The sequence below is a fragment of the Poromitra crassiceps genome, assembly GCF_964638095.1.
Source record: "Poromitra crassiceps genome assembly, chromosome: 1".
NCBI lineage: Eukaryota > Metazoa > Chordata > Actinopteri > Beryciformes > Melamphaidae > Poromitra > Poromitra crassiceps.
Genome location: NC_139623.1, coordinates 5982542 through 6126720, shown reverse-complemented (window position 1 = coordinate 6126720; position 144179 = coordinate 5982542). Strand labels below are relative to the sequence as shown.

General features: G+C 42.5%; 4 protein-coding genes across 6 annotated transcripts in view; all 4 read left to right on the top strand.

Annotated features, from left to right (window-relative positions):
- Positions 1-17462, top strand: part of LOC310786683 (cytokine receptor common subunit gamma-like) — a gene marked incomplete at its 5' end in the record, with an annotated part of 28044 nt that extends 10582 nt beyond the window's left edge. Inside the window, 6 exons of the mRNA XM_083647947.1 lie at positions 1-174; positions 5606-5748; positions 5953-6151; positions 10921-11026; positions 12709-12784; positions 13347-17462. The exon at positions 1-174 is cut by the window's left edge and continues 5 nt beyond it. Of these exons, the coding sequence (XP_083504073.1) occupies positions 1-174; positions 5606-5748; positions 5953-6151; positions 10921-11026; positions 12709-12784; positions 13347-13649 (1001 nt within the window). The 3' untranslated portion in view covers positions 13650-17462. The remainder of the gene's footprint in view (positions 175-5605; positions 5749-5952; positions 6152-10920; positions 11027-12708; positions 12785-13346) is intronic.
- A 179-nt stretch (positions 17463-17641) lies between these two features.
- Positions 17642-46627, top strand: snx12 (sorting nexin 12). 2 transcript variants are annotated; one of them, XM_083633465.1, is made up of 5 exons: positions 17642-18001; positions 20020-20115; positions 25908-26032; positions 27971-28061; positions 45238-46627. In XM_083633465.1, exons 1-5 carry the CDS (start codon positions 17837-17839, stop codon positions 45331-45333), a joined length of 573 nt encoding a protein of 190 aa, XP_083489591.1. In that variant the 5' UTR covers positions 17642-17836; the 3' UTR covers positions 45334-46627. The 2 variants fall into 2 exon arrangements, with proteins under 2 accessions (XP_083489591.1, XP_083489590.1); XM_083633464.1 differs by lacking the exon at positions 45238-46627 and having other exon boundaries at positions 27971-28080.
- Positions 46628-77528: 30901 nt separating this feature from the next.
- On the top strand, positions 77529-126140 carry slc7a3a (solute carrier family 7 member 3a). Of its 2 annotated transcripts, none has more exons than XM_083650208.1 (12): positions 77529-77597; positions 100048-100691; positions 102114-102275; positions 104968-105151; positions 105268-105395; positions 106375-106597; positions 107935-108074; positions 113624-113726; positions 116451-116674; positions 118727-118911; positions 119048-119156; positions 122057-126140. In XM_083650208.1, the coding sequence occupies exons 2-12, from the start codon at positions 100325-100327 to the stop codon at positions 122224-122226; spliced, it is 1995 nt and encodes a 664-aa protein (XP_083506334.1). In that variant the 5' UTR covers positions 77529-77597; positions 100048-100324; the 3' UTR covers positions 122227-126140. The 2 variants fall into 2 exon arrangements, with proteins under 2 accessions (XP_083506334.1, XP_083506335.1); XM_083650209.1 differs by lacking the exon at positions 77529-77597 and adding an exon at positions 80320-80431.
- An 8983-nt stretch (positions 126141-135123) lies between these two features.
- Positions 135124-142798, top strand: rab38c (RAB38c, member of RAS oncogene family; the record flags this gene model as incomplete). The annotated part of the gene is made up of 4 exons (XM_083647936.1): positions 135124-135316; positions 137091-137221; positions 139826-139963; positions 142634-142798. The coding sequence occupies 4 exons, from the start codon at positions 135124-135126 to the stop codon at positions 142796-142798; spliced, it is 627 nt and encodes a 208-aa protein (XP_083504062.1).
- Between the last annotated feature and the right edge of the window lie 1381 nt (positions 142799-144179).

Below are 144179 nucleotides of genomic sequence, written 5' to 3'. Positions count from 1 at the left end.
ATAAGAGTGCAGCGTGGAGTGATTGCAACACCTACATCTCAGAAAACAGCACTGTCACTGGATGTAACCAGCCCTATAAGAATTTGAATCTATCCAGATTTGAGACCTTTAACACAACGCTGCAGCACGGCAACGACAGTTTTCAGCATGAGCATAAGGATCTCAAATCGAAAGGTATGCTTATTTGTTTACTACCGTATACGTTCATGAGTGTCTTAAACTCCTGGGAACCGAGGGGGGGAAAGTGCCTTCCAAATTATTTTTATGTGATTTCCTACCTATTTATGGCCATTTAAAAATACATCTTACCATTTAGACTTTTTAATGTCCACTGTGGTGGACCACGGGACAATAGAGTACCGCAGGAATGAGTCCGGAAAACATGGATGCTAACACTTCCGGGTTCTTCACTGTTTCTGCCTATGGGTTTTTTGAATGTTTTTTTTGCGCAATGCTTATAATAAGGTCTGTGGTTAACGCTAGCTTATTCAAACGCGAACCTGTGTCCAGCAGGATAATCTTCTTCCAGTTCCTTATGTATTTTCATTCAACATTTTTGGAGAGTTTGTAAACTATACATTTTTGGAAAGCTTAGAGAATCTGTGCAAAGATCGGCGCGGCCTGGGGTCCTTCAGGCTAGAGCGAGCTGCTCGCCGCAGGCGAATGACGTGCAGCGCACAGGCCTCCCAAAACTGGAAAATGGCTATAATTCTGCTTCCAGTTAACTTAGAAAGATGATCTAAGAGTCCAACTCCATGTTTGTTATGTGCAGGAATTCATCTATTACCACAGTGCAGTCATGCAACCTTTCATAATTAGCATAATTAGTATACATTTTGTTTAAAAAAGGTCACAATCAGGAAATCTTCTGTCTTAGTCAACTTAGAATGATGATCTTAGAGCCTGTCTATGTTTTGATTTCTAGAAATTAATCTCTTGCCATAACTAAATCATGCAACCTTTGTTCATTAGCATAATTTGCATTAATTATATAATTAGGCTGAAACCAGGACTTCTATATTTTTGCTTTAGTCAATTCCATTTTGGATTTTAAAAACAACAAGGGCCCTATCTCCCCAAAAGCGCTAATTTAGCATTTGCGCTCGTTTAACGCCGTGGGCAATGCAAATTGGGGGCGGACACAAGCGCATGCCTGTGATAATTGTACTGGGCATAGGCTGCCACTTGCCAAAGCAGGCGTTTCAGTGCTAAAATGTGGGAATGGATGGCATTATCCTATCGTCGAAAGTCAGGTTGCAAGCACACTCGAAAATATTTAAAAACTCACTGGGTGCAGGGCAAGCACGAGATATGAACAAGAGAAAAGCCAGCACTCCAAATGTCTTTTTTGTTGGTTTATTTCCTCATATACCTGGGCAGTGCTGGCTTTTCTCTTTTTCATTATCCTATCGTCAGTAGCGCGCAATTACTTTGTGCTAAGAGCTTTGAAGAGGACCTTTTACGCGCAAATACCTCGCTGCGCTGGGAGCGCACCGTAATCTCCGTGCAGCGCAGCGCAGTGTTAAAAATAATTCCTTTTGGATATGTCATTACGCACAGCCTTGCCATGTCAATACATCAAATTAGGCTGCTAAAATTGGGTATTAGCAGAATTCAGTGAGGCAATCAACTATAACTCACTGAGAAACTTTTATCACATCGCAAAGAGGAAAATGAATTGAGAAAACTTGTTGGACAATGGACATTGGCTATTTACCTTCATAACCCGGAGGTCCACAGACAATCTGTCAATAAGCTCTCTCTGTCCTCGCACGAGTGAGTACACTCTATTACGCATGGAGAGAATTACAGCATATTGCATGCCTCGCGCAAACAGCCATTGCGAGACGAGAATCTGATTGGTTTTGATTGACGTAATGCCCAGGATTGCCTGGCCACACCCGTGAATAATTCTGGTAGTTAAGACCGCCCAAATCTTGTTTGCGCAGGCATTTGGGTGCGCAGATGATTTTGGCACGGCTCTAATTTGCGTCTGCGACACGTGCCGTGAACCTTTCAGCATGCCTGCCGAGAATTGCATCCCCAACATATTCCGGGGCTGTTTTAACTTAGAAATCAGGGAGGTCACGTCTACCAGACAATTATATCACTTTTAAACAGTAAAATTTCTGTATAAATCATTACAATATGCTCCCGTGAGGTGGGGATGCTGCCGGCGCTGGGGTGCAAAACTCGCCATAACACCTGGACACTGGCACAAGGCGGACTGCTATCTTCCCTGCCTTAAGGCACGCGCAAACAGGTGCGCAAGTGCTAATAGGGGATAGCGCCTGTCAGAAGATGAGGCCCCAAATGTTCAAAACACTTTTTAAAGAAAAAGGAAAGGAAAATCAATTGGATATAATATAAAGTAAAGATATTTAATATAACATAATTTGAACATAAGAATTCAAACATCTATAACAAATGGATTCAAGGGAGCGGGAAGGTGGGTGCTGAGGGTGCTGCAGCACCCCCTGGTGGCAAGAGATGGGATTATCAAAATTGTTGGATTTGGCTGTCTTGTGTTTATACTACCAACAAGATGCATTAAAAAACAGTTTGTGCTTCCCAGCTCTAATCTTATTTCATACGCTCTCTCTTCAAAAGTGTTTGATTTTCATCATAATCTGGTTTTCCATAATAATAATAATAAGTTCAGTGTTTATGCCTGTGTTGCTGTCTGTTGTAGTGTAAAACGACTAAAGGGAGAGCAGGTGCTTACATGAAAGTGAGTGAGAAAATAAGATACTGAATAATGACATCACAGTATAATCCTAATGTTAATTTAAAATTAAATATTCTTGTAAATGTGGATGAAAGTCCAAAAAATGTCAAATTTTCTTTGACGCTGCCCACAAGGGCAGCATCGAGATTCCATTCCTTACAGCACCGCCTACTTAACAAATACAACAAAAATCTCTATATGTCAAGGCATATTGAAATTCAGCAATTGCATTTATAACTAACTTAGTTAGAAACTCATCATCTTCAGCATCACTGCCATCTGAATCCCAGTTTTCAGATCTTGAGTTCTCATCGTTCTCACATTGTGTACTGCAAAGGCAAAGGTCAGTGCATTGTAAGTTTCTCTTCCTACAGGAACATCTTTGTGTTGAACAATCTCCTTTGCAGCGGCATCTCACCATTTCAATGGTGGACTCAGGAGCTGGTAGTACATCAGTGGTAGTGGGTCTCAACTGGCCTTTATCATCCTTGAAGTAGCCATTTTGGAGAGGATCCAAAGGTACTTGCTGCTCATGTTTATTCCTTTTGGGCTCTTGGTTCAAGATTTTCCTCGAAGAAGATGACATCGTTGCAGCTCTGGGGATGCTTTCAGATGACTCGAGAGTAATTGAGGAACAACAGAAATGCTTGGCTAGGTTTGTGTGTGCTGCCTACTGCCCAAAAGGGATAAACATCACATGAGAAACATTCCAGAGCTGCGGTGACACATGTTCTGCAAGTATATGGCAGAGAGTGAAAAGCTAAATCAAAATAGAAAAAGGGCTCACGACACAAAGTTGATTTTTGCTCCCATGGACAACATCTAATAGACAGAGACAAACAGTTTCGATCCGATACGGATCTTCGTCAGTGTCATGTGAAGCACATACATTTCAGGAAGTGTTTATATAGGTACCGGTACATATAGGTGCATACATCCGCCTACTGGCTTGGAGGTATAGCCCCAGGCTCACTTTAAAGAGGAAGTGCTATCTAAGAACAAAAATTGTAAGTATAACGAAAAGGTGTACATATATCAAAAATGTATATATATCAGAAGACACAGGCTTGAGTTAAAATTTCAAAGGTGATTCAGTTAATCAATACTTTTTAGTATACTAAGGAAAGACACATCAGGTATATTCAGTATTCTTTTCTTGTTCTCCATATCATATGTGCAAAAAACAGTTTCAAAGCACTCAACCACATTGTATACAGGTACATAAGAATATTTTTTAAGAATATATATTTGAGTCCAATTCTTCCTCCATAAAAACAGCAAAGAAATAGGGGATAAGGAATAAAGAAATATGCAGCACAGAGGCCCCTCACAAGTCAGATCTGATATCGAAACTCCTCATTGAGTCCAATGGGTGCCATAGTGTTCAGGAAGTGGATCCACCACAGTTCTCTCTTTAATAAGAGGTTGTTGTACCCCCACATCTTGGAACACAGACTTGTTCTATGCCTATGTATCAGAGTGAAGCGACGCTGTGGCTGTGGAGAGTGAAAAGCTACCACCTACAGAGGGTGCCTTGAAAAAGCACATTGTTAGGGTACAGTTGGGCATGTTGTTGGGGACAGGCAAGCGTTGAGCAGCAAGTACCTTTAGATCCTCTCAAAAATGGCTACTTCAAGGATGATAAAGGCCAGTTGAGACCCACTGCACTGATGTACTACCAGCTCCTGAATCCACCATTGAAATGGTGAGATGCCGCTGCAAATGAGATTGTTCAACACAAAGATGTTCCTGTAGGAAGAAAGGAAGAAACACTGACCTTTGCCTTTGCAGTACACAATGTGAGAATGGAAAAAAACTAACAAATTATAAATGCAATTGCTGAATTTCAATATGACTTGACATATAGAGATTTTTGTTGTATTTGTTACAATCCATTTGTTATGGATGCTTGGATTCTTATGTTGAAATTATGTTATGTATATTAAATATCTTTACTTTATATTATATCCAATTGATTTTCCTTTCCGTTTTCCTTAAAAATGTTTTGAACATTTGTTGTTTTTAAAATCCAAAATGGAATTGACTAAAGCAAAATATAGATGTCCTGGTTTCAGCCTAATTATATAATTTATGCAAATGATGCTAATGAACAAAGGTTGTGTAACCGAGTTGAATCAGCGCGGATTCCTCGTGAGTCCCGAGTGGTAGCGAGTGGATTGGTTAAACTCACTCCCCAGGTATAAAGGCATGTTAACCAGCTCTGCCAAGGGAGCTAGCTCTCTTGGTGTTGCGGTTAACATGTTGGACTCCCAAGTCGAGGGTCGGCAGTTCGAATCCACTCCTGGACAAGCCCTTAACATGGGTTGCTGCAAGTACCACCTACACAACGCCCTTACTTACATTGGTGCCGTGACCCGGATGTCCAGTGGGTGTGGAGTGAGTTTAAGGGGGTGCTCCGCCAAGGGAGCTAGCTCTCTTGGTGTTGCGGTTAACATGTTGGACTCCCAAGCCGAGGGTCGGCAGTTCGAATCCACCCCTGGACAAGCCCTTAACATGGGTTGCTGCAAGTACCACCTACACAACGCCGTTACAGTTGCATGATTTAGTTATGGCAAGAGATTAATTTCTAGAAATCAAAACATAGACTCAGGCTTTAAGATCATCGTTCTAAGTTGACTAAGACAGAAGATTTTCAATAAGATTTGTTTTTCCAATATATCTGACAGCATGTGAATGGGACAATGACGATCACAATTTGAATACTTGTAATTTTCCCTGGGGCTCGTAAGGCTTTATCATCACCTTCCTTCAAGGGCGTGTTAGTTGTGAGTGAGTTGGTATTATCCCAGTAATTCTTCCCCACTATGTCGTCACATTGTATTAAATGTCTAATGTTCTGCTCTGCATTCTCTCCAGTCAAGCTAAATCCACCAACCAACCTGACTGTCAAAAATGGAACTGACTATAACCTGTGGTACTACTGGAACTACACCGCTCCTATAAAACCTGCCTGTGTGGCCAGTGAGGTTCGCTACAGAACCAACAACAACAAGTGGGAGGTGGGTAAATAGTCATGGAAAGCCTATGCTGGAATTAAATACATAATAATAATACTGAGATTTATTTGACATAATCTAGCTCCACCTCTCCTCTCATTCTTCCTCTTTCTCTTCTTTGCTCATCATTTGTTTTCTTCTTCTTTGGGCTTCCCGTTTCACTCCCCTCTCCTCTCTCTACTCCATCTTCTGATATATTTTCCACAGAGCTCTCAACTCGGTAGTGGCAAGCAGGACTACTGCATCAATTTGCCCTCCAGCAGCTCCCTGTATGAGCTGCAGGTGAGGAGCAGTATCGTGGATGACTGTGGTGGTTGGTCTACCAGAGGTGGAAATTATGGGCCATTATGGGGTGACTGGAGTCAACCTGCCTTCTGGGGTTCCATGAGGCAGAAGAACGGCAAGGGTAAAAAGAGAAAGAAATGACCACAATACAACTTTTGTTTTTACATTAAAGTCACACTGAAATTAAAATGACTTTTTATATACACCTATTTGACAATTTATGCTAAATTACAAAAATATATTCGAATTAGTTCCGCACTGATTACATCATCAGTAATGTCATAGATGCCAGGATTCGACAGCTATAAATAGAGACAGGTGGCAGAGATAGAGGGCATGAGGAAGAGTATAGAACACCAAAGAAGAAGATGGATGGATCCAGAAGAAGGCGATAATGCAACATTAAAGGTACATTCAGCGATGTTTTTGTGTTAAAATAAGTGTTAAATGGCTCTATATTCTGACAGCAATCACTGAAATACAGTGTTTGGTCAGTGACTTGAAACCCTCAACCCCCCGCTGTCCTCTCTCTCCTGTAGTCCTGCATGCAGGATGGACGTATCGTCCACAAGCGTAACCCGTAGAGACTCACGGATGGTGATGTAGGATTCGGGGTGAAAAAATACATGTAGTCCTTTATAGGCATCACGATCTGACCTTCTGTTTCCCAGAAAATGTCGTCAACTTTTCTCTGATTGGATAAAGATGGGTGCCGACCTCAAACTATCCAATCAGAGAAACGTTGCATGAGGACAGCGGGGGGGCTGGGGGTTTCAAGTCACTGACCAAACTTTCTATTTCAGTGATTGCTGTCAGAATATATAGAGCCATGTAACACTTATTTTAACACAAAAACATTGCTGAATGTACCTTTAAGGATGCCAACTGCCATAAAACACCAACAAGAAGAAGATGATAGAGGACACTTATGTACCTTTAAGGATGCCAACTGCCATAAAACACCAAAATTAAGAAGAAGATAGAGGACACTTCCCCAGTGGAGGGGGAGGGGGAATGGGATGGATGGAGCCTGCCAACAACCACATATACCTTGGGGCTCGGGTGCCCCATGACCTGAGTCCAATTGAGCATGCATTTCACTTGCTGAAGACAAACCTGAAGGAAAATGCCCAAAGAACAAGCAAGAACTGAATAATAATAATTATAGCTGCTGCGCAGCAATGGGTCGTGGCCGGGCATGACCCATTGCAGACTGGATGCTTGCTGGTGGTGTTTTATGGGACTGGATGCTTGCGTGTAAAAACACACACTGCTTCCACTTATATAGGGGTGAGCCAGGAAGGATTTATGACATCACAATTGCTCGAGTGACATCATTGATGGCATCACAATTGCTTGAGTGACTGATGACATCACAAATACAACCTAATTGCCCTAGGTAATTAGGGTAATTAAGATGCTCTTTAGGCAGTGCATCAACATTTTGATGCATTGTGGGCTCAATTTTTGACCAATTGAAAATCTGTTTGATACTTTTGTGTAGGACAGTCTAACGATGCAGATGCTGAAGTTTGGTGTCGTTTGAAGAAAAAATGTGGGAGGAGTAGGGTTTAATTAGTTTTACAGCTTTTGCAGTTTTGCGGTCTTTAGACTTCATAATTGGCCATAGGTTGCATTTTACAAAAGTTTCTCCTCATTTGGGCCGACATTTCGGTGAAAGTTGCAAAGCCGTAGCACGTATGCCTGATTTTTTATGAATTTTCAAAGTTTTAAACTTTAGACAGTCCCTGTAGTGCCACCGTTAGGACTATTGGCCCCAAATTTGCGTCAAAGACGTTTGGCATGGGACTGGACCTTTGTGCAAAGTTTGGTTAGTTTTCATGCATGGGAAGTCGAACTTCCCGGGAGAAGAAGAATACAGGCAATAAGTGGCCCTGCCGCTTCGCTGGCCCGGCCACTAATAATAATTCATTTATTTTATATAGCGCTTTTCAATGACCCAAAGCTGCTTACAGTAGGAGTCGACAGAAAACAAGAAAAATAGAAACAAGCAACAGGCAACAGATACAAAACAACAATTAAGATGTCTAGTCAGGGATATATGGAAAACAGAGGGGAGGGAGGGAGCGTGAGGTAGGGACAGGGGAGAGAGGGAAGGAGAGATGAAGGTGGCGAGGGTGGAGGAGGTGGTTATGGGTAGGGCAGGTTGTAAGCTTGGGAGAACAGGTAGGTTTTTAGTCGGGGATTTGAAAGTGGAGGGTGAGGGTGAGTCTCTTGACAGTCTGGGGGAGGGAGATCTAAAGTCGGGGTGCTGCTCTGGAGAATGCTCTGTCACCAAAGCTTTTGAGTTTGGATGGTGGGATGGTGAGGGTAGCAGTGGAAGAGGATCGGAGGGTTCGGGAGGGGCGATGGGGGAGGAGGAGGTCAGTCAAGGGGGGGCCAGGCTGTGGAGGGCTTTAAAGGTGAGGAGGAGTCATTTGAGTGATGTGGTCACGGGACCGGGTATGGGTGGTGAGCAGGCGGGCGGCTGAGTTCTGAACCATCTGGAGTCTATGGAGGGAGCGGGAGGTGATGCCGGTGAGGAGGGAGTTGCAGTAGTCAAGGCGGGAGGAGATGAAGGCATGGATGAGGGATTCAGCAGCAGGGGTGAAGAGGCAGTGTCTGATTTTAGCAATATTGCGGAGGTGGAAGTATGAGGTCTTGATGATGGAGCTGACATGGGGATTGAATGAGAGGGTGAGGTTCAGGATGAAACCAAGGTTGCAAGCCAGGGGGGAGGGGGTGATGGTTGAGTCGTCGATAGTGAGAGTGATGGGTCCAGTTTTGCTGAGTGTGGATTTGGTGCCAATGAGAAGTTTGGTTTTGTCACTGTTGAGGCTGGGTCGGCCAGGTTTTTATTGCAGGTTTCGATGTGGGTGAGGGGTGGGAAGGGATTTGGTGCTGATGTAGATCTGGGTATCGTCGGCGTAGCAGTGGAAATCCAGGTTGAATTTGTGAATGACCAAGGGCAGGGGTGCCCAATACGTCGATCGCGATCGACCGGTCGATCGCGAAGGTAGTGTGGTCGATCGCATGGCATTGAGGAAGAAAAAAAAAAAAAAAAAAAAAAAATTTTTTTTTTTTTTTTTTTTACTGTTTTTCCACTGTTTCCACTGTTTTTCCACTGTTTTTCCACTGTTTCCACTGTTTTTCCACTGTTTTTCCACTGTTTCCACTGTTTTTCCACTGTTCCACTGTTTTCCACTGTATACTCAGTGTATATATATATAAATAAATATGCTTGGTAGCTCACTTTGACTTGGTCATTTTAAAAGTAGCTCGCAAGCTGAAAAAGTGTGGGCACCCCTGACCAAGGGGGAGTATGTAGCAGATGAAGAGCAGGGGGCCAAGGACTGAGCCATGGGGGGCCCCCTGTGTGACAGAGGAGAGGGTGGAGGTGTGACCGGAGAGGAAGATGAACTGTTGTCTGTCGGTGAGGTAAGAGGTGAGCCAGTCCAGTGCGGTGCCCCCAACATCCAGTTGGCACAGCCTTTGGAGGAGGATGGAATGGCTCACTGTATCAAAGGCTGCGCTGAGGTCTAGTAGTATTAGGATGTTGAGGCCACCTGAGTCTGCAGAGGTGAGAAGATTGTTGATGACTTTTACGAGGGCGGTTTCGGTGCTGTGAGATGGGCGGAAGCAAGACTAAAGGGGTTGTTGGACTGAAGATGGGAGTGAAGTTGGGTGGCGATGATGCGTTCAAGGGTTTTGGAAAGGAAAGGTAAGTTGGAGATGGGACGGTAGTTGGAGAGGTTGGCTGGGTCGAGAGTGGGCTTTTTAAGGATGGGTGACAGCGGCAAGTTTTTAAACAGAGGGAACGTGACCTTGTGATAGTGACTGATTGAAGATGGCGGTGAGGTGGGGGATGAGGGCGGGGAGGCAGGCCTTGGAGCTGAAGACAGTTGCAGTGGAGGCCTGGCAGAGCATCACCAGGGACGAAACCCAGCGTCTGGTGATGTCTTCAGGCTGTCATTATACTGCAAAGGATTTTCAATTGCAACCAAGAATTAAAAGTGACAATTTTATTTATGATTATGTTAGTTTATCCAATTACTTTTGGTCCCTTAAAAAGGGGGGTGCCACATATAAAATGTGTTGTAAGTCCTGCACCGTTCACCTGATTTGGATGTAAATACCCTCAAATTAAAGCTGGAAGTCTGCAGTTAAAGCACATCTTGATTGTTCCATTACAAGTCCATTGTGGTGTACAGAGCCAAAATGATGAAGATTGTGTCCAATGTCCAAATATATGGACCTACAGTAACTTATATAGTGTGTGTGTATATATACATTTATGTGTATATATACTGTATATACTAGGCATCTCGCTCGCTCGATTCCTAGGCTCGCCTGCTGCGTTGCCTCATCCGCCCTGCATCCGCCCAGGCTGGCCCTGCAGCTCATCACATCACTGATGATGTCACAACTTTGCATCACTGATGACATCACAATTGCTCCTATGACATCATCATCAGTGATGTCACAATGCACAATTACTCAAGTGACGCATTGTGACATCACTGATGACGTCACATCCAGTTGAGCGACATCACTTCAACGACAAAAATCGCAGAGCCCACTTGCTCCCTTTTAGTTATGATGATGATGATGATGACGACACACACACACACACACACACACACACACACACACACACACACATATATATACTGTATATGTATATATATATATATATATACACACATACAGATATATCACCATATTTTTTACAGACTATCAAGGCTTAATATCACCCGTTCATTACTTTCTACTGACATTGGACATGTATACAATACTGTGAAGGTGCACCGATAACATGCGGGCCGTTAACCTGTCAATCCACATCTCTCTCTCTCTCTCTGTCTCTCTCTCTCTCTCTCTCTCTCTCAGACAATCATGCTAAGTCCACGTCCGTGTCCGTGTGGACTCCAGTGCTGGGTGTGCTGGGTGCCTGCACCCTAATCCTTCTGGTCATGATGTTGGTGCACTCTGAAAGGTGGGTTGGCTCATATTTAGTTATGCTTGACGGTTCTATTTTGGGGGCTGGGAATTGATTGGTGATAGTTACTGTATAGTGGAATGGATGGTCACAGCATCAATGAAGTATACTTAGCTCAGCATTTTGTCAACAACATTGTTAAGTCATGCAAAGCCCTTTATTTGCTCAAGAACTCAAAAGCTGCTTGATATTTCCATTGTTACGTGTGCATTTCTCTTTATAGTACACTTTCAATCATTTGACTGAGCAACTGTCAAGAAAAATGACATGTGTGGAACAGTGTTTTCTACTCATGAAAGACTTTGTCTATTATAGTCCTTATGGTAGAAAAAAATATTGGCGCGAAGATGCTATCATGTGTTCTGTATAGAAAGAGGCCATACAGGAGCATGGACAATAACACTTTGAATGAAATCAGAATGACTTCTATAACTCCATCCTGATATTAATGCCATGTGCCAATTGATCCAGGTAGATGACTAGGCTTCATCAATCTGGGAATCTATCGGTTAAACAAAAAAACAAAACAAAAAATCCTCTAACCTCTGGGGGCAGCCCCGTTTTAATTTCAATCAGGAGAGACTAGAGACCAAAGGATGAATAAAGTGATATTTATTACAATAAAGTGAATAATTTACTACAGAAGAATGATGAGAATAAAGTATTGTTATTAGTCTTTGGCGGTTAGACACCGCAGGGAGATCTTGAGAGAGCTGCATCAGCCCAGATCAGCATCCAGATATATCCCCCTGCAGTGTCTAGATACTGGTGGTGCTGGTGATCTCCTTCTGAGACTGATGACTCTTCCGACTGAAGAATGGGATAGGTCTGCGATGACCGGGAGGCGAAGGGGAGGAGGAGGGTGCGATCCTGACAGCAGCGATGATTGAGAGGCTGAATGAGACAGAAACAAGCATATTTAAGGAACCCGCCTCCAAGCAATTGGCTTACGACTGGGTTGTGGAGCAACGTGATAGGCTTATACTGGAGGTGCGTAGGGTGAGAGGTGATGAGAGCAGTGATGTGACACTATGCAATTGGTTAACAGAGACTGGGCGGCAACCAGCTGATTGTTCATTGAAACCCGGAAATTGACAGCTTATTATGATCTTGTGAGTAGATTGAAGAGTGGATATATAAAGTGAATTAAGGAAGTGTAAAAGATATTATAGTCTTCCTGGCTTGAACTTACGTTGAGAACTACATGTGGAGCAACAGGAAGTCAAGAGGCGCGGTCGGCAGCGGAAGAAAATCCCTTTCCGCTCCCTGCGAGCTCTGCCATTGGCTCCAACCGACCGGCTCTGTCCATTAATGGATTTATTTTCCACTGCCTGCGTGTCGCTCTAAAATCCATCCGTCGCTATTAAACAACAATAACAACTCTAGCTTGTTGCTAGTAGCAAGTAGCAACTTGCTATACGCTGAAAATGGTCAGTTTTGACTACACACCGGTTACGTTCACTTCCTTTTGATTGGGTGAAGCGCAGCATGTGTGCGAGCACTGTTACACCCCTTTTGACGGAGCCTGCCGACAGATTTTTCAATGCAAGTCGAAAGTCTGTCTCGAGAGATTAAGGCTTCATCCACCCCAGTACAGTGTTAAAGAACTGCAGAGAAACAAGGTCATGTCAGCTGTTGTCTCTGTCACCTGTGAGACGTGTCTCTATTTCCCCACACAGGATCAGAATCATCTTCATCCCCATCATTCCCAAAATAGGCATCCTGGATGAAATCCTGATCCATGACAATGTAGAGGTTAGTAGATGCAGAGCCTTCTTGTGCCTAATATCACTTTCAACGACCAGGGTTGGACCAGCTTTACCATGTTTTTCAAAGCACTGTAATCACGGGTACCACGGTTATAATGACCATTTGAAACGGTACGGTTATTGTAAGGAATATTACCACGTTTATCATTAAAACCGGTTATCGTTACATCCCTACAGCCAATACACTGCTAATTGTAATATTAGCAGGGTCTGTTTTAAGCCTCCAGTGATGTACTTTCTATTTCTGAGACATGAAATTGTTGTATAATAGTTTTAGCCAAACTAGGTTTACTGTCTGTATTGCGTGCCTGTATGCCAGCATTAGCATTAAATACAAATCTTTTTGTAATCTGGAATCTGTAACCTGGAACCTCGGGAGTCATTTCCATATAGTCATATCTGATGTTCATACTCTTCCCATTTGATGGAAGAGTGAGTGAGTAATGTACTGTATTGTGAAGTTACTGCAAGATATGAAGGGCCAAACAAACCATAATTGTATGGCTGCAAGACAAGTCATGTAACATGCTTTTGTTTTGTTTTTAAAGAAGTGGCTTCCCATCAACCAAGCCCTGAAAGAGGGCTTAAAGGCTAACTTCACTGAGCGTGCCTGCCCCGTCCGCGAGGACAGCCAGGTTTCTCCATCTGATAGTGAGAGCTCTGACAGCTCCAGCTGCTCCACCACCACCACCGACCAAACTGACTTCTCCATCTCTATGCCAGCTAAGCAATCAGAGGGCCTGTCTACCATGCCAGCTAACCAATCAGAGGGCCTGTCTACTTCCTGCGCCTCCTCTTGCTCCACCTCCATTTTACCTGTCTTGTCTGAGAAGGGGCAGCATGCCGTTTAGGACTCATGTTCTCACACTTTTTCATGTCAAGGACCCCTAAACTGACACGATTTAGACCACGGACCCCCATCTGATAAGATTTTGTCCCCCATGATCTGATTTTTTATTTTATTTTAGATGTTTTATACAGAAAGTGCATGACATGACCAAAATAGTCATACATTCTGTCAAATAAATTATTCCTCTTTTTGCTGGGGCCCCCTGGAACCCCCTCAACAAGGACCCCTGGGGGTCCCCGGACCCGACTTTGAGGACCACTGGTTTAGGAGGCAACTCAGTCAAGGGTGGGGTTCTCCACAACATTACCATCCAGAGTGTCTTATTTGACGCATGTCTTGCATAACTGACGTATAATATTAGAAAATGTGAACATGATTCATGGCCAGTTGCCTTTATGAGAAGAAACCAAATTTGTATTTGAGACACTTTGTAGTTCTTAGAGAGTCAAGAGAATTGTTTACAAAGGGCCAGGGAATTACAAATATAAGATATGACTGTTAAGCACCTGATGGGGCAATAACATGGCGAAAAAGCAGTGAACCCAAAACAAACCTTAAAATGCTTAAGTATAGCATTAGAACAAGTTGTCGAGCATTTTGAGACAGGCCTATTGATTTCACTGTAGCTACTGGGAAAAATTAAGTTGGCTTCAAATAGGACGAATCAGCGTGATGTCACTTGCGTTGCCACCCAGAAATGCGGAACCCCGCGGCAGTTATTAGTATGAGTTGTGCCAAACAAACGTTAATATCTCGCTTATATTCTGACATTCTGAGTGAGAGCAGAAGTAGGCTAGCTCAAGAGTTTGATGTAGGCTATAATATATGAATGTCGTGTTAAAGTTGTGTGAACTGTTGCAATTTTTAAAATGTAAACAGCGTCAGCCGGCTAGAGTCAGACACTCGAGCTTCCCATGGTTCCATTGCCGTTGCCACCCAGTGACGCGGTTTGTTTACCAAAATGCTGCTCGGTTGATCCCTCGTATACGGTCATGTATTTGTTAGAAAGTGCATGTTAAATCCTCTCCTTTCCTCAAATCCTTTACCACAATATGTTTTGACGGATTTAAACATGGCGCTCCATTTAGCATTAGCAACAATATACTCTTTCTCTCAGACATGGCTGCTTTCTGATTATTTTAAGATTTTCTGTTCTTTGCAACTTTTCCAAAATCACAATCGTTCTATTAATTGATTATTCTTAGGGGCTTGTTGCAGGAAGACACAATTTACTTTTGAATTTCCTGATGGCATAATATGTAATTCAATCAAACATCTGGGATGGGATTGGGTGGGCCTGTAACTGATCATTCAAATGACATGTCTATTCTGACTCAATCCTGTTTCCTCTAACATCCCAAGTCAGGCTCACCACAGATTAAAGCAGAGATAGTTGGCTGATCTTGTGTAGCACATTTCATCCCTTTACTGAGAGTGTCTTACAATACAGTCAAATTGTATAAATGAGTATTCCTACTACAAGTAGCAGATGGGGGGTACTGTGTAAATATCAGGCCTGAGTTGAATTCATCTACGTGGAAAGAAGAAAGCACAAAGCATAATGTACAATACTTTTTTAAGTCAAATAAGGAATTCATTTCAAGTGCCTCTTAAAAATTGTTATCAATTCAGAGTCTGGCTTCACCATCTTCTAATAAGAATTGTAACAGAACAGAAGAGTTCTTGATGCAAAACTGAGATGGGATTAACCCTCAAAGGAAAGATATGATAAGGCACAACTTCACTGTTCAGATGATTGTGTGATTGGTTAAATTGTATTTCTCTTGACTAAAGTAACTTGATTAATTCTTGCTTCAGTCAAGTAACTTTTTTTTCTGCAACTTGTAGCCTATTAGGTTTTTTGAACTGTTGAATAGACCTGAAGTTATAGCCAGTGGAGTCAGCTGTCCCTAAATAGAGCTTGTTGATATGATGTTGATGTGTATTTCTCATTATTTTTAACCTCTTGTAAGCTTGTGTGATTATGTGAGACCACATCCACATGCAGCAAACTTCAGATATTGACTAATAATACTCAGGCCAAGATCAGGTACGCCGAATTTGATCATTAACATTTTAGAGATGATCTATTCTTGGCATTTGGCTGAGATAGCTAACTAGTCAGTCACATTGTTTATCAAAATGGGCCAGTTTACAGAATATCAACTCAGTCCTGGCCATGGGAATATAGGGTTTCAGTCTTACAGGCATATATAATGCCAGTGGCAATTCTGAGGTTCGGACAAAAGTGTTAAATATTTTAAAAAAATGCTAGACCAGTTCACCTCGATTCTTCCAGCTCTGTTCCACTATTTCAGGAAATATAATATAGATATAGGCCTATAGATCAGCATTTGAAAGGTTGCTTGGAGGTTCATTACAACATGTATAGGCTATTTTGTAGAAAAGGTATGCAATGTATTTCAGCAATAGCCTACTGATGGTTGCATGCGGCTTTAGCTCAGGAGGTAGAGTGGGTCGGCCAATGACGCAAGGGTTGGCGGTTCGATCCCCGCTCCCTCCCAGCTGCTGTCGCTGTGTCCTTGGGCAAGACACTTAACCCTCCTTGCTCCCGATGGTGTGTAGGCACCCTGCGTGGCAGCCTGCTGCCCTCGGTGTATGAATGGGTGAATGTAGACTATCTACTGATTGTAAAGCGCTTTGGATAAAAGCGCTATATAAATGCAGGCCATTTACCATTTGCATGCCACAATAATGTTTTGTTTTTCCCCGCACAGCCGAGGGCATCATGAGCTAAATTCAGGCGATGCAGTCAGTCACGGCCCTGCTCCACTACGGCGATCAGCCCTAAGCCATCAAAAGAATGGTTCCTTTACCAGCACTGAAAGATGCTCCACTGCTTGTGTTGAGTCCGATGGCTGCGTCCAAGCTACAAAATCACCGAAATGCCATCCTCGATTGGCTGATGTACGCATTCGGAATAGTTGATTTGATTGTTTTCTCAACGCGTTCTCCCTCTGTGTGGAGCAGGGAGAATGTTACATTGGCACAGTGCTGATGGCAATGCAACGCAATGCTGTAGTGGAGCCCAGTGTCTACTAGATGTGGTACGACTGCTGTCGGAACAGACTTGCGTCCATGTAATGAGTGGACAGAAATCTATCCATCTCTAATTGTGTTTTCTGCTGCAGCTCGTGGCATTCGACACATGCGCCATGATGGGCCTGTACAGGATCTGTACTTGTTAAGCTAAAGGCCTAGGCCAGTGGTTCCCAAACTGGGATACCCATACTCCTAGGCGTACGTGGAGGTAGGCTACTACAGGGGGTACTTGAGAGAAAGGGGGAAATAGAAAAAAAATAATGGAAATAAATGAAATATTAAGATAAATCTGCTCAGGAGGCACTGCAACTCTTTCACTCCATTAGGCTACTTATTTTGTAATTTTATATTCTTCAAAAGGTGGGTCATCATTCATTCAGTGTGTCATTATGCTATTTTCTCTTGCAGTTCTCTAAGCCAAATGTCATAGTCGGGTAAAGGGGGTAGCCTACTTTGATTCAGAAATCAGGGAAAGGGGGTAGATAGCGTTAGTAGCCTACTGAAGCCAAACACGTTTGAGACCCACTGGCCTAAATTATTTTATCATAATAATCTTTGAGTAAAGTTTATTGTCATGCAATAATTTTAAGAGTAGGGTTGAGAGTAACCATTGTTTTTGTTATTTTAGAGTTGAACATTTCATTTAGTTGGATGTTTTGTAGGCTATAATTCCAATTTGTATTTTTTTTATTCTTATGTGTTACCTGCCATTACCTGCCAATTTGCATTTGAAATAAACAGAAACTGCTTATTTGCGTCAACATTATTTTTAGACTACCTGGTGTGCAATGCAACTACAAAGATTGACTTTTAATTTAAACCGGTTTTTGGTAGGTTTTTGGGCTATAGTTGTCCATAAGTGTCACACGCACGCACGCACACATACACAGTACGGAACGGAACGAGTCGACGGATTTTTCAGACAGAACAGGCAGGGTAGGGCGCAGGGTGGCTGGCCCCCGCAAGAAAAGCTGTCGTCGGAGCTACAAGTCAGCTAACGCTACTCAGCTAGCTGAGCCGATCAGCTATCACAACAATTTGATGTCTTCAGATGAGATTTAAGATTTTGGGGTGCATTTAGTTGTTTTGACGTTATTACGCCGTTGGTCGTCCAAAAACGACAAAATGTCAGACCCTACGGTGGCCGACACTCGCCGGTTGAATTCCAAGCCGCAGGACCTCACGGACGCTTACGGTCCCCCCAGCAATTTTCTGGAAATTGACGTTTATGATCCACAAACTGTCGGAGTAGGACGAACCCGTTACACAACTTATGAAGTTCGCATGCGGGTAGGTTTCCATGCAGCTCGCCACAAGAGTTTATTAGCAACGTTAGCTCTTCTCGCTAAGCTAACTGTTGATGTCAGTGTTTTGCTAGCTGGGTTAGCAGGCTGGCTGAAGTTGTCACAGGCACGGGGCTGTGACGCTGACGTTAGCCGGTCGGAGGACACCAAGATGGCGCGACGATAAAAAACAATCGAGGGCGGGGATTTTCCGCGGCCTAGCTAATGTCAACTCGAAAACGTTAGCCAATGAGCGTTTGGTGGTGGTAGCAAGTCTGGCACCTAGCTTCCTTCCTTCACATATCGTCTCAGCCGTGCCCTTTTAGTTAAAATAAGCAATACTATCAATGTGAGCAATTACACCGAAACGTTGGTTAAGGCTAAAGTTACCATAAAGGTACAATGGACAAGTGAGTGATATGAACTTGGTGACAGACTTTAAAGACAGCCTTATCGGGAAGTTAATGTCAACAGTGAACACTTTCATTATGCAAATGTAACGACTAGAGTTTAGGCTACTTGTTATGACAGGGACCCGCATTTTGTGGCGTCTGCACAGGGTGGGCACAGTAACGCATTACTTGTATGTATTCGTGTTTGGTATGCTGCCCGTTTTGTTACCCTCAGGCTCTTTCTATGTTCGTCTCAGGACTTCACGGTAGTAAGAGCCCTCTCATGAACCATGCGATTTTCATTAGACAATCTGTGTTGGGCATTAAACTCACCTTATTTCTGCACTTTGAAGTCACAGGTAGGGTTGGGTGGGGCAAACTAATTCTATCGGAAGCCTAGTTGCGGGGAAAAGGGCTCTTACTACCGTGAAGTCAAGAGACAAACATAGGAATAGCGTGAGGGTAACCTGTGTTGTAGCACTCAGGTGTTTTACAATGATGGCTGTTGGTATATAAGTATCAAAGCTAACTAACTTTAGCTGATTGTGTAACTTACACATGCTTATGGTCTGCTGAATCCAGAGAAGTCTTAACAACACATACAACCCAAACCAAGGGAAAGTAAAGAAGAGAAACCAACAACCAGCTTTACTACTGGAATGCATTGTCTCACAACCCACAACGAATCATGGGGGAGTCACGGGGAAGGAGTTCTCACTCCGTTTCAGTTAAAAATGAATGAACAAGTAAATAAACAAAGCCATTTTGCATGTAATACCAGTTGTGTACATTTATGGATATAATGCCTAAAATAATGAACTTCACATCATGGAAGCCTTTTTACATGCAGGTACAGGCAGTTGAACTGGCCCTTGTTTGACCTCACACACTTGAGGAAAAATCACCCCTCATATTTCTGGCCAAATAAAAGTAGTGTGCTGCAGAGCGAAATAACTGCATCCCCAGCTCCAAGTATCTTGCCTGCTCACAGTAGCTTTTTTGTCTCCAAATTAGTGGGCAGGTGCAGAGTCCCTCGGCTGATGAGTTAACACAGCCGAACCACCAGTTTAACCTTTATTAGTAGTACCTCCTCTAAAGCCTGTTTTCTCAACCAGTATGACATGCCAGCTGCAGCCTGGTAAACAACCAGCAAACACTATGACCCTAAATGTGATACATTACCTATTTGATTAGGTGTCGGGATACATTTCTCATTCCTACTGTTTTTATTGTTCAAACTGGATCCATCAGTAGCTCAGTATGCAGTCTATCAAATCTGGATTCTGGATCGCTTTCTTAGACGATGTATTGGCTGAGACCTAAGTACCCTTCTGTTGGCCAATGGCAGTAAACCCGATTGTTTTCAATTTCTAACAGAAGCCATGTGTAATGGACCCTTTTCATGGGGGCCATTTTGTGTCGAAAAGGCAGGGTAAACACAGGTGCAAGCAAAACACTAATGAGGGGTTCCAACTTCCATGATTGTAAGTTGGAAACCCTCATTACGGTTTTGCTTGCACGTGTGTTTACCCTGCCTTTTTGACACAAAATGGCCCCTGTGAAAAGGGTCTATTGAATGAATGTATTATTTGTAAGTGAACTTCTGTTTTGTTTTTGTGCCTTCTCCATGTAGACAAACCTTCCTATTTTCAAGTTGAAGGATTCCTGTGTGAGAAGAAGATACAGTGACTTTGAGTGGTTAAAGAATGAGCTGGAAAGAGACAGTAAGGTGAGTGATAATGGAAAGAGACAGTAAGGCGAGTGATAATGTTAAAGAATGAGCTGGAAAGAGACAGTAAGGTGAGTGATAATGTTAAAAGAATGAGCTGGAAAGAGACAGTAAGGTGAGTGATAATGTTAAAAGAATGAGCTGGAAAGTGACAGTAAGGTGAGTGATAATGTTAAAGAATGAGCTGGAAAGAGACAGTAAGGCGAGTGATAATGTTAAAGAATGAGCTGGAAAGAGACAGTAAGGTGAGTGATAATGGAAAGAGACAGTAAGGCGAGTGATAATGTTAAAGAATGAGCTGGAAAGTGACAGTAAGGTGAGTGATAATGTTAAAGAATGAGCTGGAGAGAGACAGTAAGGTGAGTGATAATGTTAAAAGAATGAGCTGGAAAGAGACAGTAAGGTAAGTGATACTGTTAAAGACAGTAAGGTGAGTGATAATGTTAAAGACAGTAAGGCGAGTGATAATGTTAAAGAATGAGCTGGAAAGAGAGTAAGGTGAGTGATAATGGAAAGAGACAGTAAGGTGAGTGATAATGGAAAGAGACAGTAAGGTGAGTGATAATGGAAAGAGACAGTAAGGTGAGTGATAATGGAAAGAGACAGTAAGGTGAGTGATAATGTTAAAGAATGAGCTGGAAAGAGACAGTAAGGTGAGTGATAATGTTAAAGACAGTAAGGTGAGTGATAATGTTAAAGAATGAGCTGGAAAGAGACAGTAAGGTGAGTGATAATGTTAAAGACAGTAAGGTGAGTGATAATGTTAAAGAATGAGCTGGAAAGAGACAGTAATGTAAGTGATAATGGAAAGAGACAGTAAGGTGAGTGATAATGTTAAAGAATGAGCTGGAAAGAGACAGTAAGGTGAGTGATAATGTTAAAGACAGTAAGGTGAGTGATAATGTTAAAGAATGGGCTGGAAAGAGACAGTAAGGTGAGTGATAATGTTAAAGACAGTAAGGTGAGTGATAATGTTAAAGAATGAGCTGGAAAGAGACAGTAAGGTGAGTGACAATGTTAAAGAATGAGCTGGAAAGAGACAGTAAGGTGAGTGACAATGTTAAAGAATGAGCTGGAAAGAGACAGTAAGGTGAGTGATAATGTTAAAGACAGTAAGGTGAGTGATAATGTTAAAGAATGAGCTGGAAAGAGACAGTAAGGTGAGTGATAATGTTAAAGACAGTAAGGTGAGTGATAATGTTAAAGAATGAGCTGGAAAGAGACAGTCATGTGAGTGATAATGGAAAGAGACAGTAAGGTGAGTGATAATGTTAACGAATGGGCTGGAAAGAGACAGTAAGGTGAGTGATAATGTTAAAGACAGTAAGGTGAGTGATAATGTTGAAGAGTGAGCTGGAAAGAGACAGTAAGGTGAGTGATAATGTTAAAGACAGTAAGGTGAGTGATAATGTTAAAGAATGGGCTGGAAAGAGACAGTAAGGTGAGTGATAATGTTAAAGACAGTAAGGTGAGTGATAATGTTAAGGAATGAGCTGGAAAGAGACAGTAACGTGAGTGATAATGTTAAAGAATGAGCTGGAAAGAGACAGTAAGGTGAGTGATAATGTTAAAGACAGTAAGGTGAGTGATAATGTTAAAGAATGAGCTGGAAAGAGACAGTAAGGTGAGTGATAATGTTAAAGACAGTAAGGTGAGTGATAATGTTAAAGAATGGGCTGGAAAGAGACAGTAAGGTGAGTGACAATGTTAAAGAATGAGCTGGAAAGAGACAGTAATGTAAGTGATAATAGAAAGACAGTCATGTGAGTGATAATGGAAAGAGACAGTAAGGTGAGTGATAATGTTAAAGAATGAGCTGGAAAGAGACAGTAAGGTGAGTGATAATGTTAAAGAATGGGCTGGAAAGAGACAGTAAGGTGAGTGACAATGTTAAAGACAGTAAGGTGAGTGATAATGTTAAAGAATGGGCTGGAAAGAGACAGTAAGGTGAGTGATAATGTTAAAGACAGTAAGGTGAGTGATAATGTTAAAGAATGGGCTGGAAAGAGACAGTAAGGTGAGTGACAATGTTAAAGAATGAGCTGGAAAGAGACAGTAAGGTGAGTGATAATGTTAAAGACAGTAAGGTGAGTGATAATGTTAAAGAATGGGCTGGAAAGAGACAGTAAGGTGAGTGATAATGTTAAAGACAGTAAGGTGAGTGACAATGTTAAAGAATGAGCTGGAAAGAGACAGTAATGTGAGTGATAATAGAAAGACAGTCATGTGAGTGATAATGGAAAGAGACAGTAAGGTGAGTGATAATGTTAAAGAATGAGCTGGAAAGAGACGGTAAGGTAAGTGATAATGGAAAGAGACAGTAAGGTGAGTGATAATGTTAAAGAATGAGCTGGAAAGAGACAGTAATGTAAGTGATAATAGAAAGACAGTAATGTGAGTGATAATAGAAAGACAGTAATGTGAGTGATAATAGAAAGACAGTAATGTGAGTGATAATAGAAAGACAGTAATGTAAGTGATAATGGAAAGACAGTAATGTGAGTGATAATGGAAAGACAGTAATGTAAGTGATAATAGAAAGACAGTAATGTGAGTGATAATGGAAAGACAGTAATGTAAGTGATAATAGAAAGACAGTAATGTGAGTGATAATAGAAAGACAGTAATGTGAGTGATAATAGAAAGACAGTAATGTGAGTGATAATAGAAAGACAGTAATGTAAGTGATAATGGAAAGACAGTAAGGTGAGTGATAATGTTAAAGAATGAGCTGGAAAGAGACAGTAAGGTAAGTGATAATGGAAAGACAGTAATGTGAGTGATAATGGAAAGACAGTAAGGTGAGTGATAATGTTAAAGAATGATCTTGAAAGAGACAGTAATGTGAGTGATAATAGAAAGACAGTAATGTGAGTGATAATAGAAAGACAGTAATGTGAGTGATAATAGAAAGACAGTAATGTGAGTGATAATAGAAAGACAGTAATGTGAGTGATAATAGAAAGACAGTAATGTGAGTGATAATAGAAAGACAGTAATGTGAGTGATAATAGAAAGACAGTAAGGTGAGTGATAATAGAAAGACAGTAATGTGAGTGATAATGTAAAGACAGTAATGTGAGTGATAATAGAAAGACAGTAATGTGAGTGATAATGGAAAGACAGTAATGTAAGTGATAATAGAAAGACAGTAATGTGAGTGATAATAGAAAGACAGTAATGTGAGTGATAATAGAAAGACAGTAATGTGAGTGATAATAGAAAGACAGTAATGTGAGTGATAATAGAAAGACAGTAATGTGAGTGATAATAGAAAGACAGTAATGTAAGTGATAATGGAAAGACAGTAAGGTGAGTGATAATGTTAAAGAATGAGCTGGAAAGAGACAGTAAGGTAAGTGATAATGGAAAGACAGTAATGTGAGTGATAATGGAAAGACAGTAAGGTGAGTGATAATGTTAAAGAATGATCTTGAAAGAGACAGTAATGTGAGTGATAATAGAAAGACAGTAATGTGAGTGATAATAGAAAGACAGTAATGTGAGTGATAATAGAAAGACAGTAATGTGAGTGATAATAGAAAGACAGTAATGTAAGTGATAATAGAAAGACAGTAATGTGAGTGATAATAGAAAGACAGTAATGTGAGTGATAATGGAAAGACAGTAATGTAAGTGATAATGGAAAGACAGTAATGTGAGTGATAATGGAAAGAGACAGTAAGGTGAGTGATAATGTTAAAGAATGAGCTGGAAAGAGACAGTAAGGTAAGTGATAATGGAAAGAGACAGTAAAGCCCCAAACGCACAGGGAGCGTCAGATGCTAGCGTTTTGAAGTCCACCCATTGTTTTAAGCGGCTGAACACGCACCAAGAGCGTTCTGACGCGCGTCAAACTGCCTTGACGCCCGTACTCCCAACCTGTTTTGATTTTGGAGCGTCAAATCAGGTTCCAGCAGCGACCAAAGCGCTCTGAGCTCCCTCCTCCCTCTCTGCCCACTTTCATCCCCGTCTGTCTTGCTATGCTCCTCAAACAAATCTCATGGAAGTTTAAATACAGCAGGCATGTAAATACGCTAAACTAGTAAATAGGGATGTAAACAGTTAACCGAAAGTCGGTTAACTGCCGTTAACAACGTAACCGGTTAAAATGAATTAACTGCAATTAACCGTTTTGCCCGACTTCAATCTCTCCAGAGCTTTCACTGCGTTATACCTCCAGTTAATCCAGTCAATCCCCTCCCCTCCCATTTCAGAAAACTCCCGACAGCATGACCCGCCCTATTCTGCCTTTGATTGGCTTACTAACCTAAACTAACCAATCGTCACTCCTTATGCCTAAACCTAACCCAATCAAAGGAAGAGTTGGGCGGTTCTAGCAGTGCAAGGAACCAACAAAGAGGGATAAGACGTGTCTGTCATATGGAAGTGCTTGCTTATATCGCTATTGCACTTGACAGCTGTCTCCTCCTGTTTTATTCCAGAATCTCCGTGCTGCTTTTTTCCTCTGGAAAGCTTAGCCTCGCTACTCGTAGCTAGCTACTGCCCAACACTGGTTGTATTAACGTTATGTACTGTTTGTATAATGTGTAGCTATCCAATCATCACCTGCTTTGCGAGCATAGTGTCAGTGTGGTCACTGTGGATGTTGTTTAAGGTAAATCTGGTTGTTTTATGAGCCAGTGCCCAGCTGCTGTTGTGTATGTGTATGTGGAGCATATTTCGATGGTGTGTGGAGCCTATTTTTTTTTCGAGAGTAAACGACAGCGTCTGTCCTTATGTAATCATAAATGTGGTTCCACGAGCCAGTACCAACACCCCCCGAGATGGCGTTTAGAACGCCATTTCCACAGCACCCACCAATTAAAAGTACTTGCCACGACTATGCTCGCACATCGATCTTATTACAAATGCAGACGTGCAACGTTAGTTTGTGGAATGCAGGGAGGCTTATACTTGCACTTTGTTTAAAAAGAAGAAGAAGAGAGTTTGCTTGCTACCTCCAAATGTCAATAAGTGCACACTTTGACATGTTTACCAACTTTACCTGTTACCTGCTGCTGCTGTGACGTTAAAATAAAAGTTGAATTGAGGAAAAACCAGACTTTTTGGGGGGGGGGGGGGGGGGGGGGTTTAATTAACCGGTTAATTGTCGGCAATGTCTGGCAACTAACGATTGAGGGAAATACATGAAATTCCCATCCCTACTAGTAAATACGCTAAACTATATCTGATCAAAGTGAGAATAATGTTCTAAACGCATCGGCTAGCAAAATATAGCCTATCCCTGGATGTCGTGATGAGATTAGATTGGTGAAAGTTTGGACAGAATGATTGCATCATTTGTTTTCCGCAGGGCTGCCTTTTTTTTCTCCCCCTCTGCACGGCAGTCAGGTAGGATGATCAGATCCAACAGCCTCTGAATGACAGGGGCTCAAAACTACAGTATAACAACTTTTTTTCCATCGGTCATTGTGCCTGATTACATATAAATTAGTGGTCTTTGCCCCCAAATACTGATGGTTCTGTCATTCTGTGGTGTATACATTTCAGATCTGATGCTTGCAGTGCGCTATAGGGGCAGAAATTGTCAAGTTTCGCTCCCTGTGCGTTTCGGGCTTAAGGTGAGTGATAATGTTAAAAGAATGAGCTGGAAAGAGACAGTAAGGTGGGCCGGGTTTGGAGACTTGAAGCTAGCATCTAATGGACGTTAGAGGAACTGCTGTCGCCACCATATTCTTGTTGTGCGTGGTTTTGGCCGCTTGATTGCAATGCTTGTTTTTCACCTCTCCTGTTCCCGTTGTTTGTTTGTCTTGACCTGATGCCTGCAGATTGTAGTACCACCTCTGCCAGGCAAGGCCCTGAAGAGACAGCTGCCATTCAGGGGAGACGAGGGCATCTTCGAGGAGTCCTTCATTGAGGAACGGCGAGTGGGCCTGGAGCAGTTCATCAACAGGTCAGCCACTAGCCAGTTCAATTTCATAAAATAATAGATACTTTGTAAAAATTGGTCTTATGTTAGGTAGGGGTGTCAAAAAATAATCGATTATAAGATGCATCGCAATGCGGATGTGGACGATTCTGCATCGATTCACAAATGTAAAAAATCGATTATTACATTGTTTACATTTTCTGGGAAAGGGAAGGTCAAATCGCGATGCCTATAACAACAGACTAATGTATTTTTTGACCCCGAATCTAACGCCGCCACCCACAAGTCTCTACGACTTACGGTTACGGAGATACGTCCGCCCTGCATGCAAGGCTACAAGAGAGAGACTGCAGACAGAGTACCGTAGTGTTGTCGGCTAGCAGCTAGCTTTAGCACTTTTTGCTTATCAAGTGTTAGCTCCGGTGGAATGGTGTCCAGCCTGTTATTTTGTGTCCTGTCGCATCATCAAGGTTCTGCTTCTGGCACCATGCATGTTTATATGATGGATGCCCAGTCAGGTGATATGTTTTGACTCGTTCTTTATTGCAACTTAACGTCAGTGAAGCTTGTGCTTCTTCTTCTTCTTCTACTAGTGTTTTATGACGGTTGGCGAACAACTTATGGTGCATTACCGCCACCTTCTGAAATGGAGTGTGGATCAGAATGGACTTCTAAAACACTATCCTGGCTATATTCTTCTATTTAGTCCAGTTTCCTCTAAAAATGAAAATATAGCCCTTTACCCCACATTCCCTGAATTCAACTGCAATAGTTATTTTAACTCCAGCTTGATGCATTGCTCTCCAATCTGTTACTTGTGCTTCTTCTTCTGCACTCTCCGCTTTTACTGTGGCTTTCCTGCGATCTTGGAACCCTGACTGCCACCTGGTGGCTAACTCTTGTAACAGGGGGCAGCATTTGTATTAATAAAAGATAATGGAAGTAAATGCATTTGTTTATTTTAATTATGGATCATAATACAATGCAATTCCAAATGCACTTTATTTTAAAAGTAGTCACACAGTGAGAAAAAAGAAAGTGAGGAAAAATAAATCATGTATTGGGGGAAAAAAGTGATGCATCGATTTAAGATGCATCTTGATGCATCGATTATCGTTTTATAATAATATATTCTATTTTTCTTTGTTTCTGAAATGGCTTTTATTTTATTATTTTGCTTTCATATTCGAAATAAACACTTCAATCAATCAATAATCGAATCGTAGCCTTCTAAATCGTAATCGAATCGTGAGCCCAGTGAAGCTTCACAGCCCTAATGTTAGGGCTGGGCAATATATAGATATATCGATATTGTGATATGAGATTAGATGTCATCTTTGTGAAAGCACCATTAGTCATCGATAATATTGTTGCAATATAGATAGATATCAAGGTATTTGATCAAAAGTATCGTGATTATTTGATTTTGCTCATATCGCCCAGCCCTATCTTATGTAAAGAAAAAAGCATGTAAAACCATTTGTCACATACCAAAATATTTAATCTTGTTGAACTGAGTCTGATCATGGCTCATGACTTGGCTGTCACAGGAGCTACAAGACTAAAACCCATTTGTATCAAAAATTACTTTGTGCTAAAGTGAAATCTACTGAAATGTTTAAGTCTGGGTGGTCTTCTATGTTAAATTCAGTTTGCCGATAAAACCTGAATCAACGCTGTTAAATGTGTTCTCTGCAGGTTTTCTAGGCACAAAACCCTTTAGCCTAATTCAAACATTCAATGTAGATGTTGCCAAAAATCTCGACTAGACTTGACATAACCTAATCTAATCTGTGTCCAAATACGCAGACAGACCCAAGTTGCCTAACTAATCCACAATTGCATTTTTCCAGTCGCTGTCCATGAAATGAAACATCATCAGCACCAGTTGAAGCATTAAAAAAATGTGCACAGAGTGAATTGCATCTCCTCTTTCTGTCTTGTCTGTGTGTGTTTGTGTAGAATTGCAGGTCACCCGTTGGCCCAGAACGAGCGCTGTCTTCACATGTTTCTGCAAGAGGAAAGCATCGACCGTAACTACATTCCTGGAAAAGTACGACACTAGGGTTACTGTGGGAGGTGGGGAGGTGGGCGTTCAACTCTGTTTTCTATCTTTCTCTTCTCTCACTTCCTGTCTTTACCTCTCATGCTCTCTTCCTTTCTATTTTTCCTCTTTTTTTCTCTCTTCTCGTTCTCTGTCTATACTAGGGGTGTCGCGGTACATGTATTCGTCCCGTGAGTTCACGGTACGGGCATCACGGTACATCGTTTCACGGTACGTGAAACGACACGACGTATACGTCAAATCCAGAAGCACCTAAACGCTGTTTGAACGCAATTGAATTGAATTAAACGCCACAGATGAAGACACCAAAACAACACAAGGGCCATAGAAATCCACGTTCACAGAATGGAACGTTTTGTGGAAAGGAAACATTCCCGGGGGTCGCTCCAGAACAGAGAACAAACCGCAACAATATTGAAGCGTCCAGCTGCTCTCCCGTTACCGTCGTCAAAAAAGTGCAGAGCAGTATCCTAATGACTTTTATGACTCAGGCGATAAGCTGTTTTGCAAATTCTGTCAACATCAAGCCAACGAGGTAAGCTTGCCAATGTAACGTTACGTAGCCGCGACAAAGTCCTTTATAGTTGCGCGTTGCAGCTAAAGGTTACATAACACTGACAAAGCTGTTAACTTGTAAACAAGCAACTTACATCGCGTGGGATGACAAGCAAGATGCGTGAGGAAGAGGGGATGACTCCTTGTCATGTTCCAATAATCCATTAGATGACCGAACGTAATCATTATGGTAAACAAAACTCGCATCCAATAACGTTAAGGCGCTGACGGGGTTCTTTCCCGTACTTACTGGGAAAGTGAAACCCACCCCGTTGTCTGTCAGACAGTGGGGGTATTATATCTTTCAACAGTAATTACAACTTCTTACAACATAAATAAACAAACGGAAACTATTATAAAACATATGATTGGTCTTTACTGAACGATCTCAGTCATTACAGCATTGCAGTAGTAACACTAACAGGCTTGCTGTCTAATCTTAACGTTGTTCTTATGCCGTTTTATTCTTCTTCTACTGAACATGTAGGTATTTTGACGTTGACTAAAGAAATACTGCCGCCTAGTGGCCGCTTTTAGATAGGATTCCAAATTAGTGCTTAAAGCAAACGCATCAATAGCAAATGCTACATAAAACAAATACAACAGGGAGAGGGGTTGGTGGGAGTATTAGGCTACTCCACACATGCGTTCTGTTTACAAACTTGTGTACAATAAAGATTTAAAGTGGGGGGAAATGCCTTTGCCCTGTCAAACAGCTGGAATACAGACATCTGAGAGGGAGGTGCACCCCACACTTTGAAAATCACTGCTCTAGAGTAAAACCTTTTTGTGTGTATTGCCTAGATCTTATTAAATAGTGGACATTTATTCATTCCCACTTATTAGACACTATTTCTGATGGTAAAATTAGCGTAAAAAGCAGAATTCAGAAACATTCAAAGGGAAAAAAACAGAACTTGTTGCTTTTTTTCCCCGTTGTACCGTATTCGTACTGAACCGTGACCCCAAAACTGAGGTACGTACCGAACCGTGACTTTTGTGTACCATGACACCCCTAGTCTATACCATTGGACATTTGTATTCACCTTACCTTGGAGTTAGAGTACGTTCTGCTATACAACAGGACATGTTGAAAATGTTTCAAGCAGCTCTCCCTTGTGAATTTGTTGGGGCCATATGAAATCTGTTTCATCTTTTCCGAATTCAGTTTTTTCCATTTTAATTTAGGGGTTAGGATTTTTATTTTTATTTTTTAATGACCTGGCTCTCTCAGACATGTTTCTCAAAGTGAAAACCAATCGAAAATGGAATTATTTTTCTATACCTATTTTACTAATCACTGCAATAGCTAGGTCTACTTTTGATTTTGATAATTAGGCCTACTTTTATCAATTTCAGCCAAATTATGGAAAATCCTCCAATATTCCGCCCTATCTTCCCAAAAGCGGTAATTTAGCATTTGCGCTCGTTTAAGGCTGTGCACAATGCAAATTGGGGGAGGGCACAAGCGCATGCCTGTTATAAATGTACTGGGCATAGGCGTGCCACATGCCAAAGCAGGCGTTTCAGCGCTAAAATGTGGGGATAGATGGCATTATCCTATCGTCAGCAGCGCGCAATTACTTTGCGCTAAGAGCTTTGAAAACCACCTCTTAGGCGCAAAAACACTCGCTGCGCTTGATCGTGCACCATAATCTCCGCGTTGCGCTGCGCAGAAACGTCATTACGCACGGACATTCCACGCCAGGACATCAAATTCTGCTGCTAAAATTGGGTAACCAGCAGATTATTCGGCGAGGCAATCAACTATAATTCACTGAGAAACTTTTATCACATCGCAAGGAGGGGTTATGGTAAATGAATTGAGAAAACTTGTACATTGTAGCCTACTTGCAATAGGTTATTCACCTTCACCTGCTATAACCCGGAGGGCATCACAGCCGATCTGGCACGAGTCGAGTTTTAATTGAGTCCACTGTAAATCCTCCAATCTTTTCTTTTGTCTCCGCCGTTTACCCGCTGCAAACACGTTTGTATTGTCCCACCCCAGTCAACAAAATAACCTGAATTGCATCAAAACTCAGATGTTTTTAACAGGTATATGATGTGATGGTGTCGTTATGAGATAGGGATAATATATACAGTCAATAGGCCTACACCTATCAAAATTACACATGAGCAGAAGTACAGCATGCCTCACACAAATTGTATTACATGGACTGCGAGACAGGATTGAGGTCTTTTCAGGGTGACCTCTTAAGACCAGTCCAGGGACAGCAGATGTAAAATAGCCTTCTGGCTAACTCTGGTGCATTTACATTTATGTTAATTAATGTGCATTGTCCCTGTTAAATAAACCTGAAATAAAAAAATAACGCCCTGGCATGCTCCCCCGCGAGTATGGCATCCTCACAAGATTTTGGGGCTGTTTTAACTTAAAAACAGGGAGGTCACATCTACCCAAACAATTCTATCATTTTTAAACAGTTACATTACAATTATGCTCCCGTGAGGTGGGGATGCTTTTTTTTTTTGCTGCTGGGTGGGGGTGCAAAACTCGGCATACCACCTGGACAAATGCGCAAGGCGGACTGTTATCTTGCCTGCGTTAAGGCATGCGCAAACAGGTGCGCAAGCACTAATAGGGGATATCGCCTGTACGAAGATAGGGCCCTCCATGTCTTAGTTGATTACATTTTTACTACCAAATTCCATGAATCGGTCTGTTTTTTCTGCATTGCGGAAATCATATGGCCCTCAATTTGTTTTATAACTGTAAAATAAGAAAATCAGTCCCGTGTAGTTGTGATTGTATGATGTGGATTTGGCTCTAATCACTACTTTCAGGACAAAAAAAGATTGTATGTCATATATTCATGATTGTAATATAATGTGAATAAAGTATAATAATGTCTACTCTAAATGTGTGTGCTGGCCAGGCAATAATGTGTACTGTAGAGATGCATGTATGCATAAATGAGTGTCTCTGATCCTGTTTTATTCTCTTTTCTTTTCTTTTTTAGGTATGAATGAAGTAAGTTTGTTTTATTATTGATGTTCTGTCTTTAAAAGCTTCTCTATGGAAATCACAGGTGGTTGCATGGGCACTGTCAAGACCAAAGTCAATAGTTCACAGATACTTGGATTGTAAATCAATACAGATATATCTGGAATAAATACCTTAAGGTTTGAATACAATAACAGCAACACAGTGTTTCTCAGAAAATTGCAGAAATGTCTGTATTAAAATCAAACTAGTGGAAACACTACTGAGTAGAGTTATGTGAACTATTTAAAAGGAAATTCACACATCATCCATGACTAGAGCTCTTTTAAACATTTCTGTCCGAACTAATTCTCTTCCAGCTTGTCGTTACCAAAAGTACTAATCATTGACTGCATGGCAAGCTTGCACGCTTCTTTGTAATCTGTTAGTTCTGCTTACAAAACAAATATTATTTCACGTGCTCCTGATCTTCATCATTTGTTTTGGTCAAGCTGTTAATTCACATCCTATTTCCATGCATTCACCAGTTGGGAATGTTTTTCCAGGCATAGACTAGGTATCGCACTAATATGAAAAGAACATTTATAGTTCACATTTTTCTGCCAAAACACAATACTTCTTTTATGTTTTTAGTGGAAAAACAATGTAAACTCTGAATTCTGCCATGAATGCCAATATGGATATATCCTGCGTTATGGTTTTGCTATTATGAACACAGCCATTGTCTCTGGCTTCTGAGTTTATCTATTAAAATTTACATGCACAATGACATAGCATTAAGAACAATTTTCCCATTTTCTCAAAACAAGAAAAAATATTTGTAGACCTTAAACACTTAATTGGAAACTTAGGGTACTTAAATTCAGTATCCAGACACGTGACATGGTGTTCACAATTGGACATAACAAAGTATAACTACAGATTGATGTTCATTTCTGAGCCAGAAATCTTTCTGATTGTATTGGCTTACTAGAATGGAAACAAAAATTTAAAGCTGTCCTTACAAAGAGCAAATAATGCTTGAGAAACTGAAATAGCTGGTATCGCCATTCATTTTCCCACCCATGATATGTATTGGCAAATAATTTGTATTCCTTTGCAAGTCATGGAAAAGCGTGGCGGCATGCACTTGTTGGCAAAAAAGAAAAGAAAAAAAACCATCTCTGTTGCTTGATGCTTCAGATGTTTTCTTGGTGAAGCATGGTGCATGTCTGCCCTGAGGCATGCCCCATCAGCTGAGCTCAGATACGTAGGTCTGTTCACTTGTTTTACTGCATCGTCGTGGGACCCGCCAAGCCAATCGCCAGGACAAAATGTCGGCATTGTCGGCTACGTTTATGCAACCCCCGGATATGTCAATTATGAACTTTTCAGTCCTCCAGCACACAGACACTTCCCTTGCCCCCACATCGGAGGAGCCACCACTACTTCCTGGTTACCGGCCCAGCCCGGTGTGACCACCGTCTCGGCCCGGTAGTGAGTTGCGGGAGCCTCGGCTAACGGCCCGGTTTGGCCTGGCAACGTATCGTGGGAGCCACGGCTCCACTCCCCGGTTAATTTTAGGCAAGTAAAAGTAAAACAACTTGGTTGGGTTTAAGCAACAAAAGGCAACTTGGTTGGAGGTAGGGTGACCAGACGTCCCAGTTTGACCGGGACAGTCCCAGTTTCAGGACGGCGGTCCCGAGTCCTGACAGATATCTCTTGGGACACTGAAATGTCCTGGTTTTTAACACACTACCAAATTGTCCCAGTTTCCACCACAATTACAATAATAATAGTATTATACTTGTTTTTCAGCGCTTATATAGACGTTTATCATGTTCTGTCATGTGGAATGAAGTTGAATGAATATCCATATGAAAAATGTGCGCCGGTGAGAAGCAGACAGCAACCAGGACCTGAAGTGCTACAAAATCAAAGCTGCGTAGATCATGAGATGAGGCATCACTCTGGCCCTAAAATAAAGCACCCCCCCCCCCCCCCACCCATCCATCATTAGGTGTTTTGTTCTGCAAATCATTCCACTGACGTTTTGGCAGAAATGAATCTGCCCCAGCCCGCCACGAGGCCCGACGTCAATATCACGATATGATGACACATCTCTCCCTCTCTGTGCTATGCATGAGACTGTTGCCTAAACTCTAAAGACAACCACCGCAGCTCTCTCTGTCTCTCTCCCTCTCTCTCTCACACACACACACACGCTACCGTAGCCTATCAAAAAAGAAAGAACGTTAGATCGTTTAATTGCCAACAGCAACAATGCCCACAAACTGAAACATTATGTCACTCAAGCATATCGAAATTAAAACAGCAGACTTACCGTTTATAGCTGCATTGAATAATGTCACATTAGTGTCCTCACAATGTATGATAGACTGGTTCATTTTCAACAAGTTGAAATGTTTCCAGTATGGAGCTTTCCCTACTGCAGTGGGACTGTTTAACTCTCCCCTCGCAGATGTTGTTTTTATGTCCATTGATCTTGTTTCTCTCTCACGACACGGACACACGTCACACGGCTTGTTTTGTTGTTGTTTTTTACGCTGACAGCACACTGACTGAAACATGTCATGACGTGGATTGTGGAGTGTGGCAGACTAAAACGTCACGTTGAGGGTGTGTGTGGGGACGGTCTGTGTATGCGTGTCTGTGCGCTCCTCATCCTCTTTGTCTCTGCTGTGTAAAATTAAGCAAGTAATACAACTTTATTTAATTTAATTATTGAAACGGGCCCGGGCCCGGCCCCGGCGGCTCGGAGCTATTCATAAAAATAAAAAAGCCTGTATAGGTCAGGTCCGAAGGGCCCGCGAGGGTACCCTCGGGCTTGCAGCGCTCTACCACAAAGGAAGATTTTATCATGTAAGGGTTTACATTCTGATGCAGGACTTTGTGGGCACAACAATGGAATGATATTAACTGTGTAGAAATATATATATATATATATATATATATGTTGTGGGCAGAGTGGCGCCTCTTCACTTGATTGTGGATTTTAGGAGCAAAGGTTCAATCATAATGAAGAGCTTCATCTTAATGGCAAGCTCCAATCAACACTGGTCAAGTCAAGTTTATTTGTATAGCCCTAATTCACAAGCATGTCTCAGAGGGCTTCACAGAAAATATGTCTAGCTAATTCTAGCTGACACAGCAGTAGCAAATTACAGTAGTAATAATAACACATTGAACAATCATATGATGGAGAAATATTCCTTTAGAATAGTGGGGGAGGAGAGATCAGGAAAGAGAGGAGGTGGGGAGGGAGAGCAGGGGGAATGTGAGAGAGGAGAGTGCAGGAAAGTGATGAGGTGGGGAGGGAATGGGAAATGTTGAGGAGGTGGGGAAGGGAGAAAGAGGAGAGTGCAGGAGGGGGGAGGGAGAGTGGGGGGATGTGGGGGAGGAGAGAGCAGGGAAAGGGAGGAGGTGGGGAGGGAATGGGAAATGGGGAGGAGAGAACAGGGAAGGAGCAGGGGAAAGAGAAAGAGAATGGGCGCCATGCTTTAGAATGGAATGGATTCCATGCTTTAGAATAGTGTGGGAGGAGAGTTCAGGAAGGGGAGGAGGTGGGGAGGGAGAGCAGGGGGATTATGTGGAGAGAACAGGGAAAGGAGGGGATGCCATGCTTTAGAGTAGACTGAGTGCCATGCTTTAGAGTGTGAGAGAGGAGAGAGCTGGAAAAGGGGGGAGCAAATCAGACAATCTGACTACTCTAGCTATTAACCGGAACTAACTAGAACACAGGGAATCTAGCTAAGCTACAGCCTAGTCTGCCCTGTCCTATTCTGCTCTAGTCTGATTTTAGCCTGAACACTATGGGTCTGTCTGTAACTCAAGTGAGCTCCTATCACCTAGCTACCTAACTAGATGCTTGATTAATTAGGTAACTAATTTTAATATAGGTGGATGAAAAATAACTCGTTTCAGACGTCCTCATGCTTGAAGGTAGCATTGCACGCGACAGGTCGCACTGGTGCTGTTTCCATTGAATATACAAGATTTTTTCTGACCAAGATTGATCAAGTTGAATCCCAAAGCATTTGGCAATAAATTTGTATAAAACGACATGGCTGGGGGCTGTTTTCTCTAACGTTATACAAATTTTATAATGCAGAAAGGTCGAGGCTTCACAGGCTACCGTGAACACTTAATTTGAAGGCGAAAAAGGGAAATGGTACATATGAACTGATTGAATTGACAGACCAGTGTCAATTCAATCTACGAATACACCATTTCCCCTTTCCGCCTTCAAATTAAAAGCGTAAAAACCCAGCTAATGAAAATGTTACAAACGCTACAAATGGGAAGTAATGACAGCTTATCATTTAATAAAGCACAGTTAAAACGAACTCCACTTACACTTGAAGGTTTGCAATGGTGCTATCATCCTGGCTGTGTAGTCCTACTTTGGGGCGGGCGGAGCGAGTTCTCTTTCTTTTCTTTTTTTCCCCCCCGATTTTTTATCCCATTTTTATCCCCTTTAGTGCTAATTTAATTTATTTATCCTGGTTGCTACTCCACCCTCTGCCGATCTGGAGAGAGCCGAAACTGGCTCCATGCGTCCTCCGAGACATGGGCAGTTAGCCAGCCGCTTCTTTTTCACCTGACAGGGGAAGCTTCACCGGTAGGACATAGCACGTGGGAGGTTCACGCTATTCCAACCAGTTCCCCTCCCTCCGAATAGGCGCCCTTAATGACCAGAGGAGGAACCACATTAGCAACCAGGATATTGCATGTTTTGGTGAAGGGGGTTCCTATATGAAGGAAACCCCCGGGAGGCACGGGGAGAACATGCAAACTCCACACAGAAAGCGAGTTCTCTAACGTTAGTTATATTAGCAACCTAACTAGCGGCTGCTGTCCAGAACACCGTCAGGTAAGATGCTTCCTACTATTGTTCAAAAGTGACTTTCCTGACACTGTACAAACATCTGACTGCACTAAATTTAAGTAAAGGCTGACGTTATTGACTATCCTAGAATAAAAACCAAAAGAAAGTGAAATATGTTTGTTATTTAGCCAACATTGTTTCACTTTTTTCTGATGCCGTCGGCTTTGTGGGCGTCGCCATTAGGGGCTCGCTTCGTTCTTCTTCGTCGGTTGTAAGGGTCGCAAGGTATCATGGGATACCCTAACCCACCAAAGTGTGCATGGTATGGTTCCTCGAAAATTATCCATAACCAGGTACCTAGAAAGGTTGCAAATTCAGTGAACTTATGTATCAAACTGGTTTCAGACAGCCTAATTACAACTTCTTACCTAGAAATGCCACCTATATTGCTCGTTCACTTGAGAATCAGACAGGCCCTATTCACCTTATGTTCAGACTGGGGGGGTGGGCCAAATTCTTCCGGGTCGTGTTAACACTTCCGGCGGTCACGGCCCGAAATATAGAAGAACGTCATGAAGAAGAGAGTTGTTTTTGTAGCGGACAGTGCAGGGGGTAAAACAAAGAACGTAACCTACTACTTTGAGCTCGGTACACAGCAAGCAAGCGAGTATCCACTGTTAGATAACGTTATCATCGACAATGATGAGCACTTTCTTGTAAAACATACCTGAACTCCAACAAAGAAAGCTTCAGATGGTTTTCTCTCTTCCGAGCACAGCTCGAGCCACTTACGTCTATAAGACGTTAACGTAATTCCCTGGAAAGCGAGAATTAACGAGCCAGTTACATGGCGTTGCATTCTTAGACATTGCCGTTTGCTTTTATTTGGTATGTTACATACAATGGCTAAATTATTAGTTAATTCAGAGTTAGATGATATTGGAGCAGCCAGCCATTTTCTTTTTCTTTCTTTTTTGCTGGAAGTCGTCACACGACCACACAACTGGGTCAAATGGGCGTGGCTACATAAGGTGGATAACAGGTCTACAGTTAGGCTGTAGCTAATCTATCGCCTAACCTAAGATATTCTAACCTACCGGCATCCCTCGACCAGTGATGGAGAGCACCGATGCCCCCCACCCCGGCCCCCACCCCCACACACATAAGGCGTGGTAGAGAAGGCCAGGCCGGGACACAGTGGCGCCCCCCTCCACCCCCAGTGCGTGCAAGGAAACCTTTCCACCACACGGATTGCCTCAGTGACTTGTTGGCTGAGGAGGAACCTTGTGAGGGCCGATGTACTGTAGGGGCCCAGCTATGGACCCCATCTGGGGACCCCCCTCCGGGATAGGCCGAGATGATGCCGGGCTAAACCATTTGGAGTTTTAGATTATAGAAATAAAATTTACAAAAGAACAGAAAATTGAAAATGTAAATAGGAGTCCAACAAAAGGAATACGAAAATGTTGTCTTTAAATGATCCTAACTAAGATCAGGGAAGAAAGTTGAAAATGTGAAAAGGTAGAGTCCAAAAAGAAATAGAAAATTTAGTCTTTAAGTGTTCGTAAGTTCAGGGAATACTAGCTAATTTGCTAGGTGAAAAGGGGGAAAAAGATCAGGAGTTCCACGAGGGTGATCTGAGGGATCCATGAGTCTGCATTGGTGACATCAACCAAGAAGAGAGGAGGGGAGGATAGGGGTCGGTGGTGATGAGGCCGGGGAAGGGGGGGGAGGACGTCAGGCAGGCGAAGGAGTAGTGGGTAGAGGGGCCAGAGTGATGACAGGTGGCCAGGACGATGACGATCGGATCGAGGGCAGTGAAGGACACCTGAGGAGGAGAGAGAGAAGGGGGGAGAGCCACTATGGAGGAATCTGCGCAGAGGTGGAACTAAGTTTGGCAGCTAATCATTTCCCGTCTATAGAGAGCCGCAGGGATGACGTATTTTTGTAGTGGGAACGCGGAAGTCCCGGACTTCATGGTTCTTCACTGTTTCTGCCTATGGGATTTTTGAATGGGTTTTTGGCGCGATGCTTCAAATAAGGTCTCTGGGCAACGCAAGCTTAATCACACGCGAACCAGTGTTCAGCGGGATAATCTTCACACATGAGGACCACTTTCATGAGTTTTGAAGCGTAAATGCAATAGCCTGGGTAAACCCATCCCCCACGTGACCTGCTCTCAGACCTGTTCTCAGTCACTATGTGTGACTGAGGAACTGAGACTGGGAACTGAGAGAGCAGGTCACGTGGTGGCTGGGTTTACCTAGGCTATAAATGCAAGCCCTAGAAATAAAAAGCTTGTGCTAAACTAATCCAGAACTACACACTGTCGCATAGGCTTCCACGTCACGTCACTGCTCAACCTGGAGTGTTGTTGATGTGTGCGCTGCTGTGCACTGATTACCCCGGGCTGAACCAGGTGAGGGAAAGAGAATTTCCGTGTTCGTCCTTTGAAGTGATGACGTTATTGACGTATAATATCCCGTCGACTCAACAGTGTAGTCTCATTTAGCCGTTTGCTAGCTAGCCGCCCTTTTAACGGCACGTAAAAGCTTAAAAACTCATAAAAGTGGTCCTCGTGTGAAGATTATCCTGCTGAACACTGGTTCGCGTTTGAATAAGCTTGCGTTAACTACAGACCTTATTTGAAGCATTGTGCCAAAAACCCATTCAAAAATCCCATAGGCGAAAACAGTGAAGAACCGGGAGTGTTAGCATCAATGTTTTCCGGACTCATTCCTGTGGCTCTCTATACTGCTGGGACAACTGATATATACTAATACTATACTACAAAATCAAGTCTAGATTTATACTGATACTGCTGGCTTGAGACAGCCCGCTCAGCAGTTCAGGACTAAGTTTATTCAGCGGATATTAGACATTCTGTCCATGCTACTAGGATGACTAATACTATACTGCTAATTCAGGTCTAGGTAGTCTAGGTCTAAGTTTAGGCTGATACTGCTGGCTGCCGGGGATTAGCCTGGGTAAACCCAGCCTCCACGTGACCTCTATGTGCTATGACTGATGGCACATATGGCCCATTTCCACCGCTGGTATCAACGCGGCCCCGCACAGCTCGTCTCGCTTTTTTGTCTCATTCCACCGATCAAAAACGTGGACAACCCGGGTTGAGTCGGGGATGAGTCGTGCTGCTTTCGGTCCCTGCTCTGTTGAGGTTCTAGGGCTGTGGACCCGGTACCATACGGTGACGTGAAAACACTGCAGACGACTGATTGGTCAGGCAGAATCGTGTTTACTGTAGGCATCTACTGTCAATGCTGGATACCAGTTTAGTTAGCTTACCTTCTCTTCTGTTATGTTATTTCCATCAGTCTTTTGTGTTGCTGCCTTTGGCGCTGGTGAAATAAAATCGATCTCCTTGCTCAGCTTTAACATGCGCTCCTCGGGAAGCCCTTTGTAGTTGGCTCCGCTAGGCCGCAGGTGAAGCCGCGGTCTTGCCTGTTGAGCTGCCGCTGGGGTTCTCCTCGTAGCGCCTCTCCCGTCCCCGTGCAGTGCATGCATGTGAGTTTGAGTGACAACAAAGTGATATCCATTCTCCTAGCCGATTGTCACATTTGCCCATGTACACTGTAGGTCATTTAGAGGCACCAGTATTTCATAATCAGTTTAAAAGTTCCGTGTATTGATTTCATTTTAACGTTATACTTATAGCCTACTTCGGCTATGGGCGGAGGGCAGATATGCGGTCGCTATGACGACCAGGTGTGGGCGGAGGCAAGTAAACTTGCTATGGAAACAGAGTCTATATCAAGTAGAGCCGAGTAATACCAGATAGAGTGGAGCTGTACTGTGCTGTTATATGTGGTGGAAATGAGCCAATAGATAGAGGTCACGTGGAGGCTGGGTTTACCCAGGCTAGCCGGGGATGGCCCGCTCAGCAGTTCAGGACTAAGTGGTCTGGTCAGGTGCCAATAGAGAGAAAAAAGGATGTGCAGCAAATCCTGACAGTATATTTCCAAGGAGGAATACATGTTTAAAAAGATATGCAGTATAAAGCTAGTTAGTCTTGCTAGATTGGGCTGTCTTGTCCACCATCATATCGTGATGAAACTTGCGATTTACACCCCTATCGCTGATGTGACAAAAGTGGCGTTGAGGTCTTGAAAAAGGCTTGAAAAATGTCTTAAAGCAACTACGAGCAACATTTTTGCTTGTTATGAAACAGTTTAAATGTAATAGTGATGCTGCCTCACGTCTTACCTATAACAGCAGATGAGACCAAAGCCGAGTGAATCGGCGAGTGCTCTCTTGTTGTTTATCGAGTCTCTCCGGGACAGAAAGACGCGGAAGTTAAACTACCGTCGCTCTGCCTAGCAACAGACCCTAAACAAGAAGAACGGCTTTCCTCGCTACTTCCAGGGGCTTTCTACTCAAGCGAACATCTCTCATTATATTCTAACAGTTTGTTTGGAAGTAATTTTGTGGTTATGCTGCTGTAAACCATTTCGTTTCACTTTCCGTCCCGGAGAGAGACTATAAACAACGAGGGCACTCGCCGATTAACTTGGCTTTGGTCTCATCTGCTGTTATAGGTAAGATGTGAGGCATCACTATTAAATTTAGACTGTTTCATAACAAGCGAAAATGTTGCTAGTAGTTGCTTTAAAAGGTATTGAATTTAATTTTAGGATTCCTGCATATACCCTGATATAACAATATACTGTATTATTTACAATATTGTATACAATATTCTACATATCCGTGGATTGCAAAAACCTACAAGGCCAACATTTTATTCTTGCGAGTGAGCTGAAACGTCACAGCATCCTATGCAATGTAGCATGCTTATCTGTGATCAGACCCACCATCAACCTTCCTGTTAGCTGCCTCCCTAACAGACTATGGCTCCGTGCGGCTGCCTGAACAGACCCACACCCATGTAATCTTGTCAGACACGTGGATCTGGCAAAAAAAAGAACAGGTGCATATTTTTTCCGTACTGCGTCTATTGCCCGTCTATTAACATGGGCCAGAGTCTGTTTCGGCAGCTGTGCCGGAGCCGTACCGCATCTGGTGGACATTGGGCTTAAGGGTCATTGACATGTTTAGTGCAGACAGTCAGTTGTAAATTCAGCACAGTGGAAGAACAGCAATGTTTGGTTTCAAGTCTCCTTCAGTAGTTGCTACAGGTCTGCGTAAGCAAGGATTTTGTTCATGTCTTTGGTGATCATTCAAATTCCACTTCTAAATTAGTCTAAATTAAAGATGGAATTGACCCCAACCTGCAGAGCCAGAGCCGTGCTCCCACACTGTCCACCGGTGTCCCAGCATGACAGCACTACTAAAACACTGTTCTTACAGTGTGACTAGCACTACTAAAACACTGTTCTTACAGTATGACTAGCACTACTAAAACACTGTTCTTACAGTATGACTAGCACTACTAAAACACTGTTCTTACAGTATGACTAGCACTACTAAAACACTGTTCTTACAGTATGACTAGCACTACTAAAACACTGTTCTTACAGTATGACTAGCACTACTAAAACACTGTTCTTACAGTGTGACTAGCACTACTAAAACACTGTTCTTACAGTATGACTAGCACTACTAAAACACTGTTCTTACAGTATGACTAGCACTACTAAAACACTGTTCTTACAGTATGACTAGCACTACTAAAACACTGTTCTTACAGTATGACTAGCACTACTAAAACACCGTTCTTACAGTATGACTAGCACTACTAAAACACTGTTCTTACAGTGTGACTAGCACTACTAAAACACTGTTCTTACAGTATGACTAGCACTACTAAAACACTGTTCTTACAGTATGACTAGCACTACTAAAACACCGTTCTTACAGTATGACTAGCACTACTAAAACACTGTTCTTACAGTGTGACTAGCACTACTAAAACACTGTTCTTACAGTATGACTAGCACTACTAAAACACTGTTCTTACAGTATGACTAGCACTACTAAAACACTGTTCTTACAGTATGACTAGCACTACTAAAACACTGTTCTTACAGTATGACTAGCACTACTAAAACACTGTTCTTACAGTATGACTAGCACTACTAAAACACCGTTCTTACAGTGTGACTAGCACTACTAAAACACCGTTCTTACAGTGTGACTAGCACTACTAAAACACTGTTCTTACAGTGTGACTAGCACTACTAAAACACTGTTCTTACAGTATGACTAGCACTACTAAAACACTGTTCTTACAGTGTGACTAGCACTACTAAAACACCGTTCTTACAGTATGACTAGCACTACTAAAACACTGTTCTTACAGTATGACTAGCACTACTAAAACACTGTTCTTACAGTGTGACTAGCACTACTAAAACACTGTTCTTACAGTATGACTAGCACTACTAAAACACTGTTCTTACAGTATGACTAGCACTACTAAAACACTGTTCTTACAGTATGACTAGCACTACTAAAACACTGTTCTTACAGTATGACTAGCACTACTAAAACACTGTTCTTACAGTATGACTAGCACTACTAAAACACCGTTCTTACAGTATGACTAGCACTACTAAAACACTGTTCTTACAGTATGACTAGCACTACTAAAACACAGTTCTTACAGTGTGACTAGCACTACTAAAACACTGTTCTTACAGTATGACTAGCACTACTAAAACACTGTTCTTACAGTATGACTAGCACTACTAAAACACTGTTCTTACAGTATGACTAGCACTACTAAAACACTGTTCTTACAGTATGACTAGCACTACTAAAACACTGTTCTTACAGTATGACTAGCACTACTAAAACACTGTTCTTACAGTATGACTAGCACTACTAAAACACTGTTCTTACAGTATGACTAGCACTACTAAAACACTGTTCTTACAGTATGACTAGCACTACTAAAACACTGTTCTTACAGTATGACTAGCACTACTAAAACACTGTTCTTACAGTATGACTAGCACTACTAAAACACTGTTCTTACAGTATGACTAGCACTACTAAAACACTGTTCTTACAGTATGACTAGCACTACTAAAACACTGTTCTTACAGTATGACTAGCACTACTAAAACACTGTTCTTACAGTATGACTAGCACTACTAAAACACTGTTCTTACAGTATGACTAGCACTACTAAAACACTGTTCTTACAGTATGACTAGCACTACTAAAACACTGTTCTTACAGTATGACTAGCACTACTAAAACACTGTTCTTACAGTATGACTAGCACTACTAAAACACTGTTCTTACAGTATGACTAGCACTACTAAAACACTGTTCTTACAGTATGACTAGCACTACTAAAACACTGTTCTTACAGTATGACTAGCACTACTAAAACACTGTTCTTACAGTATGACTAGCACTACTAAAACACAGCTGTGTAACCTGGTCTGGTGTCTTGTTTTGTCCTGTATACATTTGTATTAAGAGCCAAGGCGCATTTGAAACAACCCCCTAAACCCTGAGGGATAGTGTATAAAGTAAGGGTTAACTAAACCCTGAGGGATAGTGTATAAAGTAAGGGTTAACTAAACCCTGCGGGATAGTGTATAAAGTAAGGGTTAACTAAACCCTGAGGGATAGTGTATAAAGTAAGGGTTAACTAAACCCTGAGGGATAGTGTATAAAGGGTTAACTAAACCCTGAGGGATAGTGTATAAAGTAAGGGTTAACTAAACCCTGAGGGATAGTGTATAAAGTAATGGTTAACTAAACCCTGGGAGATAATGTATAAAGTAAGGATTAACTAAACCCTGAGGGATAGTGTATAAAGTAAGGATTAACTAAACCCTGCGGGATAGTGTATAAAGTAAGGGTTAACTAAACCCTGAGGGATAGTGTATAAAGGGTTAACTAAACCCTGAGGGATAGTGTCTAAAGTAAGAGTTAACTAAATCCTGAGGGTTAGTGTATAAAGTAAGGGTAAGTAAGAGTTAATGCCCAATCAGCTGCCTGCTTGTAAACACAAGATGTACATGTGTGGCAGTGGAATAATCAGGCTTCCTACACAACTGTGCACACAAAATTAAGCAATAAGCCTCAAGAGCTAAGGGGTGTTGTGAGGCACAAGGCGAAGCGGAGCTGTTTTAACTGTAAATCACGGCCTCTTGGGGCTTATTGCGTTAATAAAACGGTTACTACATATAGCCTACCTGGCAAGGTTTCATAAAATAAAACGACAAAAAATGCTATATTATTGATAACAAATAATCATTCTTCCACCAGGCAATGTAGTCCTTCAGCCACGACATTTAGCAGAATGTTTGCCAAACAACATATAGACACAGCAACACACAGATGATCTTTGCTGCAGTAATAATGTGATGCGCTCACAGGTGTGTGTTACAATGGTGTCGAACGCGGCTCAGCCAATCATAATCAAGGACCGGGACTATCCATTTTGTAATAGTCTTTAAATGAGTCTTTTTGTCTTTGGAAACAATTCCCTTCAGCTAGAGAGTAATGTTGCCTAGTTGGCAGTCATTTTACCCTAGTCAAAATCAGCAGGCAATATATTGAACACCAAACATAATCTCCAAATCCAGTCAGGAAATTAAGATCTGGGAAATGCATTAGGACACTTTAAGATAGGAAAACATGTTGGAACCTTGACTAAAACATTATTATTACTGTGCAGTTGACTTCATCAGTGCATCATAAGTTATTGATATTTTAGATATTTCCAAGCTTCTTTTGGAAATGAGTAGATGTTAATTGAAGGATACTATATTGTTTCTCATGTTCTCTCCCCCCCCCCCCCCCCCCCTCTCCCTCCCTTCCTCCCTCTCTCTCTCTCTCTCTCTCCCCCCCCCTCTCCCTCCCTTGTTGGAAAGACAATGCAGACTGCTGGAGCTGGCCCATGTACATTTGTTTCTACATCATGTCATATTAAAGCCGGTGGAAATGTCGGAACTAATGAGTATCAATGAGATAGAAACACTATTGCTCCTGGAGACAAACCGTGTAAGAGATCAAATGTATAAATCGTTTGGTATATCTTTATTTAGTCATTCTGCATACATAATTTGAATTTATTAATCAAGGAAAATAAAGCATATTTCATCATTTTTATCATAGCTAGGTTTTGTTTGACTTTTTTATTTTATACAATGAATATTACATTGTTATAAATGTCTTTAAGTGTTAGGATGTTCAAGTTAAAAGGTGTCATTCCCTGCTTTCAGTAGCATTTCCTTTTGCTAGTGGAGATTTGATATTGGCGATAACCTCCCAAAGTCGAGCAACATGTAGCATTATCAAAAATAGATATTCCTTTTGTCCGAGCATCTTCTCCTTGGAAATCAAGGACCCTTAATAAGAAGGGTAAGACATCGCTCACGCCACAGCGTTCAAATTTTGCATTGGGGCCAGTTCTGTTGAAGGGAATGGGGCAGGGTAAGTCCCACTATAAACCACCATCTGTGTTGTTTCACCTTTGCTTCCACCAGATTAAAGAAAACACATGACATAATGTTGACTGATTGGTCATGTTGCATGATGTAGTTAGCAAATCTAGCTCTATTTTGGACCAAATGAGTCTGAGTTGAGCTATATACAACTGCTGGACAGAGCCGTGATCTGTTTGAAGACCGATGATAAGGAAAATGCACGTGCACATTTACATTAAAAAGAAAACATCAGTCATCATCACATAATGTGTTTTATTTAATCTGAGGGAGACATTTTACAAATGATCAAAGGTGAAACGGCACAGATATGATGGTTTATAGTCAGACTTTCCCTGTCTGCCCCATTCACTTCAATAGAACTGGCCCCAATGCAAAATGTGAATGATGACTTTTCCTTCTTAATAGGTTCCTTGGTGGAAACGATCCCCAACTTTCTGTTCTTCACAGCTCTCACATGACTGTTTGATTTCTTGTTATTTTAATCCCGCTGTCTCCGTTGGAACATCATGCCTCACTTCTGGCTGTGTTGTCAAATCAGCTATTGGGAATGTTAAGTCAGGTAAATAACCATATCTAAGCACTGTGACAAGAGGTTCATTATGAACAATATTTCATTGTTTTAAAAGAAATAATCAGCATCTACTTTATTGACCTGAAATATGGCTTGTTCTCTTATTTTCAGCGGTTTTGTTATTTCTATCAATATTATTATTGTGAAGCATATTAATAGGCTACATGTTGTCATTGCAGTTTCACTATGGGTGAGGAGGAACTTCCTTGTTTGTATCCACCAATAAAATTCCCTGCTGCCTGCTGTGTAATGTCCACTGGTGTCTGTTCAGCACACACAGAAGATGAAGGCTCACACACCGCAGGCAAAAGTGGCCCAAACCTGATTTTCTTTCAACTGTTTTGGCTTCACTACCCCCTTTCCCTCATTTCTGAATTCAAGTACCCCCTTTACCTGACTACAACATGAACTTTTTGCTAGAAAGCTGCAAGAGAAAGCTATAGCATAGCAGCAATGAATGAATTAATAACATAACCCAACTTTTGAAGAATATAACATTTCCTAATTAGAAATGGAGTGAAAGAGTTGGAATTATTGCCTCCTGAGCAGATTTATTTTAACAGTTCATTTATTTTCATGGTTATTCTTTGATTTTTTTCTCTTTTCAAGTACCTCCACATACCCCCATTTGGGAACCACTGCTCTAAGTGACTCAGGTCTGTTTTGTAGGACAGTGTCAACATCACATGGAATCTGATCTTTTAAAATCTGATTCAGGCCACTTTCATATGTGATCCTCAATAAGATTCAGGTCACATTTTTTGCAATGCGGCCTCAGTCTGAACAGACATGTGACCTGTATCAGAATTCATGCAACTTTTGCATCACTCTAGATTGACATTCGTCATAATTCTGTGCTGGGAGGAGTCACTCGGTGAATACAAACATGGTACAGCTGTGATGGAGCAGTCAGTGGAGGGACAGTGAGGTGACCCAAGTATTTTCTGTACAAGAAAAGCTTGAGAGGCCGTATCGTGACTGGTCTTTGTTTGAAAGCATAAAGAAATGGCCGAATCGGGCTGCAGAAGAACGTGCCTGCAGTGTCAGAGAAAAGTGAAGAACCTTAAAGCCAAGTTTAAACAAGCTAAAGACTCAAAGCAATGTGGTCTTGGTCAGATCACATGCCCATTTTACAGTGAGCTTGACTGTGTTGGGTGATAAACTCTGACGTCACTGTCAGTTATTTCTCACATGCGGGTCAGTTCAGGACCGTGACCAGTTCACACTGGAGTCTGATATAGGCCACATAAAAAATAAACACTGCCACAAAAATAATCTGATCTGAGCAAAAAAATCTGAATTGAGCACTAAGGTTTGCGGTGTGAACTAAGCCAAAGTAACTTTTAACTGGATTGGATTGGATTTATTTGACAATTATAAAAGAGATATGCATACAGCTGCAGAACAGGAATACATACAATTAAAAATCATCGGGGTTAAAAACACAAAGCCAAATGGCTTATTTCCATTGTGGACCTCTGGGGATAGGGAGTGTGAAAGTGAATGGTGGGGAGAAGGGAGTGGTGAGGGTGAACATAATAGACAGTGAGCTACTATGAAGCCCAACAGAACAAAACATACAAGGCAAATCACCCAATTAACAGTACAATACACGTCAACGCATCTACACTCAAATTCAATTAATCGTTAAATGAACACTATAGAAATCCTATAAAAATAAAGAGTCATCTGCAACCAAAATATATCAAATGGAGGTGGACACTAACCACTCTTTCATTGCGGCCTTGAAGCTTCTTTCTGTGGGTAGTTCCTTGCAAACAGTGGGTAACTGGTTCCACAGAGCTCCTGCTGTATATAAAAATGAATTTTGTCCCATAGCGCTTCTAAACCTGTATAGAATCGTATCTGTCCGGCTCCCTCTAGTGGAATAATTATGTCTCACACACCCAACTAAAATAATTGACCAGATAAGAAGGGACTGTAGCCTTCCTTATTTTAAAGGTCAGACCCAACTTAATCTGAGCCACTCTCTTACCCACAGGTAGCCAGTTCAGCCCCTCAAAATGTGACGAGTTGAGATGAGTACGTGGGGGAAGTTTGAGCACAGTCCTGACCAACTTGTTTTGTGATGTCTGTAGTCTGTGCTTTATATGTTTAGGTGAGCCACTGTACCAGGAAGAGCAAGCATAATCATAGTGGCAGTGGCACTGCACTAAGTGTAAACTCACATTTTTGTTAGTTTTGTTGTTTGTGATTACTGTAAAAATGAAGGAATAGAGGTTTCAGAGGCCAGAAAGTTGTGTTTCCCATGCAGTGGTTCTCAACCTGAGGGTCGGGACTCGGGATCATAGGCGGAGTTTGAGTTGTATTCTGGGGAGGGGCACCAAAATAAAAAAAAATAGCCTATTATATCCCTGCCAATTGTCTACAAAGTAGACAACAATAAGCTAACTAACAACAACCGACGAACATATCCAAAACCAGGCTTGTATATTCAATAGGAAATGATGCAAAGTATTGAAGTATAGTGGGGAAAATAGATGACTTGCAGTAGACTAGAGCAGTGGTCCCCAACCACCAGGCTGTGGACCGGTCCATTTTTTTTTTTATATATATAAACATAGGCTATAATATTATAGGCTGTGTGTGGTTGGTAGTTCAAACATAGTTTCAAGTTGACGTTTATTTATGCTTGTAGTTGAAACAAAAACATAAATACTGTAGGCTACATACAGTACAACACAAAAGGCTGTTATTTACCCTCCCTTTGTCACCACCTGGTGAGTAAAATGTAACTAAAACCATTCAAACTGACAACCGGTCCGCAACCATTTTTTTCCATGTATCTACCGGTCCTTGGCACAAAAAAGGTTGGGAACCCCTGGACTAGAGGACCGCACATGAAAAGGTTACAACCATTCTGAGCCTACCTCCAGATACATTCCTCCTTTCACCAGATCTTACAAAAAAATCATGCAGCATGAAAACACAAGGGCACTTTTTATACATTAAAGACGTGGATCACACACCGCTTTCTGTATAACCTTAAACTTTACGATATTTTTGCCTGAATCAAATAACATATAAGAAAAAAGGGTAATGGTGTGATTGAAACACATTCCCAGCTAAAAATAAATAAATAATGGTGCACATATTCACGCACTGATCAGGAACAATTATCTTGCCCAAGGACACTACGACATCATCGACATGCAGATCGGAGGAGCCGGGGATTTGAACCACCAACCCTTCTGATTAGTGGACGACCCATTCTACTTCCCGAGCCACAGCTGCCCCTAAGCAGTGTAGTCTGCCAGTGAAGACTTGCACTTAGGGGAGGAGTTGAGCAAAATGATGAGAAGGAAGGAAACAACACAGAATGAGTCATTTTCTCTGGAAGGAGCGAGCGAGTCAATTTCTCTGGAAGGAGCGAGTGAGTTTGCAGAAAGGGCAAGGATATATATATTTTTATGATCAAACTTTTTATTATTTTTCCACAAACAGTTTAGCCAACCACACTGTCACATGGTAAATGGACTGCATTTATATCGCGCTTTTATCCAAAGCACTTTACACTGTGCCTTCATTCACCCATTCACACACCGAAAGCCATCAGGAGTAATTTGGGCTTCAGTGTCTTGCCCAAGGACACTTGTGGACATGTGGACTGGAGGAGCCGCGGATCAAAACGCCAACCTTCTGATTAGTGGACGACCCGCTCTACCTCCTGAGCCACATACATACAGACAAGACAAACAGAGAATGCATGTAGGCTTACAATACAATAAGTTTAGTACACCAAAAAAGAAAGGGGGGGGGGGGGTTATTGTACACATTCAAAACAGCTTAACCCAAGTCTTGATTGCATAATATGAGTCAGTCACACATGCATGCATGACAAAGATGGCAACAAAAGAGGGCACTGACATAGAAGCACCCATCTAATTGTCTTGGCATCATGGCCTGCTTACAAGATCAATGCATTTACCCAATTTAGCATAACAGGTGTCTAAACGATTTAACAGTTTATAGGAGAGTTCCTCATAGGCTGCTACTGACCCCAGTTGGGTGAACAATAACTTGGTGGAAGATTTTCAGATTTCCCTTCTTTTACAATTATTTTTCTACCCAGCATAATATAGCTGTGTGCACCCAGTTTGCCTCCTCCGGTGAAGAGATATCAGTGAGAAGGGCGGGGTCGCTCAGTATGTTTAGGCTTGGCATGAATGGGATGTCCTGACCCACAATGAGCTTTATGTTCTCGTGAATTCCTGCCCACCAGTCTTGTGCTTTGGGACATGACCATTACAGGTGGACCAAGGTACCATATTCTTCCCCGCATCTCCAACACGACGGGTCATCCCTCAATTAAGCCAAGAATAATGGTAAATGGTAAATGGCCTGCATTTATATAGCGCTTTTATCCAAAGCGCTTTACAGTCAGTAGGTACATTCACCCATTCACACACCGATGGCGGCAGGTTACCACGCAGGGTGCTGGCACACCAACGGGAGCAATTTGGGGTTCAGTGTCTTGCCCAAGGACACTTCGACATGCAGACTGGAGGAGCCGGGAATCGAACCACCGACCTCTTTTATCCAAAGCGATTAGTGGAAGACCCACTCTACCTCCTGAGCTACAACCGCCCCAATAATGATTTATTTTAAAACCTTGAATTGGACCAGTCTGGTCCTAAGCTAGGACATGGATATTTTTCTTAGCTCCTTGACCATAGGCAGAGTTTGAGTTGTATTTATGGACCAAAAAAATCTATTGATGCACACGATGCCAAAATAGATGGGGAAAATATATTGTGAGCTTGCTATGCTTGCTTGCTCTTTGACTCAACCAGCAGAGCTTTAGCTGAGAAGTGATGCCTGTCAAAGTGGATGATTATATTCAGCTGGCAACATGGAGATTTACACGTGTGGTGCATACAATAACACGTTGATATAGTTGTGCAGAGCTGCAACGTAAAGAGCGGGGTGCAGGTTACAAAATATATGAGTTTACATTTTGGGCTCATGATTACTATGAAAATACCCCAAAAATATAACATTTTTTACAGCCCCCCAGGGAAGAAATATGAATATGAGAAAAAGGTGGCATTCTAAATGGGCATTCAACACCTGTGACATCACTTGTTGCTGGATGTTCTGCTGGGGCTGACACAGGGATGCAAAGTCATGGAGAGTGAAAAACGTGACAGATACCAGGGCAGACATAAAACCACTCAGAAATCCTCCTATTTTGGGATGAAAAAAGTGACTGTCACCTAAAGGTTTGCATCCCTGTGACATAGTTTCATTTCAGGAACAGTGCCCCCTTGAAGTTTACACAAATGAGTCATCTAGATGCAGCCAGTGTGCAAGCCCGCCCCCTTTACCAGGAAGGTGCGGAAGTCTTTATTTAAGCTGTAATTCCTCAAATGGCCACTTGGGCTCGGAGGCAGTAGGCAGATTTCCCCATGTTAAAATGCCCGTCTTTGTAACAGGATTAAACATCTTTCCCGTTAGGGGTGAAACATGCTTTTGGTCTATATAGCTAATTTCACCTTTTCATAACAACTGTAGGGGGGTCAATTGTTAAATAACTCGCCCGTTTGGAGTAAAATAGATGATAGAAAAGGGGGTGATTGACAGATCGCCTGTCCAGTGATCACGCAGCTTGCCGATCACGGACCAATAGCAGGCGGAGCTGCGGCTCTGGGAAACTCCCATCTCACGTGAGGTGCAGAAGGACTTAACCCATTCCCTCCCACTCTACTGACAAAAAAATCAAGATGCAACGGTCAACGTTTGAACTCTGCCAGGTAGAAGAAATTGAATGGGATAGCTACGTCCATATTATTTATGTCTATGCATGCAGCTATGTGTGATTTCCCCCCCCCCCAATCCCATTGCTACACCCCTCCCACATATTAATTAAATGTGGTCTCCAACCTGCACCATGCTTTTTATGCTTTATTGAAGAGTGTGCGTGTGTGTGTGCGTGTGCGTGCGTGTGTGTGCGTGTGTGTGGGTGGGGCCTAACTCAGAGGCAGTGAATGTCTCTGAAGAGGTTATATCTGACCCCAGTATCTCTGTGAGAGCAACCGTGAATATCTGTGGAGTAGATCATCATCTCCCTCTAACGAATGCCCGAGGTCACCTCATGAGGGCGCTACAACAAAGACAACGGCAACACAGGACTGAGTTAAAACTCCAAAGGAAACTTGCATGTCTCCCTGCAGCAGATCACTCTGTTTCTCATGCAGTGTTTAAAAGGGTCGCTCTGGATGAGAGCATTATCATCTTCACTCTAAAAGCAAGACTGCAAGTTTTACCAACCAAGCTCAAATCTTTCCATCTGGCTTCATGTCATGCTCCTCACTGTATACATCATGGTTTAACTGAAACCATGGCTCACATCTGAAATGGTTGCCATGCATACAAAGGGCGTTACATATCGCATGACAGATTAGTGGATCTGATATCAAAGATATCTCTTCTATTTTCAGGTCTTCAATATCGCTTTTTAAACACTCTATTGTGAAGCCGAGCTTGTTCAGTCTGTGTAGTGACGATTCAGATGTGTTCACGAATATTCCAGCTAACACTCCTGATGTTGTTGTTGTCAATGAAAATCATAGAGAGGTGTTTGTTCTAGAGGTTGGCTGTACCTTTGCCTAGAGGAGGCCTGTCTAACCAAGATGATGAAATACCAACAGCTAGCATTGTGTAACATCTCCAGGAATCCGGGGGCTCATTTCCCGACAGAGAAACACTTTCAGTTTCAAGTTTAGGAAATATAGTGAAAATAAATTATTCGCCCTTTTCCTTGGGACCAACTGCAACCCCCTCAAGGACTCCTGGGGGTTCCCGGACCCCACTTTGAGAACAACTGGCCTACAGTACAGCCCACTATAAATACAAATAAGCACACAAAGCATCATGAACTGTATCATTATTCACAATGATAATATCTAGATTTCGCCTCCCTATAGGGAGTTGTTCCAGGCATGTCCAGCTGCTGGGGCATGGTGGAGAGTCAGACCGAGGGCTAGGTGGAGAGATTATCTCCACGCTGGCCTGGGAACGCCTCGGGGATCCTCCGGTCAGAGCTGGCTAATGTGAAAGTGAAAGTTTGGGGTCCCCTGCTGGAACTGCTACCTCCACGACCCGATCACCAGATAAATGGTTAAAGATGATGATGATGATATCTGGATTTCTAGATCTATGTTTGATGACTTCATGGTGAAACGTATGTGTGTGTGTGTGTGTGTGTGTGTGTGTGTGTGTGTGTGTGTGTGTGTGTGTGTGTGCGTGTGCGTGCGTGCGTGTGTGTGTTTTGGGGGGGTGTAGTTTGCTTTGTGAAAAACTGAATCATTTTCAACCTCTAGGCCTCTAATAACTAATCAAATGAAACAACTTGAAACATTTAAAGTTGATTTGCCATCTGATGCAGGATGTTGAGGGACATTATAAATTTAGATGTCCACATAGACAGCATTGTGCAACATCTCCAGGAATCCAGGGGCTCATTTCTCGACAGAGAAACACTTTCAGTTTCAAGTTGATTTACTTACCTAAAAATTCATTGGAATTGTTGATCATTGATTGAGTCTTGCGCCATTCAGCAAAAAAATAAAAGGGAAGATCACTATTTTGCAACTCCGCCGCTTTGGTTTAAGGCAGGGGTGGCCAAACTGCGGCCCGCTGCCCATTTTTAAATAGGTCTAGTAGGAACGGGGGGTCCCCGCGCACCCGAAATATATATTTTTCTAACATAGATTTTTGTACTCCTCAAGGTGTCTAATAAACAAATTTTGTTGTTACCCCGTTGAAATAGTGTCCCATGGGTCCGTTTGGCGGCCATCTTTGCGGGCATATTGCGATGTCTGATGAAAATGGATAGGCTAAGGGTCATAACTTTTGAACTAGACGTCATACAGAGACAAATGACACCACTTTTCTGTATGATTTTTGCATGAGGAATTGATTGAGAGGGTTGTTTTAATGATTTTAACAGGTTTGGTATAGTAAAACTCAAAAACATTTGAAAAAAGTGTCTAATTTACTCTCAAAATCTTGCAAAAAAAATCTATCTACATATTAGTCCATGGGCCAGAACGGTTGGGAATAATGCTCATATTGATTTTTGGCAAGGTATACATCTCTAGAGTTAGAACATATGTGAGAGCATTGCACCAATGGTAGCTAAATGTGTGTTATCACTCGATTTATAACACCATGCAAAACATAATAGTTGTGGGACTTTTAGGGACATTTGAGGCTAAGTTCATGCAAATCAAGTCTAAAAGCACCGGATTTTGCCCAGAATTAGCCCAGGGCATGCTCTAACAATTGAGCCAGAGTGCCCGAGCCGGTGACCCCCGGGGTCACCATGGTGGCCAGATCCAATATGACCACTGTCCGAAAAGATTTTGGCTATAACCTTTGAAAGAGATGAGCTAGAAATACAGACTTGGTGTCTATCTTGTGTTTTTTGACCATTAGAAAGGTGTTGGAATGCTTATCTTTACTAATGAAGAGGTGTGTGGACCCCTAATCTGCATATTTCCAAGATGGCGGCTACCTGAATATGAGTTTTACCATAACTGTTGATGCTTTTAGTAAACTCTGTGTCCATTTTATGGTTTGAGTTTTAGAAACACATTGTAATACTCAGATTTATGATGGAATCTATCTATAGGACTCTACTTTGCATAGTAAGTACAGTAGGCTACCAATATGGCCGCTAACCAATTTTTTTTTTACACACACTTTCACCCAGATTGAGTGTAGACTTGTAAGAATAAGTTACCATCAAACTGGTGGAAACAAACAATCTACAGTATGTATCTTACAGATTTTATTGAAACAATTAGACAAATAGAGTAGAACCCATTCCCATTGATACAGGTAATAGCCAGTCTGTGCATCAATGCTCTCCATAAATGTGAAATGCTATCAATACTGATCAAACGTGTTTAGAATTTGAACAAAATATTACAATATCAGAAACAAAAACAACAGAACAAAACATATATTGGTGCCTATATGTACAAGTGAGTAGTAGCCTACTTATGTCCATAGGTTGAATTGAGTTAGAAGTGCTCAGTCCTTTTGATTTACCAGGATGACTGATTTTGCATAAAAGACTTCAGATGACAAGTGGTTTTTGTTTATATCCTTATATCCACAGCCAGATTACTAAAATATTGTTGTCTCCACCCTCATTGTTGGTACAGGCACTCTTGCATCCACATTGAGGTGCCACGGGCTCCAGCTTTACAACATTCACAGCACACACTACATTACTTTTTGCAGACACAGCAGAGAATGATTGCTCAGGCTTTACTGGCATCTGGAAGATGGGTCCAGTAAGGTTCCAAAGTCTTGGTCATGGAGTCCCAGTACCAGCCCCACGTACTGAACTCTGGATATTTTGCTGGACAGAGGTTGCCTGATTCCAGTAGAAGCTGGCCTGCAGCAGTCCCCATTTGACATGCTGAATCAGTGCATCTTGGGTGGGAGGCAGGTTCTCTTGATGCATTTGAAAAAAGCCAATGTCTAGCATCATCTACTTGGCTGGAGCCACAGCTTTTGCTGTACATGACAACCCCAAGGTGAGGGCGACCAGGGTTTTGGGATGAACTCCTCCTTTCTACCAAGAAGGATGTTATACTTTCCAACAGATCTGAATATGACATATCTGCACTTAAGCCTTGTAACCATCCTGAAGCAGACACTACAGTAGAATGATTTATAGCACCTGGCACATGCTGTGGCCAGTAGCCATAGAAACTCAGGATCCATACGTCCGACAGTGATGTTGTAATACTTGCAATACGCTTCTTCTACACATTAGGCCTCACAGAGCACTGGATCTGCTTCACATGTGGAAAGTACATTTATGTTCACAAAATCTGCAATGTTCTTGGTCCCCAGAGATCACTGGCATTACATCTCCTCCATGTGCTAAAATGATGTGATACTACATCAGCCTTCCAGGGCTATGGGAAAAGGAGTGCATGGGCAGCTTGAGAAGCAACATCGGATCTCACTGAGACCGTGGATGCCTTCACCTTGGAGCCTGAACCGATCAACTCAGATGTCGATGTCCAAAGACTGGAAGCATTATGGTTGTTGTCATGTCCAGCAAGAGCTGTGTCTCCAGCCAAGTAGATGAAGCCAGACATGAGCTTTTCTCAAATGGTACCAAGTCCCTTGATAACTTGCCTCCCACCCAAGATGCACTGATTCAGCATGTCAAATGGGGACTGCTGCAGACCAGCTTCTACTGGAATCAGGCAACCTCTGTCCAGCAAAATATCCAGAGTTCAGTACGTGGGGCTGGTACTGGGACTCCCATGACCAAGACTTGGGAACCTTACTGGACCCATCTTTCAGATGCCAGTAAAGCCTGAGTCATCATTCTCTGCTGCAGCTGCAAAAAGTAATGTAGTGGGTGCTGTGAATGCTGTAAAGCTGGAGCCTGTGGCACCTCAATGTGGATGCAAGAGTGCCTGTACCAACAATGCGGTCAAGACAACAATGTTTGATTAATCTGGCTGTGGATATAAGGATATAAACAAAAAACACTTTACACTCAATCTAACTTAACCCCCCCAACCCATGGACATACCTAAGTGTTACTCACTAATTGTATCAATAAAATATGTAAGATAAATACTGTAGATTGTTTGTTTCCACCAGTTTGATGGTAACTCATTCTTACAACTACAAAAGTGTATGTAAAAAAGAAATGGGATAGCAGCCATATTGGTAGCCTACTTACTCTGCAAAGTAGAGTGCTATAGATAGATTCAATCATAAATCTGAGTATTACAATGTGTTTCTAAAACTCAAAAACCATAAAATGGACACCGAGTTTACTAAAAGCATCAACAGTTATGGTAAAACTCATATTCAGGTAGCCGCCATCTTGGAAATATGCAGATTAGGGGTCCACACACATCTTCATTAGTAAAGATAAGCATTCCAACACCTTTCTAATGGTCAAAAAATATAAGATAGACACCAAGTCTGTATTTCTAGCTCATCTCTTTCAAAAGTTATAGCCAAAATCTATTTCGGACAGTGGTCATATTGGATTTGGCCGCCATGGTGACCCCGGGGGTCACCAGCTCGGGCACTCTGGCTCAATTGCTAGAGCATGCCCTGGGCTAATTCTGGGCAAAATCTGGTGCTTTTAGACTTGATTTGCATGAACTTAGCCTCAAATGTCCCTAAAAGTCCCACAACTATTATGTTTTGCATGGTGTTATAAATCGAGTGATAACACACATTTAGCTACCATTGGTGCAATGCTCTCACATATTTTCTAACTCTAGAGATGTATACCTTGCCAAAAATCAATATGAGCATTATTCCCAACCGTTCTGGCCCATGGACTAATATGTAGATAGATTTTTTTTTGCAAGATTTTGAGAGTAAATTAGACACTTTTTTCAAATGTTTTTGAGTTTTACTATACCAAACCTGTTAAAATCATTAAAACAACCCTCTCAATCAATTCCTCATGCAGAAATCATACAGAAAAGTGGTGTCATTTGTCTCTGTATGACGTCTAGTTCAAAAGTTATGACCCTTATCCATTTTCATCAGACATCGCAATATGCCCGCAAAGATGGCCGCCAAACGGACCCATGGGACACTATTTCAACGGGGTAACAACACAATTTGTTTATTAGACACCTTGAGGAGTACAAAAATCTATGTTAGAAAAATATATCTTTCGGGTGCGCGGGGACCCCCCGTTCCTACTAGAATACCGGTAAGTGGTCTGCCATGAATTTGGCTTTCTTTTTTTTTGCCGGTGAAGCTTTTTTCATTTTTTCGTTTTTCCATTTTACCATATTCTTCCCCGCATCTCCAACACGACGGGTCATCCCTCAATTAAGCCAAGAATAATGGTAAATGGTAAATGGCCTGCATTTATAGCGCTTTTATCCAAAGCGCTTTACAGTCAGTAGGTACTGTATATTCACCCATTCACACACCGATAGCGGCAGGTTACCATGCACAACGGGAGCAATTTGGGGTTCAGTGTCTTGCCCAAGGACACTTCGACATGCAGACTGGAGGAGCCGGGAATCGAACCACCGACCTCTTTTATCCAAAGCGATTAGTGGAAGACCCACTCTACCTCCTGAGCTACAACCGCCCCAATAATGATTTATTGTAAAACCTTGAATTGGACCAGTCTGGTCCTAAGCTAGGACATGGATATTTTTCTTAGCTCCTTGACCATAGGCAGAGTTTGAGTTGTATTTATGGACCAAAAAAATCTATTGATGCACACGATGCCAAAATAGATGGGGAAAATATATTGTGAGCTTGCTATGCTTGCTTGCTCTTTGACTCAACCAGCAGAGCTTTAGCTGAGAAGAGATGCCTGTCAAAGTGGATGATTATATTCAGCTGGCAACATGGAGATTTACACGTGTGGTGCATACAATAACACGTTGATATAGTTGTGCAGAGCTGCAACTTAAAGAGCGGGGTGCAGGTTACAAAATATATGAGTTTACATTTACAAAGATTTTTACAATTAATAATTACAATTTACAAAAAAATCAAGATGCAACGGTCAACGTTTGAACTCTGCCAGGTAGAAGAAATTGAATGGGATAGCTACGTCCATATTATTTATGTCTATGGATGCAGCTATGTGTGATTTCCCCCCCCCCCAATCCCATTGCCTCACCCCTCCCACATATTAATTAAATGTGGTCTCCAACCTGCACCATGCTTTTTATGCTTTATTGAAGAGTGTGTGTGTGTGTGTGTGTGTGTGTGTGTGTGTGTGTGTGTGTGTGTGTGTGTGTGTGTGTGTGTGTGTGCGTGTGCGTGTGCGTGTGCGTGTGCGTGTGCGTGTGCGTGTGTGTGTGTGTGTGTGTGTGCGCCCTGGAGTGAGTGGGGCCTAACTCAGATGCAGTGAATGTCTCTGAAGAGGTTAAATCTGACCCCAGTATCTCTGTGAGAGCAACCGTGAATATCTGTGGAGTAGATCACCATCTCCCTCTAACGAATGCCCGAGGTCACCTCATGAGGGCGCTACAACAAAGACAACGGCAACACTGGACTGAGTTGAAACTCCAAGGGAAACTTGCATGTCTCCCTGCAGCAGATCACTCTGTTTCTCATGCAGTGTTTAAAAGGGTCGCTCTGGATGAGAGCATTATCATCTTCACTCTAAAAGCAAGACTGCAGGTTTTACCAACCAAGCTCAAATCTTTCCATCTGGCTTCCTGACAGTCATGCTCCTCACTGTATACATCATGGTTATGAACAGTTAACAGAAACCATGGCTCACATCTGAAATGGTTGCCATGCATACAAAGGGCGTTACATATCGCATGACAGATTAGTGGATCTGATATCAAAGATATCTCTTCTATTTTCAGGTCTTCAATATCGCTTTTTAAACACTCTATTGTGAAGCCGAGCTTGTTCAGTCTGTGTAGTGACGATTCAGATGTGTTCACGAATATTCCAGCTAACACTCCTGATGTTGTTGTTGTCAATGAAAATCATAGAGAGGTGTTTGTTCTAGAGGTTGGCTGTACCTTTGCCTAGAGGAGGCCTGTCTAACCAAGATGATGAAATACCAACAGCTAGCATTGTGCAACATCTCCAGGAATCCAGGGGCTCATTTCCCGACAGAGAAACACTTTCAGTTTCAAGTTTAGGAAATATAGTGAAAATAAATTATTCGCCCTTTTCCTTGGGACCAACTGCAACCCCCTCAAGGACTCCTGGGGGTTCCCGGACCCCACTTTGAGAACAACTGGCCTACAGTACAGCCCACTATAAATACAAATAAGCACACAAAGCATCATGAACTTTATCATTATTCACAGCGATAATATCTAGATTTCGCCTCCCTATAGGGAGTTGTTCCAGGCATGTCCAGCTAGGGCATGGTGGAGAGTCAGAGCGAGGGGTAGGTGGAGAGATTATCTCCACGCTGGCCTGGGAACGTCTAGGGATCCCCCGGTCAGAGCTGGCTAATGTGAAAGTGAAAGTTTGGGGTCCCCTGCTGGAACTGCTACCTCCGCGACCCGATCACCAGATAAATGGTTAAAGATGATGATGATGATATCTGGATTTCTAGATCTATGTTTGATGACTTCATGGTGAAACGTGTGTGTGTGTGTGTGTGTGTGTGTGTGTGTGTGTGTGTGTGTGTGTGCGTGCGTGCGTGCGTGTGTGTGTTTTGGGGGGGTGTAGTTTGCTTTGTGAAAAACTGAATCATTTTCAACCTCTAGGCCTCTAATAACTAATCAAATGAAACAACTTGAAACATTTAAAGTTGATTTGCCATCTGATGCAGGATGTTGAGGGACATTATAAATTTAGATGTCCACATAGACAGCATTGTGCAACATCTCCAGGAATCCAGGGGCTCATTTCTCGACAGAGAAACACTTTCAGTTTCAAGTTGATTTACTTACCTAAAAATTCATTGGAATTGTTGATCATTGATTGAGTCTTGCACCATTCAGCAAAAAAATAAAAGGGAAGATCACTATTTTGCAACTCCGCCGCTTTGGTTTAAGGCAGGGGTGGCCAAACTGCGGCCCGCTGCCCATTTCTAAGTGGTCTGCCATGAATTTGGCTTTCTTTTTTTTTGCCGGTGAAGCTTTTTTCATTTTTTCGTTTTTCCATTTTAAAGTTTGAAACAGAAAAACGGAAACGGAAAAACGTTTTTTTCCTATTTCGTTTTTCCATGAAAAACGAAAAAAAAAATATTACTGATAATACTGAATGTTGGTGAAATTAACTTGTCTTTACCTGTTGGCATAGGAAAAGATTTGAAAACATACACAAATACCCATTGTAATAGGTGAGCACATCAATAAACTATGTGTCATATATTTATTTAGATGTAAATTCAATGTTTGATGGCACAAGGGTTTTCTGGTCGTCGTCGCACCCCCCCCCCCCCCCCCCCCCCCCCCCCACTCAACAGGTTGAAAATTGTATATTGTTTGGCCCGTGACTCCTTAAGGCCCAATTATACTCAACGTTAAAGACGGAGACGGAGACGGAGACGGAGACGGCCAGAGCCTTCTGTCCGTACTCTGCGTTCATTTCGTCCGTTTTCTGTCCGTCATCTGAAAGCTTGCGGATAGCATGCAACGTAGGAAAACCACACACACACTCATGCATTTGACTCTCTACTGCCCACTGGTGGATGTATTGCTTAACATGATACCAACGTGAAAGAACGCATGGAAGTATGTGGGCAGTGACGATTACACCGTTTGAAACGGACGCCCTTATTTACGGATGAAAATGGAGTATAATTGGGCCTTTATATGTTTCTGTCTACGGCCCACAACCAAAAAAGTTTGGCCACCCCTGGTTTAAGGGCTCACATGCCAAAATGCAGCACATCTATTCTACAGTCTTTCCAAAAAGAGGCATTCAGAGAAAGTCACAGGACTTGACCCCAGATGACCACCATGATGACTGGCAGGTGACCCCATTAAATACAAGTGAAATGGAAAAGGAGATGGAACACTGCAAACTAAAATACTGTTTTTCTCCTAATTAGGTTTGTGATGGTCAAACATGTAAATGTGTTTTCCAGAGGTATGATTTTGCTAACCTTGCTTGCAAGATGGATAACCTCGCGAGATCAAAAGAGATTCTCTCGACGTAATCCATCTTGTCATGCACAGGCAGTTAAGATGATTGGCCGAACCATGCCGGCCGACGAATCAGCGGCAGCCTTAGGCGGGCTCAGGCTCGTCTGGGCAAGTAGTGGGTACATGGTCTTTGTAGTTCTTTTCACTCGCCAACATGGCTGCCGCCGCGGAAGTGACAGGCAGTCTGAATGAAATTGAATGTAACGTTCCCAATTCTATGTATTAAATTCTAAAAAACGACCCTCAACATTTGGGAAGGCTAAGCCACACAACTAGTTTGTTATAATCTAACTAAATGCTTCGAAGGTGACTTTACGACGGTGAGGACTCATTCAATGAATACCACGGAGATCAGGCACAGGCACCTTCGGCGATCTGATTGGTTGAAGTTAACACCCACCAGCGGTGATAGACAGATGGGTCATCCAATCACCTGCCAAGTAGCTTGGAAAAAGTGCCCGCCTCCGTCAGCGGGTCTGGTTACTGCATTCCCAGATCGACTGGTTTAGTGAAACGTATGTGGAGCTATACCGTCCATCTGGCAGCGTCAGGTTATGATTTTGCAGGATATTTTACCTTCTTGCACATGAATCTCACAACTTGTAGGCATTGCATTAGGTGCAACCCCACATGCTCCTTTATTAGCATGCAGCATTGATTAGTTGACATTATTATTAGGAGACAATGTCTACTAATCATTAGTAAACAATGTCTAATAATAATAATGTCAAGTAATGATTTTTGTGTGCATTAACATCAAGAAAATGTCTTTAATATTAATGCACCAAAAGAGCAAAATAAAGATTGTTCACTAGTCCCGAATCCCGAGTTGACTCTCAAGTCTTTTGAGGACGAGTCTCAAGTTAAGTCTCAAGTCACTGTGTGTGACTTAAGTCCAAGTCCCCATGTCTGGTACGACCTATATGTCCACACTTGGTGCTTTGATTTGACCTGATTCTGAAAGTCTTCTACTCTTTTTTGTGATGCCAATCTTCTGTAGGAAGTGTGGGGATTAACAGGGAGAGGGGAATGTTGGCCACTGGTGGATTAAAGTTCTCCCAGAATAGCCATCCTGTGATGTGATGTGATGTGGACATCGACCTGCAGGTGACCCAAAGTACATATGACTGTAATTGGACACAATTGTGGCTTACACACGTGGTAATTAGAGGAATTATATATTATGATACATGCACAATGGCACTGAGCTGTGCAGACTTCCTAGAAAGCGGGAACATGTATTTGATCATTTCCGTTATTTCCAACACATGATGTTCTGAAGAATAATGTTCAGCTATAATATAATATATGAATAATATGGCCTGGGGCGCCGCGTCCTGGTGGCTCACCTGGTAGAACGCGTACCATTAAGGCTTAGTCCTTCACGTAGCTGACCGGGGTTCGAATCCGACCTGCGGTCATTTGCTGCTTTCCTGTCACTGTCTAGCTGCACATACTATCCCATGTCCGTTATCGCTGTCTGTATTGTGCTGTTGTCCTGCTGTCTTATTCTATGTTGTATGATGTACCTTATCATTTCCGGTGCTGTGTACTGTGTCTGTGTACTGTACTTTTCATGTGTGCAAGCAAACCTGTGAAGCCAAAGACAAATTTCCACATTGTGGACAACAATACATTGAATTGAATTCAATTGAATTGAATTCAAAAATAAAAAATAAAAAATGGCCTAGCTGATTCATTCATCAACAACAACACCGTAAGCTACCGCCATGTTTACTGCTGTCTTCTTCTGGGTTTATGTAGAACAGCAGTGTGTGCTGCGTGTGACGGTATTGTTCTTCTTCTGCGCATGCGGGTCACTTCAGGGCCGTGACCTGTTCACACTGGAGTCTGATATTGGCCACTTTTAACAAGTCTGTGTGAACAGCCACACAAAAAATCTGATCTGAGCAAAAAATCTGAATTGAGCACTAAGGTTTGCTGTGTGAACGTAGCCTATCCCTGTTCAGAACCTGGTATTAACATGCATCTTGGGTGATCCGATCACAAGTGGCCAGCTCTAAGTACGTCTGTTCACACCTGGCATTAGAAATAGAATGTGTCTCCATGAATGCTTCTTGTGATCAGATCTCACTTCCCTGCCCCTTATGCAAATAAACACTAGTAATGCAGCGAGTAAAGTGCTGGCTGCCAGTGCTGTGCTGCCAGTGCTGGCTGCTTTGTCTTTTTGTTTGGCAATTATTACTATTACTGAATTATTATAGAAATATTACAGCTGCAATTATTACTGACTTATTCGATGCGTATCAGGCTTGCCACAGTGCAGACATTTCTCTGTCGGTTCCCGTATCTACCAGAGAGAGTAAATTTATTTAGCTGGGCTCATCATGTTGGACCATGTAACAAAATCTATTTTGTTAATTGCAATAATTTAATTATAATACAGTTTGTAAACCAGCAGAATACATCTTATATAGCCTACACTGCTTTTGCAATAATATTTCACTTTAATAATATTTCACTTTCTTTTGAAATAAGATGTTTCATTCAAGTAAATCTATAGAAATAAAAAAGATAATAAAAAAACATGCATGTTTTCATGTTTTATTCTATAGTATATTACAAAAGTAAGGTCTCCCAGAGCTGATTACCATTTAATTTGAGCTCAGAACTGTTAGGAGAGAGTTGCATAATGATGTCATTAACTGAGCCAGGATTCCCTTTGTTATGCAGAGGAGGACAGTAGAGTAGGTGGTCCTTAATGCCTCCTAGGTCACATTGCTGTTCAGACACACACAGGAATCCAGCCACATGTGGCCCAGGCCACCTCCAAAGGTGGCTTGAGGCAATCTCCTCTGCTCTTGACGCTCTCTGCCCTCTCACCTGGAAACCTCCTCGATCCTCTCCCCCTGCTCCTTGGTTGTCTGAATCTCTGCAAACTCATTGAACAGAGCTTCGGGCAGCTGAGAGGAAATGGAGAAAAACACAGAACCCCAGGGATCTCTCTGCTTACCACCTGATCCTCTCTAACTTTACCTCTGCTGTCTCAACAGCTAAGACCTCCTTCTTCATTTCTGAAATCCAGTCCTCTGCCTCCATCCTGATGATTTTGTAACCTTCTTTGCTAAGAAGGTGGATGACACCAGCTCTTCCTTCCCCCCTCCAGTCAATAACTGCAGTACTCCTGACTCTAAGGGGCAGTTTACACGAGGACGGTTTCCTATGGAAACGGGGAATTATTTTATCGTTAGTGCCTCCCTTTTAGACGGCGACGGCGAATTCGCGCTTAGGAAACGACACATTTTTAAACCACCCTCCAGAGTGGAATTGTTTGATACGCTTCCCGCTGAGGGCTCCATGTAATCGCTTTGGAACGACACATTTCAGAAACTCTGACGTGCCTGCACAGGCGACACACGCGATTACGCCATAGCCGTGCGCGAGTTGGCAACCAAATAAAACGTCAGTATGAATGAAGTTTGGCAACATTCAGAATTAAGCTACACTGCGGCCAACGATTACGAAATTACGTCATGCAGAAGCGTCCTTGTATGGGCAAAGAATAAGGTGATCACACTGCCACCTAGCGACCTGGCATGTACATTACGGCGTTTTAAAAATTCAACAGCGCTCATGTAAACAGGGAGAAGGCGTGAAGGAAAAGGTGTGAAGGAAACGCTATTGTGTCGTTTCTACCAGAAACTGTCCTCGTGTAAAGGGCCCGTAACTCTCCGACCCCTGCCGCATGGCTTGCCTCCTTCTCTCCCCTCTCCCCCGAAGAGGTCCTTGAACTTGTTAGGTCTAACCGTGCCACCTCCTGCCCCCTTGATCCGATCCCTTCCTCTCTTCTCCAATCCATCTGCACTGATATATCTCCCTTCCTCACTACCCTTATCAACTCCTCTCTGTCCTCTGGTCTTGTGCCAGCTCCTCTAAAGACTGCTAGAGTCAAGCCACTGCTTAAGAAACCCTCCCTTGACCATACTGCTATCCAGAACTACCGACCTGTCTCTCTTCTCTCATTCATTTCCAAAACCCTTGAACGAGCAGCTTCCGGACAACTTTCTCTCTATCTCAACCAGAATGACCTACTGGATCCGATACAATCCGGCTTCAAGGCTTCTCACTCTACTGAGACAGCTCTCCTTTCAGTCACAGAGGCCCTACACAATGTTAAGGCCTCATCCCTCTCCTCTGTCCTTGTCCTCCTTGACTTGTCTGCAGCTTTTGATACAGTTAACCACCAAATCCTTCTCTCCACTCTCTCTGATCTAGGTATCTCAGGATCTGCACTCTCCTGGTGTGCCGCCTTCCAACCGCTTACCAGGTTATATGGGGAGGATCCCTATCCAGATCCTGCACTCTTAGCACTGGTATACCCCAGGGCTCAGTCCTGGGCCCCTTGCTATTCCTTCTACATCAGATCTCTTGGCCATGTGATCTCATCTCATGGCTTCTCTTATCACTGCTATGCTGACGACACTCAGCTCTACCTCTCCTCCCCCCCCTCAGACAACCAAATCGAGGCACGTATCGCTGCATGAGCTGAATCTTGGTAAGACAGAGCTACTCTTCCTCCCTGGGAAAGACTGTCCTCTCACTGACCTTTCCATCTCCATTGACAACACTACTGTGTTTCCCTCTCAAACAGCTAAGAACCTCGGGGTGATCCTTGACAACCAGCTGTCCCAACTCTGCCTGCATCGCAGCAACTGCTCGCTCCTGTAGGTTCTCCCTGTACAACATCCGTAAAATCCGTCCGTTTCTCACAAGAGAAGCGACACAACTCCTGGTCCAGGCACTTGTCATCTCCCGCCTGGACTACTGCAATGTTCTTCTGGCTGGGCTACCTGCCTCAGCCATCCGACTGCTTCAGCTCATTCAGAACGCTGCAGCCCATTTGGTGTTCAACCAACCTAAATTCTCTCATGTCACTCCCCTCTTCCGGGACCTTCACTGGCTTCCCATCTTGGCCCGCATCAACTTCAAGACACTGGTACTGGCCTACAGGGCAGTCCCCCTGACAGCCCCTCCGTATCTGCAATCTATGGTCAAGTTCCAAACATCACATCGCTCCCTCCGCTCCTCCATCCGTCCAGATCGCCTCGCCCCTCCACTCTTCTCGTTCCTGGCGTCACAATGGTGGAATGAGCTCCCCCTTTCGGTCAGAACGGCCGAATCGCTGCCAATCTTTCGGCGGAGACTTTCACCTTCTTGAACTAACTATTTCTTCCCTCTCCAACTTACTAATGCTACATGTTACTTATTCCTTCTCAAACTACTTCCTATATGGTGCTACTCTAGTCTATCAAAATGTCTTAGCTGTCATTGATTGTGTTGCATAATTGTTTTCTGTCCTGTTGACAAAATGTGATATTGTAAGTCGCTTTGGACAAAAGCGTCTGCTAAATGACGTAATGTAATGTAATGTAATAATTTCCCGTAACGTACTTTGGATGTAGTTGAACTACTTTTTGAAAGTAGTTGACAAACTATTTTTCCTTCTTTTTTTAAGTAGTTAAGATGTTGTTTAACTTTCATTGTGATGTACAGTAGGATATTCTGGTAAACTACAATTTGTGTTTATCTTACCCAACATATATTATTGAACAGCAAAACTTTATCTTAATAATTTTTAAAAAGGTGAGAAAAAAGTAATTTAGAAATGGGAAATGTGCAGAAAGCCTGAGATCTGTCTGCTGATGAAACCACTGTGACCCGCCTGGTCAGTGAAGTCTGACCTACAAGAGCAGCCAGCTTTGATGTGCTGGCCCTGACCCGAGGAATGACAGCAGCCAGACTGGACGGGCACAGTGGGCCAAGCAGGGATTAACTCTGTTGTGTTAGTGGTTCTGACACTGGAGCCTGTGTGCAGCCGTGACGCTGGTTGTGTTTGCAGAGACACCCAGTCGAGTTAGCTTGATGAAGTGGAAAGAAATTGAAAGAGCAACCCAAAGCAGTGTGGCTGGACAAGGACAAAAGGTGAGACGAGTGGCTACTGGCTACTACAGCGAGAGGGAGTGGTTCATTCCATTTAAAAACACACTTTTACTCAAAGTTCCTTTGGGGGGTATGGAAAAAAAATCAATCCAGAAAAGACACAGTGCGGCCTCTCCCTGAAGCAGAAACAATAACGAAGTCAAAACAGCATGATAAAAGGAAGATACGACATTTCGTAGTTTGTGTGTGTGTGTGTGTGAGAGAGAGAGAGAGAGAGAGAGAGAGAGAGAGAGCGAGCGAGCGCGCAGAGGGAGAGTCATAATCGATGACTATAGGCAAAGGCCATGCTGATGTTAATTTGAAAATATGCATCAATGTCTGGCTTAATGATGGGCCTAAAATTATGCCCAAAACAATTGTAGCCTACTTGTATTATGTGGCTAAAACATGACTTGAAACCTGCATGACAAATGTGTGCTCCCAACATCTGTCAAGCTGAAAAGCAAAAATGTGTGTTGTGGCACTTTCATGCAGTGAGGTGAGGGCCACTGATCTAAGCTGGTTATCTTGCAGGTTTCTTCTTTTTTGGGAACAGAGATGACTGTGACTGTTTTTGTCCAGACCTGATTCTGAGAGTATAGACTATAGTTGTGTGTCCGCTGTTATCGATAATGGAGGATCAAGTACAACAGTTGAAATCCAAAGCCATTGTTTCATGTGACCAGACCTGATTCTCAAGATTTTAGTGCCCAAGTTAAGGAGTTATCAGCAGTGTTGGGGGTAACTCATTACAAAAGTAACATAGCTTATTACATTACAGTAATATATTACTTTTAGCAGTAACTCAGTAATATAACTTATTACTTATAGGATTTCAGTAATATTATACCAGTTACAAATTGAGTAAAAAAAAAATCAAAAAAACAAAGCACACATTTAAAAAAGATACAATAATTTCCTAATCAAACTGTGTTTTTATGCAAATAACCACTATAGATGACAATAACAAATGAAAAGAATAACATTTAGAATTTTGGATGGTTTACACTGACTTCAACCCATAATACAAGACTTTGTAGACTGGTGTGATTGCTCTCTTCTAGATTTAAATGTATCCAAAACCAAAGAAATGGTGATCTCACCAAAACACATAGACATCGCTCCAACAACCATCCACGGAGCTGATGTGGAAATTGTCCAGAACTCTAAATATTTGGGAACTGTGTTTGATGACAAACTGAGGTTCAGCGACAATACAGATGTTATTGTAAAAAAGGCTCATCAGCGTCTGTACTGTCTTCGTAAACTAAACTCCTTTGGAGTCGACCAGAGAATTCTGGCCACGTTTTATTCTTCCTTTATTCAAAGTATTTTAACATTTTCATTTATCTGCTGGTTCTCATCCCTCTGTCAAAAAGACAAAAACAGACTGCAAGGTGTTATCAACCTTAGCTCTAAAATTATAGACAAAATACAAAGATCCCTAGTACAGTTTAATAGTGCACAAGTGCTCAAGAAAGTGCACAAGATAATCAATGAGTCCACACATGTCCGTCATGTCTGTTTTGATTTAATGCCATCAGGAAAGTGCTTTAGACAGCCTGCCTGCAAAACAAACAGAAGGAAGTTTGGTTTTGTTCCAGAGGCCATTCGACTGGTGAACAGCCACAGTATAAGGAATGGTCAGTTTATATAGACTAAGTCTGCACTTTTGACCGTTTGATTTGAACCTTTTTGACCAAGTCTGATATGCACTTTAAATTGTATTGACTGAATTTATATGACTTGACTCCTGTATTCCTCTGTGGTGTTGGATACATTTGTAATCAGCTATACAGGGATCTTTGCTTTATCAGTGTCATGTATGTCTCTTGTTCCTTGTTTTGTTTTCGGATGTGTACAAAGTACAGCTTGTTTGCAGTATTCATGCCTTAAATTGCCCCTTGCGGGACTAATACAGTTTTTTGAATTGAATTGAATTGGTTTCATTTTTATTTAGCCTTTATTTAAACAGGTAAAATCACATTGAGACCGAGGTCTCATTCACAAGTGCGACCTGTTCAGACAGCAGCATACAACAGTTACAAAATACAATCAGCAGTCGATACAATACAATAGAGTACAGTAACAAAAACATGAAGATCAGAGGTGGAGAGATTCAACCTTGTGAACAAGAGCAAACCAAGGAGGCACTCTCCAATTTACTCAACAATAATTTAAAACTAGCAAGGGGGATCAAGCTGGACAGCTTCAGACTCTGCTGTAGTGTGTTCCAGGTGGACAGCTTCAGACTCTGCTGTAGCGTGTTCCAGGTGGACAGCTTCAGACTCTGCTGTAGCGTGTTCCAGGTGGACAGCTTCAGACACTGCTGTAGCGTGTTCCAGGTGGACAGCTTCAGACTCTGCTGTAGCGTGTTCCAGGTGGACAGCTTCAGACTCTGCTGTAGCGTGCTCCAGGTGGACAGCTTCAGACTCTGCTGTAGCGTGTTCCAGGTGGACAGCTTCAGACTCTGCTGTAGCGTGTTCCAGGTGGACAGCTTCAGACTCTGCTGTAGCGTGTTCCAGGTGGACAGCTTCAGACTCTGCTGTAACGTGCTCCAGGTGGAGGGGGCAGAGTAAGAGAACGCCTTGTTACCACACTCAGTACAGACTGAGGGGATGGAGTAAGTGATCAAGTCCTGGGTGCGTAGGCTAGAGCTGCACTGTTTGCGAAATAGTTAGGCAGATAAGTAAGTGGGCAGCAGACCTAGGATGGATTTGTAAATGAAGATGTGCCAGTGCAAAGTTCTGCGCATGGAGAGAATGAGAGCCCTGGTACTTTTTGCTTGATCATGGAGGTTTGGAATATAGTCGTCTAATGGCGGCTCAGAAACTGACTGGCTATTCTCTCTGTCCAAACCTGGCCATTCCCTTGGCTGACTGATTCAAGACATGATGACACTGCAATTGCTCATGCTGATTCCCTGAAACCATGAACACCTACTGCACGTAGAAGTCATTCAGTGTCTGACGGGTCTGTTGCTCTGCTGTGAACAGTCAGTCAGTCTTTATATCCTGCCAAGCTGATCTTATAATCCAGAGGTGAGAGTTTCCTCAACTTTCCTTGCATACTTTAGTTGATCACCATTTGATATTACATCCACTATAGCTTACCGGTACTTTCTTTCTTTCTTTCTATCTATAATAGACTCATGATGCCTCTTCATCCCTGCCTCTTTATTGGTTTTGTTATTCAAGAGTTGGCAAAGCCTTCTGTAGTGAGTTCCTGTATCATGGTGATGTTTTAGCATGCTTTTATTTTGTTTCTCATGCTGTGTGGGGGTCATTTTCCCCATACAAACATGCCGATACAGGTTGGAGACGGCGTTGGATAGGACACACACTCCGCAAAAGAGCTTCAAACATCACAAGACAATCCCTCAATTGGAAACCCCCGAGGGAAACGAAAGAGAGGCCGACCACGAAACACCTGGCGCCGAGACTTGGATGCAGATGGCAAGAGGATGGGCCTCACCTGGGGACAACTGGAGCGGTTGGCTCAGGACCGGGATGCTTGGAGAACCTTTGTTGATGGCATATGCCCCAGGTGGGGTGATAGGCGTAGGTAAGTTGAAACAAAGAAACACAGCCTTTTGAACATGTTTCGTATGTCTCTGTCCTTTTTCTAGCATGTTTTCTCTCTTTCTCTCTTTTTTTTTGCTCAATGACGCAAGGCTTGTGATCAATAATTCCAATTAATTAATGAATTATAAATGGCAATGGCAATGTGCATGAATGGACTATGGGCTATGTGTAACCAAATGACTGAGTCGTCGTGAGTCCCGAGTGGTAGCGAGTAAGTTGGTTAAACTCACTCCCCAGTATAAAGCGTGCGAGATGCCTAGTTTGGTATAACTGGAAAGCTGAGACTCTTGTGGATTCAATGAGCCCAATTGTATTCATGTGTGATGATGTTAGTCCCCATAGTAGACATTTCATTGTATTTCATTGTAGATACCATTTTTCAATACTTGACCTCACTGAGTGCGTGTACATGCACACACTAATCAGATGAGAATAATCAGGTAACTGGCAATAATCTGATTTCCACGTTTACACTTTAGTAAATGGCCGAAACACGCCTCAAAGTGCGTGAATGCCTGGACACATAGAGTTTGGGCTATGTGTAACCGGATGACTGTGAGTCCTCATGAGTTCCCGGGTGGTAGCGAGTAAGTTGGTTAAACTCACTCCCCAGTATAAAGGCCCGTTAATCAGCTCCTCCAAGGGGAGCTAGCGAGGGAGCTAGCTCGCCTGGCATAGTGGTTAGCGTGTGCGCTTTGGAAACGGGAGGTCGGCGGATCGAATCCCACTCCACCCCTGGGCAAGTAACACAGGTTACATAATGCACTGAATAAAATGGTTGATTCAGCAGAAAGCTAGGTGTGTTTATTTGATTTCTCACAATCCGATAACGGCCTTTATCTGATAAAACATATTGGTTTGTGCTGTTTACATGACCACTTGATAATCAGGTAACTCTAGAAATCCGATAATAATATAGTTCATTAGTGTGCGTGTAAACGCACTCACTGTATTGTTGACCTCTAGGGTAATCACAGCCACATGAAACTTTACAATCACAAACTAGATATGTTGACAATAGTTTCTGAGCAATTTCCAGAACAGATCGCCAAAAAATGTAATTGTCACAGAAATCTAAATGTCAAAAGATTTTGATACCATTAAATCACAGCATGAATGTTTCTATGGTGTTCCTCAAGGACTTGGTGTCTTAATGTGGTGGGCTACTTCACCCCAAGGACTTGGTACTTCACCCCCCCCCCCCCCCACCCCCTTAAAAGTCAAAATCAAGTAATTGTGTGTGTGTGTGTGTGTGTGTGTGTGTGTGTGTGTGTGTGTGTGTGTGTGTGTGTGTGTGTCTGTGTGTGTGTGTGTGTGTGTGTGTGTGTGTGTGTGTGTGTGTGTGTGTGTGTGTGTGTGTGTGTGTGTGTGTGTGTGTGTGTGTGTGTGTGTGTGTGTGTGTGTGTGTCAGACTTCCCGTCAAAGTTATGCCCTTGCCCCCTAAATGGCAAATCAACTTGAAACTGGAACTGTTTCTCTGCAGAGAAATGAGCCCCTGGATTCCCGGAAATGTTGCATGGCCATTTTCAAAGGGGTCCCTTGACCTATCACCTGAATGAGAATGGGTTCTGGGTATCCAAGTCTCCCCTTTACAGAAATACCCACTTTATTCTAATCCCATGCAGTTTTTGGCCAAGAAGAATAAAATAAAATAAAATTGCAAGCCGTAAATGTGTTATTGTCGCCTATTCTATCTATACTATAATGACGGGATCGTCTGTCTCTCTCTCTGTCTCTCTGTCTGTCCTTCGCGTATCTCGAGACCCGTAGGTCGGATTGACTTCAAACTGGGGAGTGTGCTCAGGGGGACCTGACGGAGTGCAGTGCCCTGTTTTTGTGCAATTCGGACACGAAACACGTTCAATATTTGACCATCTATCTATACTATAATGACGGGATCGTCTGTCTCTCTCTCTCTCTGTCTCTCTCTCTCTCTGTCCTTCGCGTATCTCAAGAACCGTTGGTCGGATTGACTTCGGGAGTGCGCTGAGGCGGACCTGACGGAGTGCAGTTCCCTGTTTTCATACGATTCGGACGTGAATCGTATGAATTGCACTGCACTAGTTTGTGTTCAATTCTGCGTTCCTTCAAGCCATTCAAGTGTCTGGGCAGGTCGCTCTGTGACAGGAGGTGAGAAAAGTAAACATAGGGTCGTTGAGTGATTGGTGAGGGGGGGGGGGGGGTTAAGGGTTAAAGTAAACATTGATGTGAGTAAATGAGGGGGGGGGCAGCATCCCTCCTCAGGTTCCAATTAAAAATGCAGCGGAGAGAGGGCAGCATGAAGAAGCAAAGAATAGTAGGATAATATGTATTTGTAAGCTGAATAAGCACCATTAATATTCATGTCATCAAGTCTGTCATGAATAAAATCAAGGGGAAATAATCAGTAGAACTCAGTGATCTTAGTTAAGTGAGATTTCCAAGAGAGTTTTACGTGGCTATAATGGTAGGCTATAATGAGTCACGCATTCAGAAATAATATCCTCTAGGGCCACGCCACTTCCACTCCACAGGATGGGAACCCCATCCTGTGTAAGTAGGGTTCCCAGAGTAAAACCTGGCCATTTCCACCACTGCTTATGGATGAGCATCATCTGCTGCATGCCATCGAGAGCATTGGTCGGATCGACTTCAAACTTTGGGAGTTTGCCCTATTGTGCAGTCAGTGCAGTGCCCTGTTTTCGTGCAATTCGGCATAGTGCCACCTACTGGCAACATAAAAAAAATTGGTTTATCTCAAGAACCGTTCGTCCAATCGACTTCAACTTTGGGGAGTGCGCTGATGGGAACTCTACACAGTGCAGTGCCGAATTTCGTGTAATTCGGCACAGCGCCACCTACTGGCCACACAGAAAGTGGTTTATCTTGAGAACCGTCCTTTAAAAGTCAAAATTGAGTAATTATGTGTGTGTGTGTGTGTGGGTGTGTCTGTGTGTGTGTGTGTGTGTGTGTGTGTGTGTGTGTGTGTCTGTGTGTGTCTGTGTGTGTGTGTGTGTCAGACTTCCCGTCAAAGTTATGCCCTTGCCCCCTAAATGGCAAATCAACTTGAAACTGGAACTGTTTCTCTGCAGAGAAATGAGCCCCTGGATTCCCGGAGATGTTGCATGATGCGGTCTATGTTCAGGACATCTAAATTGATAATGTCCCTATTTCTTGGGCTAAATTTCTACTAGGGATGGGGGACATGTCCTCCCACCTCTTTAACAGAAAAAAATTGCAGACAGCTGACAATCTTTCAGAGGCGGTAGCGGGCTCATTTTTAAATCTAGAGTGAAGATCCTGGTATCAAAGACCTAGGGCATCCATTGGTAAGCTACCAACTATCAATATGCTAGCTTGTCAGGAAGGGGGCTAAATAACGCTCCAGAATTAGGCAACATTTTGGCGAGGGGAAGACTTGCATGGCCATTTTCAAAGGGGTCCCTTGACCTATCACCTGAATGAGAATGGGTTCTGGGTATCCAAGTCTCCCCTTTACAGAAATACCCACTTTATTCTAATCCCATGCAGTTTTTGGCCAAGAAGAATAAAATAAAATAAAATTGCAAGCCGTAAATGTGTTATTGTCGCCTATTCTATCTATACTATAATGACGGGATCGTCTGTCTCTCTCTCTGTCTCTCTGTCTGTCCTTCGCGTATTTCGAGACCCGTAGGTCGGATTGACTTCAAACTGGGAAGTGTGCTCAGGGGGACCTGACGGAGTGCAGTGCCCTGTTTTCGTGCGATTCAGACACGAAACATGTTCAATATTTGACCATCTATCTATACTATAATGACGGGATCGTCTGTCTCTCTCTCTCTCTCTGTCTCTCTCTCTCTCTGTCCTTCGCGTATCTCAAGAACCGTTGGTCGGATTGACTTCGGGAGTGCGCTGAGGCGGACCTGACGGAGTGCAGTGCCCTGTTTTCATACGATTCGGATGCGAATCGTATGAATTGCACTGCACTAGTTTGTGTTCAATTCTGCGTTCCTTCAAGCCATTCAAGTGTCTGGGCAGGTCGCTCTGTGACAGGAGGTGAGAAAAGTAAACATAGGGTCGTTGAGTGATTGGTGAGGGGGGGGGGGGGGGGTTAAGGGTTAAAGTAAACATTGATGTGAGTAAATGAGGGGGGGCAGCATCCCTCCTCAGGTTCCAATTAAAAATGCAGCGGAGAGAGGGCAGCATGAATAAGCAAAGAATAGTAGGATAATATGTATTTGTAAGCTGAATAAGCACCATTAATATTCATGTCATCAAGTCTGTCATGAATAAAATCAAGGGGAAATAATCAGTAGAACTCAGTGATCTTAGTTAAGTGAGATTTCCAAGAGAGTTTTACGTGGCTATAATGGTAGGCTATAATGAGTCACGCATTCAGAAATAATATCCTCTAGGGCCACGCCACTTCCACTCCACAGGATGGGAACCCCATCCTGTGTAAGTAGGGTTCCCAGAGTAAAACCTGACCATTTCCACCACTGCTTATGGATGAGCATCATCTGCTGCATGCCATCGAGAGCATTGGTCGGATCGACTTCAAACTTTGGGAGTTTGCCCTATTGTGCAGTCAGTGCAGTGCCCTGTTTTCGTGCAATTCGGCATAGTGCCACCTACTGGCAACATAAAAAAAATTGGTTTATCTCAAGAACCGTTCGTCCAATCGACTTCAACTTTGGGGAGTGCGCTGATGGGAACTCTACACAGTGCAGTGCCGAATTTCGTGTAATTCGGCACAGCGCCACCTACTGGCCACACAGAAAGTGGTTTATCTTGAGAACCGTCCTTTAAAAGTCAAAATTTAGTAATTATGTGTGTGTGTGTCTGTGTGTGTGTGTGTCAGACTTCGCGTCAAAGTTATGCCCTATTGCCCTATTTTTTTTTGCTGAATGACGCAAGGCTTGTGATCAACAATTCCAATGATTTTTTTTTATATAAATGGCAAATAAACTTGAAACTGTTTCTCCGTCGAGAAATGAGCCCCTGAGCTCTTCTCAGCGAGAAAGAGCCTGGCCTCCGTTTACAAGGGATTTTGTCACTCGGCCTGTTTCCCGGCCTAGAGCCCGCCCTAGACAGGAAACAAGCAGCTCGTTCACTTCAGAATCAGACACAACGAATAAAAAAATAATACGGCAAACAACTAGCCTCAACGTGAGACTCATCAGTCATTAACAAAAGATGGACGTACCGAAAGAGGTTTTTTTATTAGAAGTTCTTGTAGAAACATTGCGGATTCACAATATCACATATTTTAAGCAAATACAGAAGCTTTACTTTTCAAACAAATCGCCAGTTATATACCAATAGTTATAGTTGTGTGTCCGCTGTTATCGATAATGGAGGATCAAGTACAACAGTTGAAATCCAAAGGCATCTCTGCTCTGCTGCCGGTGCTGGGAAAGACATGAACATTGATCACAAGATTTAAGATTACGTAATCCAATCCGATTTCAGAATTATTTTTTTCTTTTGAACAATCCATTTTCAATATTTGATCCAATCCGTTATCCGAAATCCGATTGATTACTGAATCAATGATTTTTTTTCTTATATAAATGGCAAATAAACTTGAAACTGAAACTGTTTCTCTGTCGAGAAATGAGCCCCCCTGTGACGCGAGGTTAGGGGGAAAATACATAGGAAATATCGCTTGGACTGCAGCCATGCTTGGGGAGGAGATTGACGCTGCGTTTCCATATATGGGCATGCACATTTAGACAAGAACTGTTTAATGTTAGAACTGTTTAATGTCAGTGATACACACACATTGGAGCGCATGGATACACACACTCTCTGTCTTCCATTCTCTCTTTCTAAAACTCTATAAAATGTTTATGACTGTAACCATGCCATACATGTTTTATGGGCGGAAAAAAACATCAAATGCTTCCAGACATGAATGGCAAAGCTCCACCTCTCGGCAGCCGCGCCAGGTTTGTTTATACACTCCGCCCGCCCCTTCCGGCGGAGGATCAAAAACCACACACCAACACACCCGAGCGGGATATTTCATCAGCTATCGGAGTCAGCGGCTGGCTCGTTTCGTCGCTGCTCATTTGAGCATATCTACAAGACGACATAAAGGTAACACTGTTAAGGTTTAATCACAATATAAAACTGTGTTTTATGTGATGTTAATAGAGTTGTAGAGAGATTTTTGCGCGTGTCGAATGTACTCTGTCTGCTTCCGCTAGTTACTCACCTTATGGTAGTGGACTGATGCAATCCTCCTCGTGTGTTGTCACATATAAAGGCACACAAACGTTAATTCGTGAAATGTGTTTAATGTTTCCCGTCTTATACGGATGGAAAGGTTAGGGTTATTACTTATTCGTAATTTCTAAATAAAAATAAAATTTGCACGTTTTCTAGCAGGACGTTACATAGCTACAAATAGGCGGCTTAATTGTCATTTAAGCGCGGATAATCAGTCGACCACTATGTACAGAAAACAGGCGAACGCTGTGGAAAAAGCGACGAGAAAGTATTCACATTTGAATGACATAGCGCACGACGGTTCAGTGTGTATGAGTGGGAGTTTTCATTCATTGTTTTGGTACTATCCTGCTAACACACACACACACACACACACACACACACACACACACACACACACACACACACATGGTAGCGTCGTAGTGGTTTTGCTACATGATGCAACAAGCCAAGGCATGGGATGAACTGTTGCCTTCAGTGATTCCTCGTAAACTCCCGCTTTCGATTGTCAAGCATTCAAGCGCGTTTGTCACAAAAGGACCTTGTGATAAAAAAAAGTCAGTCCGTTTGGTAACGTTAGCTATTTATTTTAGAAAACAAGCGGCACAGAGCTGAATAACCGAATAAAACGTGTGACTACGTGTTAACGAGTTAAAATAAAAACTAAACAACCATACTACAAAACAACCATACTAGTAGGCTACTAGGCTGAGCAGTTGTATAATACTGAAACACCCCCTAAAGGTCGCATCTCGGCGAGTCTAGTATCACTACTTTTTCTGTAGTATTATTATGTACTGCTTTGTCAGGTCCTTTATGCATGTGTACATTTGGTAATTACGGTGTTATGACAGCACTTGATGGTAGCAGTTCTACCACGGAGAGCCGACTGAGCCACGTAGCTCATAAGCAGTCAGAGACGGCATCTTTCAGTCCGGTTGAAACTGGTAGTAGGGCACGGTAGGGGACCGTGCATTTGCGGCGGGTGGTCCCTATAAGCCCTGGAATGCTCTTCTCCAGGGCCTGAGAGCCCCTGCCTCAGTGGAGATTTTTAAAGTGCAACTAAAAAACTCACCTTTTCAGACAGGCATGTCGTGGTAGACATGTATGTCATGTAGACATGACATACATGTGGCATACATGTGACATGTAGACAGGTATGTCGTGATTTGATTTGTTGATTTCTGTACCAAACGCTTGTTTTTATTCCTCACTCGCTCTGTTTTTTTATGTCCCTTGTTTTTATATTGTGTTTTATATTTTGTAATTGTTGTTACGCACTCTGTACATCCGTGTTGAGAAGGGTGCTATAGTTCTACTTACTAGGCTAGGCAACTTGTCGATAAACATTAAGTGAGTCACCCTTTCGAGGAAATTAACCCTGAAAATGTAGCGTAGGATGATGCTGTCTATGTCCCTATTGCATCATCCTATTGCGTTGGTAGACATGGCAAGAGTGAAGGAAGGAAAGTAATGTGACTCCTAATTTGCATGACGAATTAGGTTAGGTGTTCCATGCACGTGGTAGAGTTTGTGCTCACTGGAGTTGTAGCACTAACCAGGTAGCAGGCAGCTAAATGCCACATGCACTGGACTGACAGCTCACAGCGAAAGGCTTGTGATTGATGCAAATACCTAGCAGATTTGGGTGAGTAATAATGAGTATAAAATGTTTCTTGGCAGTAGCCTGGTTTTTTGTCGTAGGCCAATTTGGAAACATTGGCTTGTGTTTAATTAGTCAAAACAAAATATTCAAAAGTGTGTTACGGCTATACGAGGGATCAGCCGAGCAGCATTATGGTAAACAAACCACGCCAATTATGCAGGGCGCAAACGGGATTTGGGTGGCAAAGCAAAACACGAATGAGGGTTTCCAACTTCCATGATAGGAATTTGGAAACCCTCATCAGTGTTTTGCTTGCACCTGTGTTTATTCTGCCTTTTCGACACAATGGCCCCCGTGAAAAGGGTCTATGGACTAGTTGTCGCTTCTTATCAATGCTCACTTCCCGCTACTAAAATAACGTTGAAACCGCATGTGTTGCTGCGTGCAAGAGGGCTCGTGTTTACCATGAATATGACATAAATTCACTTGAACAGTTACACTTATGTAGCTAACATTGACACTCTCTCCCCCTCGCTATCTCCCTCTCCCTCAGTCTCTCCCGTGATCCTCAGACTGATGACATCATCACTTATGACATCAGCATCAGTGGTTTATGGCATCACTGATGATGTCATCAGTGGGATTTATGACATCAGTGATGATGTCATCAGAGGGACAGACAGAGAAACAGACAGAGCCCTAGCTCCCATATACTGATGACTGATTCAGTGATGTCATCCGTGATGATGTTATCAGTGATGTCATCTTATTATAATTTGAGAAGTGTGTGTGCGTGAGTGAGCAGAATTTCGGCCGGCCACGGCTATGCCGTTTTACGTGCGACCGGGCTGAAACTTTCAGGGGGTGTAAAGAGCATCCGTGCGGGTGACCTGACGGGGCCAGATTTTTTACTTAGGTGATTGCCCTAATTACCTAATAATGTGATGTCATCTGTGATGAGGTGATTGCCCTAATTACCTAATGATGTGATGTCATCAGTGATTATGTCATGAGTGATGTCATCTTTCTGAGAAGTGATGATGTCATCAGTGATGAAGTCATCAGTGATGTCATCCTTCCTGGCTGAGCAGACTGGGTGGGTCGAATACTTTGTTCAATTGACCTCTATAAATTTTAATTGAGTACCCCTGATCTACACTATAATGCCAGCAGTATCTGTCTGTCTCTCTGTCCTTCACGTATCTCGAGAACCGTTGGTCGGATCGACTTCAAACTCGGGGAGTGTGCTAAGGGGGACCTGACTGAGTGCAGTGCCCTGTTTTCGTGCAATTCAGCATAGCGGCACACAGCACGGTACCGTATCTACCAAAATATGGTATACCGTATTTCATGGTATTAATGATCTCCCCCTTGTTATTAAACGTACTATGATGGGCCATCGAAAAAGCTGTATGGCCCATCACAAACCGTAGTATTGTGCACAATCTATTAGTAATGGGTGGCAAGGTGAGATAATGCTATAGAATGTATAATGTAGACATTTTAGAGGACACGTGATCTAATCATTTAATCTGGTTTGCATTTCATAATTCATTTGTTAATTCAACGTTAAAAACAACCAAAATAAGCAAGTCAACAACGGAGAGCTTCATTGTTATTGTTTACTGTGGCAGTCAAAACAAAGCCATGTGTTGTTGATGGAGAGCAGCAGCAACAGGCGTTAATGATGTTAGCTAGGTTCCTTAGCTCTCCTGCTAATCCTCTTAACAGTCTGTGGCTGCAGCAATCTGCAGTCAAGTAACACGAGCATTAGACCTGCAAGCTGCTGTGCCGTCGGCCATAGTCCGCCATGTGAGGTAGGTGTAGGGTGTTTTCCCCCCTAGTTATTTTTAAGGTTGAAATGCTATTTAGTTGGTCCCATGTTGGTGTGTTCTAGCTGAGGGGAGTAGGGTGATTTTGGTGAATTAGCTGTGTTCTAGCTGAAGGGAGTAGGGTGATTTTGATGAATTAGCTGTGTTCTAGCTGAAGGGAGTAGGGTGATTTTGGTGAATTAGCTGTGTTCTAGCTGAAGGGAGTAGGGTGATTTTGGTGAATTAACTGTGTTCTAGCTGAAGAGAGTAAGGTGATTTTGATGAATTAGCTGTGTTCTAGCTGAAGGGAGTAGGGTGATTTTGGTGAATTAGCTGTGTTCTAGCTGAAGGGAGTAGGGTGATTTTGATGAATTAGCTGTGTTCTAGCTGAAGGGAGTAGGGTGATTTTGGTGAATTAACTGTGTTCTAGCTGAAGGGAGTAGGGTGATTTTGATGAATTAGCTGTGTTCTAGCTGAAGGGAGTAGGGTGATTTTGGTGAATTAGCTGTGTTCTAGCTGAAGGGAGTAGGGTGATTTTGATGAATTAGCTGTGTTCTAGCTGAAGGGAGTAGGGTGATTTTGGTGAATTAGCTGACTGTGTTCTAGCTGAAGGGAGTAGGGTGATTTTGATGAATTAACTGTGTTCTAGCTGAAGGGAGTAGGGTGATTTTGATGAATTAACTGTGTTCTAGCTGAAGGGAGTAGGGTGATTTTGGTGAATTAGCTGTGTTCTAGCTGAAGAGAGTAGGGTGATTTTGGTGAATTAGCTGTGTTCTAGCTGAAGGGAGTAGGGTGATTTTGATGAATTAACTGTGTTCTAGCTGAAGGGAGTAGGGTGATTTTGATGAATTAGCTGTGTTCTAGCTGAAGGGAGTAGGGTGATTTTGGTGAATTAGCTGTGTTCTAGCTGAAGGGAGTAGGGTGATTTTGATGAATTAACTGTGTTCTAGCTGAAGAGAGTAGGGTGATTTTGATGAATTAGCTGTGTTCTAGCTGAAGGGAGTAAGGTGATTTTGATGAATTAGCTGTGTTCTAGCTGAAGAGAGTAGGGAGATTTTGATGAATTAGCTGTGTTCTAGCTGAAGGGAGTAGGGTGATTTTGATGAATTAACTGTGTTCTAGCTGAAGAGAGTAGGGTGATTTTGATGAATTAGCTGTGTTCTAGCTGAAGGGAGTAAGGTGATTTTGATGAATTAGCTGTGTTCTAGCTGAAGAGAGTAGGGAGATTTTGATGAATTAACTGTGTTCTAGCTGAAGGGAGTAGGGTGATTTTGATGAATTAGCTGACTGTGTTCTAGCTGAAGAGAGTAGGGTGATTTTGATGAATTAGCTGTGTTCTAGCTGAAGGGAGTAGGGTGATTTTGATGAATTAACTGTGTTCTAGCTGAAGGGAGTAGGGTGATTTTGATGAATTAGCTGACTGTGTTCTAGCTGAAGAGAGTAGGGTGATTTTGATGAATTAGCTGTGTTCTAGCTGAAGGGAGTAGGGTGATTTTGGTGAATTAGCTGTGTTCTAGCTGAAGGGAGTAGGGTGATTTTGATGAATTAACTGTGTTCTAGCTGAAGGGAGTAGGGTGATTTTGATGAATTAACTGTGTTCTAGCTGAAGGGAGTAGGGTGATTTTGATGAATTAGCTGACTGTGTTCTAGCTGAAGAGAGTAGGGTGATTTTGATGAATTAGCTGTGTTCTAGCTGAAGGGAGTAGGGTGATTTTGATGAATTAATTGTGTTCTAGCTGAAGAGAGTAGGGTGATTTTGATGAATTAGCTGTGTTCTAGCTGAAGGGAGTAGGGTGATTTTGATGAATTAGCTGACTGTGTTCTAGCTGAAGGGAGTAGGGTGATTTTGATGAATTAGCTGTGTTCTAGCTGAAGGGAGTAGGGTGATTTTGATGAATTAACTGTGTTCTAGCTGAAGGGAGTAGGGTGATTTTGATGAATTAGCTGTGTTCTAGCTGAAGGGAGTAGGGTGATTTTGATGAATTAGCTGTGTTCTAGCTGAAGGGAGTAGGGTGATTTTGATGAATTAACTGACTGTGTTCTAGCTGAAGGGAGTAGGGTGATTTTGATGAATTAACTGACTGTGTTCTAGCTGAAGGGAGTAAGGTGATTTTGATGAATTAGCTGTGTTCTAGCTGAAGGGAGTAGGGTGATTTTGATGAATTAGCTGTGTTCTAGCTGAAGGGAGTAGGGTGATTTTGATGAATTAACTGACTGTGTTCTAGCTGAAGGGAGTAGGGTGATTTTGATGAATTAACTGACTGTGTTCTAGCTGAAGGGAGTAAGGTGATTTTGATGAATTAGCTGTGTTCTAGCTGAAGGGAGTAGGGTGATTTTGATGAATTAGCTGTGTTCTAGCTGAAGGGAGTAGGGTGATTTTGATGAATTAACTGTGTTCTAGCTGAAGGGAGTAGGGTGATTTTGATGAATTAACTGTGTTCTAGCTGAAGGGAGTAGGGTGATTTTGATGAATTAACTGTGTTCTAGCTGAAGGGAGTAGGGTGATTTTGATGAATTAGCTGTGTTCTAGCTGAAGGGAGTAAGGTGATTTTGATGAATTAGCTGTGTTCTAGCTGAAGAGAGTAGGGTGATTTTGATGAATTAGCTGTGTTCTAGCTGAAGGGAGTAGGGTGATTTTGATGAATTAACTGACTGTGTTCTAGCTGAAGGGAGTAGGGTGATTTTGATGAATTAACTGACTGTGTTCTAGCTGAAGGGAGTAAGGTGATTTTGATGAATTAGCTGTGTTCTAGCTGAAGGGAGTAGGGTGATTTTGATGAATTAGCTGTGTTCTAGCTGAAGGGAGTAGGGTGATTTTGATGAATTAACTGTGTTCTAGCTGAAGGGAGTAGGGTGATTTTGATGAATTAACTGTGTTCTAGCTGAAGGGAGTAGGGTGATTTTGATGAATTAGCTGTGTTCTAGCTGAAGGGAGTAGGGTGATTTTGATGAATTAACTGACTGTGTTCTAGCTGAAGGGAGTAAGGTGATTTTGATGAATTAACTGTGTTCTAGCTGAAGGGAGTAGGGTGATTTTGATGAATTAGCTGTGTTCTAGCTGAAGGGAGTAGGGTGATTTTGATGAATTAGCTGTGTTCTAGCTGAAGGGAGTAGGGTGATTTTGATGAATTAACTGACTGTGTTCTAGCTGAAGGGAGTAAGGTGATTTTGATGAATTAACTGTGTTCTAGCTGAAGGGAGTAGGGTGATTTTGATGAATTAGCTGTGTTCTAGCTGAAGAGAGTAGGGTGATTTTGATGAATTAACTGACTGTGTTCTAGCTGAAGGGAGTAAGGTGATTTTGATAAATTAACTGTGTTCTAGCTGAAGGGAGTAGGGTGATTTTGATGAATTAGCTGTGTTCTAGCTGAAGGGAGTAAGGTGATTTTGATGAATTAGCTGTGTTCTAGCTGAAGGGAGTAGGGTGATTTTGATGAATTAACTGTGTTCTAGCTGAAGAGAGTAGGGTGATTTTGATGAATTAACTGTGTTCTAGCTGAAGGGAGTAAGGTGATTTTGATGAATTAGCTGTGTTCTAGCTGAAGGGAGTAGGGTGATTTTGATGAATTAGCTGTGTTCTAGCTGAAGGGAGTAGGGTGATTTTGATGAATTAGCTGTGTTCTAGCTGAAGGGAGTAGGGTGATTTTGATGAATTAACTGTGTTCTAGCTGAAGGGAGTAGGGTGATTTTGGTGAATTAGCTGTGTTCTAGCTGAAGGGAGTAGGGTGATTTTGATGAATTAACTGTGTTCTAGCTGAAGGGAGTAGGGTGATTTTGGTGAATTAGCTGTGTTCTAGCTGAAGGGAGTAGGGTGATTTTGACGAATTAGCTGTGTTCTAGCTGAAGGGAGTAGGGTGATTTTGATGAATTAGCTGTGTTCTAGCTGAAGGGAGTAGGGTGATTTTGATGAATTAACTGACTGTGTTCTAGCTGAAGGGAGTAGGGTGATTTTGATGAATTAGCTGTGTTCTAGCTGAAGGGAGTAGGGTGATTTTGTTGAATTAGCTGTGTTCTAGCTGAAGGGAGTAGGGTGATTTTGGTGAATTAGCTGTGTTCTAGCTGAAGGGAGTAGGGTGATTTTGATGAATTAACTGTGTTCTAGCTGAAGGGAGTAGGGTGATTTTAGTGAATTAGCTGTGTTCTAGCTGAAGGGAGTAGGGTGATTTTGGTGAATTAGCTGTGTTCTAGCTGAAGGGAGTAAGGTGATTTTGGTGAATTAGCTGTGTTCTAGCTGAAGGGAGTAGGGTGATTTTGGTTAATTAACTGTGTTCTAGCTGAAGGGAGTAAGGTGATTTTGGTGAATTAGCTGTGTTCTAGCTGAAGGGAGTAGGGTGATTTTGATGAATTAGCTGTGTTCTAGCTGGAGGGAGTAGGGTGATTTTGATGAATTAACTGTGTTCTAGCTGAAGGGAGTAGGGTGATTTTGATGAATTAGCTGTGTTCTAGCTGAAGGGAGTAGGGTGATTTTGATGAATTAACTGTGTTCTAGCTGAAGGGAGTAGGGTGATTTTGGTGAATTAGCTGTGTTCTAGCTGAAGGGAGTAAGGTGATTTTGATGAATTAACTGTGTTCTAGCTGAAGGGAGTAGGGTGATTTTGATGAATTAGCTGTGTTCTAGCTGAAGGGAGTAGGGTGATTTTGGTGAATTAGCTGTGTTCTAGCTGAAGGGAGTAGGGTGATTTTGGTGAATTAGCTGTGTTCTAGCTGAAGGGAGTAGGGTGATTTTGATGAATTAACTGTGTTCTAGCTGAAGGGAGTAGGGTGATTTTAGTGAATTAGCTGTGTTCTAGCTGAAGGGAGTAGGGTGATTTTGGTGAATTAGCTGTGTTCTAGCTGAAGGGAGTAAGGTGATTTTGGTGAATTAGCTGTGTTCTAGCTGAAGGGAGTAGGGTGATTTTGGTTAATTAACTGTGTTCTAGCTGAAGGGAGTAAGGTGATTTTGGTGAATTAGCTGTGTTCTAGCTGAAGGGAGTAGGGTGATTTTGATGAATTAGCTGTGTTCTAGCTGGAGGGAGTAGGGTGATTTTGATGAATTAACTGTGTTCTAGCTGAAGGGAGTAGGGTGATTTTGATGAATTAGCTGTGTTCTAGCTGAAGGGAGTAGGGTGATTTTGATGAATTAACTGTGTTCTAGCTGAAGGGAGTAGGGTGATTTTGGTGAATTAGCTGTGTTCTAGCTGAAGGGAGTAGGGTGATTTTGATGAATTAACTGTGTTCTAGCTGAAGGGAGTAGGGTGATTTTGATGAATTAGCTGTGTTCTAGCTGAAGGGAGTAGGGTGATTTTGATGAATTAACTGTGTTCTAGCTGAAGGGAGTAGGGTGATTTTGGTGAATTAGCTGTGTTCTAGCTGAAGGGAGTAAGGTGATTTTGATGAATTAACTGACTGTGTTCTAGCTGAAGAGAGTAGGGAGATTTTGATGAATTAGCTGTGTTCTAGCTGAAGGGAGTAGGGTGATTTTGATGAATTAGCTGTGTTCTAGCTGAAGGGATTAGGGTGATTTTGATGAATTAACTGTGTTCTAGCTGAAGGGAGTAGGGTGATTCTGATGAATTAACTGTGTTCTAGCTGAAGGGAGTAGGGTGATTTTGATGAATTAGCTGTGTTCTAGCTGAAGAGAGTAGGGTGATTTTGATGAATTAGCTGTGTTCTAGCTGAAGGGAGTAGGGTGATTTTGGTGAATTAACTGTGTTCTAGCTGAAGGGAGTAGGGTGATTTTGGTTAATTAGCTGTGTTCTAGCTGAAGGGAGTAAGGTGATTTTGGTGAATTAGCTGTGTTCTAGCTGAAGGGAGTAGGGTGATTTTGATGAATTAACTGTGTTCTAGCTGAAGGGAGTAGGGTGATTTTGATGAATTAGCTGTGTTCTAGCTGAAGGGAGTAGGGTGATTTTGATGAATTAGCTGTGTTCTAGCTGAAGGGAGTAGGGTGATTTTGGTGAATTAGCTGTGTTCTAGCTGAAGGGAGTAAGGTGATTTTGGTGAATTAGCTGTGTTCTAGCTGAAGGGAGTAGGGTGATTTTGGTTAATTAACTGTGTTCTAGCTGAAGGGAGTAAGGTGATTTTGGTGAATTAGCTGTGTTCTAGCTGAAGGCAGTAGGGTGATTTTGATGAATTAGCTGTGTTCTAGCTGGAGGGAGTAGGGTGATTTTGATGAATTAACTGTGTTCTAGTTGAAGGGAGTAGGGTGATTTTGATGAATTAGCTGTGTTCTAGCTGAAGGGAGTAGGGTGATTTTGATGAATTAACTGTGTTCTAGCTGAAGGGAGTAGGGTGATTTTGATGAATTAGCTGTGTTCTAGCTGAAGAGAGTAGGGTGATTTTGATGAATTAGCTGTGTTCTAGCTGAAGGGAGTAGGGTGATTTTGATGAATTAACTGACTGTGTTCTAGCTGAAGGGAGTAGGGTGATTTTGGTGAATTAGCTGTGTTCTAGCTGAAGGGAGTAGGGTGATTTTGATGAATTAACTGTGTTCTAGCTGAAGGGAGTAGGGTGATTTTAATGAATTAACTGTGTTCTAGCTGAAGGGAGTAAGGTGATTTTGATGAATTAGCTGTGTTCTAGCTGAAGGGAGTAGGGTGATTTTGATGAATTAGCTGTGTTCTAGCTGAAGGGAGTAGGGTGATTTTGATGAATTAACTGTGTTCTAGCTGAAGGGAGTAGGGTGATTTTGGTGAATTAGCTGTGTTCTAGCTGAAGGGAGTAGGGTGATTTTGATGAATTAACTGTGTTCTAGCTGAAGGGAGTAGGGTGATTTTGATGAATTAACTGTGTTCTAGCTGAAGAGAGTAGGGAGATTTTGATGAATTAACTGTGTTCTAGCTGAAGGGAGTAGGGTGATTTTAATGAATTAACTGTGTTCTAGCTGAAGGGAGTAGGGTGATTTTGATGAATTAACTGTGTTCTAGCTGAAGGGAGTAGGGTGATTTTGATGAATTAACTGTGTTCTAGCTGAAGGGAGTAGGGTGATTTTAATGAATTAACTGTGTTCTAGCTGAAGGGAGTAAGGTGATTTTGATGAATTAGCTGTGTTCTAGCTGAAGGGAGTAGGGTGATTTTGATGAATTAGCTGTGTTCTAGCTGAAGGGAGTAGGGTGATTTTGATGAATTAACTGTGTTCTAGCTGAAGGGAGTAGGGTGATTTTGGTGAATTAGCTGTGTTCTAGCTGAAGGGAGTAGGGTGATTTTGATGAATTAACTGTGTTCTAGCTGAAGGGAGTAGGGTGATTTTGATGAATTAACTGTGTTCTAGCTGAAGGGAGTAGGGTGATTTTGATGAATTAGCTGTGTTCTAGCTGAAGAGAGTAGGGTGATTTTGATGAATTAACTGTGTTCTAGCTGAAGAGAGTAGGGTGATTTTGATGAATTAGCTGTGTTCTAGCTGAAGGGAGTAGGGTGATTTTGGTGAATTAGCTGTGTTCTAGCTGAAGGGAGTAGGGTGATTTTGGTGAATTAGCTGTGTTCTAGCTGAAGGGAGTAGGGTGATTTTGATGAATTAACTGTGTTCTAGCTGAAGAGAGTAGGGTGATTTTGATGAATTAGCTGTGTTCTAGCTGAAGAGAGTAGGGAGATTTTGATGAATTAACTGTGTTCTAGCTGAAGGGAGTAGGGTGATTTTGATGAATTAACTGTGTTCTAGCTGAAGAGAGTAGGGAGATTTTGATGAATTAGCTGTGTTCTAGCTGAAGAGAGTAGGGTGATTTTGATGAATTAGCTGTGTTCTAGCTGAAGGGAGTAGGGTGATTTTGATGAATTAGCTGTGTTCTAGCTGAAGGGAGTAGTGTGATTTTGATGAATTAACTGTGTTCTAGCTGAAGAGAGTAGGGAGATTTTGATGAATTAGCTGTGTTCTAGCTGAAGAGAGTAGGGTGATTTTGATGAATTAGCTGTGTTCTAGCTGAAGGGAGTAGGGTGATTTTGATGAATTAACTGTGTTCTAGCTGAAGAGAGTAGGGAGATTTTGATGAATTAGCTGTGTTCTAGCTGAAGGGAGTAGGGAGATTTTGATGAATTAACTGTGTTCTAGCTGAAGAGAGTAGGGAGATTTTGATGAATTAGCTGTGTTCTAGCTGAAGGGAGTAGGGTGATTTTGATGAATTAACTGTGTTCTAGCTGAAGGGAGTAAGGTGATTTTGATGAATTAACTGTGTTCTAGCTGAAGAGAGTAGGGAGATTTTGGTGAATTAGCTGTGTTCTAGCTGAAGGGAGTAGGGTGATTTTGGTGAATTAGCTGTGTTCTAGCTGAAGGGAGTAGGGTGATTTTGATGAATTAACTGTGTTCTAGCTGAAGAGAGTAGGGAGATTTTGATGAATTAGCTGTGTTCTAGCTGAAGGGAGTAGGGTGATTTTGGTGAATTAGCTGTGTTCTAGCTGAAGGGAGTAGGGTGATTTTGATGAATTAGCTGTGTTCTAGCTGAAGGGAGTAGGGAGATTTTGATGAATTAACTGTGTTCTAGCTGAAGAGAGTAGGGAGATTTTGATGAATTAGCTGTGTTCTAGCTGAAGGGAGTAGGGTGATTTTGATGAATTAACTGTGTTCTAGCTGAAGGGAGTAAGGTGATTTTGATGAATTAACTGTGTTCTAGCTGAAGGGAGTAGGGAGATTTTGGTGAATTAACTGTGTTCTAGCTGAAGGGAGTAAGGTGATTTTGATGAATTAACTGTGTTCTAGCTGAAGAGAGTAGGGAGATTTTGGTGAATTAGCTGTGTTCTAGCTGAAGGGAGTAGGGTGATTTTGGTGAATTAGCTGTGTTCTAGCTGAAGGGAGTAGGGTGATTTTGGTGAATTAGCTGTGTTCTAGCTGAAGGGAGTAGGGTGATTTTGGTGAATTAGCTGTGTGTCTTGCTTTTCCCCACTCCCATCTTTTGATAGTTGTCCCTCGCCAAATTCCAAAGTCATCTGTGTTCATGACAGCATGTAGTGGAAAATGGCTGCCAGCTCGGGGCGTGGAAGTCAACTAGCAAGCTGGTTTACTCGTGTGGTTAGACCAGTCTGTGCCACTCTGCTCTGGTGAGAGTGTGTAGGTGCGGTCTTACAAGGTGGAGTTTCCAGACGCCACCTGTCTTAGTGTTGCACGTCACGCTCCTTGCAACCTGACGTAAATCTGCCCCCACACACACATGCACATGCACACACACACACATGCGGGCACCCTCGTGAGAGCCACAAGGAAAAGATTAGCCTGTTAACTGGCTGAGGTGATGGTAAGGTGCTTTTAGCATCATTTTAATGAGACCACCCTAAAGTGAGGTCAAACAGCAGTTGGGTGTCCTACATTTTGTACAGTATATTGCCTTGTGCTAGGAACTTTACTATTGTATCTCTGAAAACTCCAGAAAACATTCTTGCTTTCACTAAGAAAGTAAAGATCTGAACACGTTAGGACTGTACCCGACTCTTAATATCTTATTAGCAAATAATGTACTACACCATCTTATCTGCAAATATTAGACAATGATTAAGACAGTGAAACACGCCCTTTTCATGGAGGAAGTAATAACAATTTGACAAGAAAGATATTCAGTTTAAACGCGTTCTCCCAAGAAATCAGTCTTGTCTGTCTTGTAGTGGTCGTACTCATTTCAGTTAAGAAATTGGTAGCTCGCTTCTCTAACCATTGGGCAGTGGTGGCCCAATGGTTAGAGAAGCGAGCTTGTGACCAGAAGGTCGTCGGTTCAATCCCCGGGACCGGCAGGATAAATCTGGGTGGGGAAAGTGAAAAGGCAGCGCTTGCCTCTCCCTCATTACCACCACTGAGGTGCCCCTGAGCAAGGCCATTAACCCCAACTGCTCCAGTGGAGCTGCTCAGTGGCCAACAGATCAGACTGTGGTTGTACTGGTCAGCTTCCAGGTATGAATGTGTGTGTGTGAATGTGAACAGGGCGCTCCTGAAAAAGAGAGCATTGCTCTCAGTGAGACTCTCCCTGTATAAATAAAAGGTAAAAAAAAAAAAAAAGTCTCACGTGGTCAGACCCAACATCCTTTTTTGAACAATTTACTGAAGGTATGTTCGATGCTCGACCAACCCCTGAGGAGATCAGAGTAGTTGGGCACAGTAGTTTTGTGGGAAGTGTTTATTGACACAATATTGAGACCCTCAGATCTCAGTTCCTGGTGTGGGAGTGCTAAATGCTGCTTGGAATGTCACACCAAGTGGGGAGCGGCAGCATGTCCACTATGTACCAGTTTCCCATCACTCTTCACAAGGCTGAATGTTTATTGTTGCGGTTGTCGGTTTCTTCCTGGTGCGTTTTTAAATTTCATTGTTTGACAGTGTTTGTTTTTTCTCTCAACACCTAACCGTACTAGGCAGGAATTCTCCTTTGAAACTGCAAGAGGAGAAGCGCTTTGATAGTGTAGGTTTTATTGTGTTAATAGTATTAATAGAATGATGTGATTGTACTGAAACATCCCACACTTCTTTCCCACTGTACAGAGGAGGATGGTGCTGTGTGTCTGTATCGGCCGATTTTGACCTCAAATATGCGATCGGCTGATTGCAGATATTACTTAATTGTCACCGATTGCATAGCCGATCATGCTGCACGTGAGAAACATGAGGCAGCCCATTTTCATGTCTTCAATGTCCATCGTTTAACTTTCATATTGTGCTCTAACGTTTATATCATTGTGTTGCAAAGCACACACTTTGCTTTCGTCAGTGTACTCACCTCCACACACCACACCAGACTGTCAAACACACCCCTTGCGTCTTTGAATCACACAAATCAGCTGGTGATTAGAGCAGACTCAGCAGAGAAAGGTTAACTCCAGTCCTCCCGCCTACCGAGGCATTTGCATGCTGTAAAGTCCGTGTTTGATCCATATGTGCGTGTATCCTCGTAACGTTAATAGCTCTGGTTAGCTTTAGCCGCTTTAGCTTATAAATCGATAAAATAGTTTCCTTGGGTCAAAGTTATTTTTCTTGTGTAACAGGGAAATCCCGGAAATGGAGTATTTTTGTTGAGTGAACTGAACTGCATTGAACTGGTAACATGGAAATCCCGAAGTGGAATACTTTTGTTCCTTTATAAACTGAACTGAGGGAACTGGACTGAACTACTAGCCATTTAGTTCAACACAGTCTTGTGCTCCAATTATCTCACACACAAAAAATCATGTTGGCGGTTTCCTTTAGCCTACACAGTATAAAATATTGATGTAGAGAAAAAAAGAAAATGTGCTGCACTTTCAATTTGATGCATGAAATGTAGGCCTATATGTAAAAAAAAATCTATAATAGACTGCTATTCATAGCTTTCAAGGGGCGTTACGTGCTGCCGGGAACGCCCACCTGGCGGTCAAAAAAAAACTTGCCAGCCGAGTCGACTAGTTTCTCACGCTGTGTTTGTTCAGCCGTTTGTACACGCACGTGTTTGCGGCCAACATTTCATCAAAGGTAAGCTCAAGTAACGTTACAATAATGATTAAAATACCCCGTTAACGTTACTTGAGCTTACCTTTGATGAAATGTTGGCCGCAAAAACGCGTGCACTTTGATGGTAGGAAAAAAGCCATTTGCCCTCCCCAGCGACTGAACCACGTCTAATCGCACAAATCCACAACCTCCTCCTGTCTGAGTTTTCTTTCTCCGACGGGATTCTGTAAAAGCACAAGCCAGGCGTGTCTCCTCGTCGGTTAGTGCAACCGATAACACAACAGGTAGTCGGCATTTTGGCTGAACAAACACAGCGTGAGAAACTAGTCGACTCGGGTGGCAGCGGAATGAACAAGTTTGTTTTTTGACCGCCAGGTGGGCGTTCCCGGCAGCACGTAACGCCCCTTGAAAGCTATGAATAGCTGCTTAAAAAATAAATAAATAAATATACCGATATATATATATATATATATATATATATATATATATATATATATATAGATATCGGTGATCGGTGGATGATCGGTTGGGCAGATATTTCTCATAGGTGATCGGCGATCGGTGGCAAAAACGTGATCGGTGCACCCCTAGTTTTTTTAAACATGCGTTGGCTTTGACTCTGTTGTTTAAACCCTGGGTTGAGGTGTGGTGAGGTGGTGAGGTGAGGTGAATTCAGGTGATATTGTGCAATTGCCTCTGCGTGCCTAGGTGAATTATGATACAAAGGGCCCCGGGCACAGATACATACCCTCCCACCCCCCCCCCCCCCCCCCCCCACCCACCCACCCCCCCATTCCATGCTACCACAAAAACAAGTACAAGCACGAGGGGCACGTACACGCAGAGGCGCTGCGACGGACATTGAACTTTCAGAGCCATTGCTTACATCGTCTGGTGTGCGTGCCACTCTGATGTTATAAGCACGATAAGAGAGAAGACTAGCAAAACCATTGCGTCTCCCACAAGGTATTTTATCCTGGCATACATTACAGATGACGTGTTGTTGTTTGTCTCATACACTTAATGACACCTCTGATATGTTTCAGCATGTGTAACAACTAGGGGTGTCACGATACACTCAGTTCACGATACGATACGTATCACGATACTGGGTTCACGATAACGATACGATACGATACGATTTTAACAATATTTTTTTAAACTTGAATAATGACAATATATGACTGGAAAAGTAGTATTTTATTTGAAATGCACAAATACAAAACATGCTGTTGTGGGAAATTGTTATTACAATAACAACTAGAAAAAACATGAGATTGGAGATAATTATCTTGAAATAGAATGAGTTACACCGTCACTTAGATTTACTTTGAACTAAAAGGTTTCTCAGCAGTATAAATTCTCATTATGCATCTTCAGTTTTTCTTCAAACTCAAACAACAAGACTTTTCTTAATCTATTTTTTTATGCATCTTCAGTTTTTCCTGTCAAGTAAACAGTTTTGCCAGAAACTCAATTGAATGGTTTCTCTCCTGTATAACTTCTCATGTGTCTCTTCAGAGACTTGTTCAACTGAACTACTTTCCACACATTGAACTTCAACAAACAAAGACGTTTCTTAGTCTATTAAAAAATTTTTTTTTTTTTTTTTTTTTTTTTTTTTTTTTTTTTTTGCGATATGAGATTTCATCTCAACGATACATATCGTGACGTTTTACTATCGCGAAATTTCGTGGGACGATATATTGTGACACCCCTAGTAACAACACGTGTAATGTTACTCACACTGTTTTGAAATGAGGAAAGAAGTGTAGTTAATTTCATGTTTCCAACACAAGCTGCTGCCTGCTGCTGCGTGCATTTGTTTGTGCGCACGGCGCGTGCCAGTGAGCTCCCCGTGCTAAAAGCAGTTATTCAATGCGTGCGCGCACGGCTCTTATCCTAGACATCACGATGTTACCATGGGACCATCGGCTGTGCCCGACATCGTCGATGGACAATTTCGCCCAACCCTAGCAAGCCGCCCAACGCTTGTTGAGAAAGGAAATGCACGAAGCGAAATGTGGAGGTATTTTGCTTACGTTGCCGACAGCGAAGGCAAGCCCGGACACATCAAACGAAGCCAGTCTGTAAAAAGTGCTTCAACGCGACGCAGGTGAACGGATAAACATCGAACCAGCCAGGCTATTTCTCTCAGACAGGGATCCCAACTTCTTCAAATATTTCAGTTCAAAGACTGGTTAGTGAATGTGAATGATATCATACAACATACATGCCCTCTTAAGTCAAACGAGTGTGATTTATTGTGTGACAAGCAAACTTATTTCACCATCGGAGTTTTGCCGACCCCCAAAATAACGAGGATTCCCCATCCAAGTGCACACGTCACTCCCCACCCGCTCTGCAGTGGTTGTCCCCCCCCCCCCCCCCCCCCAACATACAGGCAATTTTGCTGCTATATTCACACATGCAGCGCTCAGGTGTGAAGGGAAATTCCGGGAAATTTTTGAGAAGATAGTTAAATGTGGTGCGCAGTGCATGTAAACAATGATCCAGCCGGCCGCTAAGCTACATAACGTAACGTAGTATTTTGCGAGCTCAGAAAACAATGCAGTGCAAATGAAACCACCATGGTTAGTGTATTATATTCTTGACTGCAGTGCTGACGATAGTTATATCTTGACTGAGGACTGGCAGTTTTGAATCGGCTTATGACTGTTTGTTTCATTATATAAACAGCGAAGTTTTGGTAAACAACATGCCATGTTTTTGATAATAAATGAAATAACGTTTCTCATTGGAATTTAATTAAAATATGATAGCCTCGAGTAGAGAATATAGGAGAATGTAATGTATTAATAATGTTACATTTACTGTAACTTACTGTACCAGTTTGCATAGTCATATGCTCATATCGGTGCAAAATCTGTACACAATCCACATAGAAAAAGGTCTATTTTCATTCCAGCTCAAAAATTCACTATATCGGTTTCCTTATCGGCTATCGGTGATTTTCCTGCCTCTAGTATCGTTATCGGTATCGGTTTGAAAAAACCATATCGGTCGGTCTCTATTTTGTACCAGGTGATCCCTGGGGTAAATTGTGCATCATGCATCAATTTGATGCATGAAATGTAGGCCTATATGGAAAATGGAAACTGTTCTATAATAGACTGCTATAGCTGCTTAAAAAATAAAAAAATAAAAATACCGATATAGATATATATATATATATATATATACCGGTATATATATATTAGGGGTGTGCCGATTAATCGTATAATCGATGCATCGCGATTAGTCACGTGACGATTAAAATCGATTCACAATGTTCGATTATCGATTTTTTTTTTGCTTTATTTGCAAAAAATACGGTATTTCGCCTGGAAAGCAGTTCCTTAACTATAAAACGAGACCAAAACCGAAGTACTGGAAACTGGAATCACTGAAGAAAGCATGCAGGGTGGCTGTAACATGTGATGCGTGGACTTCAGTCACAACTGAAGATAATGGAGGTACATTTGTTTGTTTACTTTAATTAATGGATACTGACAAATATACCTTGCTTAAAAAAAATCCTGTTTGGTGAAAAAGATGCATCGAAAATCGTGATTAATCGTAATCGTTTAATAATCGAATCGTAGCACCCTTAATCGTAATCGAATCGAATCGTGAGGTACCTAAGGTGGCAAACCCCTAATATATATATATCGGTGATCGGTCGATGATCGGTTGGGCAGATATTTCTCATAGGTGATCGGTGCACCCCTAGTTTTTTTAAACATGCGTTGGCTTTGACTCTGATCTTTAAACCCTGGGTTGAGGTGAGGTGAGGTGGTGAGGTGAGGTGAATTCAGGTGATATTGTGAAATTGCCTCTGCGTGCCTAGGTGAATGATGATACAAAGGGCCCCGGGCACAGATACATACCCTCCCACCCCCCACCTCCCCCCATTCCATGCTACCACAAAAACAAGTGCAAGCCAACCCTACCTGTAACCTGGCAGAATTTCTAGCCCATAAATTAACTAATAAGTTGGCCAATAAGTATGTAACATACAAAATAAAACAAACGGTAATGTCTTCATTTGATGTAGAATGCATAGACATGTAACTGATTCGTTAAACTCGCATTAAACCGTGCCCGCTACCATATTGTTTTGTACCAGGCGATCCCTGGGGTAAATTGTAAATGGACTATATTTATAGAGGTAGGTACCGTAAATTCCGGACTATAAGCCGCGGCTTTTTTCCCGTTTTTTGGCCCCTGCGGCTTATATAACGGTGCGTCTTATCTATGGATTTTTTCAGAAAAAAAAAAAAAAAAAAAAAAAAATCTCTCTTTTTTAGCACTCTTTCTAACTATAAATCCACTTCTGTTTTAATTTCCTCTCTTGCCCTCTTTTCACCACACCGCGGACACTGTGTGCACTGTAAAAATAAACAACGGTGGTGTTGTGTTATGTTGTTTTGTTGAAATGTTGTAATACGGTAAATGGGAGCTTCCTCAAACAGCCATCTCTTCCCGACAATCCCCTCTGTGCGTGACCACTTACATATGGTAATTACGGTAAGCAAACGGCCACTCGGGCAACAACTCCCTCCCCCGACTACCAGGAGAAAATCACAAACTTCAGCGAATTCACACAAAGGAAGATCAAGGAATATTCACAACAAGACGAGCAGTAGAAGCAACACTCTCACTTACCATGGGGAAGGTACGCAGAAATTCACACGAGGCAGCTTTCAAGTTGAAAGCAGTCAATCTCGCATTAAAAGAGAGCAGCCGCCGATCAAACAGAGCAGCCGCGCGTAACCTGGGCAAAAGGGACTGTCCGTCCGGGGGAGAACTACTGAACAACTCCCTCCCGACTACCAGGAGAAAATCACAAACTTCGGCGAATTCACACAAAGGAAGATCACGGAATATTATAGGAGTGTGAAAACATCCACAATTACCAACGGGTTCCAAAACGCTGGACTGCTGCGGGATGAAGAGGATCACCGCTGCGGGGACTGCCCCCTAGTCCGATACCTCACGAGTCCGATACCTCACGAGTCCGACACCTCATGGTTTTGGGTTAGGGTCTGGGGGAGGTTAGGTTTAGGCGTGGGGGTGGGAGAGGTTAGGTTTTGGGTTAGGGTCTGGGGGATGTTAGGTTTAGGCGTGGGGGTGGGAGAGGTTAGGTTTTGGGTTAGGGTCTGGGGGAAGTTAGCCTCTTTTTTCGGACTCGTGAGGTGTCGGACTCGTGAGGTATCGGACTCGTGCCATGGCACCTGAAGGAGAGAGGAGAGTGGTTGACGAAGCCACCCTGAACCTGTTCGTTTCCGACACTGAAGATGAGGACTTTGGTGGTTTCAGTACGCAGGAAGAAGAGGAAGACGAGGATTAGTGACTTGACTTCTCTGGTTACAGGTTTGCTGCACATATAGCCTATTGTTGTGTGATTTTGTCTGGGGATTAGTGACCTGACTTTTGTTTTGTTTTGTTGAAATGTTAATAAATGGGAGCTTCCCCAAACAGCCATCGCTTTCCCGACATTCCTCTCTGTGCACGAACCCTTTCATATGGTAATTAAACATCAAAACACCCGCGGCTTATAGTCCGGTGCGGCTTATAGAAGAAAAAAATAGTCAATTTTGGTCCCGCGGCTTATACACCGGTGCGTCTTATAGTCCGGAATTTACGGTAGATACTTTATTGATCCCGAAGGAAATTCATGTACCAGCAGCTCACATACAGTCAATAAAAACACACAGTAGACAAATTAGAAAAACACAGTAAAAAATATATAAAAAGATACTAACAGACCGTGTGCAAAAGCCAGAACCTAAAGTGACCGAGTGCCTAGAGAACATAATAAATAAAAACAGGCAGGGCTAAAAAAAAAACAGAGACAACAGAGCGAAGGCATACACATTAGGGCTGTCACTTTTTCCCAAAATAAAATTCGAAAGAACTTTAATTGCCCGAAATTCGTTCGAATATATTCGAAGTTTTTTGGTTAATTAAAAAAAAAAAAAAAAAAAATCCCAGTCCAGCAGCCTGTTGCACCAGCTGAACGTAAGTTCTGTCTTAAGTTAGGGTGTAAAGTCCACACTAACTGCTACGTTCAAACTACCGGTAGTTAGTTTGACACTAAAGTTGTGTCTTTGTTTGGTTGCACCACGGAGACGTAAGGTACATCTTAACTAGTAGACCCTAAAGTCCATACTAACCAAAATAGTGTCGCAGACAATGACGTGTACAGTATCTGTGACCAATCAGTGAAAAGCACGGTGGAAACGGTGTTTATTTACGGTTGTTTAAGTAAGTGGAGTGAAAACAGGACATGTTGCCCACCGCAAATTAGTGCTTTCATATTTCATCAACACTAATCAAATGAGAACGTTATTGAGTAACGTTCGTTTAGGTTCATATTACTGTTAACGTTTATCTGTGAGCTCTTCATCAGTATTGTAGGCTAATTTACCACCATCCTGCCTCGCTAAATTGTTGCGGTTATTTTAATTTGTATGCAGTGCTGCAGCTTGTGGGAAACAAAAGCGTGAGTCATCAATATCAAAGGGTGTAATTTATCACGGAGAGCGCGTTGCGGACGCAAAACCACGATGCGCCACGGTGCTAAGTTGCAATCCGTGCCAACTGCTATTTTACGGAGGACTTTACACCTAGTAAGACGTAGGTGTAAATTTTATGTTCTAACTTACGTAACCTACGTTGTAACTATTTCACTTGGTGCAACCCAAATATTTTTAGTAGTGCGTAAACTCGGACTTAGTGAGACTTTACGTTTCAACTTACGCACAGCTGGTGCAACCCACTGCAGGCCACCGGGCATCAGCCCGTGTTAGCTTGGACGCTCACAGTCACAACACTGCCTCACAAACTTGGCTGCATCCAACTCGAGACAACTTTTCAGACCCTGGAGACAATCTTTCTCAGAAGAGACTAACGTGACAAATCTGGAGACTTTTTCTGACATGGGATTAACATTACCAGCAAGCAGCAGTTGGTTAATTTTGGTTCATAAAGAAAAAAAGAAAAAAATTATTAATTAAAAAAAAAAAAAAAAAAAAAAAAAAATCGAACAGTCAATTTACATATCGAACACGAATCCCTCCCCCACATTCGAAGTTGCATTCGAATTTCGAATGAAAAGTGACAGCCCTAATACACATGACCTCACTTCCCCCGCTGGGAAGAGTTAAAAAGTCGGAACGGCTCTGGGGACAAATGATTTTATATAGTCATTTTATATAGTCTATCGACTACCCAAAGCACTTTTACATGAATACCTCACATTCACCCATTCCCACACCGACGGCGTCTGCAGCCATGCAGGGCGCTAACTGCTCGTCGGGAGCAGTTAGGGGTTCAGTGTCTTGCTCAAGGACACTTCGACACACTGCCGGGAGGAGCCAGCCTCCAACCGGGAACCTTCCGATTCCCACAGTTCTCCTTTATACATTAATAATGTTGCTGTTGGTTGAATATTCACTCGTTCAGCACAGAAATGTGTCAATGTTTTGAACTTGTTTCCTTTTTTGTGTTTCCTTCTCACAGGTCCTAATCTGCTGCTGCAAAATACTGTCAACAGACTCGCCACTTCCTGTTCTGTTTGCTTCAGCGCCTGTTGCTAAAACGAACACGCCTACCCTCAAGGACCTATAGCAGTCGAGCGCCTGGTCTAGCTACCACACCTACCTGCCCAAACGACTTGTGCTCAGTCCAGGCAGGCACACACACACACTGCATTTCAGCTGTGTGACTCACACACACACACACACTCACAAAGGAGGATTCAGCAGCGCCCACACACCCAACAACACCCACAGCAAATATGGCCGACAAGCTGGCCAGCCTGGCTAAGACCCTTCTGCGTCGCAGGCCGTTGGACTGCTCTAGCGAGGAGACCCGTTTCGCCCGCTGCCTGTCCACCCTGGACCTCATCGCCCTGGGAGTGGGCTCCACACTCGGCGCTGGCGTCTACGTGCTCGCCGGCGAGGTGGCCAGAGAGAAGGCAGGACCCGCCATTGTCCTCTGTTTCCTAATCGCCGCGCTCTCCTCCATGTTGGCGGGACTCTGCTACGCTGAATTTGGCGCCCGCGTCCCCAAGACGGGCTCCGCGTACCTTTACAGCTACGTGACGGTCGGCGAGATCTGGGCCTTCATCACAGGCTGGAACCTCATCCTCTCCTATGTGATTGGTGAGCTTCCTAATGTTTCTGCAGCATGCTTTATATCAGGGTTCCCCAAATAGCGGCCCACGAGCGCCCCCTGTGTGGCCTGCGCTGGAATTGCTCCCCCTCCCCCCCTTTTTTTTTTACAGTGCACCTGAACGCAACATGCAAGATACCCGCTAAATAAGTGTCCAAATGTTCATGTCATTCTGGCCAATACTCCACTTCTGTTATAACATTTCAGTCTGGAATATGGAATATCTTTCAATCATCTTTATGACTAAAAGGCTAAAAGTAATCTCATGTGTAAGAAATGACACATTGAGGAATTGAGGAAGTTTGAAGTAAAAATTAACTTCAAGAGTGCATCTTTCTTCTTGTGTGACCCTCAACACAGGCTTTGAGAATCCACTTACAGATACTTATGCTTAACTAACTATAAAACCCATCATATCTCTATATAATCAGACAATAAAAATCATGGACAAAAAAACCAATGAGGCGGCACCATTGTCACATCTTGGGGAAACACAAAATGCTCAGCTTTGGAAGTTTCATAAGCTATTCAAACCTAAAGCTTATTCTTAAATGTCTGCATGGACACGCTCCTTCCTCTTTTAACGATCACGTTGGAAGACACCAGCAGACCAGTAGAATTAACACACGATGTGTAAAACAATCAGTTTTCTCTGTTAAAGGAGCAAAACTATGGAACAGTCTACCTACTGAGCTGAAAACACAACACGAGTTTAATGTTTTTAACTCCAGTACTCGTATCTGGCAATTCATGAAAAGGTGTGACTTTGCCCTTAAAAAGTCTCCGGCATCTAGTGACCCTCCTTGTCAATACATTTGTATGTACGGCTTTACTCATCTATTTTTATATTTGTTTCTTTTTGGCTATGTCTTTTGGGGTGTATTTTAATGTAAAAGTCACCTGTGGACGGGTGCGGAAAATTTGCGTTCCGTTATAAACACTTAACACTGTGTATCTGGTTGTTGTTCATACATGTATGTTACATCTCCAATGCTCTGTGATGTCCATATGAAATAAACTTAATCTTAACCTTAACCTTAAATTAACCCACCCAGTGAGAAAAGGATGAAATATTGGTGGTTAAGACTGAATAATGACATCACAACTGTTAATTTAAAATGAATTATTCCTCTAAATCTGGCTTCAAATGTTTCGTGCCGGTGCTCGGCCCCCAGCCCTCGGTCCTCAGCAAAATGTGGCCCTTGGTGAAAACTAAGTAATTGGGGACCCCTGCTTTACTGTATATGGTGACTCCTGTTCATTCATACCACTGTGACATTGATCCATTTAAATAAGTCAGACTACAAGATGATACTGTGCGATGATGACTCCTGTCTTCTCAGCTTATGAAGAATGAGAGAAGATTGCAGAAGGCAGTCACATCCCTGACCTCTCCAATGTCTCTCATTCAGGTACGGCCAGTGTGGCAAGGGCATGGAGCTCAACCTTTGACAACCTGGTGGAACAGAAGATCTCTGGGTTCTTCAGAGCTTCCATGCCGATGAAGGTGCCAGGGGGTGTCCTGGCAGAGTACCCCGACCTGTTCGCCCTTATCCTGGTCCTGCTGCTCACCGGTGAGTTTGTCTTGCTAGTACTCAACATAGAAATCCAATGTTCGTGACCAATTCATCTTGTTTATTAATTCTTCTTAGTGTCTGAATATCACTGACATGCCTTTATGTGTCACTTGAACAGGCATGGAGATGAACCTTAAACCAAAATAGTGTCCAAATCATTAATTTTCACTCATTGCAATCCAAAGCTCTCTCTCTCTCTCTCTCTCTCTCTCTCTGTTTTTATTTTTTTAAGTGCCTTAAACTGAAGTACTCCTTAGATTACTTTCTACAGTGACATTAATTCTAGGATGTATGAAATGTGCTATACAAATTATGGATGTCGACCGTTTAACCGATAATCGACCGTTTCAACATTAACCAATTAATATCAGTTACACGGTAAAAAACAAAAAACACGTCCCCTAAACACGTGCAGAGAGTGATAAATTTGCATTATACATTTTGTCTTTAACAATCCTACTATCAACACTGACAGCCTACCGTAATACTGTACTAATGTTAACTACAGCTAATACAATACTAACAGAGTGAGAGAAGAGAGGTGGTTTGAACGGGCTGAACCCCGACATGCAGAAGTCCGTGTCTGGAGTAAAACATGATGGAATATAAAACGTGCGCGTTACTTTTTCTTCACTGGCTCATTCGGTCTCACTTTCTCTCCCTCCGTCTCTGCATGTTCATCATGCACACGCATGCATGCGTGCGCGCTGAATTACCGTGTTTACCACGTTCCAAAGATGCAGACATGAAGCGGTCTAATTGACGATTGAAAAGTATCAATTAACGTTAGTCTTTACTGTCCGACACATGGCAGCAGTTCGGAGAAATTGTTTCTCAACGAGAGACGGATTGTTTTCTAGGCTGCATTGACACTGACCGCTGCGTGCGGACTGCCCGCTGCACTCATGCACTCTGCACTCTGCACTCTTGTCCCAATTTCCCCCCGGGGATCATTAAAGTCTTTCTGATTCTGATCTGATCATCTCCATGTGTTGTATAGGCCAGGCAGACACACAGAGAGCATATAGCCGTCGTGTGAAGAGAGCGGGAGAAGGGGTGAGAGAGAAGCAAACTATTTTTTGCAGATCTCAAAAGCACATAAACCACTGTGGGATTAGTGAGACTATTGCTATTATTAGTGAGACTATAGCTTCGTCAGTGCACCCTGCAGCCTGGGCTGTCGTCCGCTCAAACACTTCACGGGGCAGCTGCGTGTCATAATATGCCCTTAATATGCAACACGTGCAGCTCCAAGCAGTATAGCCTTATCAGAGGAATGTTTTTGTTTAGATGGCTGGAGGATTCAACTTGTCTTTTCGTTTTGTTAATGTGTTTTCTTCTGCTTGTAGATGTAAAAACAAACGCTTTCTAATGAAAACAAATAAAGCATTTGTTGTGGTAATGGTTTAATGGGGCACAGACACTCAAATAGCGCATTTTAATCTTCTCGGTTAACCGATCAATAGTCGACTAATAAGAGTCAGTTGTTGGTAAAAAAAAAAAAAAAAAAAAAAAAATCCGACATCCCTATTACAAATAAACTTGTCTGCATGCTAAAAGCGTAACCAGGTGTGCTCAAACTTTTGACTTGTGCCCAAAACGCACGGCGGCACAACACACGTGAGTCGCGGTGCATGTTTGTGCTACTCAAAATATTTTCTCAAGGTTGGCAGGTCTGTTGTTGGCATCCTAAATGAAATAAATTGCATAATATCACACTAATATCATAGCAGCTAGTGAGGGATGCTATGCCAGTTGCAGTGCCGTTAAAGGAACACTCCGCCCATTTTCAACCAGCTTTGTATCATTAGAACATCAGTAGTATATCAGAAAACTGTAAACGGGTTTGAAGTCTGTCATTTAATTTGACAGTTATTGAGTGTTAAAGTGTGGACCAGTGATGTCACTGGTCCACACTTTAACACTCAAATTAATAACTCATTAACTCAAATCAACTCTCAATAACTGTCAAACTACCGTATTCATCATTCATCTAGTTTGACAGTTGAGAGAGTTGATTTGAGTTAATGAGTTATTCATTTGAGTTAGTGTGGACCAGTGACGTCACTGGTCCACACTTTAACACTCAATAACTGTCAAATTAAATGACAGACTTCAAAACCCGTTTACAGTTTTCTGATATACTACTGATGTTCTAATGATACAAAGCTGGTTGAAAATGGGCGGAGTGTTCCTTTAAGGAATAATGGTGATTGTCGCTGACGGATGATATGATGGAAGTGATGATGCAAGTAGGGCTGCAACTAACAATTATTCTCATTATCGATTCATCTGTTAATTATTTTCTCAACTAATCGATGGCGGAAAATGTCGATCACTTTTTCCCCAAAGCGCAAGATGACCTCCTCAAATGTCTTCTTTTGTCCTGACCAACAGTCCACAACCCAAAGATAATCAGTTTACTGTCACAAGAATATAAAAACCAGCAAATATTCACATTTAATAAGCTGGAACGAGAGAATTTATCATTTTTTTCTTCAAAATTGGTCTATATAGAACTTGACAATTCATTTTCTGTTGATCGACTAACTGTTGCAAGGACACATCTACCCACACACCAGAACATGCAATAAGTGGTGAAATATGTCCTCCCATCCCTCTCCCTCCTTATACCCCTTCTTTTGTCCTTCCTCTCTCTCTGTCCTTCCTGTCCCCCCCGTCCCCCCAGGCCTTCTGTCGTTCGGAGTGAACGAGTCGGCCTTGGTCAATAAGATCTTCACGGGCATCAATCTGGTGGTGTTGGGCTTCGTTATCATCTCCGGCTTTGTTAAAGGAGACACGGCCAACTGGAATCTGGTAGCGGACAACTACACGACATTCTACCACACATCCAACAAAAGCATGACTATGGAGTAAGTATTTGACACATGCAACCACTCTGTGAATGAAGTTATACATTTTTATTTGTGGTTGATTCGAATTTTAGCCAATTGACCAAACTGTGTGCCTCTCTTCCTCTGCCACCCAGTCTTAATGCCAGTCTGGACAAAGAATTTGGCGTAGGTGGTTTCGCCCCATTTGGTGTGTCTGGAATTCTGTCTGGTGCTGCCACCTGCTTCTACGCATTTGTGGGCTTTGACTGCATCGCCACAACAAGTGAGTGCTTTTAACATTGAATTCAATGGTAAAGTGAAAGTATGGTGAAGTTAGCTGAACGGATGCATATCTAGATCACAAGTATATAGTCAGTATCACAATGAATTGATTTCACTATGGGCTCGATTTGGACTGTAAAGTTATGCAACTGAGGCTTTTAGGCGTGCCTTTACTCGCACATTAGTTTATTCAAACACTCTGCTCGTTTGTCCGTTGCTATGGTGGAAAATTTGTACTTTTGTCCTTTTCATGTCTTAATGCTGAGTCACACATGCATTTAAATAGCTTTAGTTTTTTTTTAGCATTTTAGCATTTTCCTTTAAAAAAAAATCACTGGAATTTTTTTGTGTGCGCATACTGCACTGTATCTTTTGGGTCACGTGCAGCTAATGTTTGGATAGCACATAGTCTTTGGTTGTGTATCTTTGCTCATCAGTGCATAGATAAATACAGTACATAGTGGAGATAGGCAGTGGGAGACAGAGCCTGGAGCTCTTCCCACAACATCCCCGCACACCGTGTCCGGCTGACCAGGATGGAAAGGTGCATGCTACCTGGAGTGATAAGGGAGGGATGGAAAGGTGTAAAGACACACACCAACGGAGTTGAACAGTGGTCAGAATCCACGTATCATCTTATGGATACATCTCGATTTACTTACTCGTCAGATCAAGTGCACAACTTTAATTCAAGATCTGAATCGGGGTCCTAGCTAGGTCGCGATCAAATTGGCTGAGTGTCAAATCCTAATCTTGGAATATTTTCATGTAGCTCTCAACAAAGTTCATCATAACTGAGTTTGACATGGCTCTAAAATCAAAGCATCGAAGCAGCAATATTAAAATTCCAACCTCGCCACACGGCGTTGTTTTGTGTCAAGACAAATTCCTCATCTAGTTAACAAATTGTCCTCTTCCTCACATGGACTCTGTGGCCACCAACTAATAATCCCCCCCCCCCCTTTCCTCCCCGTTCCCAGGTGAGGAAGCCAAGAACCCCATGCGTTCCATCCCTATCGGCATCGTGGCCTCTCTGCTGATCTGTTTCTTTGCCTACTTCGGCGTGTCTGCGGCTCTGACGCTCATGATGCCGTACTACGAGCTGAACAAAGAGAGCCCGCTGCCCGAGGCCTTCAGCCACGTCGGCTGGGCCCCCGCCAGATACATTGTGGCCGTGGGCTCTCTCTGCGCTCTCTCCACCAGGTGAGGCAAACGGCCATGTTGACATTCTTGTTTTGCCTCTCCATACTCCCCTTCATATGATACGGTACAGAGTTTGGCAGGGTTTCTGTTATCCGGTAATTGCCGGTCATTGTAAAATCAGTTAAAATCCGACACGTTTAAATCTCTCCGGTCATATAATGTCCGCTGAGTTCCACGTGTCCTTCTGTCGGCGTCATTACGATAGCGTGGCCACATTGTTGACGTAGCGTTGCCTGCTGTCAGTCACAGCCTAGGTAGTAGTGCTACTTAGGAACTAGGAAGCTAGCCATCGTTGGCATTATTTTTCCATTGTCTATTATTGTTAGCGTTTCTGAAAGTCAGAGGAGGTGGCGGAGAACCTGGAGAAGCAATTAAGTTACACCGCACAATGTTCACTGTTACCTGTGGTAAAATGAGGGGAAGAGACAACGTTGTGAGAAGGTTAAATATCCACACACCTCTCATCCTACTTTCCCTTCACATCTGCGGACAGCAAAGAGACATACAAACTAACCTGGGTTTTTTATTGCTGCCATCACTACAGCCGTGTATAACTCAGGCCACCATCGCTATTTTCAAATAGATCCTAATGCAACAGAAATGCTAATAGACAACACTAACGCCTGCTAGCTTCCTATTACCACCGCTGTAACCTAGACTGTCACTAAGTTAGATGACAAGTTGACAGCTGCGACCGTGACGACGCTGATCAAATACTATCTGTTGTTTTTAAGCTCTATAAACGCAGGTCATATTTGACTGGAATTTCTCCCATTTGTCCGGCACATTGAAATCTTCCAGGACTCACTGACCGGCACACACACTGACCAGCACACACACTGACCAGCACACACACTGACCAGCACACACACTGACCAGCACACACACTGACCGGCACACACACTGACCGGCACACACACTGACCGGCACACACACTGACCGGCACACACACTGACCAGCACACACACTGACCAGCACACACACTGACCAGCACACACACTGACCGGCACACACACTGACCAGCACACACACTGACCGGCACACACACTGACCAGCACACACACTGACCGGCACACACACTGACCGGCACACACACTGACCGGCACACACACTGACCGGCACACACACTGACCAGCACACACACTGACCAGCACACACACTGACCAGCACACACACTGACCAGCACACACACTGACCAGCACACACACTGACCAGCACACACACTGACCGGCACACACACTGACCGGCACACACACTGACCAGCACACACACTGCCCGGCACACACACTGCCGTTTGTGTCACGCTAACCATTGGTTTCCTCTCTTCTGCGCTTCAGTCTGCTGGGCTCCATGTTCCCCATGCCCCGTGTCATCTACGCCATGGCCGAGGACGGGCTGCTGTTCAGATGGCTGTCCAGGATCAACGCTCGCACCAGGACCCCGCTGCTCGCCACCATCGTCTCTGGCATCGTTGCAGGTACTTTAGCTTCTCTCCTCTTTCTGGTGTCCCCTTTTCTTTCTGTCCGCCTGTGTGTGTGTGTGTGTGTGTCTGTCTGTCTGTTGATATCTGCTCAAATGCTGTTTGTCTTGTTTGTTCATCGGCAAGGGCAGACAGGCTGCCCTTGCTATGTCTATCTGTCCCTCTTGATGTTGCCTCTTTCTCTTTTCTTTTTTCTTCTTTTTAGTTTGCCAGGGTCACAGCTCTGTGTACTGCGCTCAGCTGTCTGTTCAGGATCAATAACACTTGACTCTTACAGCAGTCTGGGAAAAGGTTACTCAGGATCAATAATACTTAACTCTTACAGCAGTCTGGGAAAAGAGTACTCAGGATCAATAACACTTAACTCTTACAACAGTCTGGGAAAAGGGTACTCAGGATCAATAACACTTAACTCTTACAGCGGTCTGGGAAAAGGTTACTCAGGATCAATAATACTTAACTCTTACAGCAGTCTGGGAAAAGGTTACTCAGGATCAATAACACTTAACTCTTACAGCAGTCTGGGAAAAGGGTACTCAGGATCAATAACACTTAACTCTTACAGCAGTCTGGGAAAAGGTTACTCAGGATCAATAACACTTAACTCTTACAGCAGTCTGGGAAAAGGTTACTCAGGATCAATAATACTTAACTCTTACAGAGGCTGGGAAAAGGGTACTCAGGATCAATAATACTTAACTCTTACAGCAGTCTGGGAAAAGGTTACTCAGGATCAATAACACTTAACTCTTACAGCAGTCTGGGAAAAGGGTACTCAGGATCAATAACACTTAACTCTTACAGCAGTCTGGGAAAAGAGTACTCAGGATCAATAATACTTACCTCTTACAGCAGTCTGGGAAAAGAGTACTCAGGATCAATAATACTTAACTCTTACAGCAGTCTGGGAAAAGAGTACTCAGGATCAATAATACTTAACTCTTACAGCAGTCTGGGAAAAGGGTACTCAGGATCAATAACACTTAACTCTTACAGCAGTCTGGGAAAAGGTTACTCAGGATCAATAATACTTTACTCTTACAACAGTCTGGGAAAAGGTTACCGTAAATTCCGGACTATAAGGCGCACCGGTGTATAAGCCGCACCTTCAAAGTTGACTATTTTTTTCTTATATAAGCCGCACCGGACTATAAGCCGCGGGTGTTTTAATGGTTTTTTTTTTGTTGTTGTTTTTTGTTTTAATGTTTAATTACCATATGTAATGCTCCCATTTATTAACATTTCAACAAAACAACATAACACAACACCACCTGTGTTGTTATTTACAGTGCACAGTGTCATACAGTGTCATACAGTGTCATACAGTGTCATACAGTGTGGTGAAAAGAGGGCAAGAGAGGAAATTAAAACAGAAGTGGATTTATAGTTAGAAAGAGTGCTAAAAAAGAGAGTTTTTTTTTTTTTTTTTTTTGAAAAAATCCATAGATAAGCCGCACCGTTATATAAGCCGCAGGGGCCAAAAAAGCCCAAAAAACGGGAAAAAAGGTGCGGCTTATAGTCCGGAATTTACGGTACTCAGGATCAATAATACTTAACTCTTACAGCGGTCTGGGAAAAGGTTACTCAGGATCAATAATACTTAACTCTTACAGCAGTCTGGGAAAAGGTTACTCAGGATCAATAATACTTAACTCTTACAGCAGTCTGGGAAAAGGTTACTCAGGATCAATAATACTTAACTCTTACAGAGGCTGGGAAAAGGGTACTCAGGATCAATAATACTTAACTCTTACAGCAGTCTGGGAAAAGGTTACTCAGGATCAATAACACTTAACTCTTACAGCAGTCTGGGAAAAGAGTACTCAGGATCAATAATACTTACCTCTTACAGCAGTCTGGGAAAAGAGTACTCAGGATCAATAATACTTAACTCTTACAGCAGTCTGGGAAAAGAGTACTCAGGATCAATAATACTTAACTCTTACAGCAGTCTGGGAAAAGGGTACTCAGGATCAATAACACTTAACTCTTACAGCAGTCTGGGAAAAGGTTACTCAGGATCAATAATACTTTACTCTTACAACAGTCTGGGAAAAGGTTACTCAGGATCAATAACACTTAACTCTTACAGCAGTCTGGGAAAAGGTTACTCAGGATCAATAACACTTAACTCTTACAACAGTCTGGGAAAAGGTTACTCAGGATCAATAATACTTTACTCTTACAACAGTCTGGGAAAAGGTTACTCAGGATCAATAATACTTAACTCTTACAGCAGTCTGGGAAAAGGTTACTCAGGATCAATAATACTTAACTCTTACAGCAGTCTGGGAAAGGGGTATATATATATAAACTTTATTACAGGCTCATGGCCCACAGGGTATAACAATACATTACATTTACGAAAAGGACAAAAAAATACAGTTCAATTATCAGTTCGTGTGTCTATACAGTTCATTTACCAATCCCAAGTGGGATATTGAGATAAAAGTGTCTTAGTAAAAAAAATGCAATTCATTCCATAAGAAAATATAATATATATACACATACACATATATATATGTACACACCCATATATACATACATATACACATAAACTTCATTGACAGGCTCTTGGCCCACAAGGTAAAACTGCACCTTACTTTTACTAAGAATAATAATAATAAAAATACAGTACAATTCATCTACCCAGCCCCACAGGTTACTACTCTAATAGAGGCACTCATGCCAGTGTCCTCTGATGGTAGAAGTATACCTGACAGAACTACGGCCCGGGTCTGTCATCTGTTCAATGAATCCATTCATTGAGCGATCCAGCCTGCTCATGAATTTAAATGTCAGGTTCCTCAACAGAGCCATGAAGGTAGTGAGACCCAATGAACAGAAAAGCTCACTGGCTCTAGTGCTCCTGGGTTTCTTTAACATAATTCTAAGACAGTCATTATATGCTACTTTGAGCTTGCGTAAGCTCTCCTTCTTATACTTTACCCACAGTGGAGCTGTGTAGAGAGGGGTGCAGTAGGCTCTAAACAGATTTACCTTAACATCCATAGTACAATGGTGAAATCTACGGACCAACATGTTGGCTTGTACATATAACATTCTCCTCTGCCTAAACATGTCCTCATCATCCTCTAAGGTATCTGTTATGATGTGTCCAAGATATTTTGTGCTCTTGGACACACCCATTATTTGACCGGATAGGTAAAAGGCAGGAAACTTAAGTTCCAGATCTTCTTTGGTTCTGCATATTAGTACCATGCTCTTCTTGGCGTTATAATGAATATCAAAATCAATACCGTAGTTAGAACATATATTGAGTAACTGAACTAGTAACTGGTACTCAGGATCAATAACACTTAACTCTTACAGCAGTCTGGGAAAAGGTTACTCAGGATCAATAATACTTAACTCTTACAGCAGTCTGGGAAAAGGTTACTCAGGATCAATAATACTTAACTCTTACAGCAGTCTGGGAAAAGGTTACTCAGGATCAATAATACTTTACTCTTACCGGTCTGGGAAAAGGTTACTCAGGATCAATAATACTTTACTCAAAGGATGCAAAATGACCATCTATGTATAGGTCTTTGATGGAAGCCAGACTCTTCTCACTCCAGGCATGGTAGTGTCTATCTAACCAAGGAGACAAAAAAGAGTGATTAAAACAAATAGGAGTGTGAACGGAAACATCTCGTAGAGTAACCGGGTCATGATTTCTGGAAAGAGACAATGCTGCAGAGTTTTTCAAATGTATTTTTCTGCTGCTTCGAGCACTACAAGCGGAGTGCCATCCAGTTCCATTGTATTCAAGAGAAGGCAGACATCCCTGCGGCCGGTATCTCCGAAACTCTGGCAACTATCTCAAAACGATATAGATGGATGAATAGCACTACAGGTGAGAGGAAAAATATGTATTTTGGATTTTAGGGTGAGCTGTCCTTTTAAGCTAACCGCGCTAGCCGGGAGTCCCACTATAAAACAAAGGGACTTTGCAGTTGAGCTAGCTACTGCAGCTGCTGAACCGAGCCATCTTTTTGGAGACCAGTCGTGCACATTACATAAAAAGCATCAGTCAACATCACATAGTGTATTTTCTTTAATCTGGTAGCATTTTTCAGTCAAAAGTGAAACGATACAGATGGTGTCCATTCACTGAGAACTGGCAATGCAAAATTTGAACAGATCAGTAACATGACAGTGACAAGAGTCTAAATTACTATGCCTTTTGTCATTGTGTTTTATCTGCAGACTAAGCAGTCATTGGCTTTCAGTTCTATAAAAGCCTTTATTTTTGTATTGACTATAATTGAGTGATACACTTTATTAAAAAAATATATCAGAAGTGTTCTTTGTTTTGTGTTCAGTGATGTCAGTTAGATTTGGTTAGGTCAGAGACTATGCTCACTACATCTGCCTTTTTTAACCCCAGGTGTGCATAAAATACAGGTTAAGAACTTTAAAAAAATATATACAGTATATATTTTTTTATTCTAATAATTATCAGAATATCGTATCGTTATCGGCCAGGAGAAGCAGATATTTATCGGTTATCGTATCGTTTGAAAAAATCCATATCGTGTATCCCTATCCGATTGACTTCAAACTTGGGGAGTGTGCTGCTGGGAACTCGACGTAGTGCAGTGCTGAATTTCTTGCAATTTGATATAGAGCCACCTACTGGAAACACAAAAAGCAGTTTATCTTGAGAAACATTTGTCCGATTGACTTCAAACTTGCGGAGTGCGCTTGCTGGGTGGTGAATGGGGCACTGCACTAGTACTTAAAATGCAAAGCCCATCAATGGGCCATAGGCTCAATCACCATTGTGTTAACTCAGTTGGTGATAGAGAGTGACGTAACAGACATTTATTTACATGAAAATCTAATAAAGTTTCACTTTAAGAAATTCCCAAAATGTAGGCTATACAAAATGATAAAAAGGTGCACCGGTGCAACCAACATTAGTCTGGAGCCCTGTATATACATAAAGAGTTTGCTGCATACCCAGCTATGGACCTGTGTAAAAGTTAGTCTGGAACCCTGGTTTGCACTTTAATAATACTGTGAAATAAGCTGTTACATTCAAGTTGTGAATATTATGTTTTTGGACCTTTCTCTGCACTTTCTTGACTGTTTTTTTTTATGCCTTAAACGGATGTCCCTTTAATGTAGCAATGAAACTACATTAATTCTAGGGTGAGTTTTCAATATAAATCCACCTTTTAAAGCTGATTTCTTTTTTAAATCTTCCTGGGGGGGCATTCCCCCGGACCCCCCTAGGGGTTCAGCTGTTTGCATTTTTGTCACCTTTTTCACCCCTGGTGAGTTTGAAAAACTAACAGGACCCACGGCTGAGTGATAGCTCCGAGTTGTTGATGTTGAGTATCACTTTAATTATTGCCATGGGCAGCACAGTGGTGAGCACTGTGGCCTCACAGCAAGAAGGTGGTGGGTTTGGATCTCCACCCTGGTCCTTTCTGTGTGGAGTTTGCTGATAGACGTGTGTGTGTGTGTGTGTGTGTGTGTGTGTGTGTGTGTGTGTGTGTGTGTGTTTAACATTATCTTTGGTTTTCTCCATTTAGCTCTGATGGGCTTCCTGTTTGACCTGGCAGCTCTGGTTGACCTCATGTCCATTGGAACTCTGTTGGCCTACTCCTTAGTGGCCATCTGTGTCCTCATCCTCAGGTAAGCACTTTACTCACTACTAGCCATATTTTTAGCAATTTGAATAAGCGACTTTGATTAAAAAAAAAACTTTTAAGGGTTAGTTTATGGGTTAGGTTAAGGTTTAGGGTGTGGGTTAGGGTTAGGTAATGGGTTAGAGGTAGGGACAGCAACAAACTGATAGCCGAATCGTTACGACAGGCGGCTTTCAAGCCAGGGGCTCCAGGTTCAAATCCTGCATCAGGTTGTAATTTTACCAAATTCTGAGACTGGGCTGTGTTGTGTAAATGTGATAAGGTGAAGCCCTCCAGCCGTTTCCCCACATCCTGACAGCTTTTTTATGCTTCATGATTTAATAGGCTTAAAAAGGTTTGCATATAATGCTCTATAAATATTGAGACTTTACACAGCTAATTTGTGCAAAATACTTTCTATGTTTCTTAACACAAAACTATTGGCATAAAACAGGTTTATTTGCATAGCAGGCTTTGTTATATTTGTGTGCTGTGCTGACATTTTTGGTGTCTAATTGTGGATGATGTTGACTGTGTAAGATTTAATCTATTTTAATTTGAGGTAGGAAAATTTGATGCACTCATACAACTGTTTATCTTTCGAGAGACCTTTTTACTACAGTGGAAAAAAATAATAATAGATATCAACTGTCTTAACACATTCACTGCCAACAGTTTTTTTTTACTGTAGGTAGCTTCTGCCAAGGGTTTTTTTGAGGATTCTGGCTCATCTTTCAAGAGCCGAGGATTATTTTCTGCTAGGAATTTGTGAACACAAAATATCTCAAAAGAACTAATAGAATGTGTGCTTTCTCTGTCTAAAAGAGTTAGTTTGTAGAGTTAGTAGTTATGTAGGCATTAGCAGTTGAATACAGCATGGATTCAGCGTCTGAGAAGGAAAGCTGAGATAATTGCATTTTTGTGAAATTCGATAGAACAGGCAGAACAGTCACTTTAACCATTTATTTTTGCCATCAGTAAGACATCAGACATCTAAACAATTAGTTCTGAACAGTAATTTCCTCCATAACAGCACCCCCACCCCCCTCTCCTTCAAACTCCTCCCTCCGTGGGTGTTCTCCTCCTCCCTCCGTGGCTCCGTGTGTCACAAGCGAGTCTCTGCTGCCTGTCTGTGCTGCCTGGCGAGGCTGCTCGTCGGGCGAGTCTGGATCGGGAACAGTAATTTCCTCCATAACAGCACCCCCACCCCCCTCCCGTGCGATTCTGGGCTTTTGAGCTTTCTGCTGCGTGTGTTGCACCCAGAGTGTATTTTAGGAATCCCCCATGTTGTGCGCCAGCTCCAGCGCGAAAGCGAAAGCGTTTTCGCCGCGTTTTCCTCCTCCTTCCTCCGTTTTCCTCACGCTATTTTCTGCTGTTTTTGCTCTGCTTTTTCTAGTCTGGAGAGCACTGTCGCCACTTAGTGGGTCGGTGGAATGGGTTGTATACGTTCGGTGGCTCCCATATTTTTATAGGAGACGTAGGGGGCTTGGATCCACGTCCCACCGTTTTTTTTGACGAGATAACTCGTCGACGGCAGTCAACCGTTGGATTTTTTTTGACGAGATATCTCGTCGACGGCAGTGAACGTGTTAAAAAACAGGATACCGTCTAGACGTACATCTGACATTTAGGAGAAGATATAGGTACATTGTACTGTGGTGTGTCACAGAGAGAACGCTGCAGGGGGAGGAGGAGGGAGGAGCCCAGTACAATGTTCCTATATCTCCTCCTAAATGTCAGATGTACGTCTAGACGGTATCCTGTTTTTCATCCACATTTAGACACCAAAAATGTCAGCACAGCACACAAATATAACAAAGCCTGCTATGCAAATAAACCTGTTTTATGCCAATAGTTTTGTGTTAAGAAACATAGAAAGTATTTTGCACAAATTAGCTGTGTAAAGTCTCAATATTTATAGAGCATTATATGCAAACCTTTTTAAGCCTATTAAATCATGAAGCATAAAAAAGCTGTCAGGATGTGGGGAAACGGCTGGAGGGCTTCACCTTATCACATTTACACAACAGCTGTTATTCACACGAACGCTAGAGGTCGCTAAACGTTGAAACGTGATTTTAGCTCCTATTCAGCTGCTTGTACAAATGACATCCTGGGTCGTATCCATTTGGAGTTCAGTCTCGCATGGAGCCGTAACGCAGCCGGTGGACATAGGCCATTAGATTGGCATTGGACTGGTTTTAAATTTACTTTTCCTCTTTGCCAGAGTTGGGTAAGAACTAGTGCTCTGGTCAAATCTCATCTCCTTATGCATAGGCGTTTCCTGTCATTTTAATTTATTTTTTTTAAGGGGGAGGACAGGCTAAACACTTGAACCAGATGCTGCAGTTCATTATGCAGGGTTCCCACACAATCTTTGGTGAATTTGTGAAAAAGAAAAATCGAGGGCTTGAACGTTTTGGAAAATAAATAGAAATGTCATTGGAAGGGCTTGAATTTATATAGTTTGTGCAAGAATTGTGTGACTGTGAGCTTCTGTAAAGCCTGCTAGTTCTCATTATAAACATTTTCAGTGTTGTAACAGTAACCTTGATCTGTGTCTCAACCTAAGCCGTGTTGGGTCCTTGAATTTGAGGGAATTTGGCCTTGAAAGTCATTGAATTAGATGTTGAAGGTGTGGGAACCCTGGTTATATTTCCATGATGTATATATCAAAGATCTAGGAAACGCTGCATGTCAACCTGTGTTCTGACACATCCTCCCTCTCTAGGTACCAGCCTGGCAGCCTGAGCTCGTCCAGCCAGACGGAGAACCTGGTGGAGCTGGTGGGAGGGCAGAAGGTGGCTGTGAACGGGGTGGACAGCGGAGACGAGTACGGCATGGATCGGGCGGACCCCCGCGAGAGCTTCAGCCTCAAGCTGCTCCTCTGCCCCAGTGGGAAGCTGCCAACGCAGACGTCTGGCACAATCGTCTATGCTACCACAGCTATTATCTGTAAGTGTGCCCACTGGCCTTGAATCAAAAATCTTGTCTCTTATTTCTCCCTATCAACCTTCATTGTGTGTCTGAAAAGAACCTTAAAGCCCTCCTCCAGTCAGTTTTTCTACCTGTTTTAACAGTTGGTGTTCTATTTCAAACGTTCTCAACTTTCTATGAGCACCTGCTGTTTTAGTCACGCATCATCTGGAGGTATACCCAGAAAAACGACACAAGTTACGCCGGAAACAGGATTCCCCCATAGCTTAGCTGCAAGGAATAGCCGCATTATTGCTGAGATATCAACAACCGGACAACGGATTTCAAAACTGATGCCCTGTTGGAAAGAGCATGACTCAAAATTGTTAACAAGCAAATGTTTTGGCCACTCAGTGGCATTTTGAGCCCGGCAAACATGGTGCAAACATGGTTACACCCAGCAGGCTTAGGCAGGGTTCGTACGGTCATGGAAAAACCTGGAAAATCATGGAAATTAAAATACAATTTCCAGGTCATGGAAAAGTTTTGGAAAAAAATAAAATCCCTAAACGTTTTGGAAAAGTCATGGAAATGTGTTTAATAAATATTTTCATGACGTTCATTTTACGCTGAGTTTAGAATAATTTGCGGGCTTAAAAAAAGTGGTATTATTTTTGCATACGTTACGTTGTTGACAAGGGAAGCCCACGCACGGACACAAGATTGCCCATCTGTAAACGATGTTTAAACGTGTGCAGGCAAACGGAGCTGACACGCCCAGCTTGGCCAAACGCCCCACCTTGTTCAAAGAGCAACAGGTTAGCGAAATAAGTCGTCAAACGAGTGTTATTTTGTGACAAGCAAACGTTTTTCACCAGTTTGACAAGGAAATGCGCTCAGTACGAGCGCAGACCCTCTGCCAAGTAACGTTATTCATGACGCCGTTTAATAAGTGATCTGGTTGCGAAAATATCGAAGAAATCACATAAACTTAAGTATAGGGGACATCAGATCACGGTATATAAGCTTTGATAGATAACATTGATTATTGTAGTAAAATGACATGATGGCTGTGCATCATCAATAATCGATATCAGCATAGCAAGTATTCATTGTTATAATAGGCTACAGTTGGTCAGTGCTCAAAAGCAGGCAGGAACAGGTTGTCAAGTGAAAGTGGATCCCTGGATTTAGAGTCAACCACAAAGCATTTTAAGCGACCTGAATTCCTGCAAAAGAGTGAAAGTGAGCGATTAAAATTAATAAACAAGTGACGTCAGGCTCATTTAACTTGACAAGACACATTTACATCAGAAATAAGTTTAAAGCAGTGATTGATAATCGATGAAATCTAATCTGCAAGTTGCATCATTGGGAGGTTGATTCTGGCACTCAATATTAAAGGTGGGCAATATATCGATTTTATATCAATATTGTGCTATGAGAGTAGATATTGTCTTAGATGTTGGATATGGTCATATGGTGATACGGCATAAATGTTGTATTTTCCTGGTTTTGAAGGCTGCATTACAGTAAGTGAAGTGTAGGCTAGTGACATTTTAAAGTAGAATGTCACTCACTGTAACTCACTCACTTTTTCATGTATGCACTGAGACTTCGCAAATTGTTTGGTCATGGAAATTTGTTTTGAAGTCATGGAAAAGTCATGGAAATCCATTGGTCAAAAAAATGTGTATGAACCCTGCTTAGGTAACAGCTAACAGCTAGCTAGCTAGTTAACATGCCGCTCGTCCTCACTCGGAATCAAATTGCCATACGTACGACTAGCGTTCCATTGAGTCATAGGTCATTGTTCCATTTTAGCAACAGACGTAACTTTTTGAACTTGAGCACAAAAAATTAGGTTATTGTCAAAAAAATTGGCGAACAGTGTGGCTAATCACTGCTGTCAGGACATGACTCGGAAACATGAAATATCTTAAATGACAAAATACACTGGAGGGGGGCTTTAACGTGAGTGTGCCATCTGCTTTGCTTTTAAACGACGAGACAAAACCTACACATACTTGGGTTTTGCTGACAGTAACGGAACTAAATCTAATGACTTTCCCTCTCCTTCCCCGTTTGCAGCGGTGTTGATCACTGTGCTGTGTGTGGTGTTGGCCAATTATCTCTTTCCCGTGATGACCGGTGAGCTGAGCGGCGCGGCCGCACACGGCGTCATCGCGGCCTGTGTCATCCTGTCTCTGCTGTGTGTCGTCTGCGTCGTCATCATCTGGAGACAGCCCGAGAGCAAAGAGGCTCTCACCTTCAAGGTACCACGCAGCCACGAGCACACAAAACCATCTCTTGTCACACCTTCTCTGTGTCTACAATGAGGTCTTTATGTTGCCGTTACTACGCTGTTCTGTTCGAGACGCTCACTCTGAGTTCCTCTTGTGTTCCTCTCAGGTGCCTCTGCTTCCCTGGCTGCCTCTGTTCAGTGTGTTCATCAACATCTACCTCATGATGATGCTGGACCTGGCCACGTGGTGCCGCTTCGCCGTCTGGATGGTCATCGGTACGATGCCAAAACATTGCTAATGCCGTTTTTTTGGTGCATTGCCAACTGCTATACATTCCGCTTCCCACGGGTCATTGAAATCCTTTCACAGTTTGTGAATTTGAGGGGGAAAAGTCAAGCCCTTCCTTGAAAGTTAGGAATGGGTCGTTGAAAGTTGTTGCTTTTAACCAATATATATGGCTTTTGAGGTGGTATGTGAAGAATTCTGGTCAAAATCTCCACATTTGAGACCAATCTGTTACAATTTTACAGACTATCATTTTCAGCAGCATAAGTTCCCTCTATGGGTTCAAACCTGCTTTTTTGGGGGGGCCTCAAATGAACGGCCAATTTGGTACAACGTTACGTCACGGTGGTGTTTGCGCGTGGTGTACGTCAATGTGAATCAATTGTATTTTATCAGCTTTATTTTATGCATAAAATGAAGCGCGAGCCGTTCCTGGGTGCTGGGATAACGCAAGGCATTATGGGTAATCGGCTACTGTGGCTAATGCTAGCGGCTAACGTAATGTTACTTTACATGGCAGTAAAACTCCACTGAATGACCAAATTGATATAACTTTTAACCATTTCGAGTAACACTGTTTCCATACGGACCACCAGCATTGGTTAGTTGTTTATAACGTGGCTATATTTATAACGTACTCTATCTCTGATACACTGAAAATACTGTCAAAAAGAAAGAGGGATTGGGAGGCGGGCCATAACGTCTCTGTCGATGATTTGATTTGACAGTTCTGGGCACTGGAGTTGGCCAATCCTGGTGTGTTCCGCCCCCAAATCGAGTGTTCTGGCGCTAAGCGAGTGGGTTCCGGGACAACCAGGCTCTCTGATAGGGATGGGCGATACCATCATTTTTGATTCAATACCGATACCGATATTTTATCGATCAGTTTTACTGATACCGATATCGATACCAAGAAGGAAAAAAAGAAGGAAAAAATATATTATATATTTTATATATATATATATATATGTGTGTGTATATATGTGTGTGTGTATATATGTGTATGTATATATAATATAAATATGATATATATACAGTATATATATGTGTGTGTGTGTGTGTGTGTGTGTGTGTGTGTGTGTATATATATGTGTGTGTGTGTATATATATATATATATATATATATATATATATATATATATATAAATGTATATATATGGCAAGGGAATTCATGACATCTCCTTACTTCAGTTTATGACATGACGACAAAACAGATTCTTCCTAGTTCCTATCTTGGCAAGCTTTCAAAACACAAAACCTGACCGCTGATGAGTGAAATTAGAACAGGCGCTATGGTGCAAAGGGCTGGATGTTTCATCAATGATAAATGGTGAAATGTTTAACTTGACTAAAAAGTCTTAATATTAAACTAAACATTAGCGTTAGTCTGAATAACGGGGCTACCTGGATATGATCTTGTAGCGTCTCCTGTGCGAGTTTTGTTGATCGACGTCACTGATGTGTGCCAGTAGGTCTCTCAGCTAAAGTTATTTTCACTATCTAAACGATCTAATCCTTGATCTAAACAGGCTGAGCCCAGTAAGTTGTGCCATGCACTATGACAGGCTACAACAGTGCAGATCAGACACAGGTCAGGAGTGAGGAGGAGGGAGAAAAAGATAATCGATACCAAATGTTCAGCGTGTGAGTATCGAAGTATCGATACTTTCGTATCGATCCGCCCATCCCTACTCTCTGAGGCGCGCGCCACTTACGTTAATGTTAGGAGCTGTGCGGTAAATACAATATTCCTGGAATGCGAGTTTAACGAACCAGTTGCATGTCCTCTGCATTCTACATAAAGTGAAGACATTACTGTTTGTTTTATTTTGTATGTTACATACTTATTGGCCAAGTTATTAGTTAGTCTATGGGCTAGAAATTCTGCCAGGGTACAAGGGACTATAGGCGGCCATCTTTCCTGCAGAATTTTCTAGGGTGGGGGAAAAAATCGATTCACCTAAGTATCGCGATTTTTAATGTCACGATTTTTTGAATCGATCTTTTATTCCAGAATCGATAATCGCAAAAAAAAAAAAATGGGGGTACTTGCAGTCAGGCCACTCACTGAACAGCAGGCCAGGCGCCGCCTACTGGTTTACTAGTGGTTTTATTACTTTATTAGTTAGTCTGAAGTAATAATTACACTTCAGGGTTAAAGTGGGTGCATCTCATTGTAAAATTGGGCTTCAAACGGCCCAAATTTCACGCGCGTCGGCCCATATCGGCCTGGCCTGCTTGGTATCTAATGCCCGGCCTGAATTATGATCCCAGTCCGCCCCTGTTTTTAACTATATCGCCCAGCCCTACTCATGATATGTAATATACAGTCTCTAGTGTATGATTCAACTTTTCCCATGTTCTAATCTAGTGTAAAAAAGCAAACAAACTGAAAAAAGAAAAGAAAAAAATAAACAAAAATCGCAATAAATCGTAATATCAAATCGCAATAATCGTAGAATCGCAATACTTAAGAATCGCAATATAAATCGAATCGGCACCCAAGAATCGTGATAGTATCGAATCGGGAGATAAGTGAATCGCCACAGCCCTAGAATTTTCAAATCAAGTAGAATAGCCTTTTGCCAGAAATCTGGGGGGGGGGTAAGTCCCCCTTTAATGTGTAACTGCACAGTTGACAAGTGTTCACACATTCAAGCATCTCTGTGCTTCTGTAAAGCTGCTAGTTCTCATTATGAAACATTCTCAGTGTTGTAACGGTAATTCATGTTGATCCGTGTCTCAAAATTTGCCATGTTGGGTCCTTGAATTTGAGGGAATTGGGCCTGGAAAGTCCTTGAAATGTCCTTGAATTTGATGTTTAATAACAAGGTGTGAAAACCCTGTCTTAACTCTGTCCTTAACTTTCTCTGGCCTCTCTCCTGTCCAGGCTTCGCCATCTACTTCTTCTATGGTATTAAGAACAGCAACGAGGCCGCCAGCAGCTCCTCCCCACGCAAATACGAGCCCGCGCTGCAGAGCGATAGCCCCATCTACAGGGCGGCTCTTGAGGACAGCGATGTGGAAGGATACAGTCCATCTCCGTCTGGTACAGTCTGATACAGACGGACACGGACCGACCCCGGGGCTGTTGCAAGACCGCCTAGACTCCTTTTTGGTGTAGGCAGCCTGGAACACAGGAAAACTGGAAAACGGCACACATCTTACCTCTGACTTGGAGGCTGATGAACTTGACGGCGAGACACTGTGACAGAGCTGCTTCTTGGCCTTCTTCTTGGCTCCTTGGCTGTTTTTACTCTGTTTGTGTCCAGCCTTAGCCCTAGCGTCTGGAGATATTTACCTGCCTATAGCGCCACTGCTTCGACTGAACCTAACTAACTGCGAGTACTGTGGTACTCGCCATGTATTTGTTACATATTGTTACACATTAGCCATTTTGTCTTTGCCTCCCCTGCACTGTGGCGGTGTGGAGGTGACAGCCATCGGGCCACTGGCAGTGAATATGAACTACTAGATGACTAGTGAGTTTACACCCATGTCCAGATGGCTAGATGCCAAACTGTCTGACCAGATGAAGACTATCCATTGACTTATTACGCATTGCTACAGAATGAATATGTCTAGCCTATTGAGTGATACCAGCCTGTCTGTCTGCCTGCCTGTCTGTGTCTGCTGTGTGTGTGTGTACAGGGTAGCATTGTGGCTGGGAGGTTTACAATCTTAGTCAGTGCCTCGGTGCGTGTAGCTCCATAGCACATGGTAGAGTTCATGTTAAGTATGCTCATGCTGTGTGGTTATGTGTCTGAGGCTCGTTGCGTTTAGCTCCATAGCACGTGTTTTATGTTAAGTACGCTGTGTGGACGTACATGCTTACCAGATTTGTTGTTTTTGGGTTTTGATATCCCGTTACCATGCAGAGAACAGCCATACAGTATATGTTCTCTGTGAGAGACTTACTGTAACTTTAAGTCATGTAACAGAACTTGTGTTATGAAATGCCGAAAGGCCAGTCAAGAGATGAGACAGAAATTACACAATGTTGGCTCCATATGTCAGTATGGATAACGGTAATGTAATTTAAAAAAGAAACGGCTCCATATGTCAGTATGGATAACGGTAATGTATAGTCATGTATTTAAAAAAGAAACAGCTCCATAGGTCAGTATGGATAACGGTAATGTTCTTTTAAAAAAGAAACGGGAGTATGCTTGGCCCGAAATTAACACCCGCCAAACACCATTGGTGACCAGATTTGACGTTTGATGGGTACCGCTGAGAGGTCTGTCCGCCAAGTGGCAGTCAGCACTTGCCCTCATGTAGCTTACTAGGCTAACGAATGCTATTAGCTTTAAGCTTAGTTTACTGGATTCAGTGGATTGGCCTCATCAGATGGGAAAAATACGAACATGTTCTCTTTCCAACGTGTCTTCAGCGGAGTCTCCTGTGAGGTTCTGGTGACATCATTGACCATATATGGAGCTGGAGCAAGAGAGGAGGAATATCCCTTCACGTAGCATAGCCGCCCCTCTTGTTTACCACTGTCTTGGGTCCTAACGCACAATAGAGGGCTAACAATCTGCCTGACGAAAAAAGAATGAGTGAGTCCATATTTTCTATAACAATATAATTGTTAGGTAGGGCCCAGAGCAAATATTTGCACCGGGGGCCCATGGCAATGACATTACGCCACTGTTTCCTGGCAAATAATATCCACATGTCGGACTGAGAAAAGTTGGATGAAAATCGACAATTCGGAGGACCAATGAGGAGCTTTTTGCCACGAGTTTATCAGCCTGCAAGAAAGTTTACTATGAGCCACGGAGCGGACGGTGCTGTGCTTTGCCTCAAAGTGAGTAGCCTACAACCCTTCCTAGACCGTAGAAGCTTTGATTATGATAGATTTAATCTCCCCGAAGCGGCGACGCTCTAAATACGGTATTCGGGACAGCCCTAGTAGATAATATATATATGTGACATATATATATATATATGTATATGTGACAAAAATGCGATATATTATTTTGGCCAGTAAAAAATATGCCTATGCCTGGTGGGTGGATTTTTTCCATCTACCCGCCACCTGGACGGTGAGTTAAAAAGTTAATTTCGGGCCTTGGGAGTATGGTATGAGAGTAGTACTCTATCATAAATCACGTGTTGTTGTTTTTATGTTGGATATAGACTGGGGCAAAATAGTATTTGCAGATGCTTCCTGGTATTTCTTGTAACCTAGCAGCAGATAGGTTTACTGCAACAGTGCGGTTGACTGCATGTCTTGGGTGAACACACCTATCTACAAAATGTCAGCTTTTCAGGAACTAAGAAAAGCTGCCTTGTTTTTAGTTTGACGACCGTGCAGTTTTGAGTTTGTCCAGTGTGATTTTAAAATGTTTTTATCAGCTCAAGGGGCGTAGAACTTCTTTTCGACCCATAGAGGGCCATGTAATCCCTCAATTGAAGTAACAAAAAAAGTATATCACCAAAATAAGTTACACGGTTTCACAACAACAAAAATCTCGTCCATCTGGCATTCCTAGCAGCTTAAAACAAATTCCAATTCTTGCAAGTACTTGTTTTGTTGGATAACTGGTCATGCTTTATCCAAAGAATAGGTGTGGAAAGGTCAAGTAAGGATGTTGAAACAATGTCCCATGTAGATAATTTTCCACTTTCTGAGTCTTTCTGCTGCGTCAAATGCTTTACATGGTTGGACCCGGGTATTTTTTCTAATGGATCTATTCAACTCTGTCAGATCCACACGTGTCTCTTGGAGCTGGGAGCCAGGGGTTCATTTCTGTTCATCACCACTAGTACATCGTTTTTGTTTTGTTTTTTTCTTGTGAAAAGACCTTGTTTTTCACAAAGGTTTTTGTTTAGTTTCCATTGAAACTTGTCCCTGGCAACTTTGTCTGTTGAGCTTTCACTTTTTTTCTATTAGTTCCATTTACAGTACTGTACTTACTGTACTTATTCTATTAGAACTGTTAATATTTAAATGTACGTAGTGTTTGGGATATGTTTCTCTTTTCATTTTGCCTTATTCACATTAATTCTCAATCAGTGAATATACTTTTTAGATGTTCAACTTTATTCATGTATTTTAATCGTACATGTACATTTTTAGAGTGTTGATGTTTTTAGTTTCCCTCCTTGCATTTTTTTCTGTTGCAAATCTCCTGCATCACCAAATAATTTATCTTGGTTTGTTCTGATCCTGCCTGACCAAATTAACGTGTTTTTTGGAAACTGAGATTTCCATGACGAAGAACGACCACTAAAAGATGGTCTCTAAATAATGTACATTTTTACCCCAATCCTGACTGGAGTCACTACGATAATTTATGTTAATAGCTTATTTTTATGATTTATTTTTCTTCCTTTGCTCTAGTACAGTGCTTTTTACTGTAGATTGTACAGTATTTGTGTATAATGGTATCTTTATTTGTATAATGCTGTAAATTATACAAATCTCTTTTTTTAAATATAACTAAGTATCTTTTGTAGATTTCACTTACAGGCATTAAGGCGTTTGGCAATGGGTTTTGCTGGGCTCTAAATTGAAAACCATCCCTTCCATGCTAGCGGTTCTTGTAGATATGATAAAATAATGGCTGTATCTGTAAACATCTTGTAATTGCTATTCTTGCTAGGTGAACGATCCTTCCTCAGATAGCTACAGTATATGTCAGAGTTCAATTCACATCACCTTAAACACTTGGGGAAAGGGAGGGATTTGGACTCAGTGTTTGTGGAGGATGTGACTCCCATTGTACATAAACTGGTGCCTAAAATAAGCATCCTTGCCTCAAAAAGGCTCTGGGCCGCTAGAATAAGATGGGACTTGAGTTAGTCAATATTATCATCTCCTACCCTCTGTGCGGTCTTCAGTAACAGCAGTAGTTATCTATTTTTGTCTGAGTTTTATATCCTGTAAATATGGCTGTCAAGTATAAAATGAGCTGTATTTTCAATGTTGTATTCTTTTTTTAATAAAACAATGACTCATGCTTACAGACTGAAGGCCTTGGTGTTTGATGTGCTTCTTCCAGTATGAAAATTTGACTATGCAAAAAGTTTGAGTCTGAGATGCCTGAGGCGGTTTACCCATTTCTGAGTCAGTGCTGGCACACTTCACCACTTCACCTCCTGATCTATGTTAATTATGGTTTACACCACAACAGACTTTACTTTAGGCTTTACTCACTTTCTACTTGCATCAGTATTGCCTAAGAATTTACTCACTGCACTGCAGAAAGGCTAACCTATATTCTTTAGTTTAGCAAGTTTAAAACCATTTAATTTAATCTAATGCATGCTTAGTAAGATAATTCCATTAATTTACATTCCATCTCTGGCATGATATGTCAAACATGAATGAGTTTAGCTGTTATTAGAAAATACATGAGATCAAGGTTGTTGCTAGTAAGACAAATACAACATCAATGTAGAGAGCATCAAAACTTAACTAAATTGCTTTTCCCATATCTAATGGTTGTAGTTGGTCCCCAGTGGACATCTTTAGCAAGTTTTGTCCTTAAGCTTTTTGGGTGTTGTTTATCTGCATCCATGTTTTTTTACACAGGTATGGTAACAATGGTCCAAAATGATGTGAAATTGCATAAGACAGCAGTGCTGGGGGTGCAGGGCATACCCCGCCCAGCAACAGCACATAAGCCCTCCAAAAAGCCAGGGAAACCACCAAGGGTCCTTGAGGGGGTTCCAAAGGGTCCCCACCAAATTGAGGAATCATTCAACTTCACCATTATTTTTTGTTTAGAAGAAGTTCACAGTTAAAGAATGTAGAAAAAATACTGTTTTGATCATAGTTTTATGGTTATCTCTTTATCTAAAATACAGATAGTCATAATTCCTGACAAAATCATATCTAAGTAATAATACAAGTATTCTCAGATTTTAGTCTGAGAGACAAGATCTCATCAAATGGGGGTCCTTAGCCAAGTTCCAAGGGGGAACTTGGCATTGACTTATCTGGCATTATATGGGATAGGCGCCAACAATGACCACAATGTGTTATCTATGATGCCTGCTATTCTCCTGTTATTATTTATATATATATATATATATATATATACAGCCTATTAGGTCTACAACTGTGCGTGTGTGGTCGGATGACGCTTGCGATAAACTTCAAGGAAGCTTTGAATGTACTGACTGGTCCGTATTTTTAGATGATGATGATGATCTTGACCTGGACAGTAAAGCTGATATCAATCAACTTTATTTCAGACCCATTGATCCATAAAAAACAATACAAAACATAAAAAAGCAATACAATAACATTTAAAAGAGATGCAGATAAAGCATCAGCACAGGCATTTATGATAAAAAATAAAAACCAAACAGTGTATTTAAAAAAAACATATAGACTGCGGGTCCAGTGCTTCCAGAAGCAAGACAGGTACCTTGTGTCACTCTGTGATGTCAGTTAAGGACACAATCATTTTATTTTTAGATCCAGTGAGTCTACACATGAATCTATGCATAAAATTCCTCAAAACAGCATGAAAAGTGGGTACATTTCTAGTCACAAACATTTCACTTGCACTGCTCCACCTGAGGAGTTTGAGTAGTATTCTGAAAGCATCATTATATGCCACATTAAGTTTCTTCATTTTCTTACTACTATAGTTGCACCACAGGTGGGCCGTATATAGTGGAGTACAGTACGTTCTAAACAAAGCTACTTTAACATCATTTGTACACATGTGAAATTTGCGTGCCAGCATGTTGGCTTGGCCATACAGTTTACCAGACTGACGCTGCACATCGTCATCATCACAGAGATCATCCCTTATCACATGGCCCAGGTATTTAACTTTCCTCACTACATCTAGCAGTTCACCTGCCAGAGAGAATGAGGGAAAGATGAGTTTCCTGTCCTCCTTGGTTCGAGCAATCATCACCACACTCTTTTTAGAGTTAAACTTGATGTCATACATCATGCCATATCTAGAGCATACTCTGAGTAGCTGCTGTAGGCCAGCACTGTAAGCAGCCAGTTCTACACTCCTTTAATTCTTTAGATAAGTCATCCATGTAGAGATTGAAGAGTTGCGGGGAAAGAATTCCACCCTGGCGCACCCCATTGGACACATGAAAAGGTGTGGACATACTCTTCCCCCACCTAGCTTGCATAGTTTGGTGAGAGTACCAGAACTGTAGTATTCTGATTAAGTATGAGGGGACACCACGCTCCTGTAGCTTTTGACCGTATCAACCACGGAAAAATGTTTGTTAAGCTGCTTAACAAACATTTTTCCGTGGTTGATACGGTCAAAAGCTTTTGACGCATCAAGGAAACACATAAATATTGTGCTGTTACATGTTCTGTACTTGTGGACAATTTCCTTGTGCATAGATACACAAGTCAGTGCCATGTTTATTCTTAAAACCAAACTGATTATCTGTGGATTCTATGTATTCTTTAAGCCTATCCATAAGGACCATTTCTAGTACCTTGGATAGTATGCTTGCAAGTGCAATAGGCCTATAGTTATCTATGCTAGTTAATTTACCAGTCTTGTTCTTGATTAAAGGTACCAGCAGGACAGATAACATTGATCCAGGCAGTATTCCATGCATCATTAAACCAGAAAAACATAAAGCAAGTAGCACAGAAATACTATGGCTAGCATATTTCAGGTGTTCCGCTGTTATTTGATCCTGTCCACGGGCTTTGTTCATTTTGAGTTTCTCAATGGCGTAGCACACTTCATCTGGCCTGATAGCTACTCCATCACTGTGAGATATTTCATCAATATTAAACGCATCTCTCTTAACACAGTTAAAAATATTCTCATAGTGTTTCCTCCAGAGCTCTGCAATATTTTCAGGTTCAGTAATGCCATCGATACTAGAAGGCAGTGGCATCTTGCTGTTATTAACCACCTTAGAGTCACTGCTTATATTAATTTCTGTGTTGATGATGCCATCCCCTGTAAACTCATTAAAACTCCCCAATGATAACCCCTGGGTGACTAGGGAGGTGAAAGCTGCAATTAACCGAAAGAAGAGGGCATTTTTCAGTGGTGATAGAGATATGATTAGACATGCTCAAAAGGAGCTGAAAGCTAAAATAAAACAGGCAAAACTTAAATATAGAGATCGGGTAGAAAGACAAATGTCCAATACCAGGGGCCTGTGGAAAGGCAGTAAATCCATCACTGATTGGACCAACAATTCCAGTTGTTCGGGCTCTGGGATGGATGTTAATCAGGCAAACCAGTTCTTTGCTAGGTTTGATAAATGTGATTTCCCTGCTGAGCAGGAGAGCATCCTCTCCTCTCTGGCTCAGCCTAGTCCTGAGGACAGTTGCCCCCCTATTGTTATTTCTATTGAAGAGCTTCGTCAGGAGTTTAAGCGTATCAAGGTGAACAAGGGTCCTGGGCCTGATGGTGTTTATCCACGCACCCTCAAGGTCTGTGCTGACCAGTTGTGCCATGTTTTTCATGCTCTTTTCTCTCTGTCTCTGTCTTCACCTGCTTTTCCTGTAATGTGGTTAACGTCATGTCTTGTCCCTATCCCTAAAAAAGAACAATGTGCGTGATAGCCTCACTAACCTATTGCTCTGACATGCCACATTATGACCTGTTTTGAAAGGGTTGTGCTGGGCCACCTCAGAGATCAGGTGGCACCTTATTTAGACCCCTTGCAATTTGCATACAGGAAGAGTGTAGGAGTTGACCATGCGCTGATTTTTATGTTGCATCGAATTTATAGTCACCTTGAATCATCTGCCAGCTCTGCTAGGGAAATGTTCTTTGATTTTTCGAGCGCCTTCAACACTATCCAGCCGCATAACATATTCTAGCAAACAAACTGATTCAGTATAAACTGCATAATTCAACCATCGCCTGGTGCATGAGATATCTTGTGCCTCGACCTCAGTTTGTTAGGCTGGATGATATAGTATCAGATGTTATCTGGACAAAAACTGGAGCCCCTCAGGGAACAGTTTTAGCTCCTTTTTTCTTGATTCTTTATACTGCGGACTGCAGACATAGTGAGGCCATGTGTCATATGCAGACATTTTCTGATGATACTGCTCTTATCGGTCTCATCATCAAAGGTGATGACCGGGCCTATACAAAGGAGATTGATTCATTTGTTCATTGGTGTGATGACAATTTTCTACAGCTCAACGTTGAAAAGACCAAAAGAGCTAGTTATTGATTTTGGGAGGAAGAAGGTGAGGTCTCTCCTGTCATTATTAAGGGGCAAGAGGTAGAAATAGTCCAGTCTTACAAGAAGTATCTCAGAGTCCACCTGGACAGTAAGCTGGACTGGAAGAACACAGATTCTGTGTTCAAGAAGGCCCAGTCTCGACTTTTCCACTTGAGGAAGCTTAGATCGTTTGATATCAGTAGGTCACTTCTTCATGTGTTCTACCAAGGTATCCTAGCTAGTGTCCTTTTTTATGCTGTGCTCTGCTGGGGGGGCGGGGCAGCATCACGGTCATTGACAAAAATAGGATAAACCAAATGATTCAAAAGGCTGGCTCAGTCAGTGATTGGCCTTCCCCATTGGGACCCATTTTTGGCCTACCTCGACGAGGTTAGGGGCGATAGGGTTTTAGTCACAAGAAACCCAGGCGTGTTCGTTGAATGGGAGGAAAACACAGCGAGACTTGGACAAGGAGACATCCGACAACAGACAGGTGGATAAGTTTAAGTGCACAGTGACACACGTTTATTTAAGACTAGCAGACATGAATGGTTATATCAAAGCATATATTAAAATTGGTACAAGTCACAAACAATTGAATGAACTCATCGATACATTTTACCCAAAGAGGATAGAATGTGAAGTTCTTCCCAGCTCCCAGAGAGAGATCTCAAGAAGGGTGGGGGCCGGTGGTGTGCGATTCTGCCAGCTCATCAGTTATGTGACTCATTTTCTAGATATCATAGAAGAACAATGCTCTGTTATAAGCCTTGATGAGAAAACTACTCCCGTCTTCATGTTTACAGATAGTACGGCCACCTGCTAGACATCAACAGAAGCTCCTCTGGTGGGAACTGCTGTGAATTTGTTACTTTTCATGGGATTCTAATATTTCCCACACCACGTGTTTACAACAAAATTCATCCTCACCAACTCCATTGCATAAGAGCACTAAGGCAGCTCTCAACATCAACCCCAAGCACATGGACTGTATGCAATCATATATGATCACCCTATTGATTAGAAATATGTGCTGTCCTGTAAATATCAATAGGGGCGATGGGTGATTAGCCCGGCTGGTATCCCATAGACCCCTTGTGCAGGATCCCATGCATAATATATATACATATATATTTTTACAAGCACCTTCACCATGGTCTAATATTATTTTTTTTGGTTTGTTTGTTTGTTTTTTGTTTGTTCGTCCTTGTGTGTTGGTGTTGTTTATATAAAAAAAAGCTAAGCTACAAAGCTGCATATTATCGTTGTTCTTGTAAAAAATGAAAAATATGTTTGCTTGACTATGTACCAATGCCTATGTACTCTGCCTTTCAATAAAAAATATTCTTTAAAAAAATGGGGGTCCTTAGCTCTAATGTGGACTAAATTAGGGGTCCTTGATATGAAAAAGAAGAATCACTATGTGTTATGGCATCTTTTACTTATTTATGCTGATGCTGCTCTCTAGTGGCTTCATACAGCATTGCAACAAACTCCTATTATAAAGGATACCGGTTATGAACTCAAAATGGTTAATGTGAAGTTTTATGGTACAAAGAGTAGTGTACTACCAGCCTTTGATTGAGGCAAATCTTAATATTTCCAAGCATTTATTATTAATAATAAAAACTTGCTATAACGTGCTATAATCATCCCAGAGTCACAACAGCTGCAGTCAACTTTGTCAAGATGTTTGGTTCCAAATAAAGTGTAATTGTATAACTTATTGCCAATACATTTCTGTAATATTACAGTTTATATGGTTATATTAACTGGATGAACACAGTTGTATAAGAAATGACAGCAGACCTCACTATGTGCTCAGGCTTCTTTCCTCCAAAGGCACTGAAAAGAGATGCATCCTTAGCACAATTTAAATCAAATTTTTCCAATATTTTATTTTAAATTTTTATAGAACAATAATAATACACAAACATACATCATCAACGTTCAACATTACAACATGTTGGTATCAGCCGTATAAGGTGCTTTTATCTGTAATAGATATTGTGCATGGGGTCCCACTCAAAGGGTCCACAAGAAAGCAGACAGGAGAGCCTCAGACACTATGCAAATCAAAGTATGCAGTATCAAAGTAGGCCAAAAAAAAGTCCCAAATAGTCGAGAACCTTGTAAGCGTGTTGGCTCTCAGGGGCCTGAGTCTCATCTGTATAACAGAGATCATGTGCATCAGCCACACCTGAAAAGAGGGGGGAAAGGAGGACTTCCATTCCTTCAGAATAAGTTTTTTGGCAACAGTTGTCCCAAGTGTCAGAGATTGTTGCACAGCTGTAGGGAAATTCAGAGAGGACTCCGAGCAGCCAAAGATGGCTTTTAATTTTTTTTATTAGAGTAATTAGTAGGTAGGTAGATGTGAACTATTCCCAATTCTACTAAGTAGGCTATACACACTGCTAATGTTTACCAATTTGAATGGGAATCTGTGAAATTGTTATCTTGAAAATACAGCAAAACTATGTATTATTATTTCTTTCTTTCTTTTACCAATTTGAATAGAAATCTGAGTAATTATTCTGGTGTTCAACTATCATGTGTTCACTTTCTTTGTTTCCTGTAATTTCCCACGAAGCCAAATTCCCATATCTTTAAGAGATAAATTGGTCAACTCATTCATTCTGCTCTCTCAGTCCTGAAATCCTGGGTATTGAGTGAAATGGCTATTTACATTATATCAAAAATACAAATATTTGTCTTTCTTTGGAAAACTGAAGTAATATGTGAACATGCATTATATTGTATGTGGAGAAATGTATCAATGAATGGATAGTGGGCATTGGTGTGAGGAGAGATACTGGCCACGTATCTAAACACACAGCATCGAGCCATTTTCCAAATGGCTGTAAGAATAAACCTTTGTGGGTCTCAGCAGCAAAAGTGAACCCACACAGAATAGTAAACGGCACAATGATTTCTAAAAACCCTTAATATGATCAATCCATAATTAATTAGCTCCAGTCACTTTCCCCCTCAGTGTATGTACAATTAATTATAATAATCAATAACACAACAAAGTAGAAAAGGAATGTAAGCCGAAAATGGAGCGTCTCTGGGTAGTGTAGAGGTAAAAGCACGCAACCCTGTAATTACCCTGTAAGTACAGGTGTGGTACCCCGTACTTACCCTATAAGTAGGCCTACAGATCTTGTTACCCTGTAGTTACAGGCTAAATTCACATATTGTACCCTGTAGTTACCCTGTAAGTAGGCTACAGGTGTGGTACCCCGTAATTACCCTATAAGTACAGATCTTGTTACCCAGTAGTTACAGGCTAAATTCAATTCTTGTACCCCGTAGTTACCCTGTAAGTACAGATGTGGTACCCCGTAATTACCATATAAGTACAGATCTTGTTACCCAGTAGTTACAGGCTAAATTCACTTCTTGTACCCCGTAGTTACCCTGTAAGTACAGGTGTGGTACCCCGTATTTACCCTATAAGTAGGCTACAGATCTTGTTACCCTGTAGGCTACTTATAGGGTTATTTGCGGGCTGTATTCTAAAGCGTTACCGATTATCCTGCTGAACACAGGTTCGCGTTTGAATAAGCTTGCGTTCACCACAGACCTTATTTGAAGCATCGCGCCAAAAACCCGTTCAAAAATCCCATAGGCGGAAACAGTGAAGAACCCGGAAGTGTTAGCATCCATGTTTTCCGGACTCATTCCTGCGGCTCTCTATTGGCCATGTCTGTGGAAAGCTGGTTGGGTAGGACTCCGGGTTGCTGCATTCGCGCCTCCTCTGGTCGGTCGGGGCACCTGTTCAGGGGGAGGGGAACTGAGGGGAATAGTGTGAGCCTCCCACGCACACATGTATTGGAGGAAGCATGTGCTAGTCTACAACTCTCCCCAGATTGGCAGAGTGGAAGCAACAACTGGGGCAGCAGGGGGAATTGGCTAAGTACAATTGGGGAGAAAATCTGAAAAAATCAATCAATCAATCAATCAATCAATCAATCAATCAATCAATCAATCAATAAAATTGAACATTTTCACAGTGCACACTCCTCACCCAGCAACCGGTCCTCACCAGGTCGCACTCATAAACAGGAGACCCCTTTGGTTCAGTTTGTGATCAAGATTCACGCTCGTTATTCTCTCTATCGCTATATTTATCAAGCCACTTGAAACAGTGGCGCTGATGATTTAAGGCGCTGACAGGGTCTGCTTCGGCGTCCTGTGTGAACAAGGGCTTATAGCCGACGTTGCAGTGATAGGGGCCACGCATCCGAGACTCAGAAGGAAGAATGACTGATGAGTCTCGCGTTGCGTTGAGGCTACTTTTTCCCCAATCCAAAATGCCCTCTCTTTTTCTCTCCACTACTTCAGTTTACGAGGAGCACTTGAAGGCAGCAGCATTATTTTGTGACTTCGGCGTGTGGGCGGACAAGAACCAAAGTCGAATCAAGACAGCTGACTTCAGGCGTGTAGTGACCGTTTCAATCTCAAATCTCATTGATTATGGCTTCTGGATTACCAATAATAACCACCGGATGGAAGGAATGACAAGATAATTAACTTCAGGTTTTCTCTAGCCTATTTACAGGGATTTGTTTTTTTCTTTCTAGAAATAGACTGCCAAACCCCAGGTGAGGACTAAAGTTTGTTATCTGTGTAAAGTGAGAAGAAGGAGGCTTGAGTGTCACGCAGCGCTACTCAATACTGACTTTTCGATAGGCCTACTTTCCTGCAGTTTGCTGTGATTTCTGGATCCTTGTTAAAAAAAAAAAAAAAGTGATTTGAGGGCTCCTGGGCCTGGCTGTTCCCTGTGGAGAGGTTTCTCCTGCTGGCAGCATGCAGCAGGAACATCTGTTCAAAGTGCTGGTGATAGGGGACCTGGGGGTGGGGAAGACGTCTATCATTAAGCGGTACGTGCATCAGATCTTCTCCCAGCACTACCGCGCCACCATCGGCGTGGACTTCGCTCTGAAGGCGCTCAGCTGGGACGACGGCACCGTCATCCGCCTCCAGCTCTGGGACATCGCTGGTGTGTGTAATAAATAATCACCCCATAGCCTAGCCTACATCTTTTATTCGTAACACTACAACATTAGGGTACATTAGAGATGAGCCTTTAATGCTTAATAATAATTGGTCTAACTAACCCTTAATTAACAGGTAAATGTGTCTAATCATTTAGGCTACTAATGATATTCATATTAACTGTTGATTTATAGTCACATTATTTAGCCTATAGTTAGTAAATGGTTAGGGTTAACCAACCCTTAGTTAATGCTTACTAAGCATCATTAAGCATTAACTAAGGGTTAGTTAATGTACGTAGCCTACCCTTATTGTAAATTGTTACCCCCTTTTTTATAGTCTGAAGTCTAGGCTACTAAAGCCTAATGGTCTGCTGCTGCTCCTCACTGTTAAAGTTAGTTCTCAATTAGTGTGCCTTGATTCAAATTAGGACTGGGCAATATTCCACATTAGTCTATATTGATATTGTGATAATGAGACTAGATATCATCTTAGATTTTTGGACATCATAATATGGCACAATTGTCTGGTTTTAAAGGCTGCAAGTGATGTCATTTTTTTCTGAACTTACCAGACTGTTAGAGTTGTTCGATTATTAGCCTTTATTTGCCTATGTAAATATTCAATATACTACAATATTATCACAATATCGATATCGAAGTATCACAAAATATTGTGATATTGGATTTTGTCCATATTGCCCATGCTGTAATTCAAAATGTAGCCTATAGAACTGGGGTAAGGGACTTTCTGTGTGTGTGTGTGTGTGTGTGTGTGTGTGTGTGTGTGTGTGTGTGTGTGTGTGTGTGTGTAACTGAAAACAAACAGCCGTTGTTTGACCTGTTGGCTAAAACGTCTTCAGCACAATTTAATAATTAAGAGTAATGTGTAAAAATCCTTCACCATCAGGGAGTGGCTTTGTTTGACAATATGATGTGGTTCCATCTGCGTCTGTTAGGAGGTCCCACCCTGTCATCGCCTCGTCCAGGAATGTGGATCTTGTGCTCAGCTAGTCCCATGCTCATAATAATCAGTCACATGAGGTTGGCTTCATACTGTAGAATCCACACAAACACACGCTCGCTCGCACACACACATTTATGTGTCAACAATAAACCCTGATGTTCGCTTAAGCTTAAATTGATTTAAAGTGTATGTGCTGTTACATAATAGGGTTGTCACGATACTAGAATTTCTAACTACGATACAGAGGAAAATATCGATACTCGGAATGACAACACACCAAGAGGCCTAAAAATAAACAAAAACAGATGAACGGAGAGAGGCACGCTTCTCCATAATCTAGGCCAGATAAAACAAATTAAAATCTTTGCACTTACACAGCAGATTACCCCTCGTCTAGTCATCAGCCTATCAGAATACTTTAAGCTTGTTGAAGCAACAGATACCCACCAATGATAGGGAGGGAAAAATAGGTGTTTGATTTTTCAATGAGAGCAAGCACTGCTGGTATACAGTAGATACAGTCGGTCTGTGTGGGGGAACGCCCACAAAACGTACTTCCATTTAGTGTCGTGGGGGATTTCCCCCACGCTGACCACACGTGGAGACATCGCCTGAATGTATTGGTAGGCCTACTGTTGAACATTAGTATTGTATCTGTTTCAAATTCAATACTATTGATGCTGTTGCAAATGAGTAGGCTATTGTATCCATTTAAAATGTTTAGTACTGATATTTATCAATACTTTTGAGTGACAACCTTATTACATAATGCAGTGTGTGTGATGGCCTGTTTCTCCGTGCCTCTGTCCCAGGACAGGAGCGTTACGGGAACATGACTCGTGTGTATTACCGGGAGGCAGTGGGGGCTCTGGTGGTGTTTGACGTGACGAGGGCGTCCACCTTCCACGCCGTGCTGAAGTGGAAGGACGACCTGGACTCCAAGGTCAGCCTCTGCAGTCCACTTCCCCCTCAGGGTTTGGTTTCTCTAGCTGCTGGCCTGGGTTAGAGAGGTGCCGCTTCAGCTCAGTTTCAGTCAATATATGTCTAACAAGTGCAAACATTTATGCCCACCATCAGTCAACTAACCCTAATCTAACTTCAACTCAGTTTCAGTCTCTAGAGAGGAAAAGTGAACATCACTTCCTGCTTTTCTCCCTGCACCAGCGCTGAAAAAATATGAATGGCAGTGAACGGAGAATAACATTACTTTTTTGATCCCGTTTGAATTGTGCCACGGGGTGCCAACATTAATTTTGTCCATTTAAAACATAACTTTGCATGTCAAGAAAGTCGCAGTTTGTCGCCAAACTGTTGCACTATAAGTTATAAATCAGAAAGACTACTGTTGCCTAAGTGACGTCACTTTCTCTACTGGCAAAAGACCAGCGACATGCCACGAGCTGCCACGAGCTATGTACCGGTAGTTTTTATACGAAACTAACCCCTACGTTTCAGTTTGACGACAAACTGTGACTTTCTTGACATGCAAAGTTATGTTTTAAATTGACACAATTTATGTTGGCACCCCATGGCACAATTCAAACGGGATTAAAAAAGTAACGTTATTCTCCGTTCACTGCTATTCATAATTTTTTCAGCGCTGGTACAGGGAGAAAGCAGGAAGTGACGTTTCACTTTGGCTCTCTATATATGTCTACCCACGATCAGTCAACTAACGCTAACCTAACTTCAACTCAATTTCAGTCAATATATGTCTAACAAGTGCAAACCGGTGTCCACCCGATATGCCGACCTTAGGTTTAGGCGTGGGGGGTGGGAGAGATTAGGTTTAGGGTTAGGGTCTGGGGGAGGTTAGGTTTGGGCGTGGGGGGTGGGAGAGGTTAGGGTTAGGGTCTGGGGGAGGTTAGATTTAGGCGTGGGGGGTGGGAGAGGTTAGGTTTAGACGTGGGGGCTGGGAGAGGTTAGCTCCAGCTGGTCCACCGACACACTGCACGCCGCCTCGCTCAGCTGGTTCTGCTTGTGGGCTATCAGCATTGCGGCCTGTCGGCACATAGACGCAGCACCTGCAAACCATTCAGCTTTATGGCAGCACGCCCGCTCCCGCCACCCACATCACCCTAACCACTCCCACTAGCCACATCACGCTAACCACCCCACATCACGCTAACCACTCCCACTCCCACTACCCACATCATGCTAACCACTCCCACTACCCACATCACCCTAACCACTCCCACTACCCACATCACGCTAACCACTCCCACTACCACTACCCACATCACGCTAACCACTCCCACTACCCACATCACCCTAACCACTCCCACTACCCACATCACGCTAACCACTCCCACTACCCACATCACCCTAACCACTCCCACTACCCACATCACGCTAACCACTCCCACTACCACTACCCACATCACGCTAACCACTCCCACTACCCACATCACCCTAACCACTCCCACTACCCACATCACCCTAACCACTCCCACTACCCACATCACGCTAACCACTCCCACTACCCACATCACCCTAACCACTCCCACTACCCACATCACGCTAACCACTCCCACTACCCACATCACCCTAACCACTCCCACTACCCACATCACGCTAACCACTCCCACTACCCACATCACCCTAACCACTCCCACTACCCACATCACCCTAACCACTCCCACTACCCACATCACCCTAACCACTCCCACTACCCACATCACCCGAACAACTCCCACCACCCAGATCACTCTAACCACTCCCACCACCCACATTACCCTAATCACTCCCACTGCCCACCCCTCGAATCCCAACTCTCTGCAAAGGTTAGGGTTTAATTTGGGCAGCTAAAACTTTGGGTAAGGTTAGGGTAAGCTCATGGTTAATTTAGTCTCGCTTGCCAGACTTCCCTCCCTGCCGGGAGAGAAGTCTGGCTGCTGGTATAAGCTCTGCCATTGGTGCCGACCATTTCAGTCGGCAGCGGAAGAAAATCCCTTTCCGCTCCCTACAAACTTTGCCATTGGCTCCGCCCCGCTTTGACTGACAGGCTGTGACCATTTATGGATTTCCTTTCCACTCCCTCCGTGACGAATCTGTCTATCTCAAATGCCTCTGCCGCTGTGAAAAGACACCAACAACGCTAGCTCGTTGCTACACACTGAAAACGATTGGATCTGGATTGTGCCTGCTTGGTACTTTCGGTGGATGGTTGTAAAGGTAAAAAGAGCTTTTCCCCCCTGCTATACCAGAGTGGAGATAGGGCAAACAGGGCAAATCTATAGGTTCTATGGCATATTGTGGCTTAAAAAAAAAGTATGCTATGTGACTTTATTGTGAGTGGGAACATGAGCAGAAAACATTTTTATATGGTCATTTTACATGGACATTTTCCCACGGACATCTCCCCTGGTTTGCTATTGCTGTGATCGTTGCGCATGCATACTGCACATAGATCCCTCTTTGTAACATGTTTACTCACTATGGCTATTAAATTAATCTTGAATCTTGAAATGATTGGGACACAAAACTTGTAAACAACACACACAACCTGATCTTGTATCTTGGTTGTATCTCTGCTCTCTCTCCTCAGGTGACCTTGAACCATGGGAAGCCAGTTCCAGCTGTACTGCTGGCCAACAAGGCAGACCAGGTGTCCATCCAGCAGCCCAAACTAGACTCTTTCTGCAAGGAGAACGGCTTTGTTGGCTGGTTCGAGACCTCGGCTAAGGTACGAGAGACGGATTATTGACTTTGGAGATGAACAGGACAAGTAGATGTATCCTATAGGCATCCCGCACACTATGCGCGCTCGATTCGTAGGCTCGCCCGCCGAGCTGGCCCTGCAGCTCGCACATGAAGCTCGGCCGCTGCACGGCCTTGCCCTCCCTCCCTGCAGCTCAACCACTGTACGGGCTCACATGCTCTTATGGTGTCACAATGCCTATGACATCATCAGTGAAGTCACAATGCACAATTGCTCAAGTGACATCACTGATGACATCACTTCCAGGTAACTGACATCACATACATTTCACTTTTAGGACTCCATCACCTCAATTCAGCTTTAATTTATCTTTTGTACTGTTTGAGAAATCGCAGTTTATGTTATATGCTATTTTCAGCCTTTACAATGGGACCCTATGGAGCCAGCCTTGAGTGTGTCTCACTCTAGTAGTCTGTACTTATTACTATATCCACACATTTTAAAACTGCGACAGTTCACACAACTTTAACGCTACATACATATATTATACATCAGACCCTTGAGATACTTCTGCTTTCACTCACAGGGTCAAAATATAAAATATATATAAACTATAATGTATAGTTTTTGAGATAGGCTATTAATGTTTGTGTGGCACAGAGTTTCAGCATATTTCATATTTCATACATTTTTGTTGTTGTGATGTCACACCAATTTGTCCTATACTGCATTTTCTAGAAAGAGACGAATCAAAGGGAACAATACATTGAGAAAGAGCTAGCAACATTCGGTATCATTTTTTGTGGTAATTCTGTATACCGGTTATTCCTAAACTTTGGGTCAGGATTTTTTTTTAAATGGTCAGAGGCCTTTTAAAGATGGGTCCCCAACTGAAAAGATTGTATGGGACAAAAATGAAATGACGTTTGCTATCAGGGTAGGAGGAAATTAACTTTTTTTTAACAAGGGCTTTTTTTGCCCTTGTGAAATATGTTTCAGGGGCATTTTGGATAATTTCCAGGGCAATCTTATCAAACTAGAAATCTTGCGCGCTCGATTCCTATCACCTTGCCCACAGCTCGGCTGCTGCGTGGCCTCGCCTGCACTATTGGCGTGTGCAGCACACAATTGCTTAACTTCGCATCACTGATGACATCACAATTGCTCGAGCTTGCCCGCTGCGTGGGCTCGGATACGCAGCTCGGCCGATGCACGGCCTCGCCCGCAGCTCGGCTGGTGCGTGGCCTTGCCTGCACTATAATTGGCATGCGCAGCACACAAGTGCTCAACTTCACATCACTGATGACATCACAATTGCTCGAGTGACCATCACTGATCACATCATGGAGTGCTCGAGTGATGTCACTAAGCGCACAATTGCTCAACTTCGGCCTCACCCGCAGTTCGGCTGCTGCATGGCCTCGCCTGCACTATTGGCATGCGCAGGGCACAATTTGCTAACTTCGCATCACTGATGACATCACTCACTGATGACATCACAATTGATCTTATGACATCACTGATGATGTCACAATGTCTATGACATCATCCAGTGGGACAAAAATTGAAACAAACAAACAAACAGACAAACAGAGCCCACTTTCATCCTATGATGATGATAATGATGATGATGATTTTGGTCAATAATGAGGTCACTGATGATGTCACAATGCCTATGACATCATCAGTGATGTCACTTGCTGATGACATTATCCAATGTGGGACAAAAATTTAAACAAACAGACAAACAGAGCCCACTTACTCCCTTTTGATGATGATGATGATGTGGGAAATATTAGTTCTTCTATTTTGCATGACAGACCCAATATTCAATTACTCTTATCCAAGCATAGCCTATTTTATTTCTCATTTCTAAAAGTTAAACAATCGCACTAAAAATTAATTTCCTATCATCTCAACAACAATGTTGTTTGTCTGGCATAATGTACTTGGCAAAAACCTTTCAAATCCCTATGGCAAAAAACGTCAACATATATCAACATATCAATCAAAATACCATGTATATATTCATATTAGGCCTATACTAACATTTTATGTTACAGAATTCAATGTCCTCTTCTGTCATGTCAATTACATCAGTGGATTGATTGTCTCTTGTCATATGGCATGATTGAAGTAAAGGCTTTATGTCCTGATACAAACCACCAGTCCACTGCTGGCTAAGCATGCAGACAGTGCACCTCTCACTCTGCTACAAACCACCTAGTCTCAACGCCAGACCCACGAGAGTTCCTACACTGATACACTACGTTACTGCATGCTGCAGATCTCTCTCTGGGTCTGGGACACTTTCCCTCAGCCAGCTGGGGTCGGAAGTGAACCGTTCAGAAGAGATTGAAAGTGCAGTCCTTTATAGAGACGTATGGTAATACTCAGTGGTATTGGGGTGATCATTTCTATTGCAGCTCCACTTTGTGATTTAGGCTGATAAAACAGAATCGCATTTTAAATAAAAGTCTTGCCTAGTACAGCTTTCATGTCTCAGACCACCACCATGCTAGACCCCAAAACAGCCATCAGAATGTGCATTGTGAATGGTAAACCTTGGAATACATGAGAAACAATACGAATGGTAGCTACATATTACTGTGCACATTTGCCTTCAATACATGTGCTACAGAATCACAAAGTAGATGATTTCTCAACATGTATTTCTTTGTTTTGGTTCCTTAGGAGAACACAAACATCGAGGAGGCGGCTCGATGCTTGGTTCAACACATCCTGGCCAATGAGTCCACAGTGACGGACGGAGACCCCGCCCCCGGCTCCCTGAGCCTATCAGCACACAGCAGCAACAAGAAAAACCATCTCAGCTGCAAGTCATGTGCCAAGTCCTGACTCTCCACCAGTCACCCCCCACCATTCTTTTGATAACGTTTTTTTTGTTTCCCCCACACTTTTTCACTACTTGGCCAATTCCCCCTGCTGTCCCGGTCGTTGCTCTACCCCCTCTGCCGATCTGTGGGGAGATGTAGACTATACATGCTTCCTCCGATACATGTGCAGTCGCCCCCCCCCCCCCCCCCCGAACAGGCGCACCAGAGGAGACGCTAGCGCAGGGACAGCACTCATACCCCACCAGCTTCCCCCTGCAGACACGGCCAATTGTGTCTGGTACGTTTGACCAAGCCGGAAGTACCGCTTCCGGGAATTGAACCCCGGTCTCCGCTGCGGTAGGCGAGTACTTACCTCTACACTACCTAGACACTCCTGTATCAGAAACATTTCCATTTGTTTTAAAAGGTGGGTAAACTCAATTTCACAACTGAAACGGTGCAGCAGCAGGTTGGCCTAGTGGTTAGAGAGACCTTCAATGTCTTTGTCCTTCAATCCTTTATCAGATCCTGGCGCTGTCCTTTAGACGACCTTGTGCTCGGAAGAATCAGGAATCGGAAGGAATTTCCTTCTGGCAATCGATAATATCTTGCAGAATTACTAGTAGCAGTAGTAGTACTAGTATTAGTGGTACTATCATTAACAGATCTGTTATCTTGTTTTGACATGTAATTGCAGTTTAATTTGGAAACTGTTGCAGAGTAGCAGTGAGACATCTTTTCCCCAAGTTTAATCAAAATCTCATCAGTGGTGTCTGCGATTTTGCACATGATGAACAGACATGAACAAATCTGAACAGCTGCTACAGGGCAGGGGAAGCCAGAAACAGCACGTCCTGGAAGAAGTAGTGGTTATTTTGCTCAATAGCACTGAAGCAAGGATTTGTCATCGTAGGGGACTGATCCATGCAGCCACATACAAGATGGTACGACGCCGGGATTCCACTGAGTGCATTTGCATTGCGTTGCGGCTGTGCTCCGGTTTTGCTCTGTGCTCCGCCAACACTAACCGGCTGCGTGCAGAGCACGTCACGGCTCCGCTCCACCAGACAGCTGGAGTGACGAGACCGACAGGTTCTCGCGGTGAAATTGCGCGCATTCGCGCGAAACAATTTGTATGTGGGATAAATACAACAACAAACAGGCAGAAGATCATTCTTCCCAACTTGAGAAGCAGAGGAGGGGTGGACTTGCTTGGTGTTGTCCTTGTAAAAAGGATGTGTCGTGTCATATATTATTTTGTGGTTTTCCACTTCAATGATGAACTTTTCCTCATCCATGTTTGTCCTCTGGCTTGATCTTGAATGCTGTAAGCACCTCTGACCTGTTGACTCCAGGCCTGGCTCCGCCCAACTTGCTGCGGCTTTGCTCCGACATCCGTGAAA

What these genes read in the sequence shown, in the direction of transcription:
- snx12 (XM_083633465.1), top strand. Translation starts at nt 17,837, where the DNA reads ATGTCAGACCCTACGGTGGCCGACACTCGCCGGTTGAATTCCAAGCCG. An exon ending in CTGGAGCAGTTCATCAACAG is followed by an intron (nt 26,033 to 27,970) that starts GTCAGCCACTAG and finishes GTGTTTGTGTAG; the next exon opens with AATTGCAGGTCACCCGTTGG. An exon ending in GTAACTACATTCCTGGAAAA is followed by an intron (nt 28,062 to 45,237) that starts GTACGACACTAG and finishes CTTGTTGGAAAG; the next exon opens with ACAATGCAGACTGCTGGAGC.
- slc7a3a (XM_083650208.1), top strand. Translation starts at nt 100,325, where the DNA reads ATGGCCGACAAGCTGGCCAGCCTGGCTAAGACCCTTCTGCGTCGCAGG. An exon ending in CCTGGTCCTGCTGCTCACCG is followed by an intron (nt 102,276 to 104,967) that starts GTGAGTTTGTCT and finishes CCGTCCCCCCAG; the next exon opens with GCCTTCTGTCGTTCGGAGTG. An exon ending in AAGAGGCTCTCACCTTCAAG is followed by an intron (nt 118,912 to 119,047) that starts GTACCACGCAGC and finishes TGTTCCTCTCAG; the next exon opens with GTGCCTCTGCTTCCCTGGCT.